Source organism: Ambystoma mexicanum, chromosome 12 (assembly GCF_040938575.1).
Source record: "Ambystoma mexicanum isolate Mex_15411 chromosome 12, UKY_AmexF1_1, whole genome shotgun sequence".
Classification (NCBI taxonomy): Eukaryota; Metazoa; Chordata; class Amphibia; order Caudata; family Ambystomatidae; genus Ambystoma; species Ambystoma mexicanum.
In genome coordinates this window covers 201587495-201731673 of record NC_090936.1, presented here as the reverse complement: position 1 = coordinate 201731673, position 144179 = coordinate 201587495, and positions in this window count along the sequence as shown.

Genomic DNA, 144179 nt, shown 5'->3' with positions numbered 1-144179 from the left:
TCTTGCGGTTCCAAGCATATGTGCAGGTGTAAACTGGTTGACTATCCTCATTTTGCTTACAGCTTTAATTCTCTTATATTCTGATATAATTCTTTCACTTTACGTTCATGATCTCTTTTTCTCATGTCGTTTCGTCTCTCTGTGTCATTCATCGGGCCATAATTTCTTCTATCTATGAGTCTGTCCGGGTCTTCGTGACGTCACCATTTGTCTTTCATTAAGACATTTTTGGTTTCTTCTGGGACTGTACTTATGCACTCTTCATTTCATCTCATTTGCTTGTAGGGTTTTCTTAATGGATACCTTACTGTCCATGGTTTTCTGGGTATCAGTACTTCAATAGGCGTTGCTCTTCTGATAGGTACTGGGCAGAGCCCTACTCCGGCTCTCTGCTAGTTTATTTGCTCATCATACGTCACATATTTTGGTGTGAACATTCCTGGTGCTTCAAAATGGGTGGCTGGAGCGCAGGCATTATTTGGGACCTCCTCTACTCTCCCCCCTCTGGGTGATTCATCGACCACTTTCACTTCCGTCTTTGGATTCAACTTACTCAATTCTTCTGTATTTATCTTCACTCCATCGCCTGGGTTCATTCCCTCTTCATCTTCTGGGTCTATACATGATGGTTTGAAGAAGTGTCTCTTTGGAGTCCATATTTTTATCACTCCTTTCAGGCTTCCTGCTGTTCTCACATGTTCGGCCTTATTCCATGTCATTAGTTGACATTGTCCATTTGGGCTACAGTAAATCCATCTTCCCACATAATTTCTGTGCTTCTGTATTGCTCGCCAAGAGTGCACAGACAGTTATTTATCACCAGTACATTTGCAGAGCAGAGCAAATACTTTGAACGCAGGTAGACGGAGCAATAACTCACAACCAGACACGCAGTTAGCGAAATAATGAGCACTTATATGGCTATTTATTCAAAGTTAAGCATACATAAGCAACAAGTGATAACACAGAAATAAATCACAGAAAAGATAGTGAACTAAAGAGAAAACATCACCATGGGCGTAACTGAATCCCTCATCTTGCCAGAAGTGGCTGGAAGACCCCGGTAACAGCCAGGCCGAGAGCACAACAGTCCACAGGAAGGTCGGAACAAGGTGTTCCCCCTCCGACTGAGGTCTTTGTGTTTTTTCCACCGGACCTTTCCAGAGCTCCGCATATATGCCCTCCTCAAAAAGGGGTGGCAATTTCTCGAACCTTCTGGCATTAGCGCTTGCGCATTGATGAGTGACTGTTGGTTGCCGGCGTGGACAACCGACAGTAACCCCAAGGAGCAAAGTTTCCCTCTTCTAAAGCACAACCGAAAACAATTCCATAACTCATCCTGAGACCTTGGTGCAAGTATAGCAAGACATAAAACCTTTTTTTATATCTGGTACCAGCCGGCACCTGTGGATTCTTGCTTTCCCAGCGCTGTGTCCTTGGCTGAGGCCTGCATACCAGGCTCAGCAACGAATAACGTTGAAGACATGTTATTTTAGCAAAGCAAGTGCAGCTTTTCACTGAGGCAATGGAATAAATATCCATTATGGCTCTGAGTGCCCCCAGAATGCACTGCGCATCAGCACCATGTTTTAGCTCAAGCATCACAATCCACCCTTGCATATTTACCTTCCATAGACCAGTGGTAGAGGAGCCGGTCTCTGAAACCGACGAAACATCAGAACTAAGTTGGGAATACATTGAATACAACAACAACCAGTTATTATGATAGCCAAAATAATACAAATGCAAGCAAAGGCGTAATGCAGTGTACCCCCAATGTCAAGAATCCATGAAAATAACCAATACCACCAATTCCCAGTATGATCTTGAGACACTTGGGAAATTAAGTCCCTCAAACCTCGATATGACTTTCAGTGGATTGTGAATGGTCACTTAGGTTGAAACAACACATACCTTCAACTGCATTACAGCCCAAATTATGTTTCAGCAAGAGATAATCAACGGTAGCCCTGTTTTGCAAAGTGTAACGCTCACCTGATTCCCGTAGAGGCGCCGGTCTTGACTGGGCGTATACCGTATCTTCAAAGGTGATGTGTAACACACGGCTGGCTCTTTGGGCTGGACCTCTGTGCACTGTATGTCTGGCTCGAAGGGTAAGATGTCTGCAGATAGAAAATGTGGGATTAATGAACTGGGTTATTGAATGTCTCTCTCTTCTTCCCTTTCTCTTCTCCTGTAGAACCCCAAAGGTTAACGCTCTCACCTTAGGTAAGTGTACGCCGTGCTCTCCATCTGCCTCGAGGCAGGGTGCTATAACCAGTTTCTTCACTGGATAAGGGGAGCAGGCCTCTTGACTTCAGAGGACTGCTGTCCGTCGTTTACTGCACGAACGGTAAGTTTCGAGTAATTCTAATGTCTTTAAAGTCTTTAGTAATGATGTCTCTTGTTTTGCAGGGTTCCGGCGATGGCGGATGGCGGGCTGAAGTGAGTTGAAGATGGAGCCCGTGTGATGAATAGAAGCGCCTGGAAGCACGTAAGTAAGCGCTTGTTGCCTGCTTCACGATGCGCTCCAACTGTCTTTTTATTTTGCAGGTACAAGTTCGGGGTGGCTGCAGGGTGCCGGAATACCCACTGGGTTAGATGTGGAAAGGAGTAATGGCACGTGAGTATTAAAGTTCCCCAATGTCTTTAAATGCACCTTGTTTTGTCTTTCAGATGCGGGATGCAGCGCCGAAGGCCTCTGGAGCGTGCGAAGAGTTGGTAAGCTTTTGTCTTTCAGATGCCGGAATGCAGTGTGAAGACCTCCGGAGCGCACGAAGAGTAGGTAAGCCTTTGTCTTTCAGATGCCGGAATGCAGCGCGAGGCGTTGGTGACAGCCGATGGACCAGGTAAGTGAAGAGCTGTCACTGAAGACCGTAATGCTAACCTGTTCTTTCTTGTCTTTATAGGTGTTGCTGAAGACTGGATTCAGAATGGTAAGCCTTTTTCCTTAGGCCCAGGATCAGATGCAGAAGACACAATGGGCCTCATTACGACCCTTGCGGAAATGGAAAAATGATGGCGGAAATGCAATACCGCCATCGAACACCGCTCGTTGCGATCATGACCCGTCACCGTAAAGTACGATGCCATTAGCGACACCGCAGTGAACGGCAACGCTAACTGCACCAAGTACGCGCACGCGCGCCTTGCAAAACCGGAATCACCGCCATGGCGCAACGGTACGCGAATTCTGACCCTAGCGGACATGTACTGAACGCCATCAAGCACGTCGTAAAGTACCATTCCGCCATGGCGAGAAATACGGCAACGCGAACCAACCGTAAATGGCCCACTGAGTGCCTGTACTCCACTCCCTGGCCTCATTGCACAACTCCTGGCAGGCGCAATGTACTCACACTATGCAACCAGTGAAATCCACTATTCACCCATGCATGCCAACGTAGAAAAGCATGCAGGGGCTCAAAGCGCCCCGTGAGTGGGCATCCATGTACGGCATGTCACCATAGCCGTACTGACGCAGCACAGGCATGTGAAGGTACAACACATCAAAATGAAAATCAAGAACACATGACACAAAACAACAGTAGTCCCCCATCGCTTGCCACCAGCGCAAGGCAACATCCACAACAGCATCCTGAGGGGGATTGCACCAGCCCTGTACTCATGCCAGTAAACAAACCAACCATCAGCAGAAGCATGTACCACACAAGTTGGCAGAGTGACTGAGCAGCCAGGCTCATCCCAAGAGGGGCCGATGGGAGCTGCAGGGCACAGATGGCATCAATACAGAAGCTATTCCAATGGACATGACCCCAGTCCCCCTCCAACAAACGCACGCAAACACAGTCACCTGTGACCAGCCACATTCTGAACAACCCATCATTCCACCAATCGACCTGGCTGACAGGCACCAGTCGGCCAAAAGCCAATCCCCCGCCCCTGAACAGCACATCATGTAAACAGACACAATGGCAGCCTCTATCCGTGACCATACTGTGCTACGTAGGCAAACGCGGCCAGTACTGTACCACACAACTCAACTCAGAAGGCGGAACACAAAGCAGATCATCACGCAATACATACCGCCACAAAGCGAAAATCGCCACATCACCTGCAAAGAACAACGCAACACGACAAATATCGGAATACAATTTAAATGCACATCCAAATGACAAAGGCCCCACATCAATTTGCAAAATCCCACCAAAACAACCATCATCACCGAGGGCTGCATCTGCAATAATTGACCGGCTTCCACTTGTGTGACGCCCTGTACCATCATGGCACACAGGGCTTACATCAACGTTCCAAAAGGCAACATGGAAGCGGCAAGAACCGCAGGTCCGTCCCATGAGGCAGGCACTAGTCGAGCTGAAAGGCCGAAATGTTGCACCTAGCCACCAGTACAGCGTAAGGGCATGTGGCCCATTGGCGATCGTCCCATATGATCGAAATGGTGCTCCACTGATTCACCCGAAGCTGCAGGAGTCGAGAGTAAAAACCATCTGGAGGAGTGGCGTAGAGATGGCATCTGCAATAGGGCAGGAGATACCTGTCACCCAAAAGAAACACAAATCAACCGATTGCATTACGGGTCTCATGATGCATTACAATCTTCATTCAACACACCAAATCCACACCCATATGCATGCTAGCCCACTCCAAAGGAATATACACACCCCTAATCCAGTATCGAATCACAACGAAACCAATCGAGCTAAATACACCATTGGCAACGTCGGTTACTGTGCATGCGTCCGTCAAGATAGAACCCATGACATGGGATTAGTAACGTGCCTAGACACAAGTGTATGAAGGCGCGTCGAGACAGGGAGGATCCGACAAGGGCAGATAGACGTATGTCCCACTATGGCAGCCTTGCATCACATAACGCAGGGGAAGGGGAGTGAATCAAAAAACCCATGTACATGGCAGACCCTAAACGGAATCATCAGTCCATGCATCCACACATCATTCCCTCATCCCGCAATGAAAACGCATGAATATTCACTCACATAATATGTGAAACTTCCATCGCGTCTGTGCGTAATGCAGTCCGCAAAAACCACTGTGCCCCTGGCCGGATCTGTAGTGTTGTGAAGCAAGATGGATTTGGGAACGTCCTGCCTCATCGTCCACTACGCTATTGCGCATCCCCTTCAATTCATATCATTCATTGCCTGCTCGTTATGGGCCATGTCCCAAGGACATTCTACAATAGAACGTTACATTTCCAGCCAGACCTGTGGGCGTATCCTCGCCGCTACTTCAAAACCCAAAATGCTGGCCTTCGAATTCCTCACTTGCAACATTACGTCGAAAAGGCTTCTGTGAACGCTTGCATTCACAATTACATCAATGTAGTGCGGCTGTGTGTCATGATGCTAACTGGCTGCAATCACAAATGGGACGCCACGCCCGTCGGTGAAGTACGTTACTGTGCTGCATGAGGGTCGGCCATCGATCGAGCCCTACATACCACTGACTCTTCACAGGTATGTAAGCGGCTGCAATCATAGCATGTGTAACAATGGGAGCATTGCATGAAAATCAGTCAAAGTACATCACACTGCCATCGGGATTTGATACATGATTCCAATCCCAAGATGCCATGCGGCCAAATGCAGCCTTACGTGCGGGCCGTGCTCGACCAGAAGGGATTGCATCTGCCACAGATTCATTCAATCAGCACAGGTGGAGGCCATACAGGCCGACAGCACATATATTGCAGACCCAAACCCCTCCCACAACCACTCCCACTCCAAAATGCTACCGGCAGGACTAGCGATGTTGGGCCTGGGGTACCAGATAGCACTGCAAGTGCTACAACTACAAGAAGACGACGAACAACAACAGGTACAACAACCGGGCGCACAGGGGAGACGGAGGAGGAGGAGGAGGAGGAGGGCAAGGCAGGGTCAGCAAGGCCCACAAGCACTGCCACTACCACCACGCAGGCGGCCCGCAATCCCACGCCTCCGAGCCGATCCGTTCAACCTCACTGCTGAGCAGATCCACACCCTCTACCGTTTGGACCGGGACACCATAATCGCCATTGTGGACATGACACATGCTGACCTCGTGAGCATGATAGATAGCCCAACCGCCATCCCACCCCTACTGAAGGTGGTGTCTGCACTCCACTTCCTGGCCACAGGCACCTACCAGCACACAGTGGGACAGTTGCATGGCATTTCACAGCCACTGTTCTCACGGACACTCTTCCAAGTGCACGATGCCCTCCTGAAGCACGCCGACGACCACATCACACTACCACGCACGTACCAGGAGATTACCAACGCTAAAGTGGGATTCCATGCACTTGGCGGCATCCCGGGTTGCATTGGTGCCATCGACTGCACCCATGTTGAATTGGTTGTCCCACATGCCATGGAGGTCCAGTACCGCAACCGGAAACAATTTCATTCAATCAATGTGCAAATGGTGTGTGACTCCAACAAGATATTTACGCATTGTTGTGCCAGATTTCCAGGATCTACCCATGATTCTATGGTCCTGAGGAACACAAGAATACCACGCTACATGGAGCGACACGCAGGGCACAGATCCTGGCTACTCGGTGAGTCTCATTCCATGCATGACATCGTGGCCCATTTGATGCGTCAATGACCTTGCAGGGGGGGGGGGGGGGCTACTTAGCACTATCATTCCACTGACACCCTTTATTCGTCTCATACAGGTGATGCCGGGTATCCACTGAAGAGATGGCTCCTTACACCAATCCGGAACCCACAGAACGAGCATGAGGAGGACTACAACCATGCCCACTCACGTACCCGTGTGGTCATTGAACAGGCATTCGGCCTACTGAAGGCTCGTTTCCGCAGCCTCAGCAGGTCTGGCGGGGCACTCATATACAGCCATGAGAAGGTTTCTAAGATGGTCATGGCATGTGTCATGCTGCACAACATGTGCATACGTAGGAATGTGCCCATGCCCCCTGACGCTGTACTGCATGCACCTGAAGATGATGATGATGATGAGGGTGGGGATGTGGAGGCACCTCAAGGAGTCCATGAGGCACAGGATGCACGTGCAATCCGACAGAGCATCATAGATGCATGCTTCTAGCAACCACGCATGGTGCCTATTACACGGAAAGGGGACCTGTGGCACTGTGTGTGTGTAGTACAGGCACATTGTGGACTGTACGCCTATGAAGGCCTCGTACGCAAATATCAATGTCCACACATGTCATTGGATGATAATGAGGTGCTGTATTGTTGATGTGATTTGATTTATACACCCTATGGACCCGCCACCCAGTGAAGCCCAACACACCCCCTCCACCCTACTACCTCCCCCCCCAACACCAGTGTCCAAATATGCATGCTGTCCGTGGGTAGACGCTATTGCAAGCCCCCTCTACGGGTATCAGGGGCACCCCTGCCCGTGGAGCGCAGGTTCCTGCCAGATCTGCGTTGGGGGCTGCCCTGGACGGAACTTGCCACGGATGAGGTCTCTGCCTGCTCGCGTCCATGCATGTCTCTGAGGGTTTGTGAGAGCTCCGAGAGCACACGGCGCACAGCAGCAAGTTCAGCACAGACGTCTTTGGACGTCGCATGCAGTTCCCCCCTCAGGCTCTCGGTGCTTTTCTCCATTTGTGCTCTCAGGCTCTCGGTGCTTCTCTCCATTTCTCCCCTGAGGCTCTCACTACTTTTCTCTATTTGTGCCCTGAGTGTCTCGGTGGATGTTTCCATGGCTGCCCTGGAACCCCCGCATTCATTTGCATGGTCCTTGAGTAGCGTGGACGCTTCCTGCTGTTGCTCGATCAGCAGGTCGAGGGACTGTTGCCTCTGCTGGGCCATGGACATTTGCGGTGGTGTGACAGGGGGGCTGCTCAACACATGTTGCCTTGGCACAGGACTTGTGGGGGTTGGCCAGTCGTCGTCTTCAGGGTGCCCCTGCGTGGTTTCGTCATGGTGTAGGGGATGGAACATGCAGGGGGATTGGGAAAGGTCATGGATGGTACCTACGTCGCCAGCACTGTTTTCCGTGTCGGAGCATGCTGGCATGACAGCTGTGTCACCTATGGTGCTGCTACCACCAGAGGCAGTGCCATCAGATACGTTCTTTGGGGGGACCTGTGGTGCTGGGGTTGTGGACTTGCTGGCTGCTGGGGTGCCTGTTGCAGTCCCCTCCAGTGTGCTGCCACTTGATTCCTGCTGCTGCCGTGTCTTGATCCTTGCACCTGAGGTGGAGGCTCTTGGGACGTTGGTCCTGGCCCTCTTTGCAGGCGTGCTGGTAGGGGTGTCCTGCAGCTCGTCGTTGGTATCGGACCCTGTGGTGGAGTAAAGAGGGGCGAGCGTTAGTTATGGGTCTGTCGGATTTGGAATGGCAACGTATCAAATGCATTGGGGTGGTACATGAGGCTGATTTGGGACTGGGCCTTGGAGGTGGTCTCATTTTCGTGTGGATTGGGGATGCATTCATTTGGCTGCCTGCAGTTAGGGGGTGCATGCTGCACATGTAGGGGTTGTTTATGGCTTCTTGATTGATTTGTTTGTTCATTCTGACTTTTAGAGGGCGCTGTCAGGGCTAAGTATGTATTGCACTATGGGGTCACATGGTACTGCACATGTTCGTGGTTTGTGGATTTCGCATTGTTTCTCTTGGCCAACCTACCTGATTCTCCGGATGTCGGCACTCCTTTCTCCATCCCTCCGACTCCCTCTATGCTCTCCATTCCTATGGTGGAGGCGCAGATTTCCTCCCAGGGGGTCAACTTGATGGGCGACTCTGAACCCCCCCCCGGTAGCTGTGGCGATGTTCCTGTTCGCAGAAAGTATGCTGCGTACGCGGATCCGCAGGTCGTCCCACCGCTTGCGACATTGCTGTGGCGTGCGGGGTGTTGTCCCCACCGCACTTACGCGCTGTGCCACCAGGACCCATATGGCCTTCTTGTTGGCAAGGGCCGTCCTGGTCATTTGACTGGAGAAGACGACGGCGGAATTTTCCTGTAGGGTCTCGGTGAGCACGGTCAGTTCCTCTCGGGAGAAGTGTACCTGCCGCTTGCGGTCACACGCTTTCTTGGCTACCTTTCCCATATTTATTTTTTTAACTGGGGTTGCTAACGGGTTGGGATGTGTGTCAGGGTCGGATTTTTTATGGTTGTGTTGGGATTCGGATTTTATAGTTGTGCGGCGTGCTGTTTCCCGTTCCGGCCACATGCTTTTACTTCCGTTTCCGTATATTTACGGTGGCCGTAATTTGCGGTGCACGCTCGTTACGGTGACCGCTCATTACGGTGACCGCTAAGATGGGTGGCGGTATTGCACCTGGTGCAGCGTACGGCGGCGGTAAGGGCCGTTTTGGGGTCATTTCCGCCATCGCAGCCTTTCGGATTCCGCCATGGCGTAATGCTCGTGCCCGATGGGTCGTGATTGGCCGCACTTTGCTCCTTCGTGCTATGGCGGAAACGCTATTTACGCTGTTGCGGTCCGGTCAGTCAATTTCCGCCAGGGTCGTAATGAGGGCCAATGAGCGTTCTGCTGCTGAGAATGCAGAATAACGCAAAGCAAGATTCATCCATCGGGTGTGGTTTAAGTAGCCTCCTGTAGTGCTTAGGTGTCTCCTTCCACAGCCACGCCTAGGTAAGAAAAGAGTTCCTGCTTTCCAGAAGAGTTCCAGTGTTCTGAATCTAGGGAGTGGCTCCTGCCCCACCCAACAGGAAAAGTAGTTCCAAACAGAAGAGGATCAGAGACTCAACTGGCAGGCAAGTAAGCAGCATGGTCTGCTGCAGGTAAGTCCACCCAAGCATTATGAGCCCGGCGCTTCCAGCGCTGGGACTGGGCATATTTATGAGCCTGGTGCCACTGGCGCCAGGACTGGGTCCAAAAGGTCCCAATTGGGACTGGTTGGCACTCGGAACCTGGGTTATGGATCTGCTTCCAAGGGTGTTGGGAAAACCCTGACCTTTTGGAAGCAGAGATCATGACAGTACCCCCCCTCAAGGCCCCTCCCAAACCGGGCTTCTCCGGGGGTTTTGGCTTGTCAGGAAATGTTCGGTGAAATCTTTTGATTAGGTGAGGAGCGTGGACATATTCAGCAGGTTCCCAGGATCTCTCTTGGGGGCCGCAGCCTTTCCAGTCAATTAGGTAGAATAGTTTAGATTTGGAGATCTTGGAGTCCAGAATGCTTTTGACTTCAAACTCAAGTTCTCCATCAATTAGGATAGGTTTTGGAGATTTGGTTAGTCGGGTTTGAGGTTGCACGAGTTTTAATAGAGAGACGTGGAAGACCGGATGTATCTTCATGTGCGGGGGCAAGTCCAACTTGACCGCTACTGGGTTTACTATGGTAGTGATGGAATAGGGACCAAGGTATCTTGGGTTGAATGTGCGTGGCCCTTTTAGAGGTAGATATTTGGTGGATAACCAGACTTGATCCCCTACTTGATATTGAGGGGCTTCCTTCCGATGTTGATCTGCTCCTTTCTTGTATTGTTCTTTAGCCCTTTGAAGGTGAGAAACAGCTTCCTTAAAGGCTTGGGTGATTGTAGAATGCAGGTAGTCTACTGCTGGTGTTTCAAGATCTTGGAGGGGATCCAACTCCGAGGTTCGAGGGTGACTGCCGTACAAAACAAAAAACGGGGTTTTCCCAGTTCCGAATGGACAGAGTTATTGTAGGCACATTCGGCTATCCAAAGGATGTCTTTCCAAGTTTTTTCAGTTTGTTGCAGCATGCAGCGTAAATACTGTTCCAGAGTTTGATTGGTCCTCTCGGTTTGTCCGTCGGTCTGAGGGTGGTGACTGGTCGATAGTCTCACATCAATTTGAGCCGACCGACAGCAACTTCGCAAAAAATGAGAAATAAATTGACTACCTCGATCCGAAATTAGAACCGAAGGAAAACCGTGCAGTCGGACGATGTTTTCGAGAAATTCTCGGGCCAGAGTTGCTGCTGTTGGCAAGCCTTTGAGCGGAATGAAATGCGCCATCTTGGAGAATAAGTCCACGATTACTAGAATCGTATTGTATCCGGAGCATGGAGGTAGATCGGTGATGAAGTCCATAGAAAGCGTATGCCAAGGGCGAGGTGGGATGTCAATAGGGCGTAAGAGGCCTGCTGGTCTTTCCTTTTTACTCTTGTTTTGGGCGCATACTCCACAGGACATTATAAAGTCTCTGATATCTTTCTTCCAAGACGGCCACCAGAAGTAGCGCTTGATCTTTTCTGAGGTCTTGGCCATACCGGGATGACCTTCCATTAAAGAGTCGTGATAACAAGAGATTACTTTTCTCTGTAAATCTGTGCTGGGTAGGTATAATCGTTCTTGGAAATACAATAAGTTGTCCTTTACTGCAAAGTCCTTTCCCTGCAGATGCCAATTCTGTATGTCTGCTGGAGTTACAAGTTGCCTGGCTTTATCCTTAACTTCCTCTATGGATTCGGTGGCGATTACACCCAGAATTCTTTGTTCGGGAATGATTGGTACAGGTTTAGGGTTGATCAAGTGTTCTTCCACTCCCATCCGAGAAAGGGCATCAGCTTTACCGTTCTTTGTACCAGGTCGATAGGTAATTATGAAGTCAAACTCGGCAAAGAATAATGCCCAACGGAGTTGTCTAGAGGATTGGGCTTTTGCGGTTTTCAAATATTGCAGGTTTCGGTGATCCGTAATCACAGTAACGGTGTGTCGGGCCCCCAGCAGATAATGCCGCCAAGCCTTAAAGGCAGACTTGATAGCCAGAAGTTCCTTGTCAGTAATCGTGTAATTGATTTCAGGAGGCGAGAATTTGAGGGACCAAAATGCCACGGGATGCAACTGATTGGTTACCGGGTCCTTTTGTGATAGAACTGCCCCCATGGCAAGGCTTGAAGCATCAGTTTCCACGATGTAGGGGAGTTCGGGGCGAGGGTGTTTTAAGATTGGTGCAGAGATAAATTTAGTCTTCAAATCCTGGAAAGCTTGTTCCGCCTCGGTAGACCATTCAAAACGTCTGTTTTTCTTTAACAAGGCAGTGATGGGCTGGACTATTCGAGAGAAATCGGGGATAAACCTGCGGTAAAAGTTAGCGAAGCCTAACATGCTTTGCACACCTTTTACGGAGGATGGTGATGGCCGTTTGAGAACTGCATCGACCTTCTTTGAATCCATACGCACTCCGCCAGGTGATAATATGAATCCCAAGAATTCAACTTCAATCACGTTGAAAACACATTTTTCCAACTTAGTGAAAAGTTTGTGTTGACGCAATCGTTCGAGGACCATTTTCACGTGTTTCCGATGTTCAGATTCCAATGAAGAATAAACGAGGATGTCGTCAATGTAAACAACAACACACACATCTATGAGCTCTCTGAGGACATCGTTCATAAAATATTGAAAGGCGGCCGGGGCATTACAAAGTCCGAAGGGCATGACCTGATATTCAAATAGCCCATACTTGGTGCGGAAGGCCGTCTTCCATTCATCGCCCTCTTTTACTCGTACCAAGTGGTAAGCTCCTCTAAGATCCAGCTTTGTATATATGCATGCTTTTCTGACTTGGTCCAGGAGTTCAGGGATCAAAGGTAACGGATATCTATTCTTAACGGTGATCTGGTTCAGGGAGCGATAATCTATACAAGTTCTAAGGTCTCCTTCCTTTTTTGGAACGAAGAACAAAGCTGAAGAAGCAGGGGACTTGGAAGGACGAATAAACCCATTTGCCAGGTATTGAGCCAGGTATTGTCGAAGGTGAAGGTTCTCAGGCTCGGTGAGGGCATAAATTCTACTACAAGGAGGAGTAGATCCAGGTATCAGGTCGATCTGGCAGTCATAAGACCTATGAGGAGGTAGAGAGTTAGCCTGATCCTTCCGGAAAACATCCTGGTATTCTAGGTATTCGGGAGGTAACTGGGGAGTCTCTGAAGAAATTGCTGCCAGTGCAACACCAGGTGGAGGGTGACAAGTAGAGACACATTCTGGAAACTGGACCGTTCTTGCTCGCCAATCGATCAGAGGATTGTGTTTCTCTAACCAAGGTATTCCTAGAATAATCTGAAACTGAGGGGCCTTGATCACATCGAACACGATCTTCTCATGGTGTCCATCTTGACTTACTAGCGTCACTTCTTGAGTGGTATGCGTTACTGGCCCGGAGGCTATCTCCGTACCATCCACCGTAGTAATGACGTCCTTTACAGCCTTGGGACAAAGAGTTAGATTCATCCTCAAAACCATTTCATGATCCACATAATTGCCGATGGCACCGCTGTCGACGTAAGCTTCAATTGCATGTAATCGATCCGGATTATCAGGGCTGATGAGGACCATAGGTATCACGAAATGCGAGGTCACGGAACTGGTTTTCACGCTCGGCAAGAGGACCTTTATTCTTGTCGGGCGAGGTCGTTTCCCTGCTCAGAGTTTGTAACTTTGGTAACTGCAGCTCCTACTGCCTTCTTGGCAGGTTTCACTGGACAGTTTCGAAGAAAGTGCCCTGAGTTTCCGCAATAGAGGCATAATTGCAACTGTTTTCTCCTTTCCCGCTCCTTTTGTGTTAGAGGACCTTTCAGACCCCCTATTTGCATGGGTTCCCCGGAGTCTACTCCTTTGGAAGGAGTTGGCGGTTTGGAAAATACTCGAGCATCAAACTTGGAACGATCGGCCTTCCTGTTCTGCAGTCTGTGATCTATTTGAACGACTAAGTCTATATAGTCCGAACAATCTTGTGGGGGATTCACTACTTGGGCTAACACATCTTTGAGCTCTCCGCGTAGACCTCAATAAAACAGCGTAATCCTTTTGTCCTCAGGCCAGTGAGTTTCCACTATCAGTCTGTTGAAAGACGCAATATAAGCCAAAAGGTCTTGATTACCTTGTCGCAACGAAAGAAGCTCATTGTCCAAGGCCTGCCCCTGTGAATGTCTTGCGAACACTTTTTCCATACTGAGCTGAAAAGCTTGAAAATCATGGAGGACCGGATCATCTTGATTTACTAGAGGGATCGACCAGTCTGCCGCTTTGCCACTAAGGTACGAAAGCACGAAAGCTACTTTAGCTTGATCAGTTGGAAAGGCTGCTGGCCGGCATAAGAAATGCAACCGGCACTGATTGATAAATACTGCAAACCTCTTTGGGTCACCAGAAAATCGTTCGGGCGGAGCCAGAGGTACATTCCCAGGTAGGTTGATCTGCACTGGATTCATAGAGGATGTAGAAGGAAGATTTCCCCCAGATGCGGGTAACGGGGTCTGTCCGGCTTGTGACTGTAGCAATTGTCTAGCGAGATCATCTGTTCGCTCCTTGGAAATAATCAGTTCCCTTCTTAGAGCGTTTGTTTCCTGACGGGCTGCATGCACTTCTGCCCTTAGTTCCCCAAGTAACTGGGCTAGCTGGTCGGTATCCGAGGTTTCCATAGCGCCTGGACGGGAGTTTTGTGGCAGGCTTTGCGTTCTGTAACGCTCACCTGATTCCCGTAGAGGCGCCGGTCTTGACTGGGCGTATACCGTATCTTCAAAGGTGATGTGTAACACACGGCTGGCTCTTTGGGCTGGACCTCTGTGCACTGTATGTCTGGCTCGAAGGGTAAGATGTCTGCAGATAGAAAATGTGGGATTAATGAACTGGGTTATTGAATGTCTCTCTCTTCTTCCCTTTCTCTTCTCCTGTAGAACCCCAAAGGTTAACGCTCTCACCTTAGGTAAGTGAACGCCGTGCTCTCCATCTGCCTCGAGGCAGGGTGCTATAACCAGTTTCTTCACTGGATAAGGGGAGCAGGCCTCTTGACTTCAGAGGACTGCTGTCCGTCGTTTACTGCACGAACGGTAAGTTTCGAGTAATTCTAATGTCTTTAAAGTCTTTAGTAATGATGTCTCTTGTTTTGCAGGGTTCCGGCGATGGCGGATGGCGGGCTGAAGTGAGTTGAAGATGGAGCCCGTGTGATGAATAGAAGCGCCTGGAAGCACGTAAGTAAGCGCTTGTTGCCTGCTTCACGATGCGCTCTAACTGTCTTTTTATTTTGCAGGTACAAGTTCGGGGCGGCTGCAGGGTGCCGGAATACCCACTGGGTTAGATGTGGAAAGGAGTAATGGCACGTGAGTATTAAAGTTCCCCAATGTCTTTAAACGCACCTTGTTTTGTCTTTCAGATGCGGGATGCAGCGCCGAAGGCCTCCGGAGCGTGCAAAGAGTTGGTAAGCTTTTGTCTTTCAGATGCCGGAATGCAGTGTGAAGACCTCCGGAGCGCACGAAGAGTAGGTAAGCCTTTGTCTTTCAGATGCCGGAATGCAGCGCGAGGCGTTGGTGACAGCCGATGGATCAGGTAAGTGAAGAGCTGTCACTGAAGACCGTAATGCTAACCTGTTCTTTCTTGTCTTTATAGGTGTTGCTGAAGACTGGATTCAGAATGGTAAGCCTTTTTCCTTAGGCCCAGGATCAGATGCAGAAGACACAATGAGCGTTCTGCTGCTGAGAATGCAGAATAACGCAAAGCAAGATTCATCCATCGGGTGTGGTTTAAATAGCCTCCTGTAGTGCTTAGGTGTCTCCTTCCACAGCCACGCCTAGGTAAGAAAAGAGTTCCTGCTTTCCAGAAGAGTTCCAGTGTTCTGAATCTAGGGAGTGGCTCCTGCCCCACCCAACAGGAAAAGTAGTTCCAAACAGAAGAGGATGAGACTCAACTGGCAGGCAAGTAAGCAGCATGGTCTGCTGCAGGTAAGTCCACCCAAGCATTATGAGCCCGGCGCTTCCAGCGCTGGGACTGGGCATATTTATGAGCCTGGTGCCACTGGCGCCAGGACTGGGTCCAAAAGGTCCCAATTGGGACTGGTTGGCACTCGGAACCTGGGTTATGGATCTGCCTCAAAGGGAGTTGGGAAAACCCTGACCTTTTGGAAGCAGAGATCATGACACAAAGTTGCTTTTCAATTAACTTTGCTATCAAGGAGCAAGTCTTCTAATGCTTGAGAAGTATGATTAAGTCCTTTTAGCACTAAACATGCTAGTTTAAAGATTTGTAACCCCCAGTGGCTAAACCCCAAACTGCCACTAATGAAAGGGCTAATGCTAGAACCTCAGCCTCTGATAACAAATGCACATGTGAATCACAATCTGGGGATAAATCCACAGATTCAAAAGTTGACCTTTTGCTTCGAGACGCTGCTGGGTGTAAAGGGAACATCATTAGCCCTAATCGAGTTAAGGCACGTGGACCTCCGGAAATGTTAGCTGGAATGTAAGTGTATGTGATGTTGCCACATGAGAAGAGCCATCATGTTGGAAGTTTCGCATGATTTAGATGACTGGCAGCTATCACTGTTTGATTGCAAGGCATAGTATTATTCACACTAGTACATGTGCTTGGAACTCGTGAACACAACCATTTCTCAAACGCAGTTTGATTTTTCTGTTTGGTTAAATTCAGCTGTTGGCATTTGCCAATTTCTATTACATTGCAGGTCATAAAGTAACACACATCGCCTTGAGTTATTTTGTACGTTATAATACGTGTCAAGTTTCTCCACTTGCGATCTGTTTCCTGACAAAACCTGCAGTACTCATAGACTGAAAAGGATTGTCTGATAATGGAATCTTGAACTGCAGAATCATTGTGCATGACACCGAAAATATGCCTCAAGATTGGAGCCGGCGTCGGCACCGCTACTAAACAGGTAGTCAGCAAAGCTTCCGCATGTTGCACGTCAGTAAGGCAAAAGTGCGTAATGTTGAGTACCTACTGTGCCAAATATGTCCACATATTCTCCATTTGGGCAATCATCGGGGAATATCTTCGCCGTCCTAAAGATATCTCCTGCATAGCTGGCATCAAGGTTGTTTGCGCTTGCACCTGACGTGTTTTTCGCATTCCACAAATCAATTTCTTCGGTCTGGCTGGCTTTTCAGCATCGGCATAGGTTTGCTTTTGGACATCAGTGCTCATCATCATTAGTTTCCCATGGATCGCTGACACAGATGTGACACTTTTCATGGGAAGCAGTATGCCGTTTGACTCTCCCAAACAGAGTCCATTTAGTCCCACAATTACAACAGCCAGACACAGGATCTACAAGCCAAACCCAGAAAAGAGATATCAGTGTTGAAAATCACTCTCTTAGGTAACATTTGTCTGCGGGCACATACTGCCATTTTTCTTTACCGGGTTCCATTACTAAAACTACCTGGTCTTTGCCTGATACAATAACATCTGCGGGCACTGGTGGGCCACTTGGTCTTTCAACCCACACCTTCGCATCCAGTACCATACTGTCTGAAGAGCCAAAACCACGATCCCGACGGGTAGTTAACTTTGTGGGAGGCTCCCCCTTAATCATGGACACCTTAACAGGAACAATAATCAACTGGGCCCTTATGGATCAGTAACACTTGGTCCCCACTATTCATCAAGATGACTTTGATCTCGCCTTGGTAATCGGCATCAATGACCCCTCCCAGCACTTGAACTCCCTTCAATGCTAGGCCAGATCTAGGGGCAATCCATCCCATATGCTCTGGAGGAATTTGTACCCCAACCCCTGTTTAAATCACAACAATCCCTCTCGGGTCTAATCTGATTTCTTCATGAGAATGCAAATCTACCCCTGCTGACTCTGTAGTTGCTTGATAGGGAGCTAAAGAACCCAGGGTAATTTCCGAGGACAATAGGGTCTCTCTAGCTGAGTTGGGTTGAATCTGTAAAGCAGGAGTCATTAGTCGTAATAATGGAGTTTCATGATTATTCAAAGGCCTATTGTTTAGCACTTACACCGCATCAAACACACGATTACGCCAGCCTGCTAAACTGCCATCTCCAGATTTGCACAGCTGTTCTTTCAACAAACCATTGATCCTTTCAATTAATCCTAATGCTGCAGGGTGATAGTGCACGTGGTAGAGCCACTCAATACTCTTTTCCTGACAATATTTCTGAATTAATTTGCCTTTGAAGTGTGACCCATTGTCACTTTGAATCTGCAAAGGCACCCCGTAATGCAACGTGATCTGATCCAACAACTTAATGGTGTTCAGTTGTGTGGCACGTTTACACGGCAAAACCATCATATATCCAGAGTATGTATCCACAATGGCGCATGCATACTGACAGCCTTTACTGATTGGCAGGGGACCGATGTAATCAATCTGCCAAATTTGACCTGGTAATTTTCCTCTTCGCAAAGCACCCTGGACAATCTGAGGGATAGGCCTATGCTGTTGGTGTTGGCACACCGGACATTGCAAAATGATTGTTTTCACTACCTCCAAAGGAATACTGAATCCTCGAGCTTGTGCCCACCTGGTAGTAGCCTTTTCTCCAAGGTGCCGACATTTCTGGTGAGCCCACTTGGCCAAACCCTCCAAATCGTCTTCCTGAGCCTCCGCATCCACAGATGAAATCTTGGTGTGTTCATCTGCAACAGAATTAAACCAACGTTCTAATGAATCTGTAGCACAATGCGCATCCACATGATACACAGTGACTTTACTTTGTGATAACATTTCTGCACTATCTTGCCACAGTTCTTTTCCCCACAACTCTTTTGAATGAATCATCCACCCATTCTTTTGCCAGGTTGGCAGCCACACCGCCAATCCATTCGCCACTGACCATGAATCTGTACAAATGACATCGACCAGGGGTCTCTTGTTTCAATGCTTGGTAAACTGCATAAAGTTCTGCAAACTGACTGCTCTTCCCTTTCCCTGACGTTGTTAAAATCTTTTTAGTCTTGGGATTGTATGACACCGCTTTCCAGTATCGCTAGGTTCCCACATCTCGGGCCGAGCCATCCGTAAACCAGGCATGCTCTGTCTGCTCTACGGTCAGATCGCCATAAGGTACTCTCCATTTTACGGGAGACTCGCGTTTCTCAGACACTTCCGGTGGTATGTAATCTGAGGGTGGTATGTTGGCTACTTGCTCATGTAATTTTGCAACCCCCCCTTCCCTCATTTAGCTCTGTCTTGAATGTACCATTTCCATTTGATTATGCTGGCTTCTTGAGCGTGTCCTATTCTGTGTGCTTTAGGAGAGCTCAGAACCCATTGCATAATCGGGATTTCATGCCTCATCAACACATCATGCCCCACTGTCATTTGCTCAGTATTGACCAGGGCCCAATAACATGCTAGCAACTGCCTCTCAAACGGAGTGTATGAGTTACCAGCATCGGGCAATTTACGACTCCAGAACCCCAATGGCACACGCTTCCTCTCCTGTTTCTGCCACATACTCCAGTTAGCGTAACTGTCTTGCACAGACACATTTAATTCCACTTCGCCTTCCTTCATTGGCCATAAATCAAGCACCTGCTGCACAGTGTCTTTCGCTAAATCAAATGCCTTTTGCTGCTCCTCCCCCCACTGAAACTCATATTTCTTTCGTGTCACTTTGTAGAGGGGAGCCAGTATCTGCCCTAAATGGGGAATGTGCTGTCTCCAAAACCCAAACTGCTGAGCTTGCTTTTTTTCATTGGAGTGGTGAACCCAAGAATTTTCTGTCAGGCCTGTGGCACCATCTCTCGATGCCCATTATGCCACTGAATCCCCAGGAATATCACTGTCTCAGCTGGCCCTTGAATTTTGTTCAGGTTAATCTCCCACCCTTCCTTCTTCAATCCTTCCATAATGACTTCTAACTGGTTTTGCACACTTCGCTCCTCCTTGCCCTGAATCAAAATATCATCAATGTAGTGAGAGATTTGTATGTCAGGTTTACGCGGTATCTTGTCTAAGTGCTCTGCCACCAGCCGTTGACAGATAGTTGGGCTATGTAAGTACCCCATAGGTAACCTTGTGAAGGTGTACTGACGCCCGCTCCAAGAAAATGCAAACGGCTTTTGACACTCTTCAGCAATTGGCACAGAGAAAAATGCATTGGCTAAATCTACCACTGGATACCAGGTCCCCTCAATCTTTTGGACATTCTCAATCAGGGTAATGACATCTGGGACTGCGGGCACCAAGGGAGGAGTGTGTTTATTTAACTTGCAGTAATCCAAAGTCATCCTCCAAGACCCGTCCCCTTTTTTGACAGGCCAGAGTGGGTTGTTCCACGCTGTAGTAATAGGGTGTAACACACCCGCCTCTACGTACTCTTTGATGTTGTCTGAAATTTCCTTGTGCCCTCCAGGAATGCGGTATTGCTTCATCGCTACCCGCTTGATCGCCACAGGCACCTGCACTGGGGGCATCTTCAATTTGCCTACGGTAATTGGTGTGTAGGTCAATGCACTCACCCCAAACTGATACGTTTTACCTCCAAGTACCAAAGTCAATCCTTCTAGAATGTCAAAGCCAATTATGTACTCGGGTATCGGGACAATCAACACTTGGTATTTCTGCCTAGTCAAATTGCCTATTTTCATATCCACTTTTGTTTGTACTGCGGGGGTCTGCCCCCTCCCTAGCCCAGTAATGGTAAAGTGTCTGCCTTTGAATCGTGTTGGATTTCCATGAATCAGAGAGGCCTCCGCCCCAGTGTCTATTAATGCTCGCACCACTTGCGTATTTCCCAGCCCCCAAAAAATCTTAACATTAACATGGGGCCACCTATCAACTTTTATGCGAGCGGACGCTGCCGGAGCTTGGCCGTAACCTTAGTCAAATTTTGAATGAGTGTAACCTGACTCTGCCTCTAACATTGCACTCACTACCTTCCTCAAATCAGCATATGTTGGCTGGTACGGGGAGGGTGTCCCCATAGACCCTTCTTACTGTTCTTCCTCAGGAGGGGCGGATGGTGAGGTGTCCCTCTGTGGCTTAGTCACCACCTGTTTCTTAACCTGTTTAGAGCGCTCTTTGGCTGCAAGCCCTCTCTTTTTGTACAGTTCACACATTACCCTGGTTTCAATGCCATCAATTTCTTCTCGTGGCACGCCATCTTTTAACAAAGCCAAAAACATGTCCTTTCTGGACACTCGGGAGTCTCTGCTATCTTGCCTCCTGCCTTCAGTTCTTCTCTCACTACGCCCCTCTCTGTCTCACGGCTTGTCATCACTCTTGTCCCACTCCCCTAAGTCTGCCAATTGCCGGATGGCATCCACTACTTCATCAGTGGGTTTGCCAGTCATACCTACGAGCAAAGTCATAATGACACTTTTATATGCGGGCGGTGCAGTTCTGATCACCATATTCCTGGTTGAAATTGAGAGTGGCACGGCCCCCATGTGTCCTGGTGCATCTACATGAATTGCCTCCTTCATAGCATGCTCTCTGACCTTTTGAATCACCTCTTTCAAAGTGTACCACTTCTTTTCCTCGCTAGGCCAATCTGTGGTAATAGGATACTTACGATTACATGCCTGGGCTGCTAGGTGCAACAAAGACACCTGTGAATCTTGCCCATTTTCATCAAGGGGCGGCCCTGTCCTTAAGACCTCCTGTACATTGGTGTCAGTTGACAAAGGCAAAAAGCGCAGTGAGTCTGTGGAATCTACCAACAACCCTGTGGCGCCCCCATCTAGCAATCTTACCATCCATGTCAGTAAAGGTTCCCCTGACTTTTGCCTCAAACGAGTAATGATTTCCCTAACCTCCTTCTGGGTGTAATCTTCCAGCGTGCTTAAATCCACAACCCCGCCTGCAGGATTCTGCCGGTGGGGTCCGGCACGCCGTCTCCTAACCGGCTTCACTGCCACTGTCTTTTGCTTCAGTTCTGTATTGGAATCTGACTCATTTGCCGAGCTACTCTCTGGGCTTGTTGAGTCAAAAATGTCTCCATCCCACTTATCAGGGTCCCAATCCACACCTACGGTAGCGATTACAGTGGCCACTTTCCTTTGGTTGACCCCCCCTCGCCTCTTTTTATACTTGTACCGGGCCACCCTAACTGTGGCCCACTTTGCCACAGCCTGATATTTATCAGCCTTGCCCTTAAAAAGTTTAACTGAATTTGCATCAATGCTATCTGCTGCTTGGCAGCTAACTCTTTTTCTAATTGCAAAATATGCTCTTTCATTTCTACATTTTTTTGATGTATTCTCCTATAGGCATGCAGGAGGACCCACCCCTGCCTGCCCAATGCAGTGCATTCTTTTCCCCTCTCTACTGAAATCTATTGTAAACATAACATTACTTCTGACGGAGCAGCTTCTCCCAAACTACTGTCCCTTGTTTCACTCAGCCCAGCTCCACACGCCCACACCTGGGCTAACTTATCATATGGGCTTTTAGCCCACCCTGGAATCATAACCTCGGGATATTTACTGCCAGCGGGAACACCCTTTTTCCTGAACAAACTATTCATCATTACAGTAATTTGCAAAACCTCGTTATTTTTCTGCTTTCCACTCTGCAGTCACTCGTGCAAGCACGCACACACACACACAAAAAAACAGATCAACACAGTCCAACATTCACTGCCAAATGAAAACAAAATTTCGCTTGCAATGTAAGCAAAGCCTATCTGCGTTCAAACAGATTCTTTAATATTTGGAGCAATTCATCACAAAAATCTCATCCTCGCCGCCAAAAATGTATTGCTCGCCAAGAGTGCACGGACAGTAATTTATCACCAGTACATTTGCAGAGCAGAGCAAATACTTTGAACGCAGGTAGACAGAAAAATAACTCACAACCAGACACGCAGTTAGCGAAATTTTGAGCACTTATACGGCTATTTATTCATAGTTAAGCATACATAAGCAACAAGTGATAACACAGAAATAAATCACAGAAAAGATAGTGAATTAAAGAGAATACATCACCATGGGCATAACTGAATCCCTCATCTCGCCAGAAGTGGCTGGAAGACCCCGGAAACAGCCAGGCCGAGAGCACAACAGCCCACAGGAAGGTCGGAACAAGGCATCCCCCCCCGACTGAGGTCTTTATGTTTTTTCCACCTGACCTTTCCAGAGCTCTGCATATATGCCCTCCTCAAAAAGGGGTCGCAATTTCTCAAACCTTCTGGCATTAGCGATTGCGCATTGATGAGTGACCGTTGGTTGCCGGCCAGGCCAACCAACAGTAACCCCAAGGAGCAAAGCTTCCCTCTTCTAAAGCACCACGGAAAACAATTCCATAACTCATCCTGAGACCTTGGCGCAAGTATAGCAAGACATAACAAAACCTTTTTTTATATCTGGTACCAGCGGCACCTGTGGATTCTCGCTTTCCCAGCACTGTGTCCTTGGCTGAGGCCTGCATACCAGGCTCAGCAATGAATAACGTTGAAGACATGTTTTTATAGCAAAGCAAGTGCAGCTTTTCACTGAGGCAATGGAATAAATATCCATTATGGCTCTGAGTGCCCCCAGAATGCACTGTGCATCAGCGCCATGTTTTAGCTCAAGCATCACAGCTTCCTGGGATAGAGAAACTTTATTCCTTCTGGTGCGTGAATGCTGGCCTTCACAAAGTCTCTTATTTCTTCATCAGTCAGGTCTTTGAGCTTCCATCCTGGCTTGACATCAATCATGATCTTCATCCCTATGGCTTTCTTCCCAGTTTTCTGGCACTGAGAGATTATCTTGATAACACAAAATCCTAGTAGTATCATCACTAACAGGGCTCCCAAAAATTTGAATGCATCTGCCATCCATTGTGGAACCCATGAGAACAGTGATCCAAACCAGCTGTCATCAGCAACTTCGTCAGTTTCATTGATCATCTGGTTCTGCAGGTTTGTTAGCATACCTGTAGCCTCTGTTAAAGTTCCATTCTCCTCACCGTGAGAAGGTATAAACGTGCAAAATGATTCTCCTATTTTTGCACAAACTCCTCCATCCATAGCTGTGATCATGTCAAGGACGTATCTGTTCTGGAGAGTCATCAGTCAGATGGCTGTTAGTTCTTCCTTGATCACATTGAATCCTTTTATGGTCGTGGTGATGGTCTGCAGTAACTCCCATCTGGTTATCTGCAACCATTTAGTATTTACTCCAACTTGGATTCTCGGCATGAAAATCGTTGTGAACACTGATAAGGTGAGGCTAAACAGCCTGTGTTCATATGGGATTGCATGAAATGCTTCTTCTGATTTAGCAGAGAAGTAATTCTCTCTCTTCATTCGAGTTATCAGTTCCACAGATCTCTATTTCCTCAGGTGAGCATCTGCTTTCGGGAAACAGTCAATATTCAGGTCACTTTTCGGGATCACTAATGCTGGAATGTGGACGTTCACTATTGTGCATATACCTCCCCAATCTCTTGGCAGTCTGATGTATGCTTTGGATCTGCATGCCCAATAATGATCCATAATTACTGCAGTTCCATGCGCCATTCCTGGAGCGTCAAAAACTCGTCCACAGTTCTTATTCTCTCCCATCTTTCTTGTGCCACTATTCCTGAAGCAGAATTTGGGCTTTCCAGTGGCACTATCTGTAAGGGTCCTCCTCTGTCTTCGACCCATGTCAGTAGTTTTGCAAGTTTTGGCCATAATGGCTTGCAGCCATTCTGCACGATGTCTACAGTTTCTTTGTAGAGTCCAGTGATCTCCCAGGCTCTGCAAATCACCACTCCTTTTCCCATCCATCTGGTGAAAACACTGTTCCCCAAATCTGCATTTGGCTCTATTCTTCCACTTTTGAGCTTCCTCTGGAGAATTCCCTTGGACATTTAGTTTCAGGTTCACTTCCCATCTTATCTCTGCTCCTTTAACTCCAGGCTTCTCGTACCTGATCACATGGTTCCTCGTATGAGCTCTGTTTCTTGTCTTAATGTCTTGAACATAATCATCTTCATCGGGATAGGCTGTTTCGGTTGCCCATATTAGGTACGCGTCACTTCCCATCAATTGGCCTCTAGTCTTGCACATGGCTACGTGTGAAAGACAGTGTGCTGTCTAGACATCAATTTCTACAGCCACGAAGATCTTGGACTTCCCCATGTTGTATGGTAGGAGAGCACAAACAAAGCATTCTCCTTCTGAATTTCGGCTTCCAACTTCCTTCATGTGCTGGTACTAAATGTTGTTTCCCAGATGTGCTGTGCTGTCCAGGTAGTCGTTCATAGTCATCTCTATGCATGCATGCATCTCTTTATTCTTAGTGTTTTCCCGTAGTTGGCTATAACTACATCCCTGAATGCATCTGTATGGCTTTTCCTTGCTGGAGGATTCTCGGGTATCCCAGTTCATGGTGCAGGTTTCTTCATCTGTGCCATTTGAGTGGACAAGAGTCTGGCAGCTCTTTCCTGGTCCTCATACATCTTTTTCATTCTGGCTAGAAATGTCCGTATCCATTCTGGCATTGGTCTAGTATATGGTTGTACTGTGGAACTTGTGCTTGTCCCTTTCGCTGGACCATATATGCTTGGTAATACAGTCTCTGCGGTTTTATTCTTCAGTTCCTTTTTTATTATCCTTGCTTTGGCTATGAACGGCCATAATGAGTCTACTATCAGTTGTGTTCGTGCAGAGAGCTTCGCCGAGTTGACTGTTGTTTTCTTGAGTTTTGGACGTAGCTGCTTCTGTTGGCTTTCTTCCCAACTCTCCGAGGGCCTCATTACACGGTAGGCGGAGGACCAAGGTGCTACTAGCACCTTGGTCCATGCCGGTAAAATACTGGCACTGCCTTGGTGGAAAGGGGAATTACCGCCCTGTTCCAAGTTTGGCGGGGCGGTAATTCCCCCTTCCCCCATTGCCCTTCCCCATTCCCATTTTTGCCCCATGGGGCATAATGAGAATGGGGAAGGCGCTAATTACGGTGCCGCAAATTGCGGCACCGTAACTAGCACCCTGGTCCCTTTGCGGGTTGGTTTTTAATGCCTGCTAAACAGCAGGCGTTAAAGTACCTACCCGCAAAGGGACCTCATAGTAATGCGGTAAGGGTTTACCGGTGCCCTTACCGGTACCGGTAAACCCTTACCGCCGTCCGTGTAATGAGGCCCCTTGTCTTTCCACAACATCTGCTGTGGAGTTTCTTATGGCTAGCAGTCTCTTCTTCTCTACTGTTTTGGCTTGTGGTTCTGCAGTCATTTGACACTAGGCCTGTTTCATGTGCATTTAGTGTTTGCATGCGTGTGGTTGTCAGTAACCTTTCTTCATTCATTCCTTTCCAACCCTGTCTCCGGCTTTTCTGTTTGTTTGTTACCACAGGTGTCTGTGTGTCATTGCTAATCACATCCATTTCAAGTTCATTCATTACTCCATCAGGTCTTCTAGGGACTGGAATGACTATGTAAGGTCTGAGTGCTTTTGTGGGTTTCATGCGTGCATCATTAGGTGGGCGCACTGGAATTGGAACGCTTTGTGCACCAATAAAAATGCAGTTCTGATCATAACTTTTAATATTGAAGCAACCCCGCAAACTCCGACACCGATAGCACCAGCACTCCCGACTAGAAGCAAAAAGGACATAACTAAGGAAAAACTCCTCCCTCTGTTACTCCCTTCCCTTAATGCGGCCACCAACACCTGCTCTGATCCCACCTACCTAGCACACACCTATAACCAAACTATGCTTACGGCCATAGATTCTATAGCACCTATCAAACTCAGGAAGGCCAAACCACAAGCACATCTTAATTCATGGTTCACCCCACAGTTAAGAATGCTCCGCAAGGCTAAACGCTGTGCTGAAAATCGCTGGAAAATCGCTGGAAAAGCCACCCCTCTGATGAGCACAAAGATGGTTTCCTTCTTGCCTCTCTCACTTACAAAGATGCTATCATCACTGCAAAAAAAGAATCTCTCAACAACCGCATTCTGCAAGCTGATTCAAATACAAAGGAACTCTTCAGAATACTAAAAGAGCTAGAAACCCCAGTCCCCCCCCAGACACCTGCACGAAAGATAGTAAATGGTGTGCTAACATTCAAGTAGCCCTACTAAATAAAATCTCTACACTACAATCTAAAATTAAATACAAGCAGGACAGCCTGAAGCTCGACAACCGCTCACATTCCCCTGCTAGGGCCCTCCCTCTAGACACTGCTAACACCAAACCATTTGCCTTCTCACCGCTCACCGCTACCGAGGTAGAAAATATCATCCTGAGAATTAAACCTTCCAACTGCCAAGGTGACCCTTGCCCAGCTCCCATCATTAAAGATTCTGCACATGATCTGGCCCCATTCATTACGGCCTTCATCAACTCCTCCTTTAAAACAGGTATTGTCCCGGACAACCTTAAGGACGCTTGGGTGATCCCACTGCTCAAAAAACCATCCCTAGACCCAAGCATACCTACTAACTTCCGACATATCACCACGGTTCCGTTTTTGCTTAAGATTTTAGAACGCGCAGCATACCTTCAGATCAAAGATTACTTGGAATCTAACTACTTGCTAGGTCTATGCAAATCCGGATTCCGCCCCAGACACGGGACGGAAACTGCGTTAATAGACCTAAAAACCCAAATTGAGGTTTTGAAGGATCAGGGTAAACTAGCTATGCTACTACTTCTCGACCTTTCAGCCGCATTTGATTTGGTCAACCACCAGATCCTATGCAGGCACCTCCACTCTGCTGCCAACTTCTCGTCCTCTGCTGCGGCTTGGATCAAATCCTTTTTAAGCAATAGATCCATGAGGGTCTTTGCCCCATCCGCAGCCGCGGACCCCTCCCCAATTCACTGCGGCGTACCTCAGGGATCTTGCGTGTCACCTACACTCTATAATATTTTCACGAAACCACTCTTTGATGTGCTTGACTATCTGGGTGTCTCCTACACTAACTATGCGGATGACACCCAGATACTCATTCCCATCACAGGTGATTATCTAGCTGACACCAAGGCCCTCAACAACGTCTACCTGGTCATCCAAGCTTGGATGGCCCAACACCAGTTATGCCTAAATGACGACAAGACGGAGCTCCTGATCCTGGGCACCGCTCAACGCCTGAGCAAACTAGAGCCGTCCTATCAGTCATTTACCATAGACGGTAACACCATACGAGTCTCAAAAGATACTAAAACGTTAGGTTTTTACCTTGACGCCACCCTATCATTATCCCGACAAATAAATGCTGTCAGATCTGCTTCTGCATACACTTGCAAACTCATTGCAGCTTGCAGACCGTTTCTTACCACCCCTAACAGTGTCACACTAGCTAGAACCCTCATCATGGCTAAAATTGATTATTGTAGTGCGCTTTACTTAGGCACCAGGCAAGAGAACTTGAATAAACTCCAAACAGCCCAGAACAATGCCATTCGTGCTGACCTAAACATTCCCCAAAACCACCACATTTCAGAATCTAGAACCAACCTAAAATGGTTACCTGTCAAGCAGAGAATTTCACTAAAAACACTCGCCCTTACACACAAATGCTTGGCTAACAAGGCCCCCATCTACCTTTGCAGTCGGCTGTCGCGCCACTCGACCTCCCGACCACTCAGAACTGCCCAGTTCCACTGTCTATCGATCCCTAGATTTAAACTGCAAAAAGCGTGGGGCTCGAGCTTCCCTGTCTTAGCCTCTAAGCTATGAAACTCCCTCCCCGCTACAATCAGAGCTGAAGACTCATTCAACACATTCAAGGCCAAAACCAAATCCTGGCTTTTCGACCAGCTTTAAGACATGCGCAGCGCCCTTGTCTTACACACCCTGACCCGATGACTATTTTTACTGTATACCCTATGGGTATATCCACTGTTAAGCCTTAGCGGCAGTGAAACCACTGTAATATATGTAGATCGAAACTCTGTTAATATGTCTGTTAAAATAATGTAATTTTTATGTCTGTATATATGCATTTCTGTAACTATGTACAAATTGCGCCCTGATGCCTCCGGGCCTGATGGTTTGCACGTTATAAATAAAACAAATACAAATACAAATATAAATGCCTTTCTCCATCATGGCAGAAATTGATTTAAAAATTCCCTCATCTGCCTCTCGGTACATGGGATATTGTCAGGCTCTTGGTAGAATTGCTCCTGATTTCAGTTTAATTTTTGCTTCTCCAACCCCCTTCAAGAGGCCTACGTCATAGAGGCCTGTGGTCCGTACTGAGGCAGGCACCTGGGCCATGTCGTCATCAAAGTATTCAGGACGGTTTCGTGCCAACATCATTCTCTGAGGCACTTCTCTTTTGATCATTTTCACCCAAAAGGGGAGACTCACTTGCACCATTGTCTCTCCCATATCTGCTTGCTCCTCAAACAGATCATCATCGGTAATGTCAGTCAATCGATATACTTCTTCAATGGCGATTACTGCGCACCATTGTTGGCCCTCATCATCATAACCATCAATCAAGGCCATTCTCCCTCATACTGCAGCTGTGTGTATCATCAAGGGAAATACTTGTCCCTTTTCCCCGTGCATCACTATTCTTGGTCTGAATAGGAACTCATCAGGGGTTCTCATGATTCTGTCTGCAAGGCCTGGCAGTCCTGCCATAAGCACACGTATACCATATGCGTACAGCCCTCATTGTGTGCGTCCCGCGTATGCTCTGATTATTTCACATACATTTGAATAGTGCATTCCTGGAGTTGAACATATTATGCCCTCCTCCGTGAACAAGATTGTCATGTTTAATCTCAACCCAAAATGTTTACTGGGGTCTGACGTGAATATAGTAAAGGCACATTCATTTCACATTCTCCTATTTGTGAAGGGAACATGACTTGTAGCTCCTGTAAAACTCTGAGTATTTAGGCCTCGTCGGACAAGGAAAACTTGCACCCGTGTCAACTAGGAAGGAATATTCTTTAACCCCTACAACGACATCCACCCTAGGTTCCCTCTGGTGTCACTGATAGGATAGGACACATCAGGGTTCCCAGTGAGCTGTCCTAGTCCATATACAAATTTGACCCACTGTGTGCTGGTGGATTTCCCCCATTCCCATTGTTACTCCCCATTCCAGGGTTCGTGGTCTGCTCTGTGCTCATCGTCTGTGACAGTTGCAGCGGTGCCTGTAGGAATTGTCCTTGTGAAAAATTCCCCATGTTCTGAGGTTGCACAGCTTGTTGCGCTTCTGGCGCTTGTTGTTGCACCATGTGATTTTGTGCAACACCCTGCTGTAAAGCTGCAGGTGGATTCGCCATGCCTGCTCCTGTCCCTTGGCCGTTCTGCATAATGGCTTGGTTTCGGCATGTGTGCGCTAAGTGCCCTGTCATTCCACACAACCAACATACTGGCGGTGGTCGGATCAGTTGCCCATTTGACATATCTTGATTGCCATTTTGCATATTTTGGAACCCTCCTTGATTACTCTGGAAACCTCCCTGATTACTCTGCCATCCTCTTCCCCTAAATCCTCTTCCCCTGGGATAAAACCCAGTACTGCCCTGATTATTCTGCTGTGGATTAGTCACCTGCTGCATGCTCGAATTCAGTGCGCTAGTTATCATGGCTCCCTCAAGAGCATATTTTGACAATTTCTTCTGCACCAATTTGGCTTCCTCACCCTTTCGTGCAGCTTCCTTTTTGCGATTCTTTTCTTGCAGCAGACTGCAATAGTGTGCAATGGTCAGCTGTATTTCTGCCCAAGGTTTAGCCTTAATTCCTACCAATTTCTTGAACTGTTTCTGTACCGGCTCTGGCAGCCTTTGGCACAATATATGGTAGAACACAGGTATAGATTTCGTCCAAGATTCATGAGTCTCGAGCACCCACGCGTCTTCAAAATTCTGTATATAAATTAAGGGATCCTCAGACCTCATTTTTCTTGTCATTATAGCTCCCATTTCAGAAGTGTCTGGATATAGCACTCATAGCGCTTTCCATACTGCGACTCTACAATTGTTAAATTGGGCTCTGTCATGTGCTGTATTAATTGTGGTTACACCAGGGTAGTCTGATCGTATCCACACATCGTCTGCTCTCTCACCAAGTATGGCGTTTAGGAGACCTTTGATGTCCCCTATAGCTAGCGTGTTTCCTCCTGTCATTTTTTCTAACTCATGTATCCACTTTCCGGCTCCCGATGTCAGCATTAGAAGCTTGTTTTTCAGGTTTTCAGGATCCATGTGAGGCCATGGAATACATTGTGGTGTTACTCCCGGTTAAGATTGATTTCTGAACTCTGTCCTCGAGGGGCAGAGGTTCAGAAGGCCAGCCTAGTTTCTTGGAACAGGATAACCTCTGGACAAGCCAGACCAATCAGGGTAGCGATGGCGGCAGTCAAGACTAGGTCTCAAGAGGGGTGAGGGTGACTGAAAGCCCGCAATGAGCACACAAAGCAAGGACGCTTACAAATTACTCCAGGCAGGTGTTATATTAACAATATAGACACATTTATTACAAGGCCTTTGTAACATCGACCATAGTAAAGAATCACGATAAAACTCAAGTAAACCAACACATTACAATCAATACAATATATATACAAGACCGAGGGGTCTAACGAGTTAGGAGCACGAAATATGCAGACCACCTAGATGGGGAGGAAAACAGGCAGTGCAAGTAACCATTGGGCCCAGTTCGACATCAGAGGCCACCTAACTAGAAGGAAGTCCGAGCCCTACGAAGAGTGGAGCCTTGTGCTCAAAAGTACCTGCACACGCGGGTGCCAACGGGCCAAGGAGTGTCTCTTCGGGGAAATCAGGCAGTTCAGAGAGGTGAACAAACAATGGCGAACAGACCTCCGCTACTCAAGCGCAGCCTCCACTTGTGGGCAGAAGCAGGGGGCAAGTACGGGTAAAGGGGTGCTGCTTTTCAACAGCGGAGGAAAGCCACAGGCTTCTGCAGGAGGGAGACCGGTTCAGGGTATTGACTACTTACCGGTCCCCGATGCAGGCAGACCCAGGCTTCTCCAAGTTAATTTCTTCGCTGGCAGATTCAGATGCGATCAGAGGGACGTCTCGGCGCCGTGTAGATTCCGCGGCAGCAGAAATCAGGGTCGAGGGTGTTCCAAATGCAGTGAACACGCACAGATGGTTACCTCAGCAAGGCAACTCGGCAGCCGCTTGTGTTCCAGGTCCACTTCTCACTTCAGACCTGGGAACGCCAAGTGTACTAAGCGTGTGAGAGTGTCGAGGGCTCTGATTTCAGCAGCAGCCAGACAGCGGTAACAGAGCAAGGTTCCTGTGCAGGCTGGTCAGTCCGATGGATGGCCCAGGGACGCTTCCAAAGGCTTACGTACAGGAGTTGGTGAAGATGCCGAGAATAGTTGTTCCCACTATTCTAAAGGGTTGAAGCGCCAGTACAGGCCTTCTCGTTCGGTCAGAGGCAGAGGGGTCTCACAGGACGACAGCAGTGCAGGGTGCCAAACCTTCAGCGGGTCACCAGCGATTCCTCTACTCAGCTTCTTAGTTGCAGGATACTTGGCTCCTTTATCCTTTGTTCATGAGAACTCAGGAGATCGACATGGTAGTGGTGTTTCCAGCCTCCTCTTATCCAGGGTTCCCTTGACGCCAAAATGGAGAGGGTCCAATGGGAGATCTGCTCACAAAACACTCACACCATACGTGGACCTATCACGCACCATGGTGGTCCCAGGCATTCAAGAAACACTAGACTCTCTGGCACCCAGAACGTGTATTGGGACCAGACATCCCAGCCCACATCCTGGAGGCTCACAACAGGCCGGTAGAAGCCCGCGAAAGCATCTGTGTTTTGCGGGAAAGTACATGCCCAAATAAGGATGGCCCCGGTCGGCTTGACCTGGGGAAGGTGAAGGGGCAAGCCGGTCAGCGGACAGGACAAAGAACCTCGTGGTCTGGCCATTTTGGAAGCCAGGCCACCCATTTTGGCCAAACGCGAGAAGCGCGGTTAAAAGGGCAAAAGGGAGTTCAAAACACAAAGAAACGATCGCTGCCACCAGTCCCGTCCATGACATACTTGCACAGTTTGTTATAAATCCATCGAGAGTTTCTAGGGCCTGTAGAATGACTAGAGCCCCAAGAGTGCAGTAACTTAGCTTACAGTGCCCTCTTGTGCCATGTTGCGCGAAAGCTGCAACATGAGAAAAGAACTTCGGAAAACAACGTTTCCCGGTACTGACTGTCTTAAGGGCATGTCAGTTTCCCCGTAAGAATGGAGCGAAAGCCCAGAGGAGTGCAGCGGAAGGCTGCGCTTCTCTGGCAAAGTCTAGATCAGGGTGTAAAACAACAGCAAAAAGTTTGGGGGTTGCCACATGGAAGGAAAATTACCTACAATGTGAAATCTTTCCTAACACTCGCCCCTCCCAGACTAAGGACAGGGGGAACTAATCCACCCCTGGATGAGTCTCTTGTTCAGGTCGGTTAAACATTCTGGACAACCCATCAGCATTTCTATGTTGGACACCTGGCCTATGCTCAATAGTGAAGTCAAAGCCTTGTAGATTTATGGACCACCTAAGCAACTTTGTATTCTCTCCCTTCATGTTCATCAGCCACTTTAAGGGCTTATGGTCAGTTTGCACAATGAAGTGGGTCCCATAGAGGTAGGGCCTCAGCTTCCGTAGGGCCCACACAACAGAGAAGCATTCTTTCTCTACTGTGGACCATCTGAGCTCTCTGTCCTTAAGCTGGCGACTAATGAATCCAATAGGGTATTCCTTACCCTTCTCATCTACTTGCGATAGTACAGCTCCTATCCCAGTGTCAGAGGCATCTGTCTGCACAATAAACAGTCTTTGATAATCAGGGGCCCTGAGGACAGGGGCCTGGCAGAAGGAGTCTTTTAAGCCATTGAAGGCCTTCTCACACTCGTCGGTCCAAGTTACCTTCTTGGGTTTCTTCGGAGTGGTGAGGGCAGTCAGAGGGGAAGCTATGGTGCCATAGTCTGCCATGAAGTTGCGGTAATACCTGGTAAGTCCTAGGAAGGCTCTCACTTGGGTCTGTGTAGTGCGGGTAGGCCAGTCTTGTACTGGTTGTACTTTACTGGGAAGAGGCTGTATCCTTCCTCCACCTACTTCATGTCCAAGGTAAACCACTGATCCTTGTCCAATCTGGTATTTACTAGCCTTTATGGTCAAGTGTGCTTTCTGAAGAGCCTGTAGCACAATCCTGGGGTGTTTCACATGGTCTTCCCAGGTGGCGCTGAAAACTGCTATATCATCCAGATATGCAAGACAGAATTCATCCAACCCATTCAACACATGATTCACAAGCCTCTGGAAAGTGGCAGGTGCATTCTTCAACCCGAACGGCATTACCCTGAATTGGTAAAGAGCGTCTGAAGTGGAAAACGCTGTCTTCTCCTTGGCATGTTCTGCTAAGGCTATTTGCCAATAGCCTGCAGTGAGGTCAAATGTGCTGAGGTACTTGGACGCACCCAAGGTATCCACCAGCTCATCTGTTCGAGGCAATGGGCGTGCATCTGTCTTGGTGACAGCATTCAGAGCCCTGTAATCCACGCTGAACCTCAATTCAGAAGTGCCTGTTTTTGGAACCAAAACCACAGGGCTGGACCAGGGACTACTAGAGGGTTCAATCACCCCAAGGTCTAACATTTTGTTGACCTCTGTCTTAATGTCAGACCGTACTTTGTCTGACATCCTGTATCCTCTACTTTTGGTAGGAACGCTGTCTCCTGTGTCTATGTTATGTTTGCACCAAGGTGTCAAACCAGGGGACTGCGAAAACAGGGGGGAAAATTGCCTAAGCAAACTTTTCACCTCAGCCTGCTGATCAGAAGTCAGGTGAGGGGCCACTCGGTCACCCTCAAAGGAGCTATCTGAAGGACCGCTTTGGAACAGGTCGGGGAGAAGTTCAGACTCCTCTTCCTCAACATCTGAAGCCAGTGGCAGTGCTGCGATTTCAGCTCTTGGGACGAAAGCCTTCAGCCTATTTACGTGGAACTCTTTTGGAGCCTGTCCAGGCCTTCCAAGGTCCACTAAATAGTTGACCTCACTCAGGGGCTCCACCACTGTGTAAGGGCCTGACCATTTGTCCCGTAAAGCTCTAGGCCTTATGGGATTCATGATCAGGACTTGCTGACCAGGTGTAAAGTTGATGAGGGAAGCTTTCTGGTCATACCAATGTTTCACCAGCGCTTGTCCTGCCTTCAACTTGCCACTAGCCAGACCCATCAGAAGTACCACCCGTTTTCTGAGCCCTAACACATAGTCTACTACGTTGGTAGTAATAGGGGGAGTGGGCATCTCCCATCCCTCCTTGACTATGGCTAAGGTTCCCCGCACAGGGTGACCAAACAGAAGTTCCAAGGGGCTGAAGTCAACACCCTCCTGTGGTACCTCTCGGTAGGCAAACAGTAAGCATGGTAAAAGAAGATCCCATTTTCTTCTTTGAGGTTCTTCCAGAGCCCCAATCATACTCTTTGATGTTCTGTTGAACCGTTCCACCAGACCATTGGTCTGGGGGTGGTATGCGGAAGAGAACTTATAGGTGACCCCACATTCCTTCCACATAGCCTGCATATACTTTGACATAAAGTTGCTGCCTCTGTCAGACACAACTTCTTTAGGGAAGCCAACCCTAGTAAAGATGCCAAGTAACGCTTTTGCAACTGACTTGGCAGTTACGGTTTTCAATGGGATGGCCTCAGGATATCTGGTAGCATAGTCGACCAGAACCAGGATAAACCTATTGCCTGAGGATGTTTGCGGGTCAAGGGGACCAACGATGTCGATCCCTACCCTTTCGAATGGTATTCCCACAACTGGGAGTGGTACCAATGGAGCTTGGATTGTTGAGCCACTCTTACCAGATAACTGGCAGGAGGCACAACTCCTGCAGTGACTTTCTACTTGCACCCCCATCTTGGGCCAGTAGAAGTGCATGGATAACCTTTGCTTGGTCCTCTTAATACCAAGGTGACCAGCAAGGGGCACTTCGTTCGCCAGCTGCAGGATGAAGGGTCTTACAGCAAGGGGAACCACCAACCTCCTATGGTCTCCTTCTGTAGACTCTGTGGGCTCACTGTACAGGAGTCCACCTTCCCAATAAATCCGATGCTTCCCAGGAGGTTCACCCTCAAGCTGGGAGCAGGCCTGTCTCCTTAGGCCTTCCAGAGATGGGCACTCACGTTGGCCTTTACTGAACTCTTCCCTGTCAGGACCACCTTCTACTGACAAGTCTTTTAGTTCAGGATGGTCATTGGGGTCTAAAACTTCAGGTATCGCCGCCTCCTCGTCCGGTCCGGGCGATTGACCAACTTCCTCCACCGCAGTGGTAGGTGAGTTCGGGGAATATTTTCTTTCCCTCGTTTTGGTTTCTTTACTCCTTTAGCCTTGGGTTTCCCCTTTGGCTGGGGCTGTGCATTGGTCTTGGCCAATGCTTCCCGTGTTTGAGACCGTGTGCAGGGTCTGTCAGCAGTGTCTCCCACGAGCCCTAAAGCTCTGAGATCGTTGCCCAACAAGACCTTTCCTGGGACGTTCCTCTGAATGCTCACTGGAATCCTGACTGCTGTACCATTGAGAGTAAGATTTACAGGTATTACTGGAAACATGCGAGGTGGGCCGTCAGCCAACTTAGTGGGCATCAGAGTAGCTCTGGCAACTTCCTCTGAGTCTACCAAGGTAGAATCCACTACAGTTCGACTGCACCCACTATCCCTAAGAGCTGGAGTATTGACTCCATTGATCAGCACACTGTCTTTAAAGTAGTGCTTGGTGTTATCTGGAATCCTAGCATAAGCCTCTGCGACTTTAGGCTCCCAGGAACCCAGGGAAACTAAAACTACCTCAGCTTCTATCCCACTGGGGAAGGAGTATGAGGAGAAGGATGCTCCTGTAATCTCTTCTTCCTCCTAGGAGGAGAAGGCCAGATTAGCAGAGTGGACCCCCAAAGGTTTAACCTTACACCGGGGATCCCCCTTCACATGGTCAGTTGCTCCACAAGCAAAACAAGATTCATTGGGTCTGTTTACATAGGGAGGTTTACTATAACCAGAGTTCTGTTTCGAAGGCTGACCTCCACTACCCTGTGAGTTCTCTTGTGTTTTACCCTTATTTTTCTTTTTGTGGCCCTTTTGAGAAGAAGATTTATCAGATTCTCCACCCTCCTTATCTTTGGACTTTTTCCCTTCCTCCTGCTTACCAGGATGAGTTTTGTCCTTATGGGACACTCAATGTGACACCAATAAATCTCCTGCAATGGCAAGTTTCTTTGGATCTATCTCCTTAAAATCCGCCAAATGCTGCTTAAGCTCAGGGGAAGAAGATGCAAAAATATGTTCCAGCATGACAAGACTTATCATACCTTCAAAGGTAGAAACCTTATAACCTTCGACCCAGCCAGTCAAGTTTTTTAAGGATTCAGTTACATAAGATACCCAAGTACCACCTTAGTTTTTCTTATACTCTTGGAATCGTTTTAAATATTGGGCAGGAGTCTTTCCAAACTTTAAAATGAGAGTTTGCTTCAACATTGCAAAATCTGCTCGCTCAGCCTTTGACATTTCCATAATGGCACTGCAGCCAGAATGGGGCAGTCTGCTGAGTAACCAGGCAATTTCATCAGCATTGTCAACTTGTTGAACTTCACATGCATACTCAAATGTATTCAGCCAGTCCATAATGTCATTCTTTTCCTCATACACACTGAGCAGATCTTTTGGAAACTGTGGATGAGAGGAGGCCCCAGACCCACGTCCAGGACCCTTGGATCCATTGGCAACTTGAAGCTTGGCCAGTTCCAACTGGTGATCCCTGTCTTCCTGTTTTTCTGCCTGTTCGATTTTTAGCTTGACCCTATTGGACTCAAGCTCTTCCTGGAGGTTGGCCATATTGAACTCAAGCTCCTTCTGCCTAAACAGCAGCTCTTGTTTCTTGAATTCAAGCATGGCTTCCCCATCAGCACTGGCAGAGGAAACATTGGACATCGCATCCTCCCTGTCCTCATGGTTGCGGTGGACTAGTGCAGCGACAGAACTGTCAGTTCTACCAGTGAGAGCAGCCTCACCTCCTTCTGCACTGTCCTCGGAAGCTATAGTGTCAAGCTGAGCTTCTTGCCACGCCATGATTCTTTGGATCATTTCCATTTTTGTTCCTTGCTAGGAGACACCTCTTTCAGCACACATCTTTTTCAATGTTTCGGATTTAGATGCATTTAAAGTTAACAAGGTACCTGTTTCCATACTGTTAGATAGGACTATGGCCTTTTAAAAGTTATACTACGACAATTCACTGCGTGTCCTGGTAGGAATAACTTGAAATGCCTTCGCTCGTGCGCAACACTGGATACCTTCAGTCGTATCCCACCGCTGTACACCAATTTGTTAAGATGGATTTCTGAACTCTGTCCTCGAGGGGCAGAGGTTCAGCAGGCCAGCCTAGTTTCCTGGAACAGGGTAACCTCTGGACAAGCCAGACCAATCAGGGTAGCGATGGCGGCGGTCAAGACTAGGTCTCGAGGGGTGAGGGTGACTGAAAGCCCGCAATGAGCACACAAAGCAAGGACGCTTACAAATTACTCCAGGCAGGTGTTATATTAAAAATATAGACACATTTATTACAAGGCCTTTGTAACATCGACCATAGTAAAGAATCACGATAAAACTCAAGTAAACCAACACATCACAATCAATACAATATATATACAAGACCGAGGGGTCTAACGAGTTAGGAGCATGAAATATGCAGACCACCTAGATGGGGAGGAAAACAGGCAGTGCAAGTAATCGTTAGGCCCAGTTCGAAATCACAGACCACCTAACTAGAAGGGAGTCCGAGCCCTATGAAGAGTGGAGCCTTGTGCTCAAAAGTACCTGCACACGTGGGTGCCAACGGGCCAAGGAGTGTCTCTTCGGGGGAAATGAGGCAGTTCAGAAAGGTGAACAAACGATGGCGAACAGACCTCCGCTACTCAAGCGCAGCCTCCACTTGTGGACAGAAGCAGGGGGCAAGTACGGAGAAAGGGGTGCTGGTTTTCAACAGCGGGGGAAAGCCACAGGCTTCTGCAGGAGGGAGACCGGTTCAGGGTATTGACTACTCACCGGTCCCCAATGCAGGCAGACCCAGGCTTCTCCGAGTTAGTTTCTTCGCTGGCAGGTTCAGATGCGATCAGAGGGACGTCTCAGCGCCTTGTAGGTTCCGCGGCAGCAGAAGTCAGGGTCGAGGGTGTTCCAAACGCAGCGAACACGCATAGATGGGTACCTCAGCAGGGCAACTCATCAGCCGCTTGTATTCCAGGCCCAATGTACACTTCTCACTTCAGACCTGGGAACGCCAAGTGTACGAAGCGTGTGACAGTGTCGAGGGCTCTGATTTCAGCAGCAGCCAGACGGCGGTAACAGAGCAAGGTTCCTGTGTAGGCTGGTCAGTCCGCTGGATGGCCCAGGGACGCTTCTGAAGGCTTACGTACAGGAGTTGGTGAAGATGCCGAGAATAGTTGTTCCCACTATTCTAAAGGGTCGAAGCGCCAGTACAGGCCTTCTCGTTCGATCAGAGGCAGAGGGGTCTCACAGGACGACAGCAGTGCAGGGTGCCAAACCTTCAGTGGGTCACCAGCGATTCCTCAACTCAGCTTCTTAGTTGCAGGATATTTGGCTCCTTTATCCTTTGTTCGTGAGAACTCAGGAGATCGACATGGTAGTGGTGTTTCCAGCCTCCTCTTATCCAGGGTTCCCTTTGCGCCAAAACGGAGAGGGCCCAATGGGAGATCTGCTCACAAAACACTCACACCAAACGTGGACCTATCACGGAACCACAGTGGTCCCAGGCATTGAAGACACACTAGACTCTCTGGCACCCAGGATGTGTATTGGGACCAGACATCCCAGCCCACATCCTGGAGGCTCACAACAGGCCTGTAGAAGCCTGTGAAAGCATCTGTGTTTCGCGGGAAAGTACATGCCCAAATAAGGATGGCCCCGGGTCCGCTCGACCTGGGGAAGGTGAAGGGGCAAGCCGGTCAGCGGACAGGCCAAAGAACCTTGTGTCCTGGCTATTTTGGAAGTCAGGTCACCCATTTTGGCCAAACGCGAGAAGCGCGGTTAACAGGGCAAAAGGGAGTTCAAAACACAAAGAAACGATCGCTGCCACCAGTCCCGTCCGTGACATACTTGCACAGTTCGTTATAAATCCATCAGGAGTTTCTAGGGCCTGTAGAATGACTAGAGCCCCAAGAGTGCAGTAACTTAGCTCACAGTGCCCTCTTGTGCCATGTTGCGCGAAAGCTGCAACATGAGAAAAGAACTACGGAAAATGTTTCCCGTATTGACTGTCTTAAGGGCATGTCAGTTTCCCCGTAAGAATGGAGCGAAAGCCCAGAGGAGTGCGGCGGAAGGGTGTGCTTCTCTGGCAAAGTCTAGATCAGGGTGTAAAACAACAGCAAAAAGTTTGGGGGTTGCCACATGGAAGGAAAATTACCTACAATATGAAATCTTTCCTAACACTCCCCCTTTCTCGAGCAATGGGAATTGGGATGTATAGTTCTCTCTCTCTTCCCTCATGGTTCTTCTATCTATGGCAGGGGTAATATTCCTGCATCGTCGCCTGCCTGGTAGGGACCTAAGTCTGTCCACGTAGGACGGTGAAGACACCCCCACTGACCGTTAGATACTTCTTCATGCCGGTCTAACTGTGTGGCTGACTCTGATGCTCTTGGTGCAGACTCACTAGTGTCTTGTCTGACCATCTTATTCCTTTTTCCCTTGGGAGTCGTCTTTCGCTTCGTCTCTCTTCCCCATTTTCCTTGCTCTCCTCCCTCTCTGTATCGGACATTGTCTGTCCCCAATTCGTGCAACTTCTTGTATCTTCTTGGTTCCTACTTATTTCTAATCTCTCCAGGGATAGTTCCCTATTCCCACTACTTCGGGAGACATCCTCAGTGTCGAAAAGCTGGCTGCTCTCCAGGCGCTCATCTTCCCCCTCCCCTTCGGGTGTTTGTTCCAGCCCCATTTCATCATATATTTTATTGATCGTTTCTCCGATGCTTCTGGTGTCAAAGTCATCTTCCATATTTGCCCTAGACGTGCCTGGTACTGAATCGTACGCAGGAAAGAATTCTTCTATGTCTTCCCAATCTACTACTGGAGCAGGTTTTTTTAATCTCTCTCCCCAGATATTCAAGATCGCATGCTCTCTGTCTCCGCTTACGTTCTACATCGTCATCGAATTCTCTGCGCTTCCTCACCTCTTCTCTGACTCTATCTTCTTCCTTTTTCTTTTCATCTCTACGTTCATCTGCCCTTCAAATTTTCTCATCTCTTCATCTCTTTATTCTTTGCTCTCTTACTCTTTGTTCTTCCTCTTACCTATGCTGCTTCTGTCTGTCTTGATCATCGGCTGCTCTTGGCTTGCGATGGAGCTGTCTTTCTTGCTCTTCGCGATATAGCTGTTCTTGCCTTTATCTGTCTTTCTTTCTTATTCTTTCTTCTCTTAACTCTTTCTCTTTCCCCCTTCTTTGTACATCGTCTAACCTCTCCTTTTGTTTTGCATCATCAATGCCTTTGCCATCAAGTTGCAATAAAATTTGCCCTCCCATCCATTCGTTTTTTGCGAGTGCTATCTCATCAGTTCTATTTTTGTTTCCCTTCCATCTTTTCCCTTTTTTCTCTTTGACGAGAGATGTACTCGTCTGTGCCTGATCCCTTCTTTCATCATCGCGTCTCCCCTTGTCCCTTGGGACTGTGGAGGAAATATCCTTATCCTTATCTTTCCCTTGATTTTCGTCACTACTTTGTCTAGGTGACTCATATGCGGGATTGCTATAACCCATGGCTGCTTTAAGTTCCGTCAGCGGGTATAATACCACGTCTTTGTTTTTGTCAACCTTCGTTTCGGGTGGGGCGGGTGGCGCGGTAGGCGTCTCACCCCCCTCTGTGCATACATTAAGTATCCAGTCTATTGGCGGCTCCTCTCCTTTTTCTTGTTCATACATTTTCCAAAGCTCTAGAATAGCTAGGCGTTTGTCTAACTTTTTTCCCGTGTATGTGGCATGCAAGTAGGTCGTCATATGTTGCAAGACGGCTTTAGATAAGGACCCACCTTGTGGCCATGACATAAACATTTTGTGGGCGGTTCCTTTAACCCACTCTGTAGTGTATTTCTTCAGTTTGGGTGCGTGTTTCGGCAACTGTTTGCATAAGTGTGTCAATGGAGTTATGCCTTGCATGCTTAAATCTGTTCCCTTTCCTCTTATACGACACTTGTCAACACTTTCACGTGACTTAAACAGTTCCAACAATATGAGCGAGCACCGACACCGCAAGCTCCAATCCCGATTTTTCACAAAATGTTATACCTTCTATTTTACTCAAAAAACATCAATTCATGTGCAATATTATCTCAGTTATTCAATCGCGTAAAATTTGAATAGTTTTCTCAAGGAAAATTTTCGATGTATGATGTCACAACAAAAAACAAGTAAAACAGACGCTTAACAGACTAGACGAACACCAGCTGGTCACAGGTATCTCTGCCTTTAATCATTACCCCTTCATGGAGTCTAAATGTACTCCTTTCACTGCGTCTTTAATCGCTGTGGTAGTCTATTTGTTCCCCTTTCTTTGAAACTATGGGTACATGTTTCTTCTAGCCGCTTGTATTAAAGCATAGGAATAAGGCGAATCCTCTCACTTCTCGGGTGTCCTCCACGGTAACCTTTATTTACTTAGTTATTCTTGAGTCATTATCCCCTTTACTTGTTCTAAAGCATGCACTTTTGCCAAAACACTCAATCTTTTTTACTCACCATTCTCATATTTCCTCTCTGGACCCTTGGGATCACCGCCTTTGTTACAGCCTTCTTTGGCTTTTCACCCGCTCAGCTGCCCGTAGGAATGGGAAGGGAAATGTGGGGAACACGGGTCCCTTCAGACCTTGCTCGGCAGTTTTTCTTACACTACCACTGTCTACGGGGAGCTTCACGGTCTACTCGGCCGAATGGCAAAGGACTTGTGATATTGCCGAAGACCTAGAGTTACTTTATGTCGATGGTCAATGGGTGTCTTGTTCTAATCAATAATCGATAATCGATAACCATCAATCTCTGCTACCAAGTGTACTCCGGAGACCCCCGACTGGCCCATAGAGCCGAGGTTTGCTCCTAAGTACTTTAAGACGAGATAGCTGCACCCTTGAGATGGATGGGGGTGCAGATTTATTACTCCAACACCAATCAATAAGGACAACTCAATGGTTTGGCAAAGGGAGTCCGTTTAATGACAAGTACAAAAAACGGGGAGTCATGTAAATCAGCAGTGATGCGATCAACCTTCTCCCTTCAACTCCAACAAACTTTACACAAGTTGTAACATTTATACTCAAAACTCGTCATAATTGACGTGTAACACTCAAAAGTTAACATGCAATTCTATTGGTTGGGAAAAGGTAACTTTAATATAGGTACTATATCTGTATATGGTAACGGTGTGCAGGGATTGGGTAAACACTGTCAGGTGGGCGTCTAAGCCCTTCCTTCAAAAACGTCCCATTGGTTCTACTAATTATAGGACCCTGGATTATTTGGTCCCTTTTGATTGGGTTGGCACCAACCCATGCATATTTTTCCACTTCGCTTAGCAGCACGCAGAATGGTCAGCCAGGTGCAGGGTGCCCCTTAGCTACCCGGCCTTTCTCCAATTAAGGTTACAATAAAGATTGCCCATGCTTACAGCGCAGGAGGTCTTCATTCTATTAAAGACAAGGAGGCAAGCATTATGCTATACTTTCTTTATTACTGCCATAATTAGCTTTACAAATTACACTTTTCAAAACTACAATATTTGTAATATTTTTCTGAACATTTTCAAAAAAGATGCAAATTTGGGTTTAAAAGTTCTCCAAATCCAGTAATGTCTTAAAGTTCTAGCTCCAAACCACGACTCCCATGACTCTCAGGGGTTTGGAAGCCTTGACCTCTCCTCCTGCACCTATCAGCATCCAGGTCAGTCCTTAAGAACCCTCAACACTAGGTCCTTTACTCTTTCTTTTCCTTGTCCAAAATTGTCTATGAATTGCAACAGTCTTAATGCCAACTAGCAACGATATTTAAACTGTAACTGTGACTTCGAACTGTTGAAGTCTTGAACTCGCAGGATGACTGGCACTTGCGTCCACCTTAATCTCTCTGTCTCCGATCAGGCCGCTTTGTGATTGTCTCCAACGAAAAATGTAAAATACTACATCAGGGCGGGTGTCGGACAAAGTTGAACATTTAATACATGATGCATGAAAACAACTTTGTCAATAATCTGGGTGGGATATAATGCTCGCCTCCTTGTCTTTAATAGAATGAAGACTTCCTGAGCTGTAAGCGTGGGCAATCTTTATTCTATGACAAGACAGGTGGTTCGCATCATGTTTGTTCAAAGCTCGCCACCACTCTATTTGTTATATTGGATACAGGCTTGAAATAAAATGTCTTGAAGGTTGACTCAGAGGACCAATCAGCTGATTTCATGATATCCTGAAGGGATACTCCCGCTGAAAACGCTCTAGAAGCCATTGCGCCCCTAGTCTATCCCTGCCCATTGCATCACCACTCGAACCATCGAGCAATTGTCGCTGCTGCTACCGCCTGGTAAGGCTTTCTACGCGCTATTAGTAATTGAGTCACTCCTCAGGGCCTTAATTGCACTGTCGCAGTTTCTTAATCTTTAATACACTGAGCTACACACAATTTTCTATTCTCTTCAAAGTAAGGGTATGAGATAACTCTCTAATCTGTCTTTGTTCGCTTAGCTATTGTGAAAGCTACTCCATCCGGGTAGAACATCTTTCTATCAATCTCTAGAGCTTTCACGTCGGATACTCTTCGGCACGCTGTGAGACAAAACAGCATTGCTAGCTTCCCTGATAGCTGAGAATGAGAAAGATGTTCGTTCTCAGACCATGCAAGAAAAAGCTGGAAAATATCTCTGACATCCCACAAAACCGCGTATTTCAGTTCGGGGGGCCTTCTGAGCTTCATTCCTCTCAAGAGACGTAGTACTGTGGGGTGCTCGCCAACGGCGGCATTCTCTACTCTGTCATGTCCTACTGAGATTGCTGATCTAAGCACTCCTATTGTCCTGAAGGCGTTACCCTCTTGAAATTTTTCAGCTAAGAAATTGAGTATCTGTACTACAGGGGCAGAAACGGGATCCATACTATGCTCTGAGCACCAGTGGGTCCAACTCTTCCATGCTGCGTTATAGCTCCTAATCGTAGAAGACGCCCAGGAATGTCTGATGCAATCTGCAGCGAGCTGCTAAATGCCTTGCAATTCCCACTTTCTCCTGAAACCTTGCAGGCCATCAACTGCAAAGTGTTTGCTATTATTAATGGGTGTCTCTGTCCGGATGGGCCGAGTAGAAGGTCCTGCTGATGAGGAACTATCCTCGGAAAATCCGTAGAAAGTTCCATCGCTACTGTAAACCAGGGTTGGGATTTCCAGATTGGGAGAATTATCACTAGCTCTGCTTGCTCCCTCCGAACCTTCGCTAACGCCCTTGTGATCATGAGTAACGGTGGGAATGCATAGTGGAGCGCTCAGCTCCATGATTGGAGGAACGCATCCGTGCCAGCTGCACCTGGGTCTATCCTCCAGCTGAAATACTTCTGAGTCTGCGCGTTCAGTCTGGACGCAAACAGATCTATGTGTAAGGGACCCCAGAGTTCTTGTAATTTCTTGAAAAACTCGTGGATGCAGTCTCCAGTCGCTGGAGTCCATTAGATATCGTGAATTCCAGTCTGTTACCTCGTTGAGAGTGCCTGGCAGATATTCTGCTCTGACTTTGATCTGATTCTGAAGGCAATAATACCAGAAGTCTTTCGCTAGTTCTGCTAGCAATTTGGACTTTGGGCCACCCAATTTGTTGATATAACGCACTGCTGATATATTGTCCATTTTGAGCAGCACGCAGCATTTGACTTTGTCTTTCGTATAAGCGCGGACTGCGAATGACCCTGCCAACAATTAGAGACAGTTGATGTGGAGGCGCAATTCCTGCTCTGACCATTTCCCTCCTGTCTCTGTGTTCGCAACGGGCTCCCCAGCCAGATCTGCTCGCATCTGACTCTATGATGAGGTCTGGGGAATCCCCAAAAATCGCTCGGCCATTCCAGGCTTCCATATTATGGAGCCACCATTGTATCTCGGTAATGGCGTCGGGATTTAGGGTCACTATCTGATGGTAGCCGAGCCCGCCTTGAAGGTGCCTGATCTTTAATCTCTGTAACGCTCGATAGTGGAGGGGTCCTGGGAAAATTGCTTGAATGGAGGCTGCAGGCTAGCCCACCACTCTGGCGAGGTTCCGTAATGAAATCACTCTTTTCGCTATCACTAGCCTGAGTTCCTTCTTTATTGCTCTCACTTTGCGATGTGGAAGCTCGAGGGTTGCTTTGAGCGGATCTATGTTGAATCCTAGTAATTCTATGGTCTGGACTGGTACCAAATGGGATTTGTCTAAGTTCACTAAGAATCCTAGAGATGCTAAGAGAGAAAAAATCCACTGGACGCTCTTGGTGCGGGACTGTTTGTCTGGGCCTAGCACGAGAATGTCGTCTAGGTAGATAATGATGCGAATCCCTCTCTCTCTTATGGCTGCTGCTACTGGTCTCTTCAGCTTGGTGAACGCCCAGGGAGCTGACGCTAGGCCGAATGGGAGACATGTAAAATGCCACGTTTCCTTGTTCCAGCAGAAGCAGAGATACCTCCGAAATTCCTGAGCTATCGGAATCGTAAGGTAAGCGTCCTTGAGATTGAGCCGGGCTAACCAGTCTCCTGTACGCAGGAGATCTCGGAGCAGATGGATACCTTCCATCTTGAAGTGATTGTACACTAGCCATTCATTTAGACTTTTCAGATTTATTACTGGCCGTATTTTGTCCCCTCTGTGTACTAGAAACATGTTGCTGAGGAACCCTGGTCCTCCTTGAAAATCTTGCTCTATGGCATTCTTGTCTCTCAGATTGAGCAGTTCGCTGTGTAACAGCGTTGCTTCTTCGTTTGACATATGAATGGGCCGAGGTTCTGAGTTCTGAACGGGGTTTTCTACAAAATCTAAATGAAGCCCTGCTACTGCTTCCAACACCCATGCATCGCGCGATAACGCTTGCCATGCACTCAGATAGTGAAGGGTTCTCCCTCCTACTCATGCTTATCACACTTACCTCCTGATACATTAGGCTGACGGTAGGATCCTCTCCCTCTACGACCTCTGGGAAATCTGGCTCTGGCCGGGAAGAAGGTATCTTGTTGCTTCCCCTCCCAGTATTGGGCGCGCAGCCCCTGTGGTCTACGGTGGTAATTGTACCGACCGGACGGTCGACCCCTTTGGCGTCCAGTCTCGTAAAAAACACGATTTGGGAAGATTTTCTTTATTGAGCTTTGTGCTCTCTCTAGAGCAGAATAAGTGCCCACAAACTGGGCCATCTCCTTAGCGAATGTTTCGCCGAATAGCAGGCCTTTGGTGTTTTCGCCTGCTTCATAGGAGGCAAGGTCACTTAGTTTACCATCGATCTTTAGCAGAACACCTCTTCTTCTCTCAGAGGAGAGTGCACAAGTTGCATTCCCTAAGAGACACACCGCCCGTTGGGCCCAATTAGCGAGAGCGGAAGCGTCCACTGGAGTACCTGTATCTTTCGCCTTTTCTGCCAGGTCCATTATTTTAGCCAATGGACCTGCAATATCGAGGACCTTGTCTTGGCATCCTCGCTATGCGCGATCTATCCCTTTCCTTATGTATTTTGTAGACTTTGTCACGAAAGTGACCATCTTGGGGTCTAGATCTGGTGTCTCAGCTAGCTTCCCAGGTAAGTCTGGCCTGGGGCATTCTGATCTCATGTGAGATCTCACATGAGATCGCACGTCTCGTTCCAGTGGCTTGCGAATGTGCTGTGCCATGTAAGCTGCCACTCTAGGCGACGGCACCCACTCCGAAGACTTCGGGTGCCTGATGGCCTCCGGATCAAACATGTCAGTGGTATTATCCACCTCTTGGGGATCGACTTCTTCTTCCATATGTTGAAAGGTGTCATTCTCGCCTTCGTCGTCTGGCATATAGCCTTCGTCATTGTCCCCAATATTATCCACCCCTGGGGTAGGGGGTCTGTCCTGGCATTCTTTTTTCTTTTCCAGGAAGGCACTCTTTAGCCTAGCAACAGGGTCGCTTATTCCTTGGGAAGCAGTATCCTCCCTTTCCAAATTGCTTGAGGAGGTCAAAGAGTTCTTGCTCTTACGTGCTGCTTTACGCCCCTCAGGTTCACCCCCGTGGGGTGTCTGGCTGACAGTCCCTTTTCGGGGCTCTCCGCTCTTCTCTTCCTGGCAAGCCTTGCTGGCTGTTCTGCCAAAATAGCCTCCAACACTTCCAACCTTTGTGCGATAGGTTGTACTCCCTGCGAGACTGCTTTTGAGAGAGAGTCTCCCAGCACTTGCTTAAAACTTTGGGAGAGGTCTGCCTCTTGATTGTAAGGCCACTCTGGTGATGTGGATGGTGTCTGGCCAGGGCTTCTGCATTGAGCCATGTCTAGGATTGTCAGTGCCAAAATCTGTCTGTCAGCCAAGGGGTCTGGACAAGCTGTTAATCTCTCACTTGCTGTAAACTGACAGGCTTTCCTGCTGGTATATACCCTGTAGTACTGTGAGCAGCTGTCCTTAGATCAGATATAAACGCTCTTTGTTCGTTTCGTTTTAATTATTATTATATATATATATATATTTTTTTGTGTGCAGAATTCGGTAAGTGTTGAGGCCGTAGTATGAGTTGCTCCTCGATCACACATTCAACTGTGCGCCTAAGCGTTGGATGCGCAGGGGAAGCTGGGAGATTTACTTCTTCTCCTGCTCCCCTGGGTCCCAATGCTCGCCGGGTTCACCGGCGCTAGCATGTAGTGTGGAGGAGCGGGACCGCCTGCCTGAGGCGAGCGTTATTCACTCGCGGCGGCGGCACCGCCTCTCTCCTGACAAAGAAAACCGACGGATTAACACACTGCACTCTCTCCGCTTCCGCGCGAAAACACACGCGACTCTTCATTTACACGTGCCGAAACAAACGCGCTCCTGATTATATTTTTTTTATATCGCGCTAATATAAAACGCGCACCTATTATCTACAATGACTAAGCAAAGCTCTTTCATCATAGAAGGTAAACATTACTGATAAAACTCAACAGAATAATTAACATATTAACTTGGCAAATATTGAGGTACTTATCTCGACAAGGCAGCAAAAAAGAAAGAGGAAAGGACCTAGTGTTCAGGGTTCTTAAGGAATGACCTGCATGCGGATAGGTGCAGGAGGAGAGGTCAAGGCTTCCAAATCCCTGTGAGTCATGGGAGTCGTGGTTTGGAGCTAGAACTTTAAGACATTATTGGATTTGGAGAACTTTTAAACCCAAATTTGCATCTTTTTTTAAAATGTTCAGAAAAATAATACAAATATTGTAGTTTTGAAAAGTTTAATTTGAAAAGCTAGTTATGGCAGTAATAAAGAAAGTATAGCATAATGCGAGCCTCCTGTCTTGTCATAGAATCAATCATCGCTTCAGCAACTATGTGTCAATTATTTCACTGTGGTTGGCCTTGAAACTGCATCTTCTGTCTGGAAAAGTTCTGATATCTCGGCTTGGGAGGATGGCAAGCGTAGGTGTGAACCCGTGCTTCTTCTCACTCAGCTGGTCACGTGCTTCCCACACTGTGAATTTGTCTGGTTTCTCTCAATTTGTGTATTTGATTCTTATTTAGCTTGCCACCTGCCTGCGCCTCCCTATCTTGACCTTTCAGAGACCGGATATTCTGTTCTAAAGTTTCAATTATATGTAGCTACTGTTTGTTCCTTCTATTGGTATGACCTTGGCTCTCCTGGCACGAGTTGCATCTACCGATTTTCGATTCAGCCGTTTCTTCTCGTTTTGCTAGAATATGAATCTTTCTTGTTTGGCCTCTAGTAACCTGAGTTGATTCTGCTTTTTGTACAAAGTGGAATTACGCTTACAATACTGTGCTTCGTTTTGAGGTAGATTATGTATATTGGCGCTTGCCGCACTAGTCTTCTACTAAGCATAGCAAGCCACTCTGTTTTCTTAGCTTTCTTGCGGTTCCAAGCACATGTACAGGTGTAAACTAGTTGACTATCCTCATTTTGCTTGCAGCTTTAATTCTCTTAAATTTTGATATCATTCTTTCACTTTACGTTCACAATCTCTTTTCTCATGTCATTTCGTCTCTGTGTGTCATTCCTGGGGTCGTCATTTCTTCTACCTATGAGTCCGTCCGGGTCCTCGTGACGTCGCCATTCGTCTTTCATTTAGATCTTTTTGGTTTCTTCCGGGACTGTACTTAGGCACTCTTCATTTCGTCTCATTTGCTCTTAGGGTTTTCTTAATGGATACCTTACTGTCCATGGTTTTCTGGGTATCAGTATTTCAATAAGCGTTGCTCTTCTGATAGGTACTGGGCAGAGCCCTACTGCGGCTCTCTACTGGTTTATTTGCTCGTCATACGTCACATATTTTGGTGTGAACGTTCCTGGTGCTTCAAAATGGGTGGCTGGAGTGCAGGCTTTATTTGTGACATCCTCTACAAACTAGACCTTTGTATCCTGTTTTCCTGGACCAAGTCTCTGTCTAGCCCTTCCCTGTACCTCGCTACTTCCCTACTACGACCCGGACTGCCTAAGGACCTGCTTTGTCTACGTTTTGCACCTCGCCGCCTGCACCATCATTGACGCAGATTGTTTATGGACCTTCTCTTGTTACCATTCTGCGCCTTGCGGCCCGCTTCGTTTCTGACCCGGTCTGTCTTGGATTGATTTTTGAATTGACCACACAGATTTTGGTTCACTCTGAAAATTGTTTTGCATTAACAAGTACACAGATTAGAGACTTCCTTACTGTACTTGGACTTTGAGGCATCCTCGTGCCGTCGGGTTAGGTTTGGTCACTATCCATACTGCTTCTTTGGGATTTTCTGTGGACCACAAACCCATCTGAACTTTGCATACGTCATTTTCATGCAGGCAGGATCCACGTACAGTAAGCGCTTTAGTCCTCTGGGTTTTTGACCTCAGTTAGTTAACACCTAGTGCATATTAATTGGATTTTCTTGTTACAGAGAACACCTCAGAGGCCTGTACTTGTATCTGCCATTACACTGACCTCTGGATGTTTCCCGGCTCTGTAACTCACAGGTCCGTGGTCTTTGCATGCCCTACTGATACCTGTTGTTTTGCTACGGTCTGTATTGTACTGATAGATAGCTCTTCTTTCTTTGCAGCCACCAGTGTTTCATACTGTATCCTGTCTTTCATTTAATTGACCATTCTGGTTGTTCTTTTCATACAACCAGAGAGGTACAATAGTAGGAAGACTTCGTCTCCTACACTACTGGTCAACTCTCTCCATTCAGCATACCAAAGGAGCATCTGACAAAGGTGAAGATTTAGGAAATGTTTTCTTAAACCTTTAACGCCTAGCTGACCAACTAGGGTGGGAAGAGAAGCTTAAAAGATGCTATTTAGCCCCTCTACTGAAAGGCGAATTACAAACCTCCTATCAACTACTTAATCTTGCACAGGGAGCCACCTTTAAATCCATCAAAGATGTGTTATTAAAAAGAGTGGGGCAAACCTGCAATTTTTATCAGCAGAAACTTAGGGCCATCAGACTGAACCCCGGAGAAACCCCCTTAGAAATAGGTGAGCGGGTCAAAAACACTGTGGCCCTGTGGATTAGTGATATATCATTAGAAGAACTGATAGAGATAATCACCCTGGAACAATTCACTAATTCCTTATTCCCTTTTTTGCAGAAAGCTGTTCTGTAGTTAAATCGACCTACACAAGGCATAGCCATTGAAACTGCACAGAACCATTCAGATGCAGCTAAGCACTTTCATTCGGCCCATCTTTAGGAGGAACAGAAGGATCTTAAACCCATCCACCAACCCCAACCTCAGGAAGTAGATAAACCAGGGGGATCATACCAAAGCACAGAATTCTTGACACGAGAGAGAGTGGAAATCAGGAAAATTTATCCAAAGACCAAAGAGGAAAGTAAAAGGGAGCACACCATCTCCTCCAATCTGTTTCTCGTGTAAAGAAATAGGACACTTAGCTAGTCACTGTCCAAAGAACATAAGAGATGAACCTATGGAAATAGGTTGTTTAAAGAGTGAAGAGTGGGAAGAACCTGAGGAAGAACTAGAGACATTTAGCATCTGCTTATGTCAAACTACTACCGAGTTTACCCTCGAAAAAATCCTGGGTAAACGGGAGGCAAGTACGGGCCTTGATTGACTCAGGTAGCAAGCAAACTGCTATATGGGCTGATATGATTTCCACAGAAGATCTAGACAACATAGCCTTAGTCAGAGTTACATGTGTACATGGAGACAATGGGCCTCATTACGAGGTTGGAGGTAGCCTTGCCGGTAAAACCGGCAAGGCTACCTCCAAACTCGCAACCAGGTCCAGCACCCGCAAATGGGCAATTACCGGAGTAGTCCGGCCCCGCCGGACCAGGTAATTCCCCTTTCTTGGGTGTCGGAACCGGTACATCCCCATTCCTATTTGAGGTCCATAGGGCTCAATGGGAATGGGGACGTCAGATGCACCGGCACAGTTTACAACGGTGCTGGTGCATCCGACTTGCTGTGCTCGCGGGTGCCGCTCTGCCCGCCAGGGCAGACCGTGCAGGCTGACAGGCACCCGCGAGCACAGCTCGTAGTATGGCGGTATGGTAGCAACAGTGCCGGTAGCGCTACCGGCTCGTTGTTACCTTACCACCATACTTATAATGAGGCCCAAAGTAGTGCATCCTAAAATACCTGTAGACATTGAAATCTAGGGCAAATCCTGTGAGGTGCCGTCAGCCATCATTCCGGGAGTCCCTGAAGAAGTTTTCCTGGGGAGGGATTTCCCCACATTCCCTACTCTTTTACAAGAAACTCCACCTCCATATGGATATTTTCTACCTGAGAGTCCTTGGCAGGCAAACTACTACCCCTCAAACTCTCAAATATGGGACAATCTGTGAAACGCAAAATAGACCTTAAACCCCAATTCATAGGATATTGTAGAGAGACTACTAACACCACTCTACCTCTATCTACACCAACAAAAACCAATCAGTGGAATATGCAAGAGTTCCTGGACATCTCTCGTCCCTGTTCTCTTGCCGGTCTTGACAACGGAAGACCCCGACAAAGAACAGGCATAGCCACCTTGCATAGAGGAAGGGTATGTGAGAAACCCAAAGGTATCTCACTTACTAGTCCCTGGGGATCAGTCATCCAGGTGGCCAGAACACAGCCATCGCTATTGGATCCAGTTCCTGGGGATGGACCAGTAGGGGAGGATCACCTGGGTGAGGGTTCTTCGGGCAGTGGAAGTGGGACACTGAAGGTTGAGACGTGATATCCCCTTCTCTGTAACAGGTTTTCCCCACCCTACTCGGCAGGGTATTTAGAAGCTTTACTCCCCTCCCACCTTTTCCCACATGAACACTTTCTTACAAGGTAACAGACAATGGACTAACACCAGAGCCGTTTACCTGACATGTCCCAACACCTGGTCAGGCAATTGACAATAACCACACACACCTGATGGCCCTTTACCTTCCCCACAGGGATAAAAGGCAGAGCACGAAAGCACACTTCGAGCAAGGCCGAATGCACGAGGAGACATCGACACCAAACCAGCAGTTCAAACGGAGAAGAAAGGTGGTGAGACCTGGAGGTATGATGAAGGGGGAATTGCCCTTGCCCTTTTCAACTCAGACCTGCGAAGCCTCCGAAAGGGAAAGCATAAGACCGGGAGTTGCAGATGGCGCGCGGAACAGCAGATGTCAATGGTACACAGAGGCCTCCTGCTTTGATAACGCAGGCAGAGAGACAAGCTGGCTACCGTTGTACTATCCTTGACTGCAGAGATTAGAGAAGCCAACGGGTTCAGCACAGACGATGAGTCGGAGGAAGCTGATAGCAAACCAAACTGTATTGAGCCCAAGGTTGCAAGTAGCACCATTTTGAATGTAATGAATCCGAAAAGAGAAACAACTAGTGTATGTGTTTGTACTTTAAAGAAAGCCCAGTTGAGTTGGGTCCGGCGCCATGTGGGTGCTCTTTCAAAGACTCTGACCGGGCCCTGTCTTTTAAACTATAAGAACCAGAAGGCAATAGGAAAGAGTGGCATGAGGCATCAGTGTGGTCCTACAAGGGCCACATCAAATCCCTTGTACAATCGAAAGTCTCTGTCCCTTTGCCAGAGGAAAGCTAGGGGAAGGCAACCCCACTTTCCCATAAGATTGTGAACTATGGGATAGGGCAAGTGTGAACCCGACAGAAGGATGCTGAAAGAAAGCTAGAAGGAAAACCCCCACTTTCTTATGAGAACGAGCAACACATGAACTGTGATAGAAATACATGAACTGTGTTAAAGAAAGGCCTTAGTGAACCTGACGGAGGGAGGCCCATTTTTGCAAAGAGGATCTGAGCTCAACAGAGGGAGATCCTAGGGGCGAAAGGCAATCACCCAAGATGCAAGACCACCGAGAGAACATTTGTTTGACTGCTATTTGTGAATCAAGAATAATACACCCGTGAACATTGTGTCGACAAGAGTGAACCCGGGCAAGTATTCTCTGCAGTGGGGAATTGTTTAAAAGGACATTTGAAGAGCAATCATGCAAGGTACAAGAGTACCGAAGGAACCTTTTGTTTGTTTGTTATTTTGAATCAGCAAGCCTTTTCTGGCAAGAGACTTTTTCTGGAAAGAGACTTAGCCTCTGAAGGTTCTGATAGTATTGAACTGGAACTGTGAACCTTGTACCGACGTGGGGAAAGGAGACTAAGCCATACCATCCTGATGTATCATTTTGTGAACACTTCTTTCTTTTCTGGTGAACATTATCCCATGCTCTTTTTGTAATTTAGTAGTAAGGATTGGCAATCGTTTTTTTTGTAGTATATGCCCTTTTTATTTGACAAGACGCCACTAGGACTGCCTTATTATTATTTGATGGCCGTAGCCTGCTCCCATCTTAGATTTAGGTTTAGATTAGGCTTTTATCTCACCCATTATGAAGTTCAATAAACACCCTTGAACTGTTATCACTTGTGTCTGTCTTTATTGTTGCCACCATGAGTTCCTTACACCTGTGACAGTGGAATCTCAACTGTCAGTCTGTGCATGCATGCCCCATGTCTCACAAGGACACACATCTTATGGCCCTAGTTGTCACAGTCTACTGATAAAGTAGATTTCAGGGTTTAAAGATAAAGAGAGAATTTTATTCCCACGTAACAGCACATGATAAAGTTCTGACTTCTTTGGGGAATTACAAATAGGCACACGCGACCTCCTTTTAATATAGTTCTCAGCCTTTATAATTGGTAACTCATATATTATTACGGTTAGGTATACAGTAATAGTGTAGAAAAGTATTCCCTCTTTTAATTAAGGACATGCAACCACTACGTTATAAGTAAAAGTCTTGAAACATTTCAACAATTGTGTTCAATGGTTTTAGCTTCTCACGCAGGGTTAGATCTTTCACGGGATACGCGAGCACTACAATTCCATTGTTCATCAGACTTTGGCATTCAATGAACAGCTTTCACTACCATAGAATAATATGCGAGTCAATTAGGAGCTGGCTTCAGTTACCGGAAAGGCTTGCGCAGTGTTCTAGAACACTGTGCTTCACTGACCAACTGCATAGATACTGGTTTTGCAGGTTGCGCTGCTTCCCTGACTGCCTCTACTACATATGCTGCACTTACACGGCTCTGCAATCACAGCAATTAGGCTAACATGTGGGAAACTTAATCTCCTGCACGTCTTCCACCGTGCAGCCTCTGCACTTCAGCTTTTGGGAGAACAGGACTCTCTCAGAATTTGCACGTGAAATATGCTGTCTCCACATTCCGGCGCCCCTTCTGTTTTTCCACTTTCTCATGATTTGCCAGCCTCGTTCTTCTTCTCTGCTACTAGCTAGCCTTTTAACTCTCGTTCCAGCTCCTTCTACTCCTCCTTTCCCGAGGCCTTTTATGCCTCACAGGTTCAACAATTGTCTTCAGGTGTGGGCTATTAGCCTTAATTGCCTGAAAAGTGCAATGGCTACTAGGCTTAATTGCCTGACTGCTACCTCTGCATACCTCTTCAGCACTCTTCCTTGTCTCAGCACCTCTAGGATTCTGGGACTTGTAGTCTCTTTCAACAAAGTTAGGTTTTTCCACTTTTGAATTATTTGTGAAGGTAGATTTAATTCCCTTAAGGCTTTTAACCGAGGTGCTATGAGAATTAGCTATTACAGAGGAAGAGTGTTTAGTGAAGACAACATTTCCATATTCCTTTACATAATACCCTTGGGATTGAGGAAGATTTGTAGTTTGTGAAACAAAAGGGATCTTTCTTTTGGTATAGTTTGCTCTAATTTTATAACCTTAGGGTTCACAACCCTAGATCTTATATAAGGTTTAGAGACATTGGGCCTCATTATAACTCGCCCGGTATGGAAACAACGGTGGTGGTAAACCCGCCGCCACCGGTGTTTCCATGCCAGGCGATCACAACTCCTGCAGGCGGAGGCGTCAAACCCGCCAGGTCTGACCTGGCGGGTTTAACACCGCCCGCCTGCAGGCGGACGAGGTAACACCGGCACCTCACGAGATGGTGCCGGTGTTTCCATGATCACCATCCCCATTGAGTCCTGTGGGACTCAATGGGGATGGGGATTAACACCATTCCGCCTCCAGAATTCCCGGGACACCAGGGTTGTAATGCCCTGTTAATTCTGGGATTCACAGAGGCGGAATGGTAATACGAATCCGGTGGTAACCAGGCGGTTTTACAGCCTTGGTTACCGCCGGACTCGTAATGAGGCCCATTGAAATGGCAACAAGCCATGACCTCTTTAGGTGCATTGGGAAGAATCTTCATGCTAGAGGAAAAATAATGTGTCTCATCCCAAGGAATCTCCTCACTAACCTTAGCCCTGTCTCCTCCCAGGTGATCCCCCCACAGTACACCACCCCCAGGGTTGGGATCAGGAAGCGTCTACCTTCCCCTCGCCACTTGGGAGGAGACTTTAGGCAGGGTTTCAGTGAGAAATCCATAGGATTCTTAACACTATGTAGTACTGCAGTGATGATCTTTATGCCCTCTGGGGGCATTCCGTCTGGACAATCTCCTGTGCCCAAGGGCCCAGTAAGTCTGTACAGGTTTTGGCAAATCAAAGAATGAGCCCCTATGCAATAATGTCAAAGTCCTCTGGATAGTCATACTTTAGGAGTGTCTGGACCTGTCTGTTAGGGGGTCCTGTGGCGTGCCCTATGTGTGCAGATGATCCTCTTCCTTGAAAGGAGCCCCAGAAGCCTTTGAGCTTAGAGGGGCTGAAGCGGTTCTTGATACGGTTTTTGACATGTACAGCCTCGACTTCTGTTTGTTATAGTGTTCTTCTGACTGTGGAAATATTTCTCAATAAACGAGTGTACCTGGAGATCGGAAAGAAGTGGGGCCAAATACCTTTAATTTGGTGTGGGCAGCTTTGCGTATGGTTGGTGCAGCCATAGGTGCCTCCTGGTGGAAATAGATGAGCTGACACCCTTCGTTGCCCCCCCTCATCGCATCATAGTAGATGTCAGTTATTTATTGGGGATCCCAGGGTTTTGCCAAAGTAAATTACTTTGTTGTAGTTTACTTCAATAACATTACTTTGTAGGGAAGTACATTTGTATATGTGTTTGAGGGTCAGGGGGTATAGAGATGGTGGGGCAGTGATAGTAGTGGGGCAGTAGGTAAACCCACCCAGTTAAACAAAAAATGAAATCGAGAAAAAAGCAATGTGTGCCCTACAGTTCAGCAACAGCTTGACAGGGGTTCCAGAAGCCTGCTCACGTATAATGTGGGCAGCATCGCATCTGCAAAAACCTTCTCTTTCCTGCGGTGGTGCCCACAACAGAGTGGCTGCCTACCAAAGCCACCTCCTGCCTGTTGCTAGTCTGACCTCCACAATGGCGCCGGTCCCCACAGACTGTGCAAGTAACATTGTCCACAAGTGCCAGATGTGTCTCAGGCACCCTGGTGTTTACCTTTAGACCCCAACAGGACGGCTGTAATAGGCAAAGGAAAATGGCAACTGCAACAGCTTTGCTGCATTCCTATTATCCAAATTCACTATTTTTTGTGTGATGTCTGTCTTGGAAGGGAATCAGCGTCATGTAGTGTGGACGGTGATGAGGACGAGGAGATGGGAGGTAGAGAAAGATTAATACATTTCAAGTTCTCTATGCTTGCTTGAGGCAATATCCTGTGTTATGGTTGTCTCTTCACTCCAGGCAGGGAGTCATTTCACCAAAATGCCAGCGGTAGCAGAAGTGACATCGCACGACCCTTGACCCCCTGATGACATCACAGGAAGTGATGTCATTTGACCCCACCCCAAAGTGATATCGCGGGAAGCGATGGGACACGACCTTTCACCCGATGACAAAACAGGAAGTGGCAACACATAGCATTGTACACTACGGAAAATAGGGTTAAGATATCACTATAATGTGATGTACATTTCATACAAGAATGGATCGCCATATGTATCATTAAGATCAGTGTGTATAGACCCATATTACTGTGAATGCAAGCAGACATCCATGACCAAATGATAATGATGTGTTATTATATAGCACTTACGCTTAAGCGCTTTATATAGAAAAAATATACATCCAATATCATCCAACCTGTGTTGGTACTCATTTATCGACCTCAGAAGGATGCAAGGCTGAGTTGAGACTAAATCAGTGACTCACCCCCTGAAGTGTGCCTGAAATAAACCTTTAATGAGTCTAGCAATTATTGTATAGAATTGCAGAAAGACACATTATTTGGTATTCCTATTCTTTCTTATTCAGAAGTAAAGAGCCACATGGTTCTGGCCACAGCCCAGGAGCTTGCATTACAAAAAAATGTTGGTTTCTTTTTTTAGAGGTCGCAAGTGCGACCACAGAGGTCGCAAGGGAGACCTCAGAGGTTGCAGTTGCGACTTCTGGCGACCCCTTAATGATATCCCTGACTCCAGGCATTTTCTTCCCCTTTCTTCCTTAGACTCCTCAGAGTTTCTTTCTTATTGACGAAATTAGACACAGCTTTTGCATTATATTCTGAAAAGCCAATTTCTCATTGTTTTCTGGGTGAAGTGCTTTACTGATTGCTTCAAAGATGTCATTCTTGTTTTATGAATCTGATGGTGTCATCACTCCTTTCCCAGCGGTGAACTCTCCCCATGTGGACAGGGGATGGAAGCCGCTGCCTGATCCTTACTCTGGCGGCGGCTATATGAGGGAGGACCATATAGCGGGAGACAGCCTCCGGGAGAGTATCAGGGCACCATCAGACAAGACATGGTATTCTCCTTCTTCTCTTGAGTAAAAACCCTCCTTACCCAATGCTTTAATGGAATATTGTTGAACGCCAGAAACCGACGCAGGGCTCCTGGGCATTTGCAGGTGTTGAGAGGCAGCGTTTGACTCACCGAAGCCTTAAACAAAGCAGAAGAGCCCAGCAGGAACCGTGAGAGGCAGAGAAGTCAAGGAACGGAGGAGGTGAGACAGAACGAAATGCCAAACCACTGCTACCGGCTTGCCACGAGAGAAATGGAGTACACCAGCAAGAGCCGGAGGGAAGCAGGGACACCGGGGCATAATGGCAGCCATGCCAAACCTGAATAACTGTTAAGGAAGCAAATGAAGTATATGAAAGAGAAAGAGCAAGTCAGCCTTTCTTTAAAAGGGAAAATAAACAAAAGTAAGAGAATTTCAAGTTTGTGAGTGTATGCAATACACAAATAAGAAAAGCCCTGGCAGGATAGTATACCAGGCAGATACAATATCAGATAAAGCAAGCATAAGAGAATGCCAAGTTTGGAAGTGTGTGCAGAGCGCACATCAGAAAAGCCCTGGCAGGAGAGTACACTGGGCAAATTAAAGCGGCAAGGAAAATACACATATAAGAAAGTCCTGGTAGGAGAGTATACCAGGCAGTTGCAAGTGTGTTCATATAAGAAAGTCCTGGCAGGAGAGTATACCAAGCTGTTGCAAGTATGTTCATTTAAGAAAGCCCTGGTAGGGAAGCACACCAGGCAAGGACAAGCTCAACAGTGTATATGAAAGACATCACCTAAAGAGTTCCTGAGAAAGATATATCGGGACTAGCAAAAGGCTGTGCTGATCAAGAGGACAGGAGTGAAAACCTGGCATGAGAGTACAACAGGTATCCTAACATGATAAAGACAAAGAGCCAAGTTGTTTTGTGTGCCCGTTGTGTAGTTGATCAAGAGAAACTCAATGAACCAATATCTTTGAATATACATGAACATGCAAAAGTGCCCACAGTCTGTGGGACACTTGCGTCCCATGCACACATATAACAACTGGGTACCATTCAACATTTCAGTTTTCAAACTCAAGTGTTGACTGGTACCCAGTTGTTATAGGTGTGCATGGGACGCGAGTGTCCCACAGACTGTGGGCACTTTTAAATGTTCATGTTGTGTTCAACTCTCTGCCAGGGTTGTTTTTTCTCTCTTGCACCCTTCTCCATTAGAAACTTTACACTAACATAACATATCTACTTCAGGCGTGCTCCCTACCATTTTTGTTTTTGGGTCTTTGAATATACAACAGAGTGGGGAAAAATCCAGGGGAAGGGAACAACCCTCTGGAACAACGAACTCTATCCTTCTGGAACTTTTATGTTGGAGTTTAGAAATGTTTCCTTTTTGAATATTTATAAAACACTGAAGGACTCAGACATTACCCTTTTCAACATAGAGTTAATTCTGTTAGAATGTGAGGGCCAGAATAGTATTTTGGACACAGGACGTTCTTGCTTTGGACATTCTGACATTGACAGACAGTTAGTTTTGGTTTTAGGCAGGGAAACACTTTTTAGAGCAGAAACAGAGAGGCATTTCCCAACCCCCTTTTATCTTAATTAAAGTCTTTGACCAAAACCGTGACTCCCTTGTGTCCGAACCTCATTCCTGGCTCCTCACAATTGATTCAAATTCCATCCATATAAACATTATAACCCGGATACTTTACTTTATTTTGGAAGAATAGTCACTTGTCCTTTCACAGTTTTAAGACATTTCCATGTAGTTTGGACAATGTATTGTAAGGCATGAAGTTATGTTCTGAAGTTTCTCAGTAAATCTAACTGTCCTCTTAAAAGTAGGCTACATTGGCGACCCCTTTCAATACATGTCCATCAAAGCTTTGTTTCTCACTGAAGTATAATTAGCACCATCCAGTGGGTCAATATATGAATCAAACGTTGATTTCTACTAGCTCAATGGAATTTAGGGTTTTCCAAATATCCAGAGAAAATGCGGTTTTGAAATTGCATTTCGCATTGTAGGTATCTGCAAACCTTCGATATTAGGCAGGTTATTTCATCCTGACTCGTCATCACTCTTAAATTGAAGGTCCATAAAAAAAGGCATGGATTTTCATGCAGGTGCTAATACTGAAGATCTATTTTAGGCAGCGTGTATAATTAGAATGAAACATTGCCCAACATTGTAGCATGTCAGGCAGCGTTTATTTGCAACTGTGAACACTGCTTACTATGCGCACATGGTAAGCAGTGCTCAAAATGAAAATTCAATGCTGCTGGACATGCAAGCATGTCGGGCAATGTTTAAGTGTAATTGTGAGCGCTGCTTGCCATGTGAGTATGGCAAGCAACTTTCACAATTAAAAGTAAATAATAATAATTAATAATATTTTGGCATTTATATAGTGCTACGAACCCCTGCTTATTATTACCCATGGTGTGTGGCGCTCCTTTATCGACCTCGGAAGGATGAAAGGCTGAGTTTGGCCCTGCCGGGATTTGAACCTGTGTTAGCAAGCTCTGCACGGATGTCAAAGCAGGTGCTCTACTCGCTGTGCCACTTGACCGGCTTGTTGCCTGCCTGCAAGCATGGCAGGCAGTGCTTACTCACTTTGCACAGCGGGGTGAAAAAGTGCAGGGCAAAAGGCGGCATGCACAGGCCTTCTTCAAGCATCGCTTTGAATCACAGTGAACTTCATCTCAACCTTTGCCCTGTCTGAAACAACACTACTGCCGCATTTGAGCTGCTGAAAACTACACAAGCAGCACCAGGAAGCCTGGTTCACCACTGTTGAACCACCAAGACCCCCATAATGTACTATTGAATGGTCACTTTCACCTTGGTCCATCTTTGGGCTCTATAGACTGGCTAGGTTACCATTCATCCCTTTTTGTACCAGAACATATCCTTTTTGAACTTGTTGTGATTAATTATTGCCTTTTCTCACACTGCTTCATTACCCTTAGGGTTGTATCTTTCTATCTGTGCATTTTCTCTGTTCTTTCCTCAGAGGTTGGTTTTGTACAGTGTTTTTTATTTCTTTATTTTTGAAGATGGTGTGTTTAAACAAAGTATATATTTTGTTTATAGAACCTTATTTGGACATTCCCTTTATGTGTTATACTTTTTTGTTTGGGCTTGTAAGGAACTCATGGTGGCAACAGAAAAGACACATCCAAGTGATCACAGTTCAAGGGTGTTTATTAAACTACATGCAGGTTGGAAAAACACCTAATCTAAACCTAAATCTAAAATGGGAGCAAGCGTCAACCATCAAATGAAAATAAGGCAGTCCTTGTGGCGTTGTGTCAAATAAAAAGGGCCTATACTAAGAAACCTATTTCTAAACCTTACAACTAATACAAAAAAAGGGTGTGGGATGGTTTTCAGGAAAAGAAAGAAGTGTTCTCAAATAATATGTCAGGATGCAGTAGCTTGGTTCTTCCTTCTCCACGTTTTGAGCACGGGGTAAGGTGGGATCTTGGAGCACAGCACACAATCGAGCTTCTTGAGCACGAGTCGACGGTTCTGTTCCAGATTATCAGAAGCCTTGATGGCCAAGTCTCGTTTCTCTTGAAAGTTTCTTGCCTTTGAGGGCCTGAAGTATTCAAACAATAGAACAAACGTTCTTCAACAAATGAAAGTTTGTTTCCTGGTTTTACTTAGGGTGACGGCTCTTCACCCCTGGGTCCCCCACTTCCGGCCGCTGACCCGTTACTCGTGGTGTTGGGTGATTGTCTTTTCACCCCTTGGATCTCCCTCTTCTGAACTTGGATCCTAAAACAGTTCCTTTCAATATGAACACCTTCAGTGGTTGGTTTCCTGATCCTGAGGGTCTGATAGGTTTACCATATGAAAAACGGACAAACACAAAGTTCTGTTATACGTATTTCTTGGGTGATGGCTTCACCCTTGAGTCCCCATCTTCTTGGCGCAGAACCCCTCTCTACTTTCAGCCTTCCTCCACCGGGTTCACTCTGGCTTTTTCTGGGTGATGGATTCACCCCTGATCTCCCTCGGTCGGGCTTGGATCTCTATCGACTGTAGGTCTTTTCACAATGAACTTTGGGTGATAGCTTCACCCCTGGATCTCCCTCGTTCAAGTTCGGACCCTTTTCAAATGTCATGTCTTTTTGAAGAGTTCATAGTGGATATCCCTCGGCCGATTTCACGTTTGTCAACACACTGTTTCCTGGGACTTTAGACGTGCCCCCTTGTCGTCAGCATCCCTCGGTCAGGTTCACTCTTTTTATTTTTTTATTTTATTTATTTGTATATGGTTCTACCATGAACCTTTACAAAAGAAACAATACACAGTTTTACAAGAATGCTGACACATTAAAAAGAAAAGAAAAAATACAAAGATAAAAAAAACATAGTCACATGAATTGAAAGCTAATCATCTGATAAGAAACATTATTTACAATCATGATTACTTAATCTGTGAATGAGCTAAAAATTCGGGTTCACTCTTGCCACCTGACATTCATAGTTCTTTGTGGGATTAACTTCCCTTGCTTTCTCACAGTTTGTAGGTCAAAGGCTTTCGACTGTACAGGGGTTTTGCTTGACCTAACTTGCCGGCTCTCGTACAGCCTTCTGGTTTCTGTAGTTTCACTCAGACGTGGATAAACCAGAGTCTCTCGAGATTGCACCCACGTGGTGCCGGTTCCCTCAACAGCTGGTCTCCCCATAACACTTTTTTACAGTTCTTTGAACTTTGTTCAATTTGCCATTTTGCGTCTTTCATTCACCACAGCGGCTCTCCCCTCGACTCACCGGCTGTAATTAACCGCTTGGCGCTCCTCCTAACTGGAGTCAAGGCCGGTACAATGGTAGCAGGAGTTTCTCTCGCTCCCGCTTATCAGCGTCAACACGCTCCGTGTACAGTTGACATCTGTTGCAGCACACTTAGGCTATTGTCCTCAGTCTTACGATTTCCTCTGCAGAGGTTCGCGGGTCTGCGTCTGAAAGGGCAAGGTTGTGTCTCCCCTTGTCAGCCTCTCGATATTCCTCGCCTTTCTCCTCCTCTCGAACTGCCGGACCTGGATCACTGCCTTGTCCTGCGGTCTTCCTTGCTCGTACTGTGCTCTCTTGCTCCACCTTTTATTCCTATGGGGAAGTTAAAGGGCCACCAGGTGTGTGTGATTCTGACCAATTGCCTGACTTTGCCTGACCCCTGTATTGGGAAATGTCAGGTAAACAGTTTTGGTGTTAGTCTATTCTCTGGTGTGTCGTGCGAAAGTGTTTGTTTCGGAAAAGGGGGGGCAGTGGTTTTGAATGTCCTGCGTGATAGGATGGGTAAAAGGTATTGAAGGAAAGGGGATACTCTTTCTCACCTGTTGGTGTCCCACTCCCACTCCCCGAGGAGTCCTCCTCCAGGTGATCCTCCCTCAATGGTCAACCCCCAGGAACTGGATCCAATAGCGATGGACGTGTCCTTGCCACCTTGATGATAGATCCCTGAGAACTAGCTAGGGAGACACCTTCAGGTTTCTCACTGGTTGCAACTGGATCCCTTTCACACCCGTCTTGTCAGCACATACTTGCATCACCCTGGCAGTGCTGGTGGTGGTTGCCCTCTCTTTTCGCAGGCCAGTGGCATAGCGGCTCTGGCAGGAACCGACAAATACAGTCTAGTCCTCCACTAAGATGTCGGTGACGTACAGATAAGCACGCAACATGTGACATCATCAAGATTGCTGCTGCAACCACTGGAGGATGCAGAGCACTGAATAACGGTACCAGCCCACGGTAAGAAGACGTGTCACCACTTTCTTGTTGCGATTTGCACGTTCCTGTACTTTTCCTCCATTCTGGATCCTTGTCTTGTACTCCTCCCATCGCCCTCATCTTGTTCGTGGCTTTCTGTCTTCTTTCCAGCTCTGATCCCTCCTTCTGAAGTGAGCTCTGTGCCACTTCCTCCTGCTCATACTCCTCTGCCTGTCCTGAGCCTACCCTGGAGAGCTGAAGCACCCTTGGACCATCAAATACATCTTGAGATTTTGTCCTCCCCTATCAGGAGGATTTTTCCTAGACATTGGGCCCTTCGTGGAGCCCTTCTGCCTCTGTGTTGCATTCTAGGGTTAGTGGTGGCTTCTATAGGGATTGTCCCTATCTCTTCCCTGAGAAGCATCAGGAATCTAAGTAGGGAAGGCGGGTCGCTGAGTCCTCTTGAGAGTATAGCCTGTCCTCGGCCAACGTTATCACTAAAGGGGAGGGAGGAATATCTCCTAACTGTGCTTGTTTTACCTTTATGACTGGGTTGCCTCTTGCTTTGTAGAAGTGTGAGGGCTGAGTAGGTGGTTTAGCCTCTATTCATCCGTGTACTCCTACAGGGCAGAAGTCAAAGTGTAACAGAGAGTATATGACCAGGCAGACCACTGGGAGCTGGGAGGGGTGTTGGAAGGGGGTAGGCTGGGCTACTAAAGCCGAGTCAGCACAGAGGAGATTGAAAGGTGTTTGGGTGAGATCAGGTGAAGTCAGAGGCGGCCTCAGAGAAGCTGTGGTGCGGCTTGACTCAGTGACAAGTGTTTCCTGTTTTCTCCTGTTATGTCCTTTCCTCTAGTCCTTTGCCCGGCTGAAGCTCAAATTTCCTGATAGTGGATTTTGTTGCTGGAGCCCCCCGCACTGACCACAGAAAGCGGGGGATATAAGGACTTGAAGGAGCGCGGAGGAGTAGCACGGCCTATTAAGGTAACGCCTTGCTGTGCCACGTACTTTGAGCCTCATTCCTTGCCTCACCTCACTTCCTTTTGCCTTGCCAATGTCCGCTGCCCCCGAGTTATTCTCTGCACTGCGCACCTTCCCGCTTAATATTTATTATAGTACCTGCTGATACTTCCACTATTGCTATGAAGAACCCCAAACATCACTGCTACGCCTGGCGCAGTGGACCTACCCATAATGAGAAACGATCTTGTAGCCCCTCCGCTTCGACTGCCAATACTAAAAAGTTCTTGGGGGTCATTACAAGTTTGCCAGTCCGGTAGTAATGGTGCCGGTAAGCTACCGGCACCGTTACTACGGGACCAGCAAACTACGAGTTGTGCTCGCGGGTGCCTTTCTGCCCACCAGGTCTGACTTGGCGGGCAGACCAGCACCCGCAAGCACAACTCAGCGGATGCACCGGCACCATTCATGAATGGTGCCGGTGCATCCGACCTCTCCATTCCCATTGAGCCCTAATTGGGCTCAATGGGAATGGGGAGTAATGGGTACCAGCACCCGGCGATGGGTAATTACCGGGTCCACCGGGGTCGGCATACCCTGGCAATTGTCCATTGCTGGGTGCCGGTAATATTACGATTTTGGCCCCTTGTGTGCAAAAACTGTCAAATTATCCCTATTTGACGGGCAACAAAAAATGATTAGCTGTTTGGAGAATGCAAAGCCACTGGTTGAAGCGGTTGAGGCGGGGCAAAGTGTGGTCCAATTATCCCCTGGGGTGCCCTAAACCCAGGAAAAAACGCTCTTCAGACATCCCATTCTTAGAGAACAACACATCTCTTCTAAACATTTGCCTTACTCTGCAGAGAAACTCATTGGGATCTACTCAAGTTGGTCATGATAATATTATTATTCCCAATCTCTCTGTCAGCCCTGACCTCGAAAAGCTGGCCTTTTCCTCTGAAGATACATGCAGCGAGAGCGACGCTGAAAGTGAGTGTTATTGTGAACCCCATACGTGCTAGCACTATGTCAAATTTCATCTGACACGGACATACTTTGAGTTTCAAAATTAAATGTCCTTGTGTCCAAATTGGACGCCCTCTTACTTTTATGTACCAGTCTGGTGCAGGACCAATGTAAACTTAAGAAAACTTTGGCCAGAGCGGGCAATGTCATCCTGGGTTGTTACTCTGATCCCATCCAATCTCTAGGGGATTTGGAGCACCCTAGTGCCTCAGGACTATCAACCATGGTCCCATTGGCCACAGCACCCTCTGGCAATATTCAGACGGTCCAGGTCTCTGAGACAGTAACTGCGGAAACTGAGGAGCATGCCATTGCTGCACTATGCAATGACCTGTTGATGATGGAGAGCCCCCTCGGACGGCCAAAAAGAAAAAACAGCAACTAAGGGGCCGGCCCACAAACAAGTTATGTTCCGCTGTCTGCCCTGAAGCAACTGTTTCTACCACCACTTCTGCCGCCACTCTGACCGGGTCCCTCATAAACCTTCTTCCATCCCTTCTGAGTATACATTGGTTACCAGAGACAAAGGTCACGGCACTACTAGACAGGTGGTTCTGCATGGGCCCATGGACAAATGGCTCCACCAGACGTTATTACTGCAGCCCTACCTGTGATAGTGCCATCCCGAATGGTTCCAAAGTTTGGAAAGCAGTTGCTAAACCAAACCAGGAGCCCCTGCAATCTGCCCACTCTCCGGCCCCTAGCATGTTAACTTGCTCAATGCAACGCAAGGACTCATTTCCTCTTTTAACCCTCTGTGCTAATTCGAACATATCAATTCCGCCAAGAAGATCTTCCTGTAATGAGCTTGGAATTGTGCCATCATCAGTTAAAATTGAGGAAATGGATGCGACAGCTGAGAGCCCTTTCTTAATAGATCTTTTCTGCTAGCCCTATGGAAGCAGCTTTCGGGTCTATGAGCTATCACAAGCGAAGACATTTCAAGGGTTGAACTCCCGGTTCTGTATATCCCCCGAACTGGGTCTTAATAGAATTTGCATCTCCTGCAGTAACTTCCCTTCTATATATTTATTTATTTATTTATTTGTATATTTGTATGCATAGGTATAGTACAAGTGATAGTTACAATAATTACAGAAGTAAGGTACAAGTGCAGGTACATAGGTGGTGACGCTGAGATGCAGTTAGTGCTCCTGTTTGTAGTAACAGAGTGGTAGGTAGTGTAAGGAAGGCATGGTATGAACAGTAAAACAGACACAAGTGACCACAGTTCAAGGGTGTTTATTGAACTTTCACAAGTGTGTGTTAAACGCCTATCTCAACCTAAATCTACAGATGGGAGCAAGCTATGACCATCAAATAATAATAATGCAGTCCTAGTGGAGTCTTGTCAAAATAAAAGGGCCTATACAACAAAAAAACTATTGCCAATCCTTATCGCTCATTTACAAATAGTGTGGGGTATGATCATGAAAAAGAAAGACGTGTTCACAAAATGATATGTCAGGATGTTCGGGCCGTTGGCGTTCCTTCCCCACGTTTTCAGCACGGGGTAAGGCGGTTCACTCGAGCAAAGTACACACTCTGGCTTCTTCGACACAAGGATACAGTTCTATTTCCAGCAACAGGGCCTTCTGTGCCTGTGATCCTGGAAATGCATTGGAGGGACAGGGCCTCCCTGTCCTTGTCCTGTAGTCCTTTTTCATTTGTGTTCTTTATTGTTTTCTGCCCAGGAGTCCATGTGGGACTCCTGGCAGTGCAGCTCTTCCTGTTTTTGGTTTGGTGTACAGACTCATGGGATACCCCATGGCACCCATGGGTGGGGGTACAACCTTGTGCTCCTAGTGTATGTTGTTGGGCACCTGTGTGTGGCCCACAGAGCCGGGTATGGAATGGTGGCAGCTCCATGATGAATTTGACAGGTGCTCTGAGTATCCTCCATTTTGGGATACCCAGGCCCTGCCATTGGAATTAGTTGATTCCAGATATGAAACACGAAGGCCACTGTGGCCTCTTGCTTTCTATTGCCTGTACCCTTGTTTTCCCAAAGTCCTGGGGAGCACTGACTCTGTCCCTTCCCCCCTGACTGGCTGTTGCTTGGAAGTTCCATATATGGTGTTGTTGTGAAGTCCAGGCCAGACTGGCTGGAGCCTTCCCAGTGACTGTATGTTGTGGGTTCACCCCTGTGGGTGGGAACTGGTTGAATGGAGTGTGTGACCAATATGCACTTCTTGTTGTGGATGTCTGGTTTCTGGTGTCTGACACAATGACTGAGACAGCCCTGCCCGAAACTGGTATGAATGCAGTGTGTAGTGTTGAATGGCTGGATACTTGTCCCAAAACACATTCCTTGTTGTGAGTGTCTGAGAGGGAGGAGAATGGCCTGAATGCACTGTTTGCCTGATTGGCTGACTGACTGCTGAATGCCCTTCTGAGTGATTGGTTGCCTGAGTGTGACCCAGCAGAATGAATGAGAGATCAACTAGTATATCTGGGGGCCTTTCACTGCTAGAAATTGTTCAGAAGCTGAAGTTGAAACTGAAGCTGAATCTCGAAACCGAGCCTGAAGAAGAAGGTTGACTGCTGTCTCCCTTTGCCGAAATCCGAAAGCCGTGGAGACTGATCCAAGAGAGGACCTGGTTAGGTGCCCTCTTCCCATTGTCTGAGGGACCATCGAGCACCGCTAACCTTCGCCGAAGCGCCCTGGAAGTCAGACCCTCGACAGGCTGCCAACTGGAGACTGGGGCCGCCGAGGAGAACGAAGATCAGCACCAGTCATTCCTTCCACCGTCGTCGACCAGGGTTCGCAGGTTTGCTATAACCGTTGGAGGCCCGTCAAAGCTGCGTTGCCCAGAAGCGGGGACCGCTTGACGCCATGCCATCGACGACCGGATCCGCAACACTTGTTTGCCTAGGACTTTTTGATTCACGGACATGCTCGTCCGCACCGCCGCCCGTCTTATCCCGCCGGAGAAGGCCAGGCTGTCGACGCACCAAGGAGCATCCGCCGGTGGGTTTCCCGCCACCCAAAGACCTTCGAGACTCCGGAAGACTTGCTGGGCGACAGTTCTTCACAAACTCTTTGCGGTCCTGAACTATCGACATCAAGGTGCCCCGCACGCCTCTTCCTTGCAGGACGTCTTCGCTCCCTCGTTTTCGAGCACCGCTGGGATGGAAGCCGCCACCTCAACGCTGAGTTCACTGTCTTCGAGGGATCTCCACGATCCATGGCCCCTGCTTTAAAGGGAGCCGCTCAAGAAGGATCCGTCAACGACTCATCGTCGAACTCTGCTATTCCAGGTACATTGGGATGGTAGAAACCTTATAGAAGGAAATAAGACTTATAGAACACTATATGGACCGGGCTTGTGATATATCTTTACTTTACAGGTTGCCCAGGTGGGGGGATCTCCACACAGAACTGTGTCTGGTGGTAGGGGCCAGTATTCTGCCAATTGTTCTAACCAACTGCTTTTCCTCCAATGTCTATTGTGAGGTTACCTTTATTCAGTGATTTGTGTGACATTTAACCAGAGTACAGTTGATGCACTTTAATGAAATCTAATAATAATTGTGGTACACCTTAGAACTGTATATATTTGCCATTGTAGCTTTACTGAGCACAAAGTGAGTTATTGTGATTGTGTATATAACTTTGAACCTTTAATTATATAAAGACTGTGTTTTAACTAATACAGTGTGTGGACATTCCTTTGTGGGTGCTTGGGGACTACACTGTACTTAGGAACCAGCCTGCATCACCTCCTGAGACGCTAGGCCTTGATTGCTCATCCGTTGCTACCGTAATAGAGATTCTTGGCTGGGCTCCTCTGTGCCTCTCCTCTACCATATAGAGAGCAGGTGTAAAGACCGCCCCTCCAGTTTTTACGGTGCCCAAGTCTATTTTCTCATTAAAGTCTCTTGATTGAGAGGGCCTGATGTAGAAATAATAAGATACGCAGTTCTTTTCTTCTCACAAGTATTAAACTCGAGTGCTTCACCCTTGATCCCCCCTCAGCCGGGCTCAGATCCCTGTTATTTTACAATCGTTACTGCGGATCCCCCTCTTCTGGGCTCAGATACCTGTTATTACAAAATTCAAAAGAATATTTGTTTTCTCAGGTGACTCACGGTTCACCCCGAATCCCTCTTAGCAGGGCTCAGATCCTTCCCTTTTCAATTAGTTTCCCTCAGCCAGCCTCAAACCAATTTTTATTTCATTTAGGAAATAATTTTGGCTTAGGCGATCCGGTCTGTCAAGGCGACACAAATAGGTTGAGCAAAGAAAATTGTTTATCGTAGGACATGGTAAAACATTTGTCGTGTCTTCCTGAGTTGTGGTTAAAAAGCCAGATAAACCACTCGAAACTAGTATTTTACAGAAATACTCGGATATCAGACAGCGCCAAGTTAGTGCTCAGAAAATATATTTATTTTTAATAGTTGCCCTTGGTGATGACAAATGTTTCGGCTATCTTAAAAGCCTTTATCAAATCCACGGATCAGATTAAAATATTTCCAAATTTGGTTTTGAACGAAATTACAACCAAACTATTAATAAAGTTAGCCATATGTCAAATCGTTTGCACGTTACTTTTAATTCATTACAAACACAACTAGTGATCAGAATAAAACATGTCCAAACATATGCTTAAATTCGATTGGCGAAGTACAGCCATGTTATTATCAGAAACACGACAATAGAATCCCCAAAAGATGGTGCGCGGTAAAACTGAAGCGCAAGTAAAAATAAAGAAGGGGCTATGACACGAAATTTCCCATGGCGACGCAACAACAACACTAAATACTGAACTCAGACGCCATTCGGCGTCCCATTTCGCAGCTGTCGCGCGTGTTGTCAGGTATCGGAGTCAAAGTTACGGTAAGAGACCATCTCAAAACTATAGCCCCTTGTTGTTAGCTAATTCACTTGAATCTAAGAAGCGCTTATACGTAAATAGCAGAGCGCATGACCATGCAAGTTATGAGTGGCATGTTTCTTAATGAAACCCACTCTGCTCATGCTGACAAACGGAGAATACGATTGTACTGCTCATTTGTCTCGCTAACATATATTAACAAGAATGTTTACTGATATAACCACAATATAGATAAATGCCATAATGTTGCATTACATACTAATTGCATAAAAATACTTTTTGATGACAGTATAAATACTGATAAAATATACACTCATGTTGAATTCACCGCACAGGGATTGAACCCAGTTATTGGCTGAGCATCAATTCTACAGTCTAATGGGGACACACATGATCAGAAGGTAAAATAATCAAAACAAACTTGAAAGAATACACAGATTTACAAGCGCAATTGATCAGGCTCAAAATACTCTGACTAATTTTGCTTTTTCATTGTCCCTTTTCTTATTTTGTTTTTTCAACCCCATGAATCCTTCCCTTTCCCAACCCTCAACTGTCTGTGGTTCTAAAAAATGTTTTAAAAACCCATCTCATATGAGTGTGAACCAACATGTCATTGTTTTGTACTTATCATTTATTACTTTGTGTTATGGTTTAAAACAATCAGTGTGCAACATTACATTCGGCAATTTTGATTTTTGCGCATTCTTTAAAAATATGTTGAATTTGTACTTGCAACCATGGATTGACTAACACAGTGTAACAAGCCCGTGATTTGATAAAGGCTTTTAAGATAGCCGAAAAACACGTGTCATCACCAAGGGCAACTATTAAAAATAAATATATGTTCTGAGCACTAAATTGCTGCTGTCTGATATAGACCGGGAGTAAAGCTCCCATTAGGCCCAACATCGGCCCACTTCTTTGAATAGCTTGCACTTGTTTTGCAGGGAAGTGTTCATCCATATGGCATGAATGGGCGCATTCACCAGTTGATGCGCGGATTATGAGCCTCCAGCCATGGCGTTCCCAGGACCATTTGGAATTGTGGAGCTCGTATAAGATCGAAGGCAATTTCTTCCCTATGGCCATCCTGGCAGAGGAGTATCACTTTTTTCGGTGCTATTGGTCACAGGTCCGGAAGGCAACTGAGTACCGTCAACAGTTGTGACATTCTCTGTTACTGCTTTCGGGCGCGTGGGAAGACCAATCCGAACTGCCAGGTCCCGATCAATATAATTGCCCACTGCACAGCTGTCTACGTACGATTCTAGGGCGTGCATCCGCAATGGCTGTTGGTGGCAAATCAGGATCACTGGCACGACTAGGTGTGAGGCCTGTGGTTCCTTCTCCTGGCTCGACAAACAGACCCCTATGCTTGCCGGGCATTGGAGTTTTCCGAGTCCGGGTCCATCTGTGCGTTTTCTTTCTCTAGGGCCCCCATGGTCCTCTGAGGAAGTTTCACCGGGCACTCAAGTAAGAAATGTCCTGCCCGGCCGCAATATAAGCATAGCTTTTGCTGCCTTCTTTTCTCTCTCTCGGCTCTGATAAGAGGGCTCCATACAACCCCGATCTGCATGGGTTCTAGTTGGTTGTTCTCTGGTTGACGAGGTTGATTCTCCCAGGGATGTACATAAAGTGATCTCTCTTCTGCCCGTGCTCGATCGGTTTTTCGCTCCTGAAGTCTGTTATCCAACTGTACGATGAGGTCAATATAATCGGCGCAGCCACCATGTGGGTTCACCACCTTAGCTAAAATGTCTTTTAACCAACCCTGCAGGCCCTGATAGAAGAGGGTAGTTCTTTTCTCCTCTGGCCAGTTGGTTTCAGCGATCAGCCTATTGAAGGTGGCGATGTACGTCAGCAAGTCCTGACTGCCTTGTCGGAGTGAGAATAGCTCGTTGTCCAAAGCCTGTCCGTTGGTATGATGGGCAAATAGCTTCTCAAGTTCACGTTGGAACCCTCCAAAGTCCCGCAATAGGGGGCCATCCCGGTTTACCAGGGGTATTGACCAGTAGGCGGCACTTCCCCCCTAGGTATGATAACACAAAAGGGACCCTGGACTGGCCATTGGGGAACATCCCAGGTCTACAATGGAAGTGCAGGCGACACTGGTTCATAAATATAGCAAATTTCTTGGGATCCCCCAAAACCCATTCAGGCAGGGCCAAGGGAACTGCGCCAGGCAAGACGACTTGTACGGGGTGTGTTGAAGTGGCCGAAGGTTGACTCCCTGGTAATGGGGCTTGACTGGCTTGACTCTGAAGCACCTGCTGGGCCAAGTTATCGTTTGACCTCTGTTTGCTACAAATTCCCTCCGTAAGGCATTTGTCTCCTGCCGGGTGGCATGGACCTGGGCTCTGAGTTCCCCTAGTAACTGGGTCAACTGATCTGTGTCTGAGGTGTCCATGGTGCTCGGGCAGAGGTTTCAAAATTGGCTTTGCGTTCTGTTACGCTCACCTTAGCTCTGCAGGAGCACCAGGAATCTCTTCCCTCAGGAACCTGTGCCTGGGTCTTCTGGGACTGTGGTTGGTACACTGGGCTCTCTGGGACTGCCTCTGTAAGAATACACCAGACTAGGGTTAGGGAACAGTGTAACAGGTTGCACCCACCACCCTCCCTGGAACCCAAATGTCCCTAGGGACTGCGCTCACCTTCTTTATATGAAAGGGGAGCTCTCCCTCCTGCCAATTCTCCAACAGGGGCGCGTGTGGGGGAAACCAGTTACGTCTCTGGTTGGAAGGCTTGACTCCAGCCCAGACCTGCTGCGGCGTGGATTGCTGTTCTCTGGCAGTGTGGTCGTAGTTCCGTCCGGTCCGTTGACTACTTGCCAATGCCTTTATGCGTGCTTATGCGCTGAGCACGCTGCTTCCTTAACTGCCTTATTGGTTATTGATATGCCAATGTCTTTATGCATGCTTATGCTCTGAACACGCTGCTTCCTTAACTGCCTTATTGTTTATTGATATGCCAATGTCTTTATGCATGCTTAGGCACTGAGCGCGCTGCTTCCTTAGCTGTCTTTTCCCTTTCTGTGCCTTTCTTCTTTCTTGCGCGTGGCTTCTGTGCCTTTTCCTTTCTTGCGCGGGGCTTCTGTGCCTTTTTCTCTTTGTACCTTTCTTCTTCCTTGCGCGTGGCTTCTGTGCCTTTTCCTTTCTTGCCCGTGGCTTCTGTGCCTTTTTAGATGGTGGCTCTCCCTTGAATGTACGTTACGTCTTGGGGCTTTATAAAGCGCTGCTTTCCCTTGTGAGCGACACTTACTGTTCTTTCTTGTTCTTTCTCTGCAGGTTCGGGTGGCCGCGGTGGATTGTAATGGAACGAAGCTGCACCGGATCTCCGACAGCGTCGCAGGACTTGGAGGCGTCAGGTAGTGATTGCATGATTGAATCACAAGTAAGTATTGCGGGAACAATGGGTCAGGTCCTTTGTCTGGAATAACGGTTCTTCTTCTCTTGCAGGAGCTGGTGCCGGTGAGCGTCACACTGCATAGCAGATGAACGCGAAGCGAGGGCTGTTAGCCTGGGTGTGGCTTACATAGCCGGCCACACCCAGCCACACCCAAAGGCTTCCAGACACACCCAAAAGTTAGTCTTCAGCACATCAGTGTTGCTTGATTCAGTCCTCCCCCATGTTGGTGGAACAGGAAGTGGTTAGCTCCTCAACCATCAACCAATGGACAATGCATGCGGTGCCAGGCGCGCCAAGATTGTACCCAACTGAACTTTCCAGTGCCTTTACATGAATTGGCACAGCCTCCCCGATAGCGCCTCTGAGGTCCATGTGCCCAAATGGGGGTTTCTGAGGCATGTGTATGTATCCAGGAATTGGGGTAGGGGCATGCTATAGAGCCAGTGGTCATGACACAAGGCCAGGCGGGGCTCAATTCACGTTTTGAACTGTCTTTGTTTTGAGAACCTGACCCAGAGTGTGTCATCCTGTCTATGGGGTCCACCTTACTCTGTGCTATCCAACGTGGGGTGGAAGGCTGACTCAGCCGTCTTGATCTTTTATGTTATAACACAGATTTTCCTTTACATACACCTTTTTTATGCACCTATTTATTGTAATAGCGTAAGGGCAGGCCATAGGTTTATTTAGTATAGGCCACTTTATTTTGACAGGCATGACTACGACTGTGTTATTTATTATTTGATGTTAGAGCATGCTCCCATCTTTAGATATAGGGCCAGAATGGAGTTTTACCAACCCTGGTTGTTCAATAAACACCCTTGAACCTTGCATCTCTTGTGTCTCTCTTCACTTGTGATACCATGCCTCCCTTTCAGTTGGCAAAATAAACCTTTATCAGAATTGGTACTGATGACAATCCATTGATGGCAAACCATTGTGTAGTGTGCCAGGAGCAAAAGATGGAACATATTGAAAATAAACGAATTACTGTGCAATTACAAAACTTGCAAGGTCAGGCACATGTTTCCCCTGGGGCTATTAGAGGGTTTGGGGAGGTTTTGGGGTCAGGGAAGAGGATCCACACACCCGAAACCAACATGGACAACTGGTATATTAGGGACAGCATGGACAGTATGCTGTTCCAAGGATATGTAACTATTGCAAATAAACATTGTACTGGAAAATTAAATGCACCTACATACACTAGCAAAATCATTTCCCTGATATTCTGGAGCAGGGTTCCCTTCCAAATCCCAATGATGGTGTACCAGGTTCTTTCCAGAATATTAATGCCAATTTACTACGTGTCTTCAGAACCCTAACACACCAAATTTCACAACCCAACAAAGTGCTACCATCCCAAAATGATCAATATCCATTCTGACACAGCCTGAGAGATTACTTCACTGTAACCCCTGATACCGGTAGAATAAGAGGGTATGTATTTTCAATGTGAGGTACATGGACAAACCATTCCCGATTTGGTAATACAGGTGCTAGCAATTCTTTAATTCAATCAGAACTTTTACCCGATGTGCCACTATGCTCAGGAACTGTGATAACAAATGGGATATCCAACATCTCTGTGGTACACCGGGTCATGTAGCCGTTATGGTTACTTTGGCTCTTATCACTGGCATGCATGCATTTCTTCTTAGTCCCTCATTTCCCGTCAACCTCCTGGGAAGAGACTGGTAATGTAAGCTAAATTGCAGTATTGCTTACCTGAAGGCGTATGCTTAAGTGTCAACAACAGCAAAAACTAGAGCTGCCTTAGCAATCCTGCAGTTCTCACTGGATAAGCCAGTGCCAACTGAGATAGGGACTGGCTACCTGATCTGCAAGTGATAATAAATGTAAGAAAACAATCCTTGTGGTCTGTCCATCAAAAGGAGGTAGGATACATTCATAATGCAGAACTGCCACGTATACCCCAGTACCCATCGAAGCCATAGCGGTGTAATTCACTTCGACAAAATAACTTTGTGAGGAAGTAAAAATATATATATTTATTAAAGAGTAACAGGTATTGGGGTGGGAATGATGGAGGCAGGGGTGGGGGGGGTTATAGGGGGAATGGAGGGAACCCCCATTTAAAAACTTAAAAACCTGAGAAAGTTATTTTGTCAAAGTGAACAACCACAAAGTAATTAACTTCGATAAAACAATGTAGAACCAAAAGAGAAGAACATGACTGTGTTGTTATCACTGATACCTTCAAGGAAGGTTACGTACTTCCATGAAGGTATTCTCAGAGCAGGCCTGTGCAGCTCCTACCACTATACATTGCGGAGTCCCAAAGGGCTCCTGTACATCCCCTACACTGTATAATCTCTTTACCCTACCACTTTTCAATGATTTGGACAATCTCGGCATAGTTTACACAAACTATGCCGCCGATACCCAACTTCTTCTTCCCCTCACTGGCTCCTATGAAACAGACACAGAAACACTTTGCAAAACCTATGCTACCATCCAAGCTTGGATGGCAGCCAATGGATTATGCCTCAAGGGGGATAGAACTGAGCTCCTCTTAGTAGGCCCAAATGAAATTCTCAACAAGCTTAACAAACAGTAAAACTCCTTTTTCATTGACGACTCCCAAATTCCTGTCTCAGCAGCAGTCAAAACCCTTGGAGTATACATTGATTCCACACTTTCAGTGCCTCTCCATAGCCAGAGCTACCATTGGAGCCAAAATAGACTAATGTAACTAATGTAACGTCTTATTTGCCGGCACCTCTTCCAAAAATCTGAACCGGCTTCAAGTCATACAAAATCATGCGCTAAGGGCTGCCCTCAGCATTCCCAAAAGAGAGCACATTGACAGAGCCAGACAAAAGGCACATTGGCTTCCAGTTAAAGAAAGGATAATATTCAAGACCCTGTCCATAACTCACAGATCCTTTCTCTCACAGCCCCCCTTTATCTGGCTGTAACTTCCTCCATACCTATTAGGTCATACCACTCCAACCAGCTTAAAGTACCCACAATCAAAATGGCCAAAGCAGGAGGGACTTGCTTCACATTCCTTGTCCCTAAACACTGGTACGCCCTCCCCACTACCCTTCAAAACCAGACATCCTATCTAGCATTCCACAAATCACTCAATACTGAGCTCTTTAAGTAGCTCACCTAGTACTCTCTGCTCACTCACCTTGCATCCACAAGGAGGTCTCCTGCCACCTTTATTTCATTGCTTTTTTGTTACCTCAAGCCGTTTTCCTGTAGCGCGGGACATGTGTGCCGGCTTTTTGTCTTTATATTGTTCAAATGTCTGGACAAAGTTTCAATGTAACAAAGAACCTCAGACAGGTGCTCTTGATTTCTTTCTTGTCTCTTTTTCTTTGTAACTAAGTAAGCACTGCTGTAACAGCGCCACAATGCCCCAGGGTCACCTTGTGCGTTTTAAAAATTGAAATAAATGAAGAAATTCTCTTAACTCCACAGAATGATCTCACTGGTGCTCTTTAGATAATCTCAATCTGATACATTTTGTTGATGGGTCATGTTATCGAGAGCAATTGGTGATGGGGTATACCCTATCTGCCCCTGTGCAATTGGTAGAGAGTGGTTGCTTGCCCAATGTTGCAGTGGCACCATTAGCCTAGTTAGGGAAACTTGCAAGGTGGTAGATCAACAGTCCGTAAACATGTACACTGATTCAAGGTACACCTTTGCAGTGGCTCATTATTTCAGACAATTGTGGGATCAAAAGGGACTTTTAACTTCTGGGTCCCATGTCAGGAATCATCACTATGTGAGACCATTCCTGGATGCTATTATGCTTCCTAAACAAATAGTCAAATGCGCAGCACATCACCCACTATTCATTGAAGCTTGCTGCAACAACAATTCTGGTTGCCAACTCTCAAGATTAATATATTCTTCCAGTAAGGAAGATGCAAGAACCATGGTAAAGTTGAATGGATGGGATTTTATCCATCATTAATGTTGCAAAGAATGTAGGATGAGTCTGAACAGTGGATAGCAGTAATTTGCTATTTTAAGGATATTGAAATTTGACAAATACACATACAAAAATAGATTGTAATGTAACAGAGTAGTAAAGGCCTCTCTGCTTTGGCCAGGGTCCAATGAAACTGTGATTGCTCATGTAAACAAGATGAGGAACTGCAATCACAAAAAGAGTTATGTAGCTTTTGGCTGCATTAAATTACAAAAGTGGCGACTGTGAGAGCAGATCATTTATTAAATTAACACAGTTTGAGTTACAAGATAGCCCTTTACAAAAATGATTATACTGAGCTCGCTTCTCCAGCCCTACTAGTGGTTCCTTGTATTCTGTAAGGGTATGGAAGGAGGAGACTGACACACATGTGGCATGATTGTTGCTAAACACTTTTATTTTATCAGAAAATAAGGGGGAAATCCTAACTGACCCCATTGCTAATAGGTGTCTCCCTGCCTAAAAGTAATACTAAAGAAGTGTCAGAATGTCCGTAACCCGAAGTCCACCATCCTGTGCCAAAACCTATTTCCTTCCCATACACTTCTAACTAAACTAAAAGGTTGGTGAATCTTCTTTATGTATAAGAATGTCTCTCTTCTTCTAAGGAGCGGACCACCAGACCAGCAGTCTGGAGGGGCTATTTCCTGAGGGAATTACTGCCTTCCCCAGGTTGCAGTTCTTTTCCAAGGTACCATACAAAGTTCCAGATTGAAAAGCCTCAGTTCACAAATAAAGCATAGTTCCAACTCAAAACCTTGCTATCAAGAGAATGACTCCCTTGGTCTTTCTCATGATTCTCACAATGTTCACAAAATAAAGCAATGTTCCAACTCAAAAGCTTGGTACCAAGCAAATAACTCCCTTTGTTGGTCTTTCTCAGGCTTCTCACAATGTTCACAAAATTAAGAAATGTTCCAGCTTCGTAAGCTTGATGCCAAGAGAATGGCTCCCTTCCCTTGGCTTTTATCACAATGTTCACAAACACCAGTGGGAATTACTCCCTTCCCCTGGCCTTTCTTTCAAAGCCCACCTGGTTCACTTCCCTGCCAGGTACTGTGATTATGAAGATGACTTTGGTTATACTTAATAGAAGGGTGCAGGTCCCAGACCCGTAAGATTCTTTCCTCCTGATGCGGCAGACCTGCTTCCTTATCCAGCCAGTTTCTTTGCCTAAGAAGGTGACGCAGCTTACTCTTCATCGAAGGGTGCAGGTCTCAGACCTGTGAGATTTTCTCCTCCTGATGCTGCAGACATGGTTCACTATCCTGCCAGGTACTGTGACAATGAAGATGACTAAGGTTACTCTTCATAGATGGGTGCCGGTCCCAGACCCGTGAGATTCTCTCCTCTTGATGCTGCAGACCTGGTTCACTAGCCTGCCTGGCACTGTGACTATGAAGATGACTTTGGAGGCAATTTGTTATTTGGTGTGAGTCCCAGTCTTGCAACGTCTCTGCCCCTAAGGGTTCCCACCAACCGTCCTGGCTACCAGGACCTCACCAGGCTTCTGCCTCTAGAGAGCGTTGCCTTGGGCTCTGGCCAGACTAGGAACCTGTCTCTTATGCCCTCTTGGCTTCTGCCACATTTAGTGTAGCAGCGCTGGCTCCGCAGCTGGTGAAGATGCCAACTGCACCTTCTTGTGTTCCCACCAGGCAGCCTGAATGCCTCCCTGCCTCTAGGGAGCATTGCCATGGTCTCTGGCCAGCCTAGAAACTCATCGCCTGTCTCCTTGTGGCTTCCACTTACAGTACATGTAGCTGCAGTGGCTCCACAGTTGTTTATTCCCGCTGGTCTGCTTTCCCAACGCAGATTGCCTGGTCACCACTTCAGCGTCGGTACTGACAGCCTTGTTCCAGCAGGGAATGGGGTCTTGCTGCTTCTGACCCTGTAGGGACGCTGGCTCTCCTCGTCTCTCGTCCCTGTTCACCCAACTTCACTTCTTCGTATTGCCGACCTGGATACGGTTCCTCAAGGGAGGACTGGACAAGTCATGAAGTTCTTCTTTCCTTTTTATCATTGGCTTGAACATGCTTGTTCCACATTGTCTGGGCCACTCAAGTGGTTCCATGGGGTGTTCTGCATTGCTCTGCACCTCCTCCTTGTCTCAGTATTGATGTTCTCACTCTCACTTAGGTTTTTTTATGTTCTTCTTCGTCCCAGTATCTGCATTTGACTCACAGTGGCAGTCCCTACTCTTCCTTGTACCAGTACTTTTCATAGAGGTGAGATCATCTACCCAACAAAGGTACATGGAAGTCATCATCATCATCAAAATACTTTATTCAGCAGAAATGCCATAAAAGTCACAGGGATAAGAACATAAATAGAAAGAATATAAAAACACAATCAATCAAAATTTGTTACAAAACTGGAAGAATACATATGATTAAGTGCAGAGTGCATACAGTAAGTCAGTTCACTATGTAGGGTCCACAGGGGAGATTATACTCGCAGCACTTCTGCCTCTTACTAAAAATGCTGCATAAATTCCATATCACTTTATCACATAGCTGTCCTTATCTCAACTTCAGATACGCCCCAAAGTCAGTTTTCCTCTCTCATAACACTCATCCGTATTTTGCTTAGGAGCCAAGCTATATGGACATATTGAGCAACACAAGTTACGATGTATGGGTTTCAAGTTCCTTTGACATAGGACCAGTGCTTCAGCTGTGGAGCGAATTACGGCATCCCTAAAAAAGGGCAGACAAATCGTAATCTCAGTGGTTTAGAGACAGTGCATAAATACAAAAATTGAACCACTGTCCCATCTCCCAGACCACATGCTGGGCAGACCTTAGAACCTCCCTCTGCCCAGCGGTTAGTTACAGTGGCGACCGGTAAAGTCCCAAGTCATAATCTTGCATATGCAGGCGACAGAGGGCCTCATTACGGCTTTGGTGGTAGCCATGCCGCTATTGGCAGCATGGCTGCCACCAAAACCGGGTCCGGGTTCCCAGAGTGGGGAATTACCGGGCCATTCTGAGTTTGGAGGGCCCGGTAATTCCTCCCTCTGGGAACCCAGGCCCGGACCTTCCCCATTCTCATCTGAGCCCCCATAGGGCTCAATGGGAATGGGAGTGGGAGCTAACAACGGGCCGATTACGACCGGCCCATTGTTAGCTCCCTGGTCCCTTCGCGGGACCCCGTAAGGACGCCTGGTTCCACCAGGCGTCCTTACCGGGTCCCGCGAGGGGACCTCGTAATTTTGCATAATGGGTTTAACGGGTCTGCCTCCATTAGCAGAGCCCGCTAACCCATTACGCAAAAGTCGTAATGAGGCCCAGATAGTTAGGATAGTGTTCTAGGCTGAATTCAGTTTTTGAGCTAAATTACATTGGGCCTCAGCGTAATCTGCCTGCATTTACAATCAGCGTATTCCTTGGAAGTAATATTTGCTGCTCTCTTAATTCTACTATAAGCCCCATTATCCATGTAATAGGGCTCCTCCCACAATCTCATCTCATTCAATTAAGATCTTTTTCACATGAGCCACCTAGGGGATGCTTTTACCACCTTCGAGGCCCAGAAGATGTTTGAGGACTTCTTGATACTTCCCCAGCACCTTACAACTCCAGAGTCTTACCCAATATAAAATTGGGGCAAGAGAAGCAAGGTCACCAATAGGGCATATTTCAAATAACAGATGCCTAGGGAGCAGAAGAAGGTGTTTCATCCATTTATTTTCCTCCCTTGTCAGAGTGGTGATGCTTGAGTTACCCCATATCTCGGAGCCATAGAGAGTAGCAGCAGTAGCCATTCCATACAACTCTACGGCTGGGTAGACTGCCCCTCCCCCATGTCTGTTGAAAAACGATAGTGTTGCTCCACCATATTTCCCCAACATGATACGTGCCTTCTCTACCTGACTGGTCCAGTGGCCATTTTCATTAAACCTGGTACCCAAATAATCATAAAATGTAACTTGTTCTAAAAAACAACCTTCCTATTCATCTTCTGATCTACATTGCTTGTCAAATTTACACTTAAACACCATAACGTTCGTTTTGCTAACATTTAAGTTCAAATTGAGGTCATCACATTTTTTCACGAAAGTTGCCAAGCAATTTCTCAGCCCCCAGGGTGTTGTGGATAGCTGGACTGCGTTATTTGTGTAAAATAATGCAGGGAATCTATCCTGTCCCTTCTTTGGGTGTCCATGCTAACCTCCAGTAGAGCTGCTATAATTTCCTCCATATATACATAGAAACACAGCCCTGCCTCACACCCTGGTGGACAGAAAAGCGGGAGGAGGACTTGCCAGCCATAACATATCTTACTACAGCCCGATTGTTGCTATACAACTCCTGGATCAGACCAATCAGATGGGGATGGGCTTTTCTTTTTTGTAGGACTAACCACAGTTTATCTCTAGAGGCCTCATCAAAGGCAGACTTCAGGCCCACAAACATTGCATATAAATACATATCCTTTAGCACAGTGTACTTCTTAATTCGAATAATCTGAAACTTTGATACACCACGCTGATGTGTTTGGAAAGTCTGCCTGTAGGTCACTAATTATATTATTCTCATCAGCCCATATTTGAAGGTGGGGCAGAATGACCTTTGCAAATATCTTTGCACTCGAGTACAGGAGGGAAATTGGTCTGTAATTTTCTGGTGAGTCCCTGCCCCCCTTCTTATGAATTGGGACTATGGCAGCTTCCCGCCACGTGGTGGGTACTGTGTTCAATTTGATGAATGTATTGAAAAGTTTACATTGGGCATGGCCCCAGATTTCAACCTCGTCCTTGTACAGATCTAACGGGACATAGATAGGACCTGCCGCTTTGCCACTCTTTTGGTAGGTTATGACTTTTCAGAATTCTGGCTGACTAAAATGGAATCACTCCTTTATTATATGCCCTTGCGGGTTAGTAGAAGCATCTGTTGGAATGGTCCCCCCCACAGGGCTACAATAGAGGGTGGCTTAATGATGCTCCCATGCTCCTGCAGGGATACATCATTGAAATAGTATCTCCCTATTAGCCTCATCCCCTGAGTTTGGTTTCCAAAAAATGTCTGGATCACCCTCTTCATGTGCTTGACTATTTTCGTGCAACTATATTGTTATTGTGCTTTCTCTAGGATCGAAGAAGAGCCCTGTCAACACCTTTAGGTGTTTTGCTGAGCGGCATCCTTTGTCATATCATCTGGCTTTGTTTGTTACATTTGCCCTAACCCCTTGGGCCTTACTAGTTATATGTGGGAAAAGATTATCTATAAATCGACCATATTTTATATTCCCTGCAGATTTCTTCAATGTTACTCAGGACAGCATTATATATTCAATATTTTATGTCTTGATTCATAGTGGACCACTTCATTGTTTTTTGGGCATGACCATTTACCGCTAAGGGCACTGCCCTAGCTTTTGTCGTGGCACAATGTAAAAGATGATTATTTATTCTGAGGTATACGCATAAAGGCTTGTGGTCTTTATCTAATTTGTTTAAAACCCCATAAATAAATAAATAAATAAAAATATTTAAAAAACACATAATTGCATGCCCTCTTCCAATATTTTGCAGACACTAGAATATAATCTATTATGCCGCTACCAAAAAGGTCAAATTGGCCGGTTGGTCTTTCTTAAACCGGCCATTGCAAGCCCTTCAACCCAGATTATTTTAGGTGCAAATCGTTTCTATAGCTTGCGTATGAACCCTCCTTGGTTTTGGTGCATCTAGAAGTGGAACATCCCAGACATTGGCCTTATACTCCCACAACAGGAAAATAGAGTTGCCCCTGGGGTCTGCACAAGCAGGAGTTGCAAATCAGGAGTACCAGTGACTTTGACAATTATTTTGCAGTTTAGGGAAGTATCTACCCAGATGGTTAGGCCACCACTTGGTCTTCCTTTTGGACCTTGCCATGCCGAGATGTCAAACGATTGAAACCCTTGAATGGTATATGGCTCAATAGCCCAGGTTTGCTGAAATACCATTAGATGGAAACCCCTCATAAATGTAGTCCATATCGGGTCATCTAGATGCTTTGTGATACTAGCAATGTTCCAGGAGAGGATTCTGCAGAGAAAGTCGTTTATCTGGCAGATGTTACCCAGCCCCAGTCAATCAACTGCTTCCAAGCCACTGACCTCTATGGAGTTGACCCCTCTCACTGTTCACAGTCTCCCTATGATGTAAATGGAAGTGTGTGGCATTATGGGACTCTTTACAGAGTAGGAGGAGGAGGGAGGTGGGAATATGTTTTGGGCATACTGCGTTCTTCCCAGGGCAGTCGTCCCTAGTACCATGGGGGGATCCCTCTCCATGAGATTCAACCACTGAGTACCACCCACAGGGGGACTATCGGGTAGTGGCCTCACCTCCCTGGCCTCTTGGGAAGGGGCTCCCCCTAGGGGAGAAGGGACGACATCCAAGAATTTGTCACAATTCCTTTTTTGTGGACTTTAGTAGGCCACTTCACCCATGTTTTCCATTTGCAATGCTATTTCGAACTCAATCACGCATGCACATAAGGATGGAGGACTACACGTCTCTGACCAGCCTGTGTTACTGGGACAAGGACAGTGACCTGTGCAGAGTAGTACAAACTGGTCAGGACAAAATGACATTGTCACTGGGGTTGTGGTCCAATGCCCCTCGGCTGAGAATGGCAGAGTGGAAAACCACAATGGAGGGTGGAAAGTCACGCTCTGCATCTGGGATCCTCATGACTGGAAGGCATTACCACGTGCCATATCCGGTAATGGACCATGATGAAGGATAAAAGCATTTATGAATGGGGGGAATGTTTTAACAGGATGCAGGGTGAGTGTGCTGGAAGGCCTAGTAGTAAGGTTCTAGAACCTTCTCCATTCAAGCGACCAGTGACCTATGAAGGTAAGGTGTCTAGACGGCAGGTCAGGTCAGTTAGGTGGGGTCCTGTAGATGCAGAATGCTGTTTTCATGGACTTGCAAGCCAATTAATAAATCACCTCTGTTTATCATCGCACGACATTGATGCATGAGCCTGGTTTCTCCAACAACTGTTTGACCCTGTGAGTGAGCGTATCATTTATTTCACATTTCAGTCTCAGGAGAGCTCGTAAATTTTCCTTGGATGGATTGTTATGGTATAAAAGTTTTAAATCTCTACTCTGAGTCTAGAATTAGCTGAGCACTTTATTTCTTATGACTTTCGTAGGTCACTGTTTTCCTCATGAGGTAAGCTTGTAGTGTATCCCAGCAAGTTACAGTCAAGGCCACGCTCCTTTCATTAATGTCTGTGTAGTTTTCGTTGGCCTTACTGATATGAATTTTGAATTCTTTGTCAAGCAAAAGGTAGTGGTTGAATGTGCACTTTTTGTGCTTACCGGCATTTCCTATACCCCAGAGGATCAACTCAACACTTACATGGCCTGAGATGTGGATACTCTTGAAGCTGTTACCATGTACCCCAGGTATCTTTGTTTTACTAATTAAAAAACTATCTGTGAGAAAGATTTATCTGATTGCTAGAACTAGACATTCCCTTTCCACAGGATGTATAGTTTGCCATATATCACAAAGACAAAGATCATTCATCGTCTGCGCAATTGCTGTTCTATTCATGGAGTGTGGGGCCGTCTGTTTGGTGATCTTGACCCCATTTGTATTCAATACTTATTTAGCAGACTTGGGCCAAGCTCTAGAAAGAGCGTCTTTTATTTCCCCTTTAAGATGTCATGGATGTGTTACGCAGATGATATTGTCTTGATTGACTGCACATGCTTTGTGCTTCAACGATTATTAAAGGCTTTTTCAGGAATACTCCACCAAGAATGACTTGCTTATTAATATTAATAAGACTAAAATATAGTCATTTTCCGGCAGGGTGTAAACAAAATTCAAAGGGGTTGTTGGCTTAACTGCAGTAAAGTAGATACTGTTAGTGATTTTAAGCATTTGGGTTTTTTAATATTTGTATGTCCTAGGAAAACAGCTTTTATAATAACCTGAAGGAAAAAGCTAAGCAGTTGGCTTCTCAAATGAAGCATTTTATTAGTAGCCCATGTCAATGCCTATGGCTGTGATTTGGCTCAAATTAGGTTGGGCTTCCTTGAATATGAGGGACATCTGGAAACAAATTCTTCTATATAAAACATGTCAAGGTCCTCCTCCTGGTTTCTTATTTAAACAGTTTGAATTAAGAGAGAGTAAGCTGCTATATTAACAATTCTATTGCTCAGTTGAAGTCACTTGGAACTGAATAAGTCGGTGATCCAGAACCTGGCTGTTTCTAAAACATTATTATGGCACAATGACTGGTGCCTTACACTTGACAGTTTGGGTCGTTATAAAAGATTACCAAATATATTACGCCTCCTCAAGAGGCTAGGAGTATGTACCACTTACCTGATATGATTCCCATTGAGGAAATTTGGTCTTATATTGTTGCGGTTCGGGTTGAATCTGCTACCCACTGCTACACAGAGGGGAAAATTGTTACATATGGAAGAAAGCGGACTGTGAAAATATGTTATGTCGTTATTGTGGGAGGGATACCCTTAAACCCATTATTCTAAAGTATGAATCCTTGCATTTTCAAGATAAGATCTGTTTTGGTAGCCATATTAAGGACTCACTACTCTCTCCCTGGCAACCCTTATGGAATCATTTGCTTGAATCTACCTTTTGGTCCCTAAGCAAAACTCTGTACCAATTTCTGCTTAGAGCTAAATTGACTGAATATTAGCAGGAGTAAGTAAGAAGATTGATGCAATTTCAATTATAGGTATTTTCAGACAATTTTGCATCATGAATCTTTGGAATTGATTTTTATGTAATCACATTTATTGTGTGTTTTTCATGATGATAATTGATCAGTAACTTGTTTACATTTAAATAATGTTTCTAACTTCAGAGAAACGTTCCATATCCTGTCCCTCAAATGTTATTTAAAAAATAGATTTAATCTTTTTTGATTTATTTGCACAAACATATCAAAATACAGATTCTTGTGTTCTTTTCCACTCAAAATTATTCAATACATGATTTGGTTGTCACGTACCTCATGTCTGTGATGCCAGGAGAGATAAGAAAGCATCTCCAGGAACACAAATCCGCCTGTGGGTGTCAACAATGAGAGTCTGGAAACCAGCAGCGACCACCAAGAAAACACATTCTGAGGTGGTGCAGGAGAAGGATGGAGCTCAAGAACATCAATGGATGGAGGGCAGCTGCAGGATGAGGACCACAAGACAGGGAACCAGCTTAGCCAGCAAAGACAGCAACAGGAAGGCCACGGGCAGGCAGCATAGTAAAGAAGGAATGGAGCCAGAAGGAAACAATCAAGGAGAGGAAACAAGATGCATGGGAAGGAAGGAAGGAAGCAAAGGAACAAGGAGTGTCAGCCCAGGAGGAAAGGTCACCTGAGCGTTGTGAAGCAGGGAGCTTCAGAGCGAGTAGCTACATATGCCTGTAGTAGCAATGTGGGCAACAACTGTTCCCGGGTTGCTGTGTTCCTGTGATGCTGCATGCTGAGGACAAGAATCATCTTGAGTGTGGTGGTGTGTCTGAAAACCACCACCTTCTTGGTGTGGGAAGGACAGAGTGCATATCTTCCAGCAGAGCGAGTGAAGGACGGCCTCAGATCGAGCATAATAAAGTCACGGCAAGGATTTATGACGAGCACGAGTCTACCACGCACGCACAGACCAGATTAAGCTGAGTGATTACACGACTAGTGAAACAAACGCTGACATACAAGTTTACAGGGAAACCAGGCCCTGATGAAGGAATTTATTCCGAAATGCATTGGCCACCCGTATAGGCACCTGCAGGAATAAGAGACCTAAGATCTCGTGAGAGTTAAGAATAAAATATAGCCACACTTGAAAAGAGATTCTTTTTGTTTGTTTTTTTGAAAGATTATGTATCTGAAGTTTAAAGACTCCACTTACTAGTGGCTATAGGAGTGCAGCCCGCACCGCTGGCTTCACGGCCAAGGTCATTGAACACAGTCTCCCACAGTGCCATTCCACGGAGGCACTCCTCACAGCGGGTTTGCACCCTGAATTTAGAAAAAGTAAGTTGATGATCAAGAAGATCAATCTACCAACAACAGGTAGTGCGCACTCACCTTAGAACAATCCAATTTTCTATTCTCCATCCGTAGATTAATTTTGGGTTGCAGCACACCTCAATTAAGAATGTCCTACGAAGATATTGAACATTTAACAGACAAAAGAGCAAAAACATTAGGCTTCACGGCCGACGAAGCAGAATTCATATTGGGACTAATCAAAGATACAACACACACCAAAGCAACTAACGACCCGATAAGTAAGATCAAGCAACTCGAATATTCAATCAGAAAGTTGATAAATAGGAAATTACATGCTGTGACATTGAGCAGATACTACAAAGTACAAAGAATCCCAAGAGGGTTGAGGATTCCCTTGCGTCCAACTTTGTGTAAAGAGAGTAAAAATTTCGTCGAGAAATGGGAGCAGATCCTTAATAAGTGCTCTCTAGATTTGATACTCCTCACGATCAAAGAATTATCGGGAAATATTAAAGAACTTGAAAACGAGATTGAAACATTATCTAAAGAAATCACAACGATAACTAAGGCCGAATCTTTTGCAGAAATTCTGGCAGACATCAATGCCAAACCTGAAGGCTACGAACAAGATCTCTAAGCGAGAAAAGTTAGAAAATTCCGCAGAGACACATATGACCATTTGAACAACGAGGTATACACATGGGCAGACAAATATACACAAGCCAACACGAGGACAAATAGACCAACTAGTGACAACAGTAGTTCAGAATCAGACGCAGAACCAAGACCACAGCAGAATACTGATAATCAAACAGCGAGTGGTTCAGGAACAGGCAGAAGACCATTACAACAACCCAACCAAACCACTGAAGGTTTTTTAGACCAAAGAGGAAGAGGACGAGGAGAGGAAAGAGGAAGAAGGTACCAAGGGGTCCAGACCAGACAACAGTCCAGTCGGAACTAGTAGTAAACTTGTCTCGAAGAACTTTATCCAGCCAAGAAGTCCGCACATTGGAGAAAGGCTTAAAATTCGTACCTACCCACAGCACGAATAAATTCCAGACTAAAGTGGAAATATATAAATTAATACGGAAACTTAAGCTTAAGACTTACTTTGCTGAAATATCCAACACACTAGTTCCAGAGGCAACAAGTGAATACGTAGAGTTCAAACCCAAGAGCACCTTCTGTGCACCTGTGCACGTACCAGCTATAGACATTTTCGAAAAGATGGTCATGAAAGATGTATCACAAATTCAGTTTAACAATCCTAAGAGATATAATTTGAACAGAGGGGAACTTTCTCAGATTAAAAATCTGTTTTCAGATGATTCCATTACTATTAGACCAGCGGATAAGGGTGGCGCGATTGTTATACAAGACACCGAGGATTACCACACCGAATGTTTAAGGCAATTGGCTGATTGTAACACTTATAAGGAGTTAACACACAATCCTACAATGGAGATCAAGAAGGAGTTAGAATCACTTCTTCACGAAGCATTAGAAAACCATTGGATTACAGAAAAAACAAAGTCATATCTTTTTACAGTATTCCCCAAAATGCCACACCTATACATCCTTCCCAAAATACACAAAAGGATGGAGAAACCACCAGGAAGACCAATAGTGGCAGCAACTGAGAGTATACTTCAACCACTAGGGACGTACATTGATTACTTCTTGCAACCCATTGTACAAAAAACATCTACCTTTGTTAAGGACACCACACACTTTCTACAAATCTTGAATCAAATCGTATTGGAGGAACATGATATTTTGTTCACAATAGACGTCGTAAGCCTCTACACAAGTATACCTCACAAACAAGGTCAAGAGGCAGTAGAAACCATCCTATTACAAACTGGGGAGATTGGAGCAAATAAGGAGTTTCTAATGATCCTACTGAAATTTATCGCCACACACTCTATTTTCGAGTACGGTCAGAAGTATTACAAACAAATATCCGGGACAGCGATGGGAGCTACCATGGCACCCGCGCACGCCAACAGCTTTATGTACATTTTTGAAAGTAAATACATCCTGGAAAATGCCAGATGGAAGCCTCACTTGAAAACATGGGTGAGGTACATTGATGACATCTTTGGAGTATGGTCTGGAGAAAGAGAAGAATTGGATGTGTTTTTGATATACCTGAATGGGATAGATGCACGGTTACAATTCACCCTAGAAGTTGGTTACCCTAATGTACATTATTTAGATGTGCAAACAGTAATCAATGGAAACAGGATAAATACTACACTGTATACAAAGCAAACAGATCGAAACAACCTACTACACCGCCTGAGCTTTCACCCGCCGAATCTGTTACGTAATTTACCATTCGGGCAGATGCTGAGAATAAAGCGGATCGTTAGTGACACAGAAGACTGCGAAAGGCAATTGGAACTACTTCAAGAAAGGTTGAAAGTAAGAGGTTATCCTCAAACTGATTTACAAACAGCAAGAGAAAAGACTAGTACACGGACAAGAGAACAACTGCTCATTAAAAGAACCGAACGAAAAAATCCAGATCTGGTGTTTATCACCACATATGCGATACAAAGCAATAAAATCAAAGCTATTATCAGGAATAGATGGAGTATACTCACAAGCGATGCACGAACCAAGGATCTGTTTCCCCAACCACCGGTCTTCGCCTACAAGAGAAGCAACAACCTATGCAACATGTTGGTGAATACGAGAGGCAAGAACTCTAATAGAAAACCAGACAAACATCCAGGCACTTATCCCTGCATGAGTTGCAGCAATTGCAATAACGTGATCAAAGGCAACTGCATTACGCATCCCAAAACTGGAGCCAAAATTAAGCTTAGATACCATGCTACTTGTTTATCAGAAAACGTAATATATGCAATTAAGTGCCCATGCGGTATATATTATGTGGGAGAGACATCACGGAAAATAAGAGTGAGGATAAACGAACACAAGTCCTGCATTCGAAACAACAACTTGACTTCAGCAGTAGCAAGACATTTTAAAGAAAAAGGGCACTCTGTGACGCAATTGAAATTTGCAGTATTTGAGCTACAATCCACCAGGAAGTGTGACAAGGATATGAAGAAATGGAGGGCTCAACAGGAAGCTTTTTGGATTGACAAACTGGATTCCCTAGCACCGGATGGAATTAATGAAGAGTTTGATTTGAGTTGTTTTTTGTAATTGTATCCATGACTAATTTTTCTTTCATTATGTACATTCACATGACAGATTATGCAGAACCGCATTCTACACAATAATGGAGTAGACCACGTGTCAAATATAGGGTATTTTGATTCGGAATATGCTTTAACTGAATTTATCAGATAAACTAAAGGTTTGAAGCAGGATTTGTAACATAAATTAACGTAAAAGGTGTAGACATAGACATTGTTAACAGAAGTTGTTTAGAGAAATTAATCACAGTACCGGTCACTATATTCATGGTAATGACATGTTGCATACTTGCATTTAAATTTAGAGCGACCTACAATAGTGGAAAGGTAATCACTAGGCTGCTGTGCTCAATTGTTTTATTGACCGTTTAAGTGATCGAGTCCATTCCAACATGGCCGCTGGGTGTAGCGGCGGTTCCTCCTTGTTCAACATGATCAAGTTACCATGGTAACTTTTAACAACAGAGCATGCAGAGGAACGCGCGCACCCGCGATTTTCTGTAAGTTTCGTGGCACTGTGATTTGACACAAGGTAAGCGAAGTACAACGCTCCGCGTTGTTCTGTAACGCTGAGCCATTAGACAGGCTAAAGATACTCGTTCTTATGTCTTCTATAGGATTTGTGACGAGCACGAGTCTACCACGCACGCACAGACCAGATTAAGCTGAGTGATTACACGACTAGTGAAACAAACGCTGACATACAAGTTTACAGGGAAACCAGGTCAGATTCCATTTTCCTTGTGCTAGAACGGAAGATAAACACAGATAGCGTTTTATGTAAAGAGCGATTGCTAACTCTTGATTTCCTTTCGTTTTGTTTTTTCTGATCTTGCTTATTGTTTCCAAACCGCTGGACTGTCTTTACACACTTCCATCGGTAACCGTATGTACTTTTCTTTTGTACTTACATGCTGATATAAATGTAATTTCTATGGAATTCTTTATCTAATGATACATATACACACGCGCATTTCTGAATTGTGCTCTTATATGTGAAATGTATGGGGTTCTTTGCAATCTGGTGCATAATGGATACACAACATTGGGTCTTAAATGGGGGTTCTCTTTAACTCTTTGGTGATTTTTCAACTTAAATGGGTGTTGCATTGATTTTTACCAGGCCCTGATGAAGGAATTTATTCCGAAATGCATTGGCCACCCGTATAGGCACCTGCAGGAATAAGAGACCTAAGATCTCGTGAGAGTTAAGAATAAAATACAGCCACACTTGAAAAGAGATTCTTTTTGTTTGTTTTTTTGAAAGATTATGTATCTGAAGTTTAAAGACTCCACTTACTAGTGGCTATAGGAGTGCAGCCCGCACCGCTGGCTTCACGGCCAAGGTCATTGAACAGAGTGCATATCTTCACATTGTAGCAAGACAGGGTAACCCTGCCAGCGTTGCCACAGAGATCCAAGGGGAGTTGAGGATCTGACAGTATGTCTCCATCCCCAAGGGCCAATTACCAGGCATGCAGGGATGAGATCAATGAAAATGATATGCCAAGCACAGGGCATGAATAGCATAGGCAGGTTCCAAATATCGGTCGCAAGGTGCATACCGTTTCCAACCCACCAAGTGTTGGAGCGATCCCCTCTCGTAACGTGTATCAGAAATCTGGATGATTTTGTATTCATGTCCATCAGGAGTCATGACAGGGGGAGCTGGATCCTGAAGGTATCTACCAAAATGATCCAGACGAATGGCTTTCAGCTGAGAAGCATTGAATAGCGGATGAATCCGGGTCCAGGACAGGGGAAGCTCCAGAGCAAAGGCAACAGGATAGAGGTGTTTCCGAAACCTGAAGGGCCCGAAGTACCCAGGAGCCAAATTGGAGGGCACCAGATGTGCAGAAAGATAATGTGTTGACAACCAAACATGGTCGCCCTCAGTAAAGATGGGACCTTAAGCGATCTAAATATCTCTTCATGGAAACCTGACCAGCTCGAAAGCTCCGGATGCTTTTTATGAACATCCTGGATTTTAGCGACAATGGCATTGGCTGTAAGCAGAGTAAAGACAGGAAAAGGTCTAGTCGGCAGGCATAAAGGATGAAATTCATACATACAGAAGATTGTACTGAACATAGTTGTAGAATGTGCAGTATCACTAAAAACAAACTCTGCCATCCTCAGAAGCTCAGACCAATTATCATGGGTGGATGAGGCAAAGCATTGCAGATATTGCTCTGATGATTGGTTGAGCTGTTCCCGTCTGCCCATTGGTCTGTGGGGGAAATCCAGAGGAAAGGGCGCAATGGACATTAGAGTTCTGCAAACATGTTTCCAAAAATAGGAAGCAAATGGAGGCCCATAATCAGAAGTGATGGAGCTAGGTAACCCATGCAATCTAAAGACGTGTTGCAAAAACCACACAGCCATGGCAGGTGCTGAAGGAACCTGAGGAAGTGGGCCGAAATGAACAGTCCACCATAACCATGTTTGCAGGGTTCCTGTCATCAATACAATCAGTGGAAATGTGCTGCCATGTATTGGAAGGAATCTTTGGTTATTGTAATAGGCCCAGTGGAAAATGCTTAGGTATCTTAGCTTGTTGGCATATCCTAGTACCTGCTACGTATTCCTGTATGTCAGCTTGTAAACGTGGCTGCTACAAATGATAGGTGATCAAGTCTTCAGTGGCAGATATTCCCGTATGGCCAGCTGTAATGTTGTTGTGGCACAAAACTAACACTTTCAGCTGTAATTACAGTGCAGTGATGTACAGTTTCGTTCCAGGTAATTACAGTTCCTGACGATGCTGCAAGGTCATTTTATCCAATAAGGGGTCCAGGACTTCAGACGTTATTCTGTGACTAGCTTCCAAGATTTTCTGTAGAACATTAGAAATGGTACAGTCAGTCCTGGCACAGGGTAAGAGTTTTTCTTGTGTCAATGGGTAAACATCTTCACTCTGCTTGCGGAATAGATCATCCGCATCTATGCTGTAGGAACCCAGAACATACGTCAGTAGAATATCGTAGTGGGCGAAGAATAGGCCCATGTGGCTTGGTGACTGTTCCTACTTTCCATGTTCTGCAGGACCCTCAGAGTCTGATGATCCATACAAATTTCCGCAGGATGTTGAGCCCCTAGCAGTAAGTGCCTCCAGTCCAAACATGCTTGTTTTATGGCTAACATCTCTCATTCCAGAACTGAGAAGTTGCGTCCCGAATCCATTAGGATTTGAGACAGATAAGTCAGGGGATGTTCCTCACTATCCGGTTGTAACTGTTTCAAAACCGGCTCCAAGGCAGAATTGTAAGTGTTGGTTTCTGCAATAAAAGGCTGTGTTACATCATTCTGTACCAATAAAGGACCAGATGCAAAGGCCTGTTTCAAGGAACTCAAGGATGTTGCTGCTCGCTTGCCCCTTATGAAAAGTACCTCTTTCTTCAAAAGTCTTGTTATGGGTAAGATGATTTTGGAGAAGTTGGGTATGAACTTTCTGTAGAGGTTCACCAGTCCCAAAAACCGTTGAATATCATGCGTGTTGGACGGCGTGGCCCAATCTAAGATCGCTCCTATCTTCCGCTGTCCATAGAAATTCATAGTTGCAACAATATGTATCCAAGGTAAGAAACTTCAGGTTGATGGAAAACACACTTGTCCAGTTTAGACAGCAATTTATGCTTCCGCCAACACCCAAAAACCTCTTGATTAACACGCTTGGTAGGTTTGTTTGAAAAAAAAAATAAGGATGTCATCCAAATAGGTGATTACGGCATGCATCAGAAGATCGGAAAAAATTACATCTGCAACAGCAGAAATACTGATGGTGCATTCACTAGCACAAAGCATGACCTGATATTCATAGCGCCCACAGTGCATCCTGAAGGCGGTCTTTCAACTCATCTCCAGCTCGTATGTGGTTATAGTGGTAAGTCTCACAGAGATCGAGTTTCATAAAACTCTTAGCTCCTTGCACAGCCTCCATGATGTCGGTAATGATTGGTAAATTCCAGGATAAGCCAAGGAGGGTCGGAGTTCAGCAGTGTCTTTCCTTGCAACGAAAAACAAAGAAGTTCCTGCGGGAGACTCAGATTCCATAATTAACTGCCACATAAACTGTTCTGAAGGTATTCGTATAGGGTCTTCTTTTCTGGCATGGATAGAATATGCATACAGCCAAACTGTACTTGAGCCCCAGGGAGCAGGTCTATAGAGAAACTGCATATGGAGAGGTAGGGCTTTCTGTAAATCCTTGGTGAAGACATAAAAATAATCTGTGAGGTGTCAGAAATGAGAGGCGGACACACAGAGATATCATTCTCAACATTAGCAATGTTATTAATAAAAAGGGAGTCCAGCTAAAGGCCTAACTTTCCCCATCCTAATATGAATGTCCCTTCCTATAAAACTAAAACTAAAACAGGATGACCTTGTGTCCAAACTCAATCTGACCCTCACACTAATACATATAAATACAATGTGCAGGGTAAATCTTTCAAAGTTCAACTCAACAGAAAAGTGTAATAACTCAAACATATAACTTCAACAAAACACTTATGATATGGCATTTATAACGCACCTGTACACAAGTGTTTCAAGGCGCGATGAGGCAAGGGAGGGGAAACAAAGGGAAGACAGAGACAAAAATCCTACTAGGCCAGGTGACATTGAGATCGTGCAAGTGCAGGGGAGGGAGAAGTGGAAAAGTGCGAGGGGGAGGGCAGGGGGCAGTGCAGTACATAGGATAACAGTAAAAAATAAATACAATAAATGCAATAAATAAAAGTGCGGCCAGCTGGTGGCAAGTGCAAGGGTAAGTACAGGCATCAGGGGCAATGGCTGGTAGGGGCTGTAGGGATACAGAAACAGTCCCCGAGGCAAGGGCTGCCAGGGGGCCAGTGCAGATGTGCAACTGGTGGGAAGGGGACCTGGGCCCGAGATCAGAGGATTTTACCAAAGGGTTGACTCCCTTCCCCTGGATTATTTCAAGAAAACCATTCACAATATCCTGTGTCTTAAAGGTATTACACATGTCTCTTTCTCCGAACACTCTCCTTAAGGTGACAAAACAAATGTTTTCTCCATGAGACTGATATGGAAATGAAGAAGTCGCTCCTGTTCTTTCTGGATAGCAGCAAAACAAAGTATATTTTCAAGTCTTTTCCAGAGCAGAGGTTCAAGTTTCTGGTTGACAAAATGTTCAAAGGAAACAAGAACTTACGAATAACAAATCTTTGTTCAACATACCAATTCAAAGTAATTTTTCTGGTCCTCCTACCAGGAAACTCAACAACTGTAAACTCTTGATATCCTGGTTTACTCTCCTGCTAGGAATATCCTCATTTTGGCTCACTGAGATCCCCTGGTGCACTCTCCTGCCAGGTATCCTTGTCCAAACGTTTCACTGCCTGATATCCTTATCAGGCCTCTCTGCACATTTACTTTCTCCATATGTATCACACAACTGTGCTTTTTCCACTAGCACACTTTTGTTGACTGCAACTGCTACTTGTACCAATTTATCCCAAACCAACATTCAATGTCTGAGGGTTTGTTCAAGCTCTTTCTTTCAATAATCTCTCTTGACTCTTGGCAATGCTTGTTCCAAGTATCTGCCAACTCACCTCTTATGTCAGGAGAATTACACCATAGTTGCCCTGTTCTTTTGGCAATGTCTCTTGGCTTAGGCAATTTTGATTCCAGGTTTCACCCAACTGTTATCTCATTTCGGTAGAATTGCACCACATTCGCCTTTTCTATTTAGTTCTCTCATGTTGGCATTCAAAAGTACATTCCATATGCTTGTTAGCATATTTGCACTTCCGGGAGCCCCCTTCACTATAAGGATAAATCACCAGCTGTTCATGTGGTGATTTAGAGATGCTCGCGAGGGGCTGGCTCCTCTTCAGGGGCAGAGTCCCACTGGCTCTCCGCGTTGGTTCTTCCAGCCTTTGCTGCCAAGACCTGTGCTGCTTTCCAAGGCCCGTCTCCACACACAGCTCTGCTGTGCACTCTCTGCTTTCTCTTGACCAGAGCTCCTCTCCGGTTGTCCCAAACACCGGCATTGACCTCTGGCGTGCTTCTAATCCTGCAGTCCTTTGTGGGATTTCCTCTACCACCAGTCATGCCTCCCGCTCCACGCACTCTGCAACCTGCCTTCTCGCTCCAACCACATTCACGCTCCTGTTTCTCTTCTTGCTCTCTCAGCTGCAGGTGATTTGGGCATTTAAAAGTCCAGCGCAGCTGATGAACTTTGTGACATCTAGGATGCATATTGTTCTCAAGGTCACATTTCCTCCAATGAACTCCTCGCTCCTCCTTCTCGTCCCAGTACTTGAATATTTTAGTGACTTTGAGCCCAACAAGGTTTTAATGGATTTTGCATTACATGATTGAACAGTTGTAATACCATTACAATTAGAAAAAATATCAGATGTTTCACATGTTTTACTTTCACCATATCTACTTGAAGACTGAATTGTTTTTTTTGTTCAAACATAATACTTCTCAGGGCTTTAGAATGAGATGGTTTCGAATAATGTCAAACCATCAAAAACCTTGGAATTAATGGATCTTCTTCACAATAAAGAGAAGTACATTGCTTGTCTGTTTGTGCAGTCACAACTCTCCCGTTACAGCCATCTCCTCCCATGTGATCCACCCTCAGAATACCTCCCCCAGGGTCAGGATCAGTTAGTGACTGCCTTCCCCAGGCCACATGGGAGGATATTTTAGGTTGGGGATCAGTGATGACTCTGCAGGCTTCATCACATAACCTTTCCCGAATGTCTCGTCCTCCCGCTATCAGATTACTGGTTTTGAAGTAACCAATTGCGGTTTCTGCAGTTGAATTTACCAATTCCAAACAGGAACTGTTGTTGGAAATTCCTTTCTCCCACGAGTTAGCTGGAGAATAAGGGAGAGAGGTTTTACCAACATTTCTTTGAAGCCTTTTGAAATTAGGACAATCTGTACCAATAATGGTCTCTTCTGGTAACCCTGTGGTAACACTGCAATAATGGATGTATTGATTTTCATTAGTCTCTCCTTGTACCCTGATAATAACTGGGGTACTATAATAAGTTCTTCATACCCATGTACACATGTAACTTTAATTTGGATTCCTTTTTTTATGATTTGTGCAGGATATTAAATCAGACCTATTAGCTCCGTCCCCATTCCCATTGAGCCCTATGGGGGCTCGAATGGGAATGGGGAATGGTTCCCGGAATGGGGATTTACCGGGTCCTGCAAGGTTGGAATGACCGGCTAAGTCCCTATTTCGGGAACCCGGATCTGGAATGCGGTAAGGGGGTAGCCATGGTGCTAATAGCACCCTGGCTACCTCCTACCGCGTAATGAGGCCCATTGTGGTGGTGTAATTAAAGTCTTGGGGAAGGGAGCCCTGAGACTTGAGGAACTGCACATGTGGTCTTGAGAACGGGCCTCAAGTCCTTTCTTTTTTGACCTGTGTTGCTTGGAACCTGTGGAAGAGAACCCTGAGGACTGATTCGAACTATATTGCCTTGAATTTAAGAAAGGTATTCTTGAGATGTTTGTGGAACTTTCTCACAGCTGTGGAAAGGGAGCTCAAAGAGAACTGGGAGCTGGACGAAGCTTAGAACGTTGAGTTAAACACTATTTCTTTTATTATTGAAATCTCAACACATTGTTTAGCTTTAGTTGTGAGGGCAAGCAAAGGTTTTGGACAAAGACAGACTCTTAAGATGAACTCTTTGACTCAGACTTTCCTTAGTTTCCTTCAGGTAGGGAAATCTCACCTTAGCATAGTGCAAATTAGACCTTCTAACATCCTGACATTTGATTTAATAAAGTATTTTATTTTGAAATTAAGTCTGTTGTCTGTGTCTTGTTTCATGATGCCTTTCACACGTCCCTCTTACGACTGGGTGCTGGAGTTTCCCAAACAACTAGGTGAGGCTGGACATCTTTCATGGACTAGATGGTTACTTGCTACACAGTACATGCACTAACCCTGTGTGGTATCTGGTACTTCCATCAAATTAACTTCCAAGGAATTCATATCCTTCGAAATGTATTCATTGAAATGCTTTTCCATCGAAAAGCATATTCATTGAATGAATTTCGATGGATTTCAATGGATTTTAGGCAAGGGTTAGGCCAAGGGTTAGAATTAGGGTTAAGGTTAGGGTTAGGGCAAGGGTTAGAATTAGGGTTAGGCTAAGGGTAAGGGTTAGAGGTGTGCCCTTGGTGTTGGGGGGATTGGGAAGAAACCCCACCCCACCAATAAACAAAAAATACAACAATTTACAGGGAGCTGTCCAGTGCTGAAATACATTAAAGATTTCAGCACTGGACAAGGGTTACATATTCAACATGGGTGTAGGTGTGGGGGGTTAAAAGGGGAGGACCCATGGAGGTTGAGAGCGGTTTGGGGGGGAGACCCCAAATAAATACAACAATTTAGAGGAAGCTGTCCAGTGCTGAAATACATTAAAGATTTCAGCACTGGACACGGGTTACATTTTGAAAATGGGGGTTGGTGTGAGGGGCTGGAGGGGGAGGACCGCTGGGGGTTGAAGGGAGTTTGGGGGGGAGACCCCCCAATTAAAAATAAATACTGTAAATTACAGGGAGCTGTCCAGTGTTAAAAATATTGATTTTTGCACTGGACAGCTGCCTGTATCGTTATGTTCCATCGAATGTCCATGCAAAAAAATGTGAAATATTTATGTAACAAAACCCTATTTGATTAAAGGGTTTCGATACATTTACACTTTGAACTTTATGTATACAAATTTGATGGAACAGTTTTCGATGGAAAAAATTCGATGGTACTTACCTTCGATGGAAAATCTTTGTTGGAAAGACCATAAACCACCCTGTGTGTCTCTTCTGGCTTGTTTTTCGGGAAGACAGTGGATCTCTTGCAGTGCCCACTTACATCAGTTCATGATCTTCCAAAGTTCAAGTAACAAAACGGGGTATAGGAGTTGCTGCACCACCAGGCTGCTATGGTTCTTTTTCTTCTGAAGTTGTATTTTTGTGTGCAAAAAATTCCAACTTTAACACCATGGTGATGAGTTTAGAAAGATTGTTCTGACAGGGCATGCATGAGACTTCATCTTTCAGTTCCTCAATTAGGCCTCTGTGAAATAAAGTGATCAGTGCTTTGTCAGGCAAAGCAGCCTCTACTGCCAACTGCTTAAACTGCGTGCTGCATGATAAATCATCCCCATTGCCTTGTTTAAGGTCAAGTAGAGTTTCTTAAGTCAAAAAGGTTAATTCGATCTGACAAAACATGACAAGTAGGCTTCTCACGAACCTAGGGTAGTCATCTAAGACTCGATTGCTTGTAGTCGCCTAAGGGGGTTGCCCATGCCAATGCGTTCCCAGTAAAATTGGAGATCATGTACCCTATTCGTGTCCGGTCTGTAGGAAAGTACAAGGCCTTCCATTCGAAATGTCTGAAGCATGCATCCAAGAACTCCATTAATTACTTAGGATTGACTTCATATTTCCCAGACGGAAGAGGTCAGTTTTATTTTCAGGTCAATTTTTTTTTTCACTTGACAAGTTGTTACCATTTGCTGAAGGGCCATAATTTCAGCTATGAGGTTTTACACTTTTGTCAATAAGGACTGTACTACAGATACTAACTACTGCATTTGTTCCATCCTGTATATGGGTGTCACAAACTGTCACAGACCTCACGTCTTTGATGCCAGGATAAGGTAAGTAAGCCTCTCCAGGGACACAAACCCACGCTTGCAAGGAGGGCCCAGATACTAGGAGCGAACACCAAGGAAAATCCCTTTAGGGGAAGAAAACCCTTTATTGGGTGGTGCCGTAGAACTATGGAGCTAGGTGCATCAATGGATGGAGAGCAGCAGCAGGGTGAGGACCAGAAGACCAGGATGCAGCTCAGCTACATAAACAGCAACAGGCAGGCATGGCGAGGCAGCAGAGTAAAGAAGGTCAGAGCAGAAGAAAATCTCACCTGAGCGTTGTGATGCGGGGAGCTTTAGAGCCAGCAGCTACATATACCCGTAGTAGCGGTGTGGGCAACAGCTGTTCCGGGTTGTGTTCCTGCGATGCTGCAAGCCGAGAACTCGCACCACCTTGAGTGTGAGGCGTGTCCGAGCGCTGCTGCCATCTTGGTGTAGGAAGGACAGAGTGTACACCGCCCCATCGTAGGAAGCCAGGATTACACTGCCAGCATTGCCACAGAGATCCATGGGGGGCTTAGGATCTAAAAGTGGTAAATCAGTACCAGGAGACGGACGAGGTCACATTGTTTGCAAACCTTTCTTAATTGTTAAATCATCAGAAACATATGCCTTCCCCATCTCTATGTTGGTTGGTCCTGTTCCTGAAGAAAATGTAAAAGGGTGCTCATTAGGATCTCATTTATAAATAAGAAAGTCCTCTGTCCCGAATCCTGTGCTACCTGATTTCTATCCCTACCACTTAGAAAAGAATCATATCAACTCAACAAATGTTCACTTGGGCTTAGGCCACAAGAAAGTGACTGCGGGTTGACCTTTGGCCCCCAGCGTTAAATGTCTTTTTCAATAGAGGCTCCTCACCGCAGTTTCAGGTCGTACCAAGAAGTTGAACCAAGAGGTTGATTGACTTTCCTGACTTTTCTCTCCTGTATTTTCCAGTCAGTCCAGTAAATGTCTCTTTCTCCCTGCCTTTCTGTCTGGTTTCTTTCAACCCCCTTTTTAAATGTCCTTACGTATTACCAGCTGTACTCCAAATAACTAAAGATATAATCAACTCTATCCTGATAATAAATGTATATGACCCGCTGTGACGTACGCGAACTAAAGGTATAATGCCTACCATTGATGATGTCATTGTGCAGTGGCACGAGACCTCACCAAGTGGATACATTGTAATAGCTGGCAATTTAAACATCAGAAATGTGCATTTGCTTGCCTCTGCCTCTCTTAAAGAGGACTGTGTTTGATCACGTTTCTTAGGATCACACAATTGTTTTTTTTGCCTCTTGACATAGCACATTGAGGACCATTGACATACACATGGTCAAATGTGTAGGTTGGCACACAGATAGACTACATCATAAGTGACCCTATTACACAAGCAAGGTGTAGTCTTGTAGAATTACAATTCAACAAGTTGAGCGATCACACAACCTTGAAATCGGAACTAAATTTGGATATTCCATATACGACTGAGTATATGAGCTGCCAAGTTGCTTCCAATCCTCAAGGTAATCGTCTACGCTGGACAGCTTTGAACATAAGGGATATAAATGATGCACTATGGGGTAAGCGCAGTGACCTACAAAAGGCGTTACAAAAAGCAAATTCGGAATTAGAACGATTTATCAAGGCCAATGATAGCTTTACCTGTAAACAAAGTGGTGGTAAAATTAAATATCATAGTACCAAAACAAGAAATCCTTACCATTTTTGGATAGCCGATAAAAAGAAAATCTCCCGGAAAGCTAGAGCTGCAATCAAGACAAACCCAATATTGAACTGGGGCGAAAAGCAGAATCGTATTAAAAACCTAGCCACTAAATGTAATAATTGGCGAAAGCAACATAAGTATTCAACCAAAAATTAAAACTGCCTTCTTTTGTTTGGCTGGTTCAAATCATGTGATGGCCATAAATGTTGGTCCAATTTCAATGAGTACACAAAGGGATTATCGCCTGGTGAGTTAAACCCCATTCCAGAAAGCAAATGATTGGTCTACATAGAGGAAGTATACTTTGACCGAGAATGCCATACTATAGTGACCGTACTGCCAGAAACTAAAGCTAGTAAGTTAATCTGGATGTGGAAGAGGAGTCTGTATTTAATATTATAATGAAACTAAGGAGTTTGTGTGCACCGGGCCGCGATGGCATACTAAACATTGTCATGAAAGCTCATCCAGCATTATGGGCCCGGATACTAACAAAATTATATAAACACATATAATCATCTGTACACCAACTATATGGCATAAATCTGTGCTGGTTCCCATCTTTAAGAAAGGTGACAAATTGGACCTGCACAATTATTGCTTGTTAGCCCTGATGGATACCAGCCAGAAGATTTTCGCCACAATTCTCTTAAAAAGACGCACTTACTGGGCTAAGGAAAACAAAATACTCAGTCCATTCCAGACAGGTTTTAGGAAAAGTTACAATACAACCACCAACATGTGCGTATTGCAGTACCTAATAGCTGACACTGTGAACGAAAACAGGCCAAACTTTTACTGTTGTTATAGAGACTTTAGCAAAGCCTTTGACCTCATCCCCAGAGATTTGCTCTGGCGTAAACTATTGGTTGGCGGTTAGATGAAAACGTACTGTATTATATCCAACACTTGTACACAAACACATCTATTACGGTTCATTTAAATCATGCAGGACTGTGTACGAAATACCAAGCCACAAATTGTGGCCTTAAACAATGATGCATACTACCCCGATTCTGTACAACTTACATACTGCAGATTTGAACCAGGTCTTTTTTTCAATTCGAAACTTACCACCAAAAATAAACAGCGTGTGGATCAGAGGTCGAAGTGGGCGGGAGCGGTTGGGAACGGTGCTCCTATACTTTTTAATGTTAAGTTTTTCCGTTCCTATACTTTTATTTTAAAAAGAAACCGTCCTGGGGTGGTTTCATTTTAAAATAAAAGTATAGGAAGAAGTTGAAGCTTGCACTTCAGTGCACTGCAATAAACATTCCCATAAATAGCAGGGGTGTTTGTTTAGGGGTTTTAATTCTGTGTGGGAGGGGGTACAGGGATGGTGTTTGTGGGGAGCGGTGCAGACCAGCAGAGAACATAGTTCAACTTCTTCTTTTTGTAAACAATTCGACAACTGGTGTGGATACCATGGCTTTCATATGCAAATGACATCATAATGCTAGAACTTACACAAATTGGCTTATAGTGCTCGATGAGCACCCTAGGCGAATATGTGGTCAATAATGCTATGGATATAAATATAGCTAAGTCAAAAATCATGTCCCTGGGCAAGAAGACAATGACGAAGAGCAAACATGTGGCATATAAAAAACATTCCCCTCGAAAGAGTAACTGGATACACTTATCTGGGATTTCCCATATAAATCAACCCTAGATTGACATATGATGGAGAGAGGGCTATTGCTAAAACATTGAAAAAATGGTTGACAATCAAGCACTATATAGCGGATTGTGGTGGATATAACATTGAGGGCCTTCTTGAGATTTTACGGCTCAAGTATGGTGCCAAGCATCCTATATGGATTGGTGGCTCTAAAATACAAGCTTGTATGCTGGTTGGAGACATTTGAGGGCAAACTATTGCGATCTGTGATTAATGTACCAAACTCAGTGCCGGTCGAGGCTCTGAGTTTGTCATTTGGGCTAACCTCACTAATGACAACCTGGCCGGTTCCCAAAACTTTGTTATATGCAAAAGTTTTGAAGGACAGTCAAAACACCAATGAGTTATTTTTGTTAATGGGAAGAAGTGTTTGCACCGCAGACAAAAACATCTTTATTACCGAACTAAAAAATACATTTTATAGAAGCACTAAATCGAGAGCCAGATATTTCAAGCACTGATCCCAATTTCGAAATTAAGATAAAAAATAAATCAAGATGTTGGGATAGGTTGAAAAATGTGGATACGCTTTCTGGGAAAGCGAGGTACAAAGAATATTCACGGCAAAGCTTTCCATGGTATAGGCTATGTGGTAACTTGACTAAGTCATGCACGATGGAACTAAAACATTTCATATTATATCTGTGCCTAAATCTGTTACCAACTATGGACTACACTGGCTCATGGCAAACCACTCCTCTTGAAGCACGTTTATGTAGATTGTGTTATAAGGAGACTGAAACTAGTTGTCACATTTTGACCAATTGTTCAACAATGAAAGAATTCTGTAAGAGGGCTTCTGTGAACTTTATGACAAATAATGAGGATATTACTAAGGATCCATTTTGGCCAACTCTAGTTGGGGCAAATTCGATAGTGATAGTAGCAGCAGCTTTTAATATGTGGAAGGAAGTACTGAAGACATTTTAAATGTATAGAATATGTATATTGAATTTTTCATTCTTACCCGCCAATTATCAATTTAAGGCATTTATATATCTTACCGTATTATAAGGATAAGACAGCCAAATTGAAGAATATTTTTATCTCAATATCAGATTATATCATTTAAACAGATCAATTGTGAACTTTCCTTCTTCTTTTTACTGTTCTTAAATATTGTTTTTGTCTAAATGTGCTTAACGTTTTTGTAAACAAACTAATTGCACACAAACATTTAAACCAAAAAATAAAATATATTTTGTGGTCTCCGGTCTGTCACACCACCTTGGGGTTTCATTTTTTCCACCATGCCTAGGGGTCTTCATTTTTCTCATACCACCTTGGAGGTTTGTTGCTTCTTCCCCATCCTTGGGTCTCCCTCCAGTATACTGTGCTACCTGAGTTCTGTCTCTACCACCTAGAAAAGAATCACATAATCTCAACAAAAATACACTTGGGCTTAGGCCCATGCAGGTAACTGGTAGTTGTCTTCTGACCTCCAGCGTTGTATGTCTTTTTCAATAGGGGCTCCTCGCCCGGCGTACAGGGAGAGCCAGGCAGTTGATTGACTTTCCGCTCTTTTCTCTCCTCAATTGTTCAGGTCAGTCCAATAAATGTCCCTTTCACTCTGTCTTTGGGCCTGGTGTCTCACAACCCCTTTTAGTAGCTCAGGTCTCTCACCCCGCCTTGAGGTTAGTTTCTTACCCCTCCTTGGCGTCTCGTTTCTCACCCTGGATGGTGTTTTTGTCTCTTCTTCCCCACCCTGTAGTCTCAGGTTTCTCACCCTGCCTTGGAGCTTTGTTTCTTCCACTCCATGTTGGGGTCTCCTGTTTCTAACCCACCTGGGGTTTTGTCTCTTCTTCCTCACACTGGGGTCTCAGGCCTCACATGCCTCCTTGGGGTTTTGTTCTTCACCACCTTGAGGTCTCTGGTTTCTCAACCCGCCTGGGGTTTTTCTCTTCTTCACCACCCTGGGACATTTGGTCTCTCACCCCGCCTTAGGGTTTTAATTTCTTCTACCCCGCCTTGAGGTCTTGGGTTTCACACCACGCCATGTTTTGTTTTCTTTTGTTCCCTACCCTGGGGTCTTGGGTCCCTCACCCCATCTTTGGGTTTTGTTTCTTGTACCCCACCCTGGGGGTCTCCGCTATCTTACCCCACCTTGGGTTTTTGTTTTTTCTCCCCTATATTGGAATCTTGTTGGGTCAGTACTCCAGTCTCCTAGTTCCCTGGATCCATTGCCCACCTCTGTTACTGTTCTCATCGCGAGAGTCGGGGAGTTCAGCCACTGTGGTATGTCTTTGTCGGTCTCCTCCAGACACTGCATACCAGTCAGAGCTTATTTCGCTGCGCCTTATCCAGGGTCCTGGTTTTGGTGTTTCTCTGCACCGGCTCTCCACTTCTCCAGCAGTGGCGTCCCACGTTGCTTGGTTGGGCAAGCACTTCCAGCTCCTTGGCTGGCAGTTTTGTGTGCATTCCATGAGCTCAGCCACAGCTCTACTTGCTACGACTCGCATACGCTTTTTCTCATCCTGCCACACTGCCCAGAAGAGGATTCCACCCTTCTATGCTTCCGCTGGCTTCTCTCACCTGGTTTAATGCAGGCTGCCTCTTCATTTTTCCGTTGAAAAGAGGGTGGGCCACGCCAACTTTTCCTTACCCCAAGCAGTTCCCCTTCACTCAGAGGATCAGAAACCGCAACAACCTGTCCAAATGAAGTTTCAAGTCATTACACAAGTTCAAACTGATGTAGTGAACAAAAGCATTGGGACATTGGGAATATGGAACATTAATTATATCCCTATTGGAAATCTCCTCCCCAGAGAGTGTGGGGGGGGTCACCCCTGTTTGATCATGCTTGACATGTTCCCTAGTGTGTGTTAAGCTTAGCAGGCTCACCAACCTAGTCCCAAAGGAAGCTGCTCTCCCTTAGGAAGATTGAAACAATATGATATTTAAAGAATTATGTTCATAATGTGATAAGGGCCTGGTATCACGCCCTGTCAGGGGAGGGGGGGAGCTAGCACCCCAACTCCATTCTAAGGTGCCTGAGCGAGGGCAGGCCCCCTCCTAATCCCGCCTTACCTACTGGTGTGCTGGCATGATGGCTGCAGCAGAGAGCAGCAGGACAAAACCTTAAAGGAGACACAGAACTCCGGGACTGCAGGGCGACGGTCTGCACAACGTTGCATGATGCGATTAACGTGACCCCACCGGTAACAGATGTCAGAGGAGGCAGAAATCTAACTCTACAGGATGCAGCATACTTTACAACTCCAGCAATGCTCCAGCAGGCCAGCCATAATCCGACCAGGGAATAAAACATTAAAGAAAGGCCCCAAAAGAGCCATAACATGGGGGGGGGGCAGCCATTCCTGTGCTTACAATGTCAGTCTTTATGCCAAGACTGCATGGAAAGGGGGTGGGGCTTACAATCCCTTTTAAGTCCTTCCCTTAACCTTCCCTTGTCACACCCCCTGACAAAGGTAGGTTATTGGCTAGGGGAGGAGGCTGGGCTATTTTCAGGGAAGCCTGGTGAGTGTGTGGTGTGGGTTAGTTGGGTGAGGACCAGAGGCGTAGGAGTACACCCAAGAGACCAGAGGAGGCAAGAGCAAGAGGAGTGGAGAGGCTATTGTCATAGAGGGCTCGCAGGTGGAAAAAACCCTGAATATTCTTTTTTAAAAACACATTTATTTTAAAGGTCTTAAGAGAAAAAGATCTTTGCAATGCCGGTTGGTCAATGTAAATCGGTTTTTTTCGGGTTTAGACCTTTAAAAGAGGTCTTTTCACATACAACCGGAAAAACATCCCTGTTAAGTACGCATATGCTAGGGAGGGGGAAAACCAAGGCAAGAAGTAAGAGAGGGACGTCCCTAGCGGCAACTTCCCTAAAGAATCTGATAGACCCTAAACTATCTTTTCTAAGCCATTTTGTCTGTTTTAAGAATAAACATCCTTGGAACATTATTGGCACATCAGAGTGGTTATTTGTGGTGGGCCACCCCGTAACAATAAAAAGAAAAGATTTAAGAAAAAAGTGTTTAACTTTTTTAAGAACATTTTGGGAAAAACTATGTTTCTACCACGTAATATGAAATACATTGAATAGAAACCAAAAACAGAATTCATTAAAAAAGAACATAATACCACATATGAACAAGAAGTCCCAAATCATGCACATTTTACAAGTATATTCCTTGCCAATACAAATAAATCATGATATATCTTTAAGTACATTTTGTACATTCATAAAACAGATTTTAATGATTTAAGAAAAGCATTCTAAACATTCCAATTAGAAGCTGTACATGGCTGTTGAATGTAGACTTCCATAGGCTGACAACCAGGTTTCAGCAATTTGTCTAATTATTTCACTTGACCAAGCTTTCCAGAGTGTCATCTCACTCACAGTGGTAAAACTTTAGGTTTCCAAAAAGCATTTTTATGTACATACAACTAAAAAGTAAGATTAAGAAACCTACTTGGTTTGGAGACATGATGATGAGCAATAAAATATCCTGCATTTACAACTGTACATGTGTCTAACCCAAATTTTGGAGAGACAGTTGTACTCTCAATTATTTATACTTCACAAACATAGTAACTTTTGTAGAGTAGCAAGTCAATAGTCTCAACTCCTGTCAATCAGAATTGCAAAGGAACTAGGACACCCAGCCACAAGAAGGGCGCATGCATATCTATCAATTACTATTTATAAATATGCACATATTATCAACTCATCTAGAAAGATATATATTCTCAAATCCAAAAGAATCCTACAATTTAATATGGCTTGCTTGCTATACTTCAAATATTTGATACAATTCTTACAGCAATGTGTATGAAGGCCAACCCTCTAAAATAGAAACATGAAACTACTCATTAATCAAGAGGAAAAAGAAGCTTTATTTTACAGGCTAGCTAAAAGATGATAAATCTAAATATTATTGAATTGTAGTTTCTTGTCCCACAGTGAAAATAATCTTTGTTTTCCGCGTCTATCCAAAAGTATTAACTGAGGTCTAAAGGTTGTTCCAATTTGTAGAATACTTCTTCATTCTAAAATGAATCAACATTTCTTTATATAAACACAAACAGATATTATTTTTCTAGAAAACGGTATAATCCCCCACTAAGTGGATTTATTTTTAAATATACCTTGCTAAACAACAGCTCCTGCCAACTAAAAAAAACAGAACATACATTTTACTAAACATGAAAAACAGCCACAGCTTCTCTTGCTCAAAATGGGAGAACCTTGCACCTTTTCATCGGGCTACTGAGTATATTTTGTTTATAAAATAACTTAACAATGGTTTCATTCATCTCTTTAGAATGCAATTGCTATCCAAGTACATACTATATCAAGCCAAAATGAACACAAAAGAAACACTTCACAACACCAATCCCTCATTCCCCAAAATTTAAATTCTGTTAAATATCATTCCAAAAGGTGACAGTTGCCAATATTAGCTTGTTTGTGTCCCTTTTCATCAGAAGTAGCCACAAAATGTCCAACGTAATTTCATCCATCATTATGATGATTAAATAAGCCCAATTATGCTCTGAAATGATTGCTGGAAAGAAACATTACATTTTTCATGTTTCCAAGCTCTGTTTGTTTACAACATAATTTATTTATAATATACTTACAGACAAAATCGACTTTATATATATACGTTACAAGCAATTCATCACATCAATATTATAAGCCACACCTAAAAACCAATAAATACCATAAAATTGTGTTCATATTGGGATAAACAGTATTCCATCAATATAAAATCCCCTGCGATAAGTTGTGTACCATTTCCAAACATACATTGTAAAATGTTACCATATGATACATAAAATGTACGTAATTTACAACATAATTGACAAATCCTTTTCTCCCTCGGAGTATTTCTCCAGACCTGAATTAGCTCCTGCTTCTGTAGCATGTTAAAATACTTTAACATATACATTCATCTTCAGATTGAACAAGGAAAATGCCTGAGTGTATTTAGGTGTCACCCTTTAGCCCTTCACAATTATCAACCATCTGTGTCTTTTTGTTATGTAAGGCAGCAATTAGAGCATGTTTGTGACCCAAGGAAAATGACTTGATAGTTCCATTGAATATTTGAATATCTGGTATTGCTTTTGTGTTTATCTGAAAACGCTATAGGAAATGTACACAGTACCGTAGAAATTATTGAAATAATTATGTCAATATTTGGCTTTTTAGACTTGTTTGATGCCGTTGAAGATGTAATCCCTTAATACTTCAGTGTCGTTGTAGAAGAAAATAAAATGATTCAAATGAATGTATAAAATCAGAACAGTCATTCTAAATCACATCAGAAGCAGTCAATCTAAATCACATTAGAAGTTATCTGTTGATAGGCAAGGTAATATTTGATTACTAATAACTGGTTTTAATTTTAAAAATTATTTGAAATGTGACAGAAAGCCCTGATGAGCATTGACATCTTGTGAACTTAGAATGTGTGAACTTAAGTTGAATTAAAACTAATATGCTCAAGCAAAACATCCATTGGTCAGTTCTCAGAGCGAGCTGGAATATTTCGTATTACCCAAATTGTTCGTTTACAATTGTTTGAATGAACAATTGACCGAATTTAAAGGATCACAATTGACCTTTTCACAATTGACCGTATATATATATATATATATATATATATATAGGGATTTTGGGGGTTTGGCGTTGGGTGGGGGGTTGTGGTGGGTGTCCCCCCATATATATGTTACAATTGACCTTCACAATTTGTTCGGTCAATTGTGAAAAGGTCAATTGTAATTCGAACAGTTGTAAAACGAACAATTCATATACAACACATTTCCAGACCCTTGTTAACCTACCACTTAGATCGATGGATGGAAGATGAACAGAACAGCTGTTTGTGATGAATCTGATGATGTCATCACTCCTTTCCCAGAGGTAGCTTCTCTTCATGTGGCCAAGGGATAGCAGCCACACTCTGATCCTGACCCTGGGCATGGCTATGCGAGGGAGGATCATATGAGGGGAGGTGACGTGCCGAGGGATGGACAAGCATCATCAGATGAAACATGGCATCCTCACTTTCTTTTTAGGAAAATCCCCTCCAAAACTCATACCTTAATGGCATATTGTGACAATCCCTCTCAATAACCTATCAAATCTACTGACAGAACTCGTGAACATTTGACACTTTGTGAAACATCATGTATTTAGACGAGGAAGAGGACTGCAATGAGCAACAGTTTGAACCATAATGCGCAATCTAGTGTTGTGAAGAACTTGATTGATCCAAAACACTTCCCAGCCTGGAGGTGGGAGTTTAAATCAGCTGCTGCGAGAAACGGGAGAGATTTTCCTTTTCCAAGCGTCGACTTGGAGACCAACGAGAGACACAAGGTGCAGTGCAGAGAAGACGGTGTCCTAATACGGGAACAAGCCCCGAAGGCAGGTGAGTGGAGGCGGCAAGAGAGGGAGCTAACCTAAGCACTCCTGACTGGTCGGGCAGACCAAGAGGTTTTGTGGGACAGTGAGCCATGGCTGCAGAGCACTACGGGCGGTCTCCGGACTGGCATCAGAAGGAAGTGGTGCCGGTTTACCGGGGAACTGTCAGAAGAAGTAGAAGGAAGTTGTGCGGGCACTGGAAGCAAGGATGGGCTTCTTTCCAATGCAAGGAGCGAGAACACTCCATGACGCTGACTGGGGAAAGCCGCTCAAGGCCAGCAGATACTAAGGCAAGTACCCAAATGTGTACGATAGGAGTGAGAGAATGCAGATGTTGTTGGTGAAACCGCACGGGAGAAGGGAATGCCAGTACTGAGGCAAAGAGCCCTGAAAGAGTGAATTGGTTGCCAAGGGTGGGGGATAGACTAATCATCATTGGAATCAGTGTCATCTTCACCATCACATTACTTTGCCATAAAGTAACTTGGGGAAGACCCGTACCCCCTTGTACTGAATGAGAAAGAGAGATTGCAATATAAAGTCCTGGCAGGAGAGTATACCAGCTGAAAAGGCGGATCTGGGATTCACACTTAAATTGTGTAAAAGAACTGTATAGGAGAACCTGGCAGGGGAGTATATCAGGTGTTTTGCGGGTCTGGGACTCACACGCAAGTTGTGTTATCTTGGAAAGAGAAATCTAAGAATGACCCATGCCCTTAAGCTTGAAATTGTATTGAATGTGGAAACATGCCTGGGGTAGGGAGTCATTTCCCCTGGAGTGAGTTGCAACACAAGAGGAGAGAGTTATCCCCTGTAACTATACAGAACATGGCTATTCTTTGAACTTTTGTTTTGGTGGAGGGAATCCTGGGAAAGGGAGTCCTCCCTTCTGGAACTGTGAACACTATCCATTTGGAACTTTTATTGGAGTTATAACTTTTGTTGAACTTGAACATTTGTGCATTTTCTGAACAAAAGGCAATACCCTTAGCACCTTAGAGTTAGTTTTGGAATGTGAGGGCTAGGATAGGATTTCAGACAGAGTACATTTTTGCTTTGGACATCTTGTCACTTGAAAGATCCTTAGTTTCTGTTGAGGTAGGGAAAAACCTCCTAGATTAGAGACAATTAGGCATTTTACAACTCCTTTACTGTTTCGATCAAAGTCTATAACAATCACTATGAGTTCTCTGTGTCCACGTCTCATTCCTGGCTCCTCAGATGTGTTTATTAAAGACAATAGAACTTGTCTCCAAGCTAAGGCTCAAGTCGAGGGTACATGCGGGTGGACAGGCCCCCCCAGCTAAAATGATAAACATTGAATGTCCTCTTTGAATTTATGAATTAAAGTCGACCTTGGAGATCGAATCGCAGTCGTTAGGTTTGCAGGCGGGACACTTCACCACTGCCTTATGTAACATGATGAAAAATAACAAACAACTAAATGAGAAATGTCTCATTTCGGTACTGCAAGTTCCAGGGAAAACATTTGTATTGGTTCTTGGAGTTTAAAACATGCACACCTTCTAACTTGGTGATTATGCAAAGCCAATTTAATAAAATGTGCATATTTCACCTTGATACGCTAATTTCTGCCAAATTCACATCCCATTGCGTTTGTTGATGATTGCCCCAACTTTTCAGGACTTCACCCCTTCTCCAAGCTACAAAAATACATCCAAATGCAAGAATGTTGCAGTGAAATTGAAAGACATTGATTCTCTTATTCTTTAAGCTCATCTGAAAGATCACCAGTACCTTGAGCAATGGATGTCTGGCTGACACGTTAAGTGGTTTCCAGAAAGAGATGCCTAGCAAGATCCATTAACCCATGACCTTTGAACGCATTAAGGTAAAGAGAAAGAATGTGCACCTGTTCCATTCAGGTTTAATTAATGAATATTAGAAAACTAAAAAATGTTTTTGTCAAGTGAGTGGATCTTTAAGCAAATGATGGCTCCTATAGACAGTGGTCAGCCCACTGCTGGAGAACCCAGGCTGACACATTGATAATGGTGGAAGACAGAGGTAACTTTTATTTGTTTGCTTGCAAGTGAAGGAAAGTCAGCATCCTACACCTAACGAGAGCCCACCTGATTGACCTGACCTGAACTTCTGCTTATGACACAATATGATGACTTCCGGTCTGTCGATTCCAAGTGAGGGGTGTAGGACTTCCAACCCAATGATAACTTCCAGTGACTTATGAGCTGCCTCTTTGTCCTCACTGGTTTACACTGGTTCAGTCTGTTGTGCGTGGGCCCTCCTCCTTTGTAAAGTTAGCACAGCGGGACAATGTCCTGTAGTCCCATCAGTACTGCGCAACATTGACATTAAGTCCATAGTTAACACATACATTGGCAATGCCAAAACGGGGTTGCAAGTGTGAGAAACCCAAAGGCATCCTCACATTTTCTCCCTCTGCATCCCTTGCTCAGGTGGCTAGAGAAGGGCCATCGCTTGTGGATCACGACCCTGGGCGCCCACAAGCGAGGGAGGATCACCTGAGTAACCTGAGTAGGATGTCTCTGGGGAGTGGGAAGAGGATGCCTGAGGGTAAGACATGTTATCCCCCCTTTCCCAATTATCCATCATCCTACTTTCCCTCAGCTTTTACGGGATATTACCAATTCTGTCCTGTTTCCCCCTCCCCATTTTCAACACATACTGAGACGTAGAAGAGGGGACCGAGCATTAGAAAGGTTACTCAAGAGGAGGAAGATGAATGGGTAAGTAGGCCTATCCATCCATACACTGCACTACTAGATTGTACCTTTAATGAGGTCAGGCAGAGTCAGGCACTTAGCAATTATCCATACCTGCAACACCACTCTAGTACTGAGAAGGAGTAGTGGAAACCTAAGGGTCAGGCATGTCCCATTCATTGGCCTAAGGGGATTCAGGCAGGGGAGGCCAAGGACTCACACCTGAAACCCCTTGACACGGCTCAGTTATATAAAAGGTGGGGCACTCAGCAGTGCAGGGAGCAGCAGTTGGAAGAGCAGAAGGGAGGCTCTATGGCCGAGTCCAGTCGGGTATCCCTTCTCAGTCCCAAGCCAGTTTTTCCAGGAAAAGCAGAGCGAGTTGGAAGGAGAGCTGAGGAGCCGTGGCTCACCAGGACCAGCTGTAAGATAATAGGGACGCAGAGGCGCTGGGGGTCTGTGTGTGACAAGCATCCGGGAGAAGCGTGGCTAAAGACCTGTTTCCAACAATGGAGAGAAGTCCAAAGAAGGGAGCCGAGAGGCGTTCTGATCCCTTGTTATATTGGTAAAATGAAATGCTCATTCCCCTGGGCCAGAACAGGATCCCAGGAGTGTCTGAGGGGCACGTGGGGAGACCCTGACCTCAGATAACAAGGACATTAACCCAAGAACAAAGAAAACACTGCTGGTGAGTGAAACACAGTGAGACCCTGATGTATTGAAGTAAGCAAGCAAGATACAATGTTGCAACCTGAATGCGTAAGACTGGAGGGTGTCGTCGAAATTGACAAAAGGCATTACAAGGATACATAGTGGCAGAGTGGTCTCGTGTATGATCACACATTCTCGTAGGACTGTGTGTACAGAAAGGCAGTTTCTGCTGTAAGGAAGGCATGGTTCAATAGTCGACACAGACACAATAGATACAAGTTTCAAAAACCTTTATTTGGTATTGTGGTTGGGTTGGTACATTTCCTAACTGGCCCTAACTCTAGAATGGGAGGAATCTCAACCATTAAATAAATAACAAACAAGTCCAAGTCAGTCTAGTCAAAATTAAAAGGGGCCTTTACTAAAAAAAAAAGAATCTTGCCCTCTTTCTCAAAATGACAAATGTCTTAAGGGAATAAAAAAGGAAAATAGTGTCTCAAAAATAATGGCTAAATGACTTAAGTAATATTCCCTTCCCCACGGGGTCTAGAGAGTTTGTTAAAAAGGATAGGTGGTTGGCACATTTCTATCAGTCTTGCGCACTTTGGCTTAATGGTATAATTCAACAGTTCAGGCTTGTGCTTCAAGCTTCTGGTAGTTCAATCACTTCATAAGGCTTCGTCCGCCTTGTCGTAAATACACAGTTCTACTTTTGACCTTTACTTTCCCACAATTCAACATTGTCTTCTATCCATCGGGATTGAGCATGCCTGTCTTTTCGCATTCACTTTCTCCTTTTATCACAGTTCTGCACAGGCTTCCCTCTGCCGGGATCGAGCTTGTCTATTCACCTTTTCACTTTATCACACAGTTCTGCGCAGGCTTCCCTATGCCGGACACAAGCCTGTCTATTCACCTTTTCACTTTATCACACAGTTCTGCACAGGCTTCCCTCTCGTGGGCTCAAGCCAGTCTTTCTCTTCGTGGGGATTCCCTTCCCCACATTTTGTCTTAGGTGTCTTTTCACTGTCAAAGACTTTTGAAACTGCAAGAAATGTACGTAGACCTCTGCATGTCCACTTCAACCTCTCTTTTAACAATTCTACGATCCACAATCTTCCTCATCTTGCAACACCAATTCCTCTTGGTACTTGTAGTTTCTTGTTCTCTTTACTTTGCCCGCTTGGCCCCTTTCAAAATTCATATGCAACACCAATACTTCTTGGTATTTCTTTCTCTTTGCTTTGCCCACTTGCCCTCTTTTAAAGTTCATATACTTTTCCCACTTGGCATATTCAGAGTTCACATACTTGCTTTTCACTTATTCAGCTTTCTTTCAGTATCGCAGTTATTTTCTTGCCTTTGGTTCCTGTTATAATACACTTCAACTTAGAACATTTCACAGAGACTTACAAATTTAATTTGTGATTTTGCCTCGCAGGACCACTCTGTTACTTTGTATCCTTTCCTTTTACAATTCAGCAACTGTTCTTTCCATTGCTCGTTTTACCTGCACATGTATAGCCTTCAACTTTTGGTTAACAGTTACTTTTCGTTTTAACACAAAGCAGGCTTTTGTTGCCTTCGATAACTCACCCGTTGTTTTAATTGGTCTTCTTGCATCAATGCTCTTCAGGCAGTATTCTAGGGCGTTGCCAACACCTCCTTTGCTCCTCCCCAACTACACCGTTCACCCAGAAGGGTCACAGGCCGCTTCCAAGCACCTTGAAGGTTTCTCTCTTCCGCTCACTCGGTTTCAGTCTTGGAATGCTTACGACTTCCCAAAAGTGTGGAATTCTCGCCTGACTCTCTCTCGTTCTTTGCAACTGCCAATCAGCCCCTTGGCCTTCCAACTTCCATTGCCTGGTTCGCATCAGCCCCGAAAGGTGTTCCTTCTCGTACGTAAATTGCTCAGAGTGTGCCTGTGCGTGCCACCTCTTATTGTGACATGGAGTGTTAACAAGTGGCAGGTGTGTATAGATAGGATTACGTCCCTGAATTCCTGGCCTTATTACAAGGGCAGAGCCATTACAAGTCAGTATAGGTAATCTTTCTGGCTTCATTCCTCATCTTCCTCGGCTCAGTAGTGTCGTCAATGCAAAGTGGGGAGGATTTATGGGAGCTGTAGTTTCCCACAAAATTAGCCGGGATAGGGGCTAGATGGGTTGTGGAAAAAGAGGAATACCATGTCTCACCATCGGGTGCTTCACTCCCACTCCCTGTGGACCCCCTACCGAGGTGATCCTCCCTCACTTTTCCACCCCCACGGTCGGGATCCAAAAGTGATGGCCTTTCCCTGGCCCCCTGAGTACGGGATCCCCAGGGACTAGGTTGTGAAATACCCTCTGATTTTTCATACTGCAAAGGGGGGAGCTGTGCACAGCCACGAAAAATGAGCTAAATGGAGATCCTAAAAAGGGGGAGCTGTGCGATAAATGAAGTGGGAGCAAAATTCCTGAAAGTGATAGAAAAGTATTGACATTAAACAAAGTGGCTGCAGACACCCCAGAATAAGCAAAGAGTGTTGGAAAAGCATTGGGGCGGCAACCAGGTGGAAGATTGATCCAGGCTGGCTGCAGAGACGCAAGTGTAAGGAAAAAAAAGAGATCTCTATTAAGGACAAGGAACCTGGTTGCGTGACCTGTAATGGGTGAACTGTGTGGTCTGACAACTTCACCACGATCAGGGGACCCCAACTGAAAGCAAGGAGCTGCTTGATCTAATAAAATGGAAAAGCTAAAAGGACCTGGTTCAGAATGGGGAAAGGAGTCCTGAAAGAAGCCAAGTGAAATGTGATGTTAACAAGTAGAACTTTTATGAGTTGATCTTTTTGTGTTAAAGGAAATACAATTAAACCAGTTGAACAGAGGTAACCAGTGAGGGTCTAAGCTTGGGCGAGGGAAGCCTAAGAGACCCATTGAAGAAGTGTGAACTAGAGGGCTTCTGGATTCATGGAAAGGAGACCCAGAGAAGCCTAAGGAACTTGCCAGGAAAAGGTACAGTGAACTTATTTTGCCAAGTTAACTTTTTTCCAAGTGAACTTTGTGTCAAGTGACCTTTGTGCCTAGTGAACTTTTCTTTGCCAAGTGAAACCTGAGAGACTTGTGGAACATTATAAACCTGAGTGCCTTAAACATGGAGAAGGGAGCTGTAGAAAGGCTGAATTTACTTATTTAATTAATTAATATTTTCATTTATTTCAGCGCACGAGGCACCTGAGGCATCTAGGCGCTGGTTACAGGAAGTGCATAATACATTAGTGAAGTGCATGAATACGCAAATGGTTACAGACAGAGTTGGTGTGTGATTACAACCTAGCAAAGCCACGCCTCATGTTACGGGAGGCTACATCAAGTACATGGTACAAGTGTGTCCACATGCACAAAAGATCTTTAGTTGTACATGTGTTTGTTTGGCCAGTGTTGGAAGGAGGGAGGGTCTTCCCCCCCACTGTAGCCGATACCAAATGAGAAATAAACACTAAGAGAGTACATCCAGGGAGCAGGGGTGCAAATAACAGATATGATAAGGCATTGATAATGCACCTATACACAAGTGTTTCAAGGCGCGACAAGGCAAGGGAGGGGGAACAGAGGGAAGACAGACAACGATCACACTAGGCCAGGTGTCATTCAGTTTGCACAAATGCATTGGAAGGGGGAAATGGGAAAGTGCGTGTGGGGTACAGGCAGGGGACAGTGCAGAACATGGGATATTAGAATAAATATGCAATAAATAAAATACGGCCAGGAAGTGGCCAGTGCAGGGGTAAGTGCAAACATTGGGTACCATGGGCTGGTAGTGGGACTATACGGATACAGAAACAGTCCCCAAAGGCGGGGGTTGCCAGGAAGGCAGTGCAGGTGTGCAAACTGGCAGGCGAGGGGACCAGGACCCGAGATCAGAGGGTGCCAGGTAACCAGGGCAATTTCAGCCAGGAAGTCAGCAGGGGAGAGGAGGAGAAAAAGCAGAAGCAAATATAAAGGTTTTGAGGTGCTTCCGGAACCGGAGATGGTTCTCCTCAAGTTTCAGGGTGGCAGGGAAGCTGTTCCAGAGGGAGGCCCCAGCCGAAGAAACAGATCTAACACCAACTTGTTGCTTGGAGAAGCGACTGACCCTGAGGGAGTTGGAGGCAGATGAGCAAAGAGCTCGAGAAGGCAGGTATTTAGGAAGAGAGAGTTGAAGGCATTGCAGCCACAGGAGGCCTTGTGGACGATGCAGAGGGTTTTGAACTTAATCTTTGCAGCCACTGGGAGCCAGTAGAGAGATTTCAGTCCTGGAGAGATACGATCCCTGGGCTTGAGGCCAAGGACAAGTCTTGCAGTCCTGTTCTGGATAAGTTGCAGAGGGCGGAGAGTAGAAGCAGGCAGATTTAGAAAGAGGCTGTTGCAATAGTCCAGCTTAGAGAGAACCAGAGCTCTGGAGACAGTGAGCTTATGGTGGAAGGAGAGGAAGGGAAGAATACCTCTGAGGAGGTGCAGCTGGTAGTGTGACTTCTTAGAGACGTCAGAGATGTGAGGAGAGAAGGAGAGTGAGGAGTCAAAGATGACCCTTAGATTTTTGGCCTTAGAGGTGGGACCAGGGGGAGGGCCAAGAGAGGCCAGCCAGAGAGTGACAGGAAAGGAGGGAGAGGGTGTGCTGATGAGGAGAATCTCGGTCTTACTAGCATTAAGGCAGAGATCATTGACAGCACACCACTCCTGGATGGCGGACAGACTGTCAGAGATGATAGAGGGAGAAGAGATGGCTGAGAGTCGCCTGAAAATTAGCTGAGTGTCATCCGCATAGCACTGGAAGTTGGGCAGAGCACGGCAATGCGGTGGGCAAGAAGTGCCAAGTATAGGTTGAACAGCCAGGGAGAGAGGTTAGACCACTGGGGAACATCACAGGTAGAGAGAGAGATAGAGGAGAAGAAGGACCCAAGTTGATCCTGGGAGGGTCGATCAGAGAGGAAAGAAGTCAGCCATGCCAGGGCCTGACCCGTGATACCCAGGATATCACGGAGATGGTTGAGCAGGATGGCATGGTTGACTGTGTCAAAGGCAGAGGAGAGATCAAGTAAGAGATCAAGTAAGATGAGGACACAAGGGGTGTTGGAATCAAGGTTGGAGAGCAGGTCTTCAGGGATGTTCAGGAGAGCAGTTTCCGTGCTTCTGGCAGCTCTGAAGCCGGATGGTACGTGATCAGCTTCGTGCATGCATTACAAGCACTATGGTAGATACGGGTGCAAAGGCCATCTTGGCAAGCAACAGCCATTTTAGGAATAGGCCCCATCGCGGCAAACATCTTTTTGTGTGTTAGTATTAGACCCTCTTGCATGAATGCAAACATCACCCCCACCCCGGCTAGGTTTCACAGAGTCCACAAAATCCTCCCTTGTTCTAAGAAAGTTACAGGCCCCCGCGCCCGGGAAAGAATGCGCCCTGCAAAGCCCTCCTTCCCCCAACAATCCCCACATGAGAAATACAACTTTGCCATGCTTTCATCCATGACCCCCGCATGCCATGGCACCATCCAAACCCAGACCACCAACCGTAAAACTTTTACACCCCTTGATCGATCACTAAGATCAGAAGGCAAGGATATCACGCATTCAGAAATGGGTCATGTGATTTGTGCAGCGAGGTGCTGGGTAGAATTTAAATTATAGCCTAAAACTAAGGTGGCAGACCTTGGCAGTTGCTGATATTTCTGGGAGCAAGTGAAGCGTGTGAGTTAATGTGGCCTTGGCTCTCCCCCCAAGCCCATCCCTGTATCTGCCAGATGCTCATTACAGTGATAAAATAACACTGTGTTAGTAGCTGATTACTTGCTAGGCCACCTTCTCCTCGGATGATGAGCCCAAGAGCACCCACGTAGACAGAGATGAACAGATGAAGATGGACCAATGGCCTGGCATCCCATATGGAGCAAGCCCTATATGTGTAGAGTTTGTCCAGTTAGGTTTGTAGAATTGTGCCATATATGATTACATCATTAGTGGCGTTATTTACTGCACAGCTCTACAGAGTTCAGAAAGTTCGGCGGCAGCAGAGTTCTTTGCTGATGCATTTGTATTTTGGGAGAAATCAATATTTGTTATCCTTGCAAGTGTGTCTTGGGCCTTTTTCCCTAGCAGGCTGCATTTGTTCTGGTGTGAGTGTGCAGGAGCTTGCCTTCATCAGAGAGAGGGGCTGTGTGCACTGCATCATGAAGGGTTTTGTAGTGGGAATAGTGGAATATGCATGGGTGCAGCATCATTAAAACATTTTAAAGTGGGAATGCTGGTATATATTATGGGCGAGGCATCATGAAAGCGATGCATGTGGAAATGTTGGCATATATTTTGGGTTCAACAAAGGTAGCAGACGCCCCTCTCTCGGAAGAACAAGGCATGGTAACCTGTTCAGTGGTTGATAACCACATTGAGAGTTCACAGCCATCTGCTTTTTGCTCACTGTATCTTTCACAGATGGGAAATATCCATTTGCATATCAGTCTTTGTCCCACCCACATGGGCAGTCCAGCAACAAAATGCTATGGCAATTCCTCTCTGAACAAGAGTACCAACAGCAACCCCATACACGTGTTTCAGCCTTGTTGGGCATCATCAGTGAGGTGAAGCTGAGCCTCTCTAAGCACAGTGAGCAGGGAGTCCACCTCTGGTTGCCCCCAGGTAACCTAGGGTGACCAACCCCAAGTTCCTTCAAAGAATTCAACAAAGGTAGGAGGCGCCCCTTTCTCGGAAGAACAAGGCATGATAACCTGTTCAATGGTTGTTAAACACTTTGAGAGTTTGCAGCCATCTGCTTTTTGCTCACTGTACCTTTCACAGATGGGAAATAGCCATTTGCATATCATTCTTTGTCCCACCCACATATATTTTGGGTGTAGCATCATGAAAGGGCTTTTTTATATGGCAATTCACGATTATATTGTGGGGGCCACATTTTGAGGTGTGTTACAGTGGCAATTCTAGCTTTCATGTATTGTAGGTGACAGTGCAGAATCATTAAAGCATTTTACAAAGGCAATGTTGACATATAAAGTAGGCTCTGCATCATACAAATAATATTGTAGACACACACTCATGCATGTGCAACATTGGCAATGCTGGCTTGAATGTATTGTTATTGCAGCATCATGAAATCATTGTAAAGTGCCAATGCAGGCATACATTTAGGGTGCAGCATCTTGGAAAGCTTTTATGTAGCAATGCTGGCATATATTGTGGGTGCAGCATCATGAAAGATTTTTACAGTTGGAAGGCTGGTGTATATTGTGAACGCAGGATCATAAGTGTGTTACAGTAGCAATGATAACCTGTGTATGTTGTGGGCACAGGCTCAAGAAAGCTTTTTACATTTGCAATGTTGGCATATCTTGTGAGTGAAACATGAAAGTGTTTTACAGTTGGAACGCTGATTTTTATTGTGGAGGCAGGATCACGAGTGTGTTACACTGGCAATGCTAATTGTACATGTTGATGGCTCAGCATCATGAACTTATTTTACAATGCCAATGCAGCCATATAATGTGGGTGTAGTATTATCTAAGTGGTTTATTGTGGTAATGGTTGCATATATTGTGGGCACAGGCATCATGAAAGTGTTGTAAAATGCTCCCATGTATTGTTGGTGACATGGCATCCATTAGATTTTTTCAAGTGTTCCGCTACAGTGCCGACTGTAATTTGTGTAGCGTGTTTCTATATGTTTCTCATTGTTCTGCAAAATGCATCATTTCAGCAAAATCTATACATTATTTTTCTTTGCCTTTTCAGCTCCCCCAAGCATCTCACATTACTTGGGGATCCCTTACTACACTTGGTCGCTTGCACTAATTCGCAGGCACTATTAATGCCCCTCCACTGACAATGTCACAATGCATCACTGACTTTCAATCATGTATAATACCGCTGCCCTATGCGGAGGCCCCCCTCACATCACCAAAAACTGCATCCACCATTGAGGGAAACTCTAAGCCTCAACAATCAGATTATTTTAGTGCAATCCACATTTTTTAGACTGACAACTCCCTTACATGCACAACAACATGGTGGTTGCAGATCTGGTTAGGTCAGCACCACTATGCGTAAGCTTAGCTCCAGAGCTTCTGACAAAAGCTACACACAGTAGTAGATAAACATGTCCAGGACACATGTTCTTGTCCACTGTGTAGCTCTTAGGAACCTAAATTAGCAAACCCCATACATGTCTGACGGGATTTAAAAAGCATGAAAACAAGCTTCCATCTGAAATGTCAAAGTGGAACAAGAAATGTTAGCTGTAACACATGCCACAGCACCACCTAGTAGCCGTCACTGGAAGTTCACCTCCAGTTCAGTGCCACTGAACAATTCATTGTGGGTATGCAAGTTAAATAAAATATATCCCTAATAAGTGTGCAATATGTATGCATCCCTGAGAGCTGTATGTCTTGGGTTGATAAAGCTATCTATGAAATAGTGCTGCCCTAGAAGTAAATGCAAATACCCACAATGCATTGCTCGTGGCTCTGAACTGGAGGAGAACTTCCAGTGATGGACACTAGGAATCTAAATTAATATTTGCCTATTTTCAGCAATGATTGCACTACGTGTGTCTGAACACTCAGGACATTACAAAACGGTTCTACTATTTAGGGGAGCTAGTTGCATTGCAAAGAAATGCATCCGTCACTTTTAAAATAACCTTTGTTTTCTTGAGAGGGGGATTATTTAAATGGATTGCTCTCGCTGGTATCAGTGAGCAACTGTTCTGCTGACACAGGAAATGAGGAGCTATTAGTGCTCTGGTGGAGAAGTCAAGCCGAAACAAAATGAAGGAACACCAACAGCTGCTTGGCAGAAATGTGCAGTTTCTTCAGTGTGGAAATGACTAGACAGAGTTTCACGAGGCGCTGCAAATTCACCAGAAAGTACCACAATTAGAGCGAAGCATGCAACACGTCAGACTGGTATGTCTGTTCTTTGCACTAATGGTATGTGAAAAAAGCAACACTTTATGCTGCTTAGTATCTCGTGCTATGTCTAAAGCAGTCCTAAAAATAAGGGATCAATTTCGGTAGGTTTTAATTTTCAGTATTCTGTAGAAATTAGAAGTAGACCTATATGGAATCCTCTGAATTGAAGTAAACTGCTTGACCTACATTGTGGGCCTAACCATCACAGTGTTTCTCACAGTCCCAGTACCCTTCTTCGACAATCATGCCTGCAGGTTTACGGCGCGGTACATGTAAATAAATAAATGGGTACTGTGGTCCTTCCGATACTTATCACCCGGGTCTTCCTGTCAGCTGTGCTAGGAGCTGGTTGGAAGATGATTGGACTTGGTTTTATTTTAACTGCTGTTCTGTTTCAGTGTGGGCCCCTGCACTTTCTCCTGGTGACCCACTGGTCTGCAGCCATGGCTAGCAGTTTGGGGTTGCTTATCTCGTAGTCAGCGTCAATGACACTAATCCGGGAGACATGTATTGGAAATGTGTTTCCCCGATGATGAGGCTAAAAAGCCTGTCATAAGAACCCACCCACTGAAACTCCTTGTTTCTGCAGTTACATTGGATTACCAACTCACATTCTCTATTTCTTCTGGGAATCCCCAAAACGTCTCAAATTCTGACCCATAGATTTTCTAAACTTTGCCATTTTCTCTCACAACTTGTCTGCTTTCAGGGAATTCAGGGCACTTTCAGAAACGGTCTTAATATCCTTCATCATTCCAGTTTGTAGCTGTCCTGCACTAAGACTCTTTATTCACAGCAATGCATGTCGCTTCAGGTCCATCACTGGAGCCCCACCATTGCCATCAGATGTTAACGTGACAATAAGACCTTGAGGGAGGGCAGTTACAGGTATTCTCAGCCTACACCAGAATGATGGGCCTGAGTCGAAGGATAAGGGGCATTGGGCCTCATTACAATAGTAGTAATCCAGAAAGAAGGGTTCCGGTAATCCTCCCGGCACCCTTGTTTCCGGACCGCCACATTCCGAGTCTGCCTGCCAGAGCAGCTGTGCACAGCGGCCAAGGTAGGCACGCCGGTCACGGAAGCACTGGCACCGTTAGCAATGGTGCCAGTGCTTACGTGTCCGCATGGGTGTTGCTAGGTCTGTAAACGATCTGGGGCTACGCTAATGTTGGTACTGTCAGAACTCTGGGCTAGCTAGCCTTTTTGGTTGTAGCCTCTGAGCTTCTATCCGGGGCTACAACAAAAAGACCCGGGGCTATAGCCCCCAGTCCACCCTAGCAACGCCTCTGCGTGTCCCCACTCCCATGGGAATAAGGACTTACATTTTACCGGCGCCTAACTTTCCGGGCCACCAGGGTTGTAATCAGCCAGTGGCACCGGGAAGTCAAGTGCCGGTAAATATTTACGGGTCTAGTTGCAACCTAGGGGTAGCACCGGCACGGTTCCCGTGGGACCCGTAATGAGGCCCATTGCCTCATTCCGAGTATGGCAGTCTGGAAATAAGGGGGCTGGTCGCACCGTACCAGCACCCTTTTCGGACCGCCACACTCCAAATCTGCCTTCCTGGGCCGTTGCGCAGGGCAGATCTGACCTGCCGGGCGCAATGGCCCCGGTAGGCGGAGATGTCATGGAAGCACCGGCACCATTAGCAACGGAACAGGTGCTTCGGTGTCCCCATTCCCATAGAGTCCTATCAGACTCCATGGGAATGGGGACTTACACTTTCTGCTGCCTGATATCCCAGGCTCCTTGGACTTGTAATGTCCCAGTGGCACTCGGATATCAGGGAGTGGAAACCATGTTATAAGTTTGGCGGCAGCCCACTAGTAGCACCGGGGGATTACCGCCAAACTTGTAAATTACCTCAGATTACAGCTTTTTGACCCAGGGCTGTGATTTCATTATAATATAGCAACATCATAGAAACAAGTTTAAAACATAAGATAACAGTTGAAGATGGTGCATCGGACCCTGGAGTGAGCATTGTCAAGGTACAATGCTGGCTATTGATAAACGACGAGGAGGGAGGGGTGGCCTCCCAGCCAATGAGGAGGCTCAGAACTGGGTCTATACCACACTGTACAGATCCCGCTTCGAACATACTCAGAGCGGGAGGTTGCCATTTTCCCTCGCCGGGAATCAGGTAAGTGTGCTCTCCCCTGCGTCCCCTTGCCCCTGCCCCCACCCCACCTACCTTGTACTTCCTTCTCCCTCGTCTACACGGGACATAGTTGTGTTCCCGGCCCAATTTAGACTTGAGAACGGCTGCCATGGAAAGGGAGAAGGGACTCAGGAGGGTAGCTCCGGGGCTACGCGCTCACCTTGGAAGCAAGACGATGCAGAGCAACACATGTTCGATCCCCGGGTCCGCACTTAGAAACCTATGGGTACTAAGCATGTTATAAATAATCAATTACAATTACTAGGTGTAGTTCCCTTCCCCGATCCATGGCAGCCATCTTTTTTTTGTAGTTTTTCTTGAGTTGAGAAACGGTTAGCACACCGTTTCTCAACTCGAGAAAAATTAACTTTTCGTACCCCAGTACACCATAACAGGGTTCTAACAGCAAAATATATATATATATTGCAGTGGGCTGTACCAGTCAGGTAATGCCCCAGGGCTAACGTTAGAGAACTTGCATCACTCTGGCTTGCAAATGATGCCCCTGGACATTACCTGACTGCTAATGCCCCCCTGCTCAGGTTATATTGCTTAAATGGAGAGACACTCATTATCATGTGGAACATTCGATAGCAGTTGCAGACTAAGGCCCACTGCTGACCCATTGTGTAAAACAGCCCATCAACATTTCACTGTTATAATTACGTAATAGACTTTACCGTCCCAGGTAATAACCCCAAGCAAAGCAAGGGCTTTAACGGGAGACCGGGCATTACCTGTCTTGGTAAAGTCCCCCTGCCCAGAGGCGTTTATATTTCTCAACTTGAAGAAAAAATACAAACCAAGATGGCTGTCATGGACTACTGAGAGGGGAACTATATATAGTCCCTTCTCACTTTCCTTGTTGGCCATTGCAGCGAAGAAGTGTTCCCAGCAACACCAGGGGTGAAGGGAGACCCAGGTAAGTGGAGCAGGGGTGGATGAAGTATATGGATATTGGGGTTGGGAGGTGGGGGAAAGGAGGGGACTGGGAGTGCAGCACACTCGTACCTGCTGTCCTGACAGGCAAATGGCAGCCGCATGCTTCTGTAGGGCTTTTCCATGACCAAGATGCTGTTCAGAGCATTCTGATTGGCTGGGAGGCCGCCACGCCCCCGCCAGGATGCCAATATGAAATAACAAAGTAAGTTTTATGAATGGACAATCACATGAGCGTATCTTCATAAAAATGATAGGGCCCAAAGAAATATGCTACCAATAGTAGCCCAAAAGGGTGCTGAAGGCAAGAACCTTTTCTCTTTCCATGGCAACATGGGCATGATGGAGGAGGATGGCTAAGCAAAGTGGTAGAGTGAAGAGGTAGACAGCACTACAGGAAAGTAAGGGCCTAAGGGCCTTAGGGGAGGAGTGTCAGGATGTCTTCTGGGGTTGGGATAGTGGAGGGAAGAGTGAGGGACACAGTCAGCCATCCGAGTCATAGGGCCTCACCACGAGTTTGGCCTGAGCCCTAAAATGCGGTGGTAACTGTATTACTGCTGCATTTAAGGACTGGCCAAATCACGAGATGGGTGGAAAATGACAATTTTTAGGCTGTTTTTGGTGTTATTACCGCTGGCGCAATTACAGCCAGTGCTAATAGCGCTCCCAACCCCATTGGGTCCTAGGGACCTAATGGGCAACGGGCAATTACCACACCCCTGCAACTCGAGATATGGCGCACATTGCGCCGGACCGAGTTGCAGTAGCGCTATTATCGTTGGGCGGTATCCCAGCGGTATTACCGCTGGCATACCGCCCAACTCGTGATGAGGCCCATCCATTTATTATATCCGAAAATAATGACTCCAAACCTTGTACTCTGATTGTCAGAGATATCCAATCAGGAAGCAAATTAGAATTCTTCCAGTCCTTTGCTTGTGGCAGGGAGACACCTACCTAAAGCTAGGCAAACAAGATTCCTTAAGATATCCTTGGCTCATATATTGAGCCAAGGATATCTGCGGTTGAGCAGACACGTCTATCTTCAGAAGGGGAGTGCGTTTGACAGGAGTACACAGTAACACACAATTGCTTTGAATAATTTAATGTTTTGGCAGAGGTATTATGGTAAACGATTCTGGTTCAGGTTACAAGAATGTGACGTGGTTTCAGAAAGTCCCAAGATGGTGTGACAAGGACAGTTTTCTAGCCTTGTCAAGCAGGGCATGGGGAGACCCACCACAAAGCCATCCAGAGCCCACCCTCGCCCTCAGGAAAAAGACGAATAGGGTCGGCCCAGCGGTTAACCCTTCCCTCTCTGCATGCCTGCAAGTCCTTTCCTATGTTTTGTAGAGACGATGAACCGGATGAGTAACCGAATGCCGAACCCCAACGAGCACCCCATGTCTGCAGCAAACCAACAGAGACTGAAACACCTGCGAAGGCTAACAACCCTCCTGGAAGCGAGGGAGCGGACATCCCACACTAGCAATCCAGATACTCAACATGCGAAAGAGTGGAGCCGCAGGACATTCGTGACCCCCACTCATGGAGCAGTTTGTCATAATGCACTGATTGGGTGCGCAACCTCATTTCCTTGGATTCCCTAGACTACCAGGGACACATTATGGGAGCTGAAACGCTGCTACCCTAAAACCCTACCTTCAGGGGCCCAGAGTACCAAACCCCACCCAGCTGCAAACAGGGATACTCCCCACGAGGACCGCAATGGATGCCCCGATGCCTGAACAACTGGAAGAAGTGGGCAGCGCTTAGACCTTATTAAAGACTTCCCTTTGCACATACACCTACCAGGAGGGGAAGATAGAACGGGATTGGCAAGGGAAAGCCAACCAATCAGGGTAGAGGGAGGGACATTTAAGCAGGAGACAGAAAACAGGAAGTATGGTTTTTCCGGGTGAGGTCAGAGGAGGAGAAGCCGGCAGACAAAGAGACCAACACGAGAAAGGAGGAAGCGGAGAGGTGTGGAGGCTATTTTTTGAAAAGGAGAGGCATTGCCTTAGTGAGGGTAAGATTACTGCTGTGTGGGCGTGTGGTGAGTGTGTAGAAAGGCGAGTGTAATCAGTGAATGTGAAGCGGCTAGTAGAGTGGAAAGGAGGGTGCTTGAGCAATTTGGAGGGGAGAGTGTACTAGTGGGAGGAGGAGTATAGTAGGGGAAGACGGAGTGTAGGAGTGGGAGGTGGAGTGTAGTAGTAGAAGGAGCGTGTAGAAGTGGGAGGAGGAAGATAAGTAGTGAAGTGGAGTGGATGGATAATATCTATGGTTAGAGGTGAGAATTACGAGGAGTGAAACATCAGAGAGGAAGAAGAGTGAGGGGTGGAGTAAGGAGGAGGTGGAGAGACAAAAAGAGAAGAAGGGAAAGAAAATCATGGGTGCGAGTGGGTGAACCCGAGTCCACCTGAGTAAGTGCAAGGCACTTCTCAACTTCCCTGGGAAACTAAGAACTTGCTAGAGCAGGGATAGCTAGGAAACCCCTGGGGGAATTTACAGAACCAGCACTTAGAGAGACACACCGAGCCAAAGGTAGCTATTAGACAGTAGGGGCTACCAGTCAGTAGCACTATACAGGGTTATGGACTCCTGGTCTAGGGAGGGATGCCCAATGGAGAGAATAGAGAGAGGGAGGGAGTGCCCTAGGGCCCATAAACATATGGAATTAAGACCCTTGAACTTTGAATCTCAGAGTGATTTTGTGCCATCGGTGGCAACAGTACTTTAACCACTTTCAATGAGTTAATGTTCTCCACTAGGCTGGCACTTTTAACATCACTATTCATTACTCCTTCGTCATTTTTCAGTTTTTTGCCGTTGTCACTAACACAAAATAGTATTTCCCCATCAGTTGCCCCATGCCAACAACTGTGAAATATTTGGCACAAATATTTTATAGCCGAAATCGAAACACAAGACAGATTCTGGGTGTGTCCGATGAGCAGCCTTGCACTCTTTAAAATCACGTTCCGTGTTGTAACGTGTAACCAAATCGCCGCTTTTAGATCATGAGATGACACCGTTGCAATGGAAGAAAGGACCACTTCATTATGCAAGTGTAATAGGGCCTGTTTCCAGGCCCTGGCAGTGGAGGGGGTGGAGACCCCACCCGATCCCCTCTTAGGGTACCAGGGTGCTGGATGGCAGGCCCTCTCCCCAAGCCCACCTTACCTGCTAACCGGGAAGCTAGAGCCATGATGGATGTGGCCGCGCTGGCATCTGGGAGCAGTTGGAGGAAGGAGGGTGGAGATACAGGAGGCAGCAAGCGGAGGCCTGACCCACTGTGCAGCTGCTGCGGCACCGATGAGGGGCAGAGGAGGACGAAGTTCTTGGTGGGGCAGCAGATGGAGGCCCTGAGAGGCCAGAGGAGGCCCCGTTTCACTGGTAGGCCACGATATGAAACAGCCCCACTAAATCACCAGTTTTTTTTTTATTTATTAAGAAAGGAGGCCTACAGGAAGTCCATAACAACTGGGGACAACCGTCCCCTGTGGACTGTCAGGCTTTCTGTCCCTTCAACGTTGCAAGCCGTGATCATCCCCCACCCACGCCCCTCCAATATAGTTTAAGTGGAATGGCTAGGGACAGGAAACAAATCCTGGGCGAGGGAGGGGAATTTAAGGAGGATATAGTAAAGGGAGGCTGGTGGGCTACAAGAGTCAGGTCAGAGGTGAAGGAGGACCAGAAGACCCGCAGGAGGATGGAGAGGAGTAGTGTGCAGTGATTGGAGAGAGGGGTACTGCAGAGTGGATGTGCGTGAGAGGAGAGAGTGGAGTAGAAGTAGTAGGGGGAAGTAGTGGTAGAAGTGTAGAGGTAGTAATATTAGTGAGAGGAGTGGGAGCTAGAAGCAGTGAGTGGTGGTAGTAGTGCGAGGTAGTGGTAGCAGAGAGAGAAATGGGAGTAGAGTGGCAGTAGTGGTGAAATCAAGTAGTAGTAAGAGGGAGAGGTAAGCGTGGAAGAGAAGGGACAGTAGCAGAGAGGCAGCAGCAGTGGTAGAAGTGGTGAGCCAGTAGTAGTAGAACTGGGGAGGTGGTAGCAGTGGAACAGTGCAGTGGTGGTGTTAGCAAAGAACTAGTAGCGGAGAAGAGAAATGGTCATGGAGCTGAAGAGGAGAAACAGCAGTGAGGAAAGGAGGGTAGTTGTAGTGAGTGGAGGAGTGGCAGGTTGGGAGGTAGTCATAGTAGTGAGTGGTTAGAGAGAGGAGGAAGGTAAGAGGAAGAAGGAAGTAACATGTAAGGGTGTCCAACGGAAGGCAGAATGGAAGATTGGAGGGGCAGAATGTGAAATAAACGAGGAGGCAAGAAAAGGAGGAATAGTAGAAGGGCGAGGGGAGACTGTGCGTGACTGGCAGATCATTCCAACAGGGCGAGTGCACAGCACTTTTCCCCAACTGCCCATAGAAACTGCCAGGGCTAGGGGAGGGATAGTTAGAAGGCCGCTAGGGAGCTAGCTAGCGGGCGGATCGAAGCCTTGGCCCTAGGAGAAACACAGTAAGGGTTATCATGCCTTAGCACTAACTGGGATTATGGGCACCTTGGCTAGGATGGTGGCAGCCCATGGGAGACGAGAGAGAGAGGGATGTCCCTAGCACCAAATACTGAAAAGTCCCCTTGAATAACTTAAAATACCAGATTTATGCCCAAGCCTACCTCTGCATAATTTCCAATAAAAACCTTTTAACCATCCTAAGGTGTCATAGGTGTTCTTTGTTGACGCCTCAGCACACAAGACATCTCTGTGTCTTCACTACTATGGACCACTCCAACCCAATTCTTAGGCTATCCGCAGTAGGTCATGTGGTGCCTGTTGCTAATCAATAGTTGACCTTCTTCAAAGGAAGGACATAGCAGGTTAAAGAGGGTCCCATCCTTTTAGAAGAAGAATCAATAATATTTATGTTATTTAAGGGTCCCTGTTGTTCCCTTTGATATGTTACATCCACTTTGGTGGGTCAGATGAAGGAAGCAGACGCTGATAAGTCATTTTACCATGAGGTTTATTAAAGGAAAGGAACAAGACCTAAGTGGGTTCTATTATTCTCCTCTTGATTCTCACTACAGAGATTAGTTCTTCTCTCCTTCCATGTTAAGGTTATCCAACATTTATAACTATCTCCTTCTGTTTTACTTTCTTGGACTTTACTGATACAAGACTGAGTATTCCAGTATTGATTCTCATTCACTTCTTGAGGTTTCACTATTTGGATTTCTTTATCTTGACTGGGACAAGTAAGATTGGTCTTATAACGATTCTCATTTACTCCTCTGGGTTTAAGTATCAAAATCTATTTACTTTGACTGGGACGAGTATGATTGGTCGCTTAATGATTCTTCGTTCCCCTCCCGGGTCTCGCGTTCTCCCTGTTACCTGGGGCTCCTAGGGATAACGTCACCGGGGTCTCGAGCTGTTTGGGGTCAGTTCTTTGTACCATCAGTGCTACTTCAATGCTTCTTCTTTCATGCCATTGTTGAGGATGGTTGTTTGGTACTTCCTGTAGCGTTAGGTTCCGTGCCTCCATCTGCAGAGTAGTTTTGGCATTGTTTGGGGGACTCCTGGTCCACGAGTCTGTTGGGGTCATGCCACCAACGATTTCTCTCGCCCTTCTCCAGGTAAGAAGCTGTGCGTCTGATTCAGCTTCACCTTCCTTTCTGGTCAGCGGCTTTGTGTTTGTTTCTGGTCAGCGGGCATGTGTGCGGCACCATTCCTGACAACAGGACACCACATAGAGTGAGTCAGGCTGCAGCGGTAAGGTACCGTGCTCAGTGCCCCTGCAGACAGAAGAATAATATGTATAATTCCTTTACAGACCCACACTGCTGCCCGGGCTCACTGCCCAGCGCCACCCCTGTGGCAGGGGAGCACAGCCTCATCACAGCTACCGCCCAGAACTAAGTAGCACTCGCCATGAAAGGAAGGGAGCACAGCGTTACTGATACTGGGCCGGCCCCAGTCACAGGTCAGCCAGCTCTGAATCCCCAAGCCGGTCAGCATATGCGCTCCTGAATAATAGACTTAACTAGGGCTCCCTCATTGCTGTAATTTGTGCTGGACCGCTGTGGGCATCCACACCTGGGTAGGAAGAACTTTGGGGACCCTCCATTCTGCTGCTGCCATGAGATAATCCACTTCCTAACACAAGAGCACTTGAAAAGGTCACCTGAGGCAAAGTGGACTATAAGTCAGCCATAGCAAGTATGCCTTCCAAATAAGGATTGAGTACATATTTTTAAATTATAAAGTGCTCTTTATAAGGACTATATATATTTTAAAAGACTCGTATTTACCTTTTTTTTAGATGCATCTGCTTAGGAATAAGGACTGTGTATAGTCTGTAGTAAGAATGTACCCATACCCATTGTTTTAATCAAATAAAAAACTGCTGGTGTAGTGGGACTGATTCATGCCATAAATCTAACCTCAGATCACTAAAGGACCGACACTAGCATTCCTTTGTTCGCCTGTGCGACACACCCAGGGTAACTCCAGAACTCGGGTAAGGGGGGCATTGGAGACAGGTAAGAGGCAGGATTTATTTATTTATTTACATTTATAGAAGCGCTCACACTGCCCGTGGCATCAAGACGCTGTTACAAAAATATGTCTTAGTTTCAGCAGTGAGGAGGGCAGTTGGTTACATTGGCCCGCACACATGAGATCATACAAGATGCATTGTTAGGCAGCAGGTTACATTGGAGCGGTGGACGATATACAACATACAGAAGTCTTTTTAGATAAATAGCCTGGTTTTGACAGCCTTGCGGAAGGCAAGGTGAGAGGTTTCATTTCTGATGGATTGTGTATCAAGAAGCCAGAAGAGTGTTTTGCTGCACCCACCTACACCTGTCTCCAGACTAAGTGTGAGTAGAACCATCCCCCTGCCACACATGTGACATAGACCAACTTCTTGAGTGGATCTTCCAATTACACGTAATAAAACCTAATCCGGCTTCCAGTGCCCATCTGATCATGGTACTCAGGCAATAAAGCACACCTTCATTAAGGACATTTCAAGTATTTACTGCGAGTACCTGCACCCTGGGCAGAGACTAATTTTGTGGCTGCAAAACGTTATGGGCTGTTGTATGCGTGCCAACCAATTATATTCCTTACTACGCTACTTCCTAAAACATGTCTGCATTAGCTGTTTCATTTTCCTAACTATGGCTGTCATTTTGCTCTACTTGTGGCTCATGTTTGTCTAGGGTTTATCAGAAATAAATTACACCCAGCTTAGACATCTCTCGTGCTTTCAAAAGGGCTTTCGTCAAACCTCTCCTCTAAAAACCTTTCCATTTACCCAAATAACCCAGCAAATTACCAACCAATCCCCACCACACTTTTCATCACTAAACATCTTAAGAAATGAATATATCAACAGCTATGGGAATTTATCGAAAACTGCCTCCTTCACAAATCACAACACCGATTCAGGCAAATCAGAAGCATAAAATCCACCCTGAGTTCGATGAGGGGCATCATAAAAACAACTTAGACACTAACACACTATGGGCACAAATCCTTCTAGACAATTCTGTTTCGTTCAGTACTATCAGCCATGAGATATTACTGAAAAGACTAGAAGACATTGGAGTAGAAGGAAATGCACTGCTCTGGCTTGTTTAATTTCTAACAGAGTCGATTGAGAAAAATCACAAAGCCCTTTTCAAGTCACTTTTTCGTAAGTTTACCTGTGGACGACCAAAGGATCCAGTCTCTTGCCTCCATTCTTAAGCATACATATCGCATCATTACTAGAAACGTATATTCTTCAACTATATAGGTCTCACACAAATCATTTATAATCTCATTACCTACTCCGCGATGAACACACCAGACCTCAACACGTATCTTGCACACATGGGCTCTTAGATGATTATAAACAGATTTAAACTCAGTCCAACTAAAGCCGAGCTTATGATCTGCAGGTGGACACGACCAAACCCTACACCAATCTCCTGCCGTGAGGCATTTGGCATCTCCAGCCCACAACAGCTGTCAGAATTCTCTGAATAATGATGGATGGTGATCTGCCACTGGAAGCACAGGCTAGAGCCATCGTAAGAATCTTCTTTCACACAGCTCTGTACTTATTGACGGACGTAGGCCCATGGAAGTTAATACACTTGTACTCTCAAGACTGTGTTGCACCAACTCACATGATCCTGCCTCCATTGACTACAAAGAGTCAAAAATGTGGCAGCTAAACTGAAAAGATATGAACAAACCAGAACAACCCTATGCACATTCTATTGGATCCTGTTCAAACAGAGAATTCACTCCAAAATGCTACGCATCGGCGAACGCGCCTTCCATGGCAGGGGCTCTGAATCCATCATAAGGAAATTCACCCATTGCCAACTACTGAAAACTCTTTGATGCTGTAACCATGCCTTATGAGCTTCCGGGATGGGTGTGGCAGCTTATCAGGTTGCTTGGAACGCAGGCTAAATTGCACAATGAAAGGGTATCCCTACATATTAGACACCGATTTGAGGAAACATATAGAAGATCAACCTAGTATCACCTACAGAAAAGCTAAAAATCTAAAACAGATATTTTACCCTTCGCACTTTGTACGTGAACCAATACAGACAGGGAGACAAATAATGTGGTCAAAACAAAAACTTAAGGGCAACTATAAATGCAGCACATTTAACTTCTGTAAATTCTCGGAAAATGGAAAAAAGAGCATATCCCTACCAAATGGGAAGGAACATGAAATCAATGATTTCATAAATTGCAACTCAAAATATGTGATCTACGTCATTGTATGCATCTGTAAAAAACTGTATGTTGGTAGTACAATCAGAGCACTCAAAATAAGGATATCGGAACATTTAAGAACAATTAAAAACTGTGACATAAGATATCCTCTAGGCAAACATGTTGTAATGGAACACAATCAGGACAGTTTGGAAGGCATAAGATATTTTGGACTGAAACTTGTAAAATCACCACCAAGGGGTGGAAATAGAGAAAGAATTCTACGCCAGAGAGAAGCGTTCTGGATCTGCAACTTGGACTGCTGCCACAGTGGTGTAAATTTTGATTCTGAATTAGGACATTTTTTATAATTCATGTGTATATGCTCAATATGATTTGGCAAACATTGGGATGTCATATGTTATGTGGATTTAATTAGCATATCTTTAATGTAAAGAACTGACAATTATGCTAATTAGCATGATTGTACAAACTATCAAAATGATTAATGAAAACATGAACGTAAAATCATGGCCATCAATCTTTCTATTTGCCGTATCAATGTCTATATATATACAAACAGGCCAGAATCAGATTTACTTGTAATTATGTCCTTCCTTCATATAAAACCTTTTTTTACTCTCCAAGCACACTACAAGCATTTGGAGTGAAGATAACCCTATACAGCGCTATATAGCTGTTTACACCTTGGACTTTTGCCTCTGGGCCTCGCTAAATCTATTGTTACCAAGCAGCCAATAGGAATGGAGCTCGCGCCCGGAAAGCCGTGATCTAATCACGCTTAGGCCGCGAGCACTACTAGGCACGCAATGACGTCATCACCCATATGCGTGATGACGTATACAAATAGCGGCCATTTTGAGAGATCCGAATCGGGCATATATCGATCGGATCTCTCATGTGGCCTTGGAACGAAAGATCAAGATTAAGCGAAAGCACTAAAATAAGGTAAGATATGGATTAGACATCACATCCCTTTGAATGGAACTACTTAACCCCTAAAGGGCCAATCACCTTAAGTTAAAATTGCCTGTCTCCCCCCTTCATCTCATTCTCTCTCTAATAGTGGGCCACTGTCTACCAAGACAAGACATAAGGAATGGGGGACCAGCCTAATGGCATATAATAAAGGACTATTTCCAACTAACTGGAACCTAGAGCTAATAAATTCAGCTTGCCAGAAGTAAGTCAATTATGCATATTAATAAGCTTTTTTTGCTAACATTAAATATATTTTATCAAGCAATGAGGACCCTTAGGCAACAGAGTTTTATACTTAATGTTTCTTGTTCCATTTGATTACAGGAAAAAACTTGAAATCGGAATTGTTGTTGAAAATAAGTTATGTAAATAACGAATTTGTGCATCTCAAACCCTCCTGATGAACCATCTAAACTGGATGGAGAAACACGTGTTGAGGGGATTTTGGACTTTCATATTTCAGTATTAACGACTTGAATGGTTCAAATTAGCATCTCTGTATGAACGGAATACAGAGCACATCCAGAGAGGGGACTTTGAATATTGAATTTTCATTTGTTGTAATGATCATCTGAATTGTTACAACCAATATCTCTGTATGAATGTAATACAGAGAACATTTAGATAAAAATTAAAAATTAAATCAATAAATAACCATTCAAAACTGGTATTTGGAGCGCACCGTCATCTCTGTTATTATCCTTTAACTCAATCTATCCACTGGTCAGTCGCAGTGGTTCAGAGACAGGTGCTGCACACAACATTATTTGAACATAAACAACTATAACAGGAAAACTCACCACAGTTGTTCAGAATGGAACTAATTTACTATCCCTACATATTATCCCCAACAAAAATATTGATGTATATATGGTCGTCTGTATCGCCATAGGTGATATTTTTGGGGGCATCATTTGTGGGAGCAGGGGTTTCGGGGGTGCCCCCCGCAGAGTCCATGCCTCAATATCGCAGCAAAAATATTTTTGTATTGCAATATTTTTGCTGGGATATTAACACATGGAACCAATGAAAGCCTGTGTTTTATGACCAAGCTCACTGCTGCTCACATCCACCCTCTATCTTCCCACCCTCTCCTCGTTGCTTTCCTCACCCGCTTCCATTCTCTCCTCCTCACCCGTTGGTTGCGGTGCCAGAGCACCACTCCTCACAAGGCCCTGGGTCACAATGGACATGTAAGGCAGATTCCTCATCGAGCCCGCCTTCCATTTCCATGGCAGCCCTGTTTGGTGAGTATTTGTTTAAAACAACTTGTCGCTGCAAGCATGGGACATAAACCCAGGTTTCTAACAGCAATAATCACCCACCCTGTGTGCTTCCCCACCTTTTAATGGTGCCAGAGACCAGCTTTAAGGCCCTCACTTCACTCAGGCCTATATCTTTGGTCACAAGCCGTTACTGGCCAGTGAAACCTGTGGGGTGGGTGATTATTGCTTAAGTAATGGTGCGTAGTTTCAACTGGAAGCAGCACAGAGGATCTGCCATCTCCTTTCTCTCAACCAACCTCTGCAACTCTCTGCCCAAACCCTTTTGCACAGAAAAAGACCACCTCACCTTAAAAAAATAGCTGAAACCATGGCTATTCAATTAACGTCAGCACAGGAACAACACCAAAACCACAACACACTATCGACCTACTCTGGGCAACTTCAACCCAATGAAGGGCACCCCCACAATGCCATGAACCTGTTAATGCTGATGGCCCCCGAGCGAAGGGGGAATATGATTTGTGCTGTGTGAGAAACCTGGAGGTACTCTCACATCTACTCCAGAGGCAACTTCTATTCAGGTGGCCTGGGAAGGGCTATTACATTTGGATCTCAACCCTGGGGGTGGACAAATGAGGGAAGATCACCTGAGTGGAGGGTCCTTGGGGATTGGAGAGAGGGTGCCTGAAGGCGAGACATGGTATACCTGCCTTTACTGATATTGACCTGCCCTCATCTCCCTTAGACTTTGTAGGCTGTGGCCAATCGCATCCCATCTTCCCCTGTAGTTTTCCTTCAAGCACTGCGAAGAAGAAGAAGCAACGAGGAGTAGTGCAGAGCTCCTATTATAAACACCACTCTGGTACTGGGGTGAAGAAGAGCGATCTGGAGACATGTAGTAATAAAGATCAGGCATGATGCAGTAATAGGCTTAAGCAGGGTCAAGCAGTGAGTATGCCTAAATTCACCTGCAGCCTGTTTGTAGTAGAGAACAGTATAAAAGGTGGAAATCAGAAGCACATGAGAGATGCAGTTGCAGAAGGAACAGAGAACCGAGGAGTTGCCGTGGCAAGAAGCAAGACCCCGAAACGCTGCTATGCAGATTGAGAACCTGAGAGTCTTGCCGAGGTCACTGTGCAGGACTGGGAACCCTTGTCAGGGAAGGCGTACAACTAGCGCTGCCAGGGAGCAGAGGTGGAACCAAGCACAAAGGCCGGCATGTGCCGAGTGGAGCGCCCGGCAAACTGGCTGGTTGGTTTTCCCGCATGGGGAGAAGCCGGTGAACGAAGCTGCAGAGACCCAGTAATTGTCAGGAGACACTAAGATCGCGGAACGCTCCAAGGGACCATGGAAATTGTAACAGTCCCTGGTAGAAATGCAAAATAGCACTTATTGAATAACGAGCTGAAAGAAAAGTGTTATTCAAAACACACACAACCTAAAACTGCATTTATGGAATACCCAACCAAATGAAAGGTGCTGCACAACTGAAAATTGCATTTGCTGAATACCGAACTAAGCGAAAGATGTCATTTAAGTCGGCACAGCTTAAAACTAGATTTATTGAAAATAAAATCAAATGAAAGGTGTTTTCCTGAAAAATACAATGCAACATTACATTTACTGAATACTGGGAGACAGGAAAGTCTTGGTTTGAGTGAAACCAAGTGAATGCTGCAATTATGAAGAATTGAATGAAAAGAAGTTGTTACTTGATCCGACTATGAAATGCTAAAGACTGCATAAACATTCTGGGACAATCAAGTGTATCAAGTAACCCACTGCCAGAAAAAAACACCTTGAGAATAATGTGCAAGAGATATAAGGACATTGAAGAGTTGTTTTGAATATTACTGAACAACAGCCTTTGGAGAAACTTATGGTTTCATGACCTGTGATGGGTGTACCATGTGGTCTGACAACGGCGACTAGACCAGGAAGTTTCCTGACATTTCCAATATCAAGAGTCAAATTACAGACACGGCAGATGTTTGCTGTTTGCTTGACCTATAGTGGGTGGACCGTGTGGTCTGACAACTGCGCCTACATCAGAAACCACTCAATATTGGAAAAGAAACAAATAAGTGTGTGTCCTTGGTGAAGCTAACCAAAGGACGGGTCAAGTAGACGTGTATTCTTTTGTATTCTTTTGTAAACTTGTGAACAAAGGAAACAAGTCAACTGCTCATTATAAGTCTTGGGGAAGGCATCCCTAAGAACCAAATAACTGGAGAGTGTTTATTTTGGGGAAGGGAGTCCCAAGATAACAGTGTTGTGTGAACTTGGTTACATTTGAACTTGGGGAAGGGAAACCCAAGATCCTCTTTTGATGCAAACTGTGAAACCTGTGAATCTACACAAGGTAACTTCAGGATGTGATCAAACCCTTTTGAAACAAAGTTACATTGGAACTGTACTTGAACACTTATATCTGGTTGAGAACATTCCCCCACTAGATTTTGTTGTAGTTGTGAGGACAAGCATAGGTTTTGACACAGACACACTTTTGATTTGGACTTGCAGATTTACTTAGGCAGGTCATCCTGATCATTAATAAAGGTTTGTTTGGAAATATGTATCCATTGTCTGTGTCATCTCTCTTGATACCATGCCTGTCCCACAACTGTAAAATGTTGCCATCTGGAATTAGCTGGTAGCAGTTGAGAGATGAAATGGAGTATTGAAAAATAAACTGGCCAAACTATACCAAGAAAATAGGTTAAAGTGGCCAGAAGCCCTCTTGCAAGTTCTGATTAGCATGAGAAGCACGCCCTCCAGGAAAACTGGTTTGAGTCAGTATGAAATCCTCTCTGGAAGTCCTATGATATTAACTGTATCACCACCTGTGTTAAGTGTAACTGTCACGATCCCATTAAGGGCCCATGGGTGGCGGGCTAACAGGGGGAGGGAGCCACCCTCCCATGCAATAGGGAAAAGGTGGGCAGAGATGATGGCTGGCTGGCGCGAGCCTGTGGGTGGGCGTGAACTAGTCGCGGCCTGCAGGAAAGAGCTGAAGGCAAGGGCATCGCCCATCACAAGCCAAGAAGCACTGAGCACGGGCGAGCCTGGCATGTGCAGCAATCTACCTGGCACAAGCACAAAGCCAACGCCCTTACGCATCTAGCTCCTACAGGGCATGGCGTAGGACTATAAAGCCGCCCCCGACCCGCACCCTGTGCTTAGCATTTCTTCTTCTCCTGACAAGAGTAGTGTTTCGCTTACCGCTTCTGCGATCAAGCATCTTCCTGCGTTGAGCTTCTTGATCAAGAACATTCTTCTGCATACCGTCGGGACTCCTTCAGCATCCTTCGGTCCTTCAGTCCTTAGCATCCTTCGGTCCTTCAGCATGCTTCGGTCTTTCTGCATCCTTCGGTTCTTCACCATCCTGGAGTGCTTCGGCATCCTTCAGCAACCTTCAGTACCCTGGTCTTCAGTCTTGGTTTGCGGCCTTCAGCATCCTGTTAAACTCCGCTGCGCGGCGCGCTCTGTCCTCCTCGCATCCTGCGTGGACTCACTTCGCCCTTGGTCTTCCAGGCCCCCAGCTCCTGGTGTCAGACGCCCTGTTCGAAAGTAAGCAACAGGGTTAACATCCGCCTTCCGTTCTCCTTCCATCAGAACCAACCCCCCATCTAAGAACTCGAGAACTTACCTGTATCCAGGAACGAGCGAGCATCCCTCAGGGTTCCGCCACCAGTTTGGCGCTGAAGTTCCAATACCTGGGGAGAGAGAAAGACCATAAGACAATTAGCAGAGACATCACACCTGGTTAGAGACTCTCATCTGCTTCAGCCCCCACTTCGGGACCCACCTCCGGAGCCGCGCCAGCAGACACAAACAACAGGTGAGCCGCATCCACGCGCTCCAGCCAGCATCACCTATTAAGGGGATTAGGGGAAGGGCAAAGAGAGTGGGGGAACACTGCAGTTATTTTTCCACAGTAGACTTAGCCTCTGTTCGCCCCTTAGGTTCCCACAACACCCCCCCCAGAACACCAGTAACGCAAGTCCCTAATATACCCAGGCCCCTCCTAGCCTCACTGCCCCCTGAAGGTTTTCCTCCAGGTGACAGGTGAGGGAAGGCATGGTTGGGACATACGACTGGGTGAAGGGGACAAGTACGGGGGCCACTCTACAGCACAGTCTAGACCAGGCACTTCTGCAGGGCACCAGAGGTAAGCGTGACAAAACGCTAAACCCACGTTGTAATCCCTGCCCGAGTGCCATGGACACAGGAGTAGATCAGCTGTCCACCCTTTTGGGAGAACTGCGGGCCGAGGTACATGCGGTCCGCTCTGAGACAAACGCCATAAAAAGGGAAGTAGTAGTCAATCGGGAAAAGACAGAGGATTTGGCCAAACGGTTACTAGTCTCTCAAGTTGGCCAATCCCCCTTCCTGGACCCGTTGAAAGGGGAGCTGAGAGGGCGCCCCACATATAGGTTACCACATAACACTCAGTCTCCTTGGCCCCATCGGAATGATTCCTAGGGGACCCTCAATGATATGCTGTGTTCATGAATCAATGCAGATTGCATTTCCAATGTCAGCCCGGGGCCTTCTCCTCTGACCAGACTAAAGTAACCCTTGTCCTGTCTTACTTGGGGGGTCACGTGACCAATTGGTCAGTACCCCTGGTTAATAGGGATGATTCTGTTCTGCATGACTTTGGCGCCTTCCATAAGGAGTCAAACTGTTTGCCCGTAACAACCAAGGGGCAGCTCTGGACGCGAACTACTGACGTTACGGCAGGGGTCGCAAGACCTATTGGTGTATGTTACAGCCTTTAACCAACTGGTGGCCGAAAAGAAACTGGCCGGAGGAAAAAAGAAACACTCTGTTCAATCGGGGTCTCAGGGGAGAATTAAAAGATGTCCTGGCTCAGGTAGTCAATCTGCCCGTGCGCTGTGCAGACTACATAGACCTAGTAATCCAGTTGAACCATCGCTTACAAGAAATAAAGGCTCATCGGTGTAAGGTGGAAGCCTGGCCTGTTTATGTTCAGCCATGTGAAGGGACAGGGCATTCCTCGGAGAGCACCTCAGAACCCATGCAGTTGGGTAGTGTCCGAGGGCCCCTCTCGAAAGAAGAAAGGGAGAGACAGCGGCAACATCAGTTATGCTTGCATTGTGGAAAGGCGGGTCACTTCTTAAAAGATTGTACAAACAAACCAAAGAAAAAGGCCTTGGGAGTCACTGGAGGGATAGCGAACGATCCGGAGAAGCCTGAACACCGTCGGAAAACTGCTGAACTCGACAAGAATAGGGATCGGCTTGTCAAGAGACGTTAAAGTAAGCACGGTCTCACACCTTACTGTACCCGTCATTCTGATTAAGTCTGGACACCTCAAT